General features: G+C 30.2%; 4 protein-coding genes across 7 annotated transcripts; 1 reads left to right on the top strand and 3 right to left on the bottom strand.

The window, feature by feature from the left end:
- Nucleotides 1-15,960: 15,960 nt before the first annotated feature.
- Nucleotides 15,961-35,473, bottom strand: LOC129956908 (peptidoglycan recognition protein-like). 2 transcript variants are annotated; one of them, XM_056068926.1, is made up of 5 exons: nucleotides 35,404-35,473; nucleotides 27,984-28,103; nucleotides 24,787-24,996; nucleotides 19,562-19,767; nucleotides 15,961-18,539 (listed from the first exon to the last, which is right to left on the bottom strand). In XM_056068926.1, exons 2-5 carry the CDS (start codon nucleotides 28,069-28,071, stop codon nucleotides 18,117-18,119), a joined length of 927 nt encoding a protein of 308 aa, XP_055924901.1. In that variant the 5' UTR covers nucleotides 28,072-28,103; nucleotides 35,404-35,473; the 3' UTR covers nucleotides 15,961-18,116. The 2 variants fall into 2 exon arrangements, with proteins under 2 accessions (XP_055924901.1, XP_055924900.1); XM_056068925.1 differs by lacking the exon at nucleotides 35,404-35,473 and adding an exon at nucleotides 33,031-33,231.
- Nucleotides 35,474-43,927: 8,454 nt separating this feature from the next.
- LOC129957144 (peptidoglycan recognition protein 1-like) lies at nucleotides 43,928-71,232 on the bottom strand. Of its 2 annotated transcripts, none has more exons than XM_056069312.1 (5): nucleotides 71,097-71,232; nucleotides 60,444-60,645; nucleotides 51,574-51,771; nucleotides 48,809-49,014; nucleotides 43,928-44,119 (listed from the first exon to the last, which is right to left on the bottom strand). In XM_056069312.1, exons 2-5 carry the CDS (start codon nucleotides 60,499-60,501, stop codon nucleotides 43,973-43,975), a joined length of 609 nt encoding a protein of 202 aa, XP_055925287.1. In that variant the 5' UTR covers nucleotides 60,502-60,645; nucleotides 71,097-71,232; the 3' UTR covers nucleotides 43,928-43,972. The 2 variants fall into 2 exon arrangements, with proteins under 2 accessions (XP_055925287.1, XP_055925286.1); XM_056069311.1 differs by lacking the exon at nucleotides 71,097-71,232 and adding an exon at nucleotides 63,525-63,672.
- A 7,786-nt stretch (nucleotides 71,233-79,018) lies between these two features.
- On the bottom strand, nucleotides 79,019-104,734 carry LOC129957055 (peptidoglycan recognition protein-like). 2 transcript variants are annotated; one of them, XM_056069184.1, is made up of 5 exons: nucleotides 104,588-104,734; nucleotides 90,793-90,912; nucleotides 88,259-88,456; nucleotides 85,798-86,003; nucleotides 79,019-83,919 (listed from the first exon to the last, which is right to left on the bottom strand). In XM_056069184.1, the coding sequence occupies exons 2-5, from the start codon at nucleotides 90,860-90,862 to the stop codon at nucleotides 83,737-83,739; spliced, it is 657 nt and encodes a 218-aa protein (XP_055925159.1). In that variant the 5' UTR covers nucleotides 90,863-90,912; nucleotides 104,588-104,734; the 3' UTR covers nucleotides 79,019-83,736. The 2 variants fall into 2 exon arrangements, with proteins under 2 accessions (XP_055925159.1, XP_055925160.1); XM_056069185.1 differs by lacking the exon at nucleotides 104,588-104,734 and adding an exon at nucleotides 95,737-95,904.
- Nucleotides 94,047-95,104, top strand: LOC129956512 (uncharacterized). The gene is made up of 2 exons (XM_056068432.1): nucleotides 94,047-94,071; nucleotides 94,767-95,104. The coding sequence occupies exons 1-2, from the start codon at nucleotides 94,047-94,049 to the stop codon at nucleotides 95,102-95,104; spliced, it is 363 nt and encodes a 120-aa protein (XP_055924407.1).
- Nucleotides 104,735-125,381: the final 20,647 nt, after the last annotated feature.

Here is a 125,381-nt window from a genome sequence, read left to right as displayed (position 1 = left end):
TAAAATCTCTTCTCCCTTCAGTAAGTTTGGAGCAATCAAAAAGCAAGTGTTCGACATTTTGAACTCCACCCACGCTGCAAGAGCACAGATCAGTGTTCGATAATCCAAATTTCTTGAGATAGTAATTGAAATTACCGTGTCCAGTAAGAAATTTTGTTAAGTGGAAATCACTGAAAAAATGCTTGTTATTCAACCTTTGAGAAATTGTGGGGAAAAATAATTTGGTTAAAGAGGCAGTTGACGAATTTTGGTACAGCTCGTTCCATAAGAGAATGGTCTTTTTGTGATTCTCATTACGAATGTGAGATTTGGGAATGCTCATAGGATCAATGATGTTTAGTTTTGTAGCTTGCTTTGCAAGCCAATCGGCTCTTTCATTCCCTAAAATGCCAGAATGACCTCGGACATGAGAAAAACAGACGCTAATTCCTCTTGCTTTAAGCTCGTAAAGAGTGATGTGAAAATTCACTACAATTTTGTTGCAGGAAGAAACATTACTAAGCAAAAATAAGGATGAGAGAGAATCAGTACAAATAAGGAACCTAGATGACAGAGTACAGTGGTTTACGATCCATGAACGGCATATGTTGCGTCACTGATTACGCCATGATAATCGCATGATGGTTTCGCGCCTAAATTGGTAGACGAGAGCTCATCGGTGAGATGGAAGATGCGCAGCTGACATTCATTTATCATTTTTATGTTAGTTTAATAATGTTTTGTCAATGTATTAACTATATATCTTTTCTTAATAAATATATGTTAAGTATTAATACATATCGTTGCCTTTCCCCACATTTTAATCAATTAAAGAATGCCGTTTCATGTCGATTTAAACTCTACTGCTCTTTCCTCTGATATAATTGTAAATATAACTAAGAAATGAACTCGTCTCTCCCCCCACTCCTGAAGACATTTATATAAATCTGAATCACCGGAACATTGCGACAGCATTGGAGGGAACAATGATTGAGTGTTAAATCCTAAGGGGCATCACCGGTCCCGACACAACTCTTCCCGTATTAGGTACGTCTCGTCATCGATAGTAAATAGTCAACTCTACATCATTTTTCTCTAACCATCATGTCGAATTTTTCACATTCCCATTTTTGAGGTACTCTGGGGCGATGATTGTAGCTGTAAGAGAATGGACAGAAAAGTAGAGAAATGCATTGTCCATTATCCCTCTGACTGATTTTTAAAAATCACTTTTTAGATGCGATGTTTGCAAATAAGTTCAAACATTTTTCAAAGAAAGTGAACTGATAGTATATGTTACAAGATAATAATATGATGTAATAAAAATCTGTAATTGTAAAAGTAAACATTCTAAACTGCGAAATATGCGGGATGCAATAGAAATTGGAGTGATTGTCAACTCGCGGAAATCGCGGGATGAGTAGTTGGAGGGTTAAAGAGCATGGTGTCAGGCTTCTAACATAGTATGAGATATATGTCTTTCATTTTGAAATATAGATGAATTTTATTTGAAACAATTAAGAAAAAGTTACAGAAGATTCTTAACTGAAATTTTTATAAATCATTTCCCGGTGAATCAACTGGTCACCTAAGGTTTCTAGACCAAAATAAAATAAAAACCCACCCAGTCTAACGCGGAATACGGGTATGATCAAAGTACTAAGATACAGTTAATTTTTCCACGTTAAGTAAGTCTCAGACATGCATTTAAAGTCTAAGACACGCATTTAATAAAATGTTTGAAACTTTATTATATTTAGAATTAAGATTTAATTTTAAAATCAAGTGATGGCGAAATTTTTTAACGTGCGTCCATTTTTAACACTGCTGCTCTTTTCTTTAATATGCTTGAATGTATAAGATATAAATAGATAATTAGGTAAAGGCATTGCAAAATACGTAGAACGTTGTATGAGACCTCTTTCATAGTATGAAGCTAAAACTTCTAAAATAGTATTTTGTTGTAAAGTACCAATAAGACATAGTTGCAAAAATATTGAAATGAAATTTTTATTAACACCAGTTAAACAACTGCTCGCCAAAGGCAGCTACAATGTCCTTAATAAAAAAAAAGAAGGTTATAAGCAAATATCACATAAGGATTGTACTCTCTAATTCAAAAGATTTCGTTCAAACGCATACCTGATTTGCCATGTAACTTCATAAATTTTTTTTTAAAGCGACGTTTGTTTCTAGTTCCAAATTGAAGCTCATTATCAAATTGCTGGTATTTCTGCCTCACACGATGTGACATTGCGTTCTGACCTGTCAGGAAGAAATACAATGATACATATTTTCTTTTCAAATTTGAAGTTCTTATTTTGAAGTTCGACGCTAGTTCATTCAAAATGAAGTTAATTAAAGTGTGATCACATGATAAACATGGCTGCGATTGAAGTCTGATATGTGGGGAGACATTACATCGCCCTATGATTGTGCATTCTACGTTGTGTTTTCATTTAATGCAAAATTTTCCGTGCAAAAATCAGCGGGAGTGTCTCCCCAAACCTCTCTCACACACACTCTAATAAACTTGTTGTCGTGCTAGAGAACGCCGTACATGGTACTGGCGTACAATAGTAACTAAATATTAACTTTTGGCGTGAATCATTTTTACTGAATCTGTCATGTCGTCCTTGGCGAGTGTTTTGAACGATTAATCCCTGGCATGTGTTAATAGTATCCAAAAATAGAAATTGTATTTGAAACATTTTTTTCCCCTCAAAGAGATTGAAACAAAAATTTGACACAATACTGCATTTGTTGAGCAAAATCCCTCATAAAATTTAATATATTTAGGTCATCACGTTTTTGAATTATCGCGTTTAAAAGTTTCTGAAAGTACAGACCGATAAACCATCAAGTTCTAGTTGGATTTGCCTCAAAGTTTGTCACGTGTTTTCACTATAAATGCTAAATATACGCACTGCACTTTGTCAATCCAGCTCTCTTTGTTTGTAATTATTGTGTTCACTTCTATTCGAACAGTCGGACAGACTGACTTCCTCTGAACAAGTTTTACTCAAAATTTGATAGAAATTTGCAAATTTTGTTTAAAAACCGCAGACCAAATTTAATCCATCTAACTCAGAACGTTTTTTGAATTATCTTTGTTATAGAGAGACAGACGGTCCTTTTCCAAAAATGTGTTTTTCGAACTCATTGAGGTATAAAACGTAGAGATTCGTCAAACTCTGGAGTTCGAATTTATTGACTATTATTGCACTATCTCTATACTATGTATACGAGAAAGTGAAAATGTATGATTGTTTAGCTTTTTACTGCTAAAATATACAACACAAACGTAACTCTGCCATTTATAAATGTTTTAAGAGCTTCCATTTAAAGATCTTGATTTGCTAAAACTTTGGTTTTGTGTACAAAGCAATTTTGCGGTAAAAGTTGTACAATTTAAACTTTTCTTCTTCTTTTTCGATTTCTCAGCAATATAGGTGGTTTGCAGGGCTATTATTTCCTATCGTTTGTTGGGCTATCAGAGAGCAATTTGAATATTGATAAAAAAAAAAAGGAATGCGTGTGCATATCGGCGCACTTCAGGACAAAGCGTTTGCTCATGTGTTAACGACATTTGCCGTAAATATAATTTGGTAAGTTCGAATTTGCATCTCTGAGCTTTTAAATTTTTTTAATTAGAATTTTATTTTATTAAAAATTAAGCGACAATATTGGGGTTATCTGTTATAACTAAAGAAAATATTACACCGCAAAAATGGTTTTTACATCATAGTGCAGCTCGAAAAATTATCTTTTCAATCATTTCAATTTTATTACCGCATAATTATTCCATTTTTAATAATTTATTTTTAAAAAATGCAAGCGTATTTTACAAAGATATATTTCTTTTATTTTTGAAGAGAAACTCAACTTGTTTTCCATTGTTGCAACTTATATTTTATATTGGTTCTTTTTCCCGGTTGTTGATGACAAAAGTATGAATATTCATCTTATCTCTCCATGTTAGTTGATTTCGGTATAAGGAATGCTGCTAATAATTGTTTTGCAATTTTGTGGCTGCTATAATTAAGATTTAGCTTTAAAATGAAGTAGCTGTGAAAAATTTGAAATATTTTAAGTACTACTTATAGTACTGATATAATAGAATACATAAAGATATAGGCAGGAAATAAGAGAAATTGCATATCACAATGAGCAGAATGGCATAAGTCTTCTAAAATAGTATTATATATATATATATATATATATATATATATATATATATATATATATATATATATATATATATATATATATATATATATATAAAATGTATCTCTTAATTAAAATCCTAATAAATTTCCAAATTTTATCTTAAATTAGGCCACATTTACTTCATTCTAAAATGTTCTCTTATCTTCTGATCCAATTCCCACTTTTTATTCAATTTTTTTTAACACTAACTCTAGAAAACTGATGATTTTCCATTTTCTCACACTCCGAGGGAATGGATAAAATTACCTTAGGCTAATAACATGCTTTTAAAGATACCTAAGATTCCCTTTACTATTTCTATAGGTATCAAAGAAATCCTTCTCAAAATCTTATGGTAAAAATCACTGAAGGGAAAATTTCCTGTCACTTTACACTTATATCCCGATTTAAAAGAACGTAAATTTGATCATCACTTCACTCTAGGACAAATTATAATATCCCATGTGAATAAATAAAATAGTTCAATTTCAAAAGCATCTTCTTTTCTATCAAGCATCAACAAAATTATGTTTAAACGCATACAGACATAGACAGACAAACAGACATAGAAAGCCAAACAGGCACACACACACACACACTTATATATATATGCTTATCAAAATTTAAAGCTTAAAAATATTTTAATAAGGAATTTTTTAAGACAGAACTACACAAAATATTTAATAAATTTTTTTAACTACCATTAATCTTACTAAACAAATTCGCTAAAGGCGGCTAGTTAAGAATATGTATACTAAAGAAATATTTTCATACCAATTGATTTCACATCCTGTCTTTCAACAGCTTTTTTGCTTGCTCTGTTGCTATCATCGAGAGGATATTCGTCTTCCATAGCGCTTTCATCCTGCTCAGCAGTGTCGTCATAATCAGGGGACTCTTCCATATGGTGGAAATCTAAATTACAAATTATTAAGAAACAACTTCATTAATTCGAGCATTCGGCAAAAGAAAACTGTTCAAGAATCAATAAAAAATTATACCTTGTGGCTGAATCCATTGTTCATCATCTCCTTCATAATTGTGTTCGTAATTTGGAAAATATGGATTCGCTCCAGGACTCTCATAGTAATCACCATAGTCAACATCATTCATTTCATCTATTGGTAAATGATTTGAATAATCTTCATTGTGTTGAAGTGGCGGCGCTGAGGTTGTTCTGCCGAGCTTTTGTTTGCTACTGGCTTGATGACCAGTGAGTTTTTGCCGTTGATTCTTTGTTTTCAAAGGAGTGGCGCCTGTAAAAATTTTAAAACAACTTTCGAAGTTTTATGGAGGATAAATGAATAAATTTAGCAACTATGATTCATTTTAATCTAAAGGCAAAATTTTAAACTATGATCGAATCTATCTGATTTACACTTGATTTGAATATTAGTTATTCTTATTTAGCTTTCCTTCTGCAAAAAAGGAAAATAGAACACGGAATTTAATTTTATTTTATTGGTGTTTTAATCATATTTGGGTTTTAAAAAATAAAACAAAGGTGCAAATATTTTGTCCTTTCAACTCCTCCTAATACTGCCCTTCCCACATTTATATATACGTTCCTAAATTTCTAGTTTTCTCATGCCCATATGACATGCTCGTGCTGGTAAAATTTTTATCATTAAGTCAATCAACAATGTAAAATAAAAATAAAAATCGACCTGATCGATCGCGTTACACGTATTTGGGAAAATTAGTTTTTTATGGATGTATTGGCATAACACTGATAGAAACTCAAATTAAAACATTAAATTACCACTTGCAGCAATCACTACATTGTAAATGTTATGAATGATTAAGCTTGAGTTCTAATTTCTTTGAAATATAATAGCTAAAAATAGATATTAACCATCCTCCATCCTTCAAGTAATCACTACTAATAAGCAGGGCCGCGATAGCATGGTTGGTAGGGCGTTGGATTCACGTCCCTTAGGTTACGAGTTCAAAGTCCGCCGGCCTAGCACTCTCCGTGTGTGTGTGTGGTGGTCACAATGACGAGAATAATACTACTGGGGTACTGGTTCAGGGGTGATCGTTCTCTGATTCAGGTCTAAATTACGATCTGTGATTGAAGTCAGCCCTGTAAAAAGGGTTGGGACGTGTGTGATGCTGAGTCGTCTTCTTGGCCCTAGATGGCGCTACTGAAAAAACAAGAGACGTACGCTTGGCTTAAAATCGAAGACTTCTAATGTCTGTGGGCTTGTCAATGACAAGTGCAATTAGAAACAACAACACTACTAAAAAGCAAATTAATTGGACGTATTTCTGCGATTATAAAATTTATATCGTTTTATGGATTTTTGATTAACTATCGAAGTTGATATTCATAATTTCATAAAATCTACCCTCCCTCAACCAAACCATTCATGGAAAATTAGATTCTTAGAACAAGAAAATTAGTTTGCAGAAAAATCCAGAAATATAATTCTTTTTTTTAAAATGCTTTCACTAAAAAATTTTTTGTTTCAAAATATTACTTAACATATGTTCCTTATATAAAATCCAATCCCACCAGGGGAGGGAAGGGCAATTCAGTTCTGAGGACCAGAAGCTTCTGATATGATAGTTGGTTCTCCCTACCCGGGTGGGTACAGACATGCCATTGGATCGGCTATCTCCGATCGCTGAAAGGAAATATCTCCCATGGGAGGGACTGTACTGTGGCTGGTGATGGCCCTTAGGACTCAACCGTAGTTCTCAATAATGTTGTCGCGGCAATCCAGCTATCCAATATTCAACTTATGATTATAGCAGATCCGTGCTTTTCAAAATCTTTATTTTCAGGTTTTCTGCAAATAATCTGACACAACTTCTATGGAATTCTTATATCATGAATCTGATTCACACAAAATATTATGATTTTTCAATGCATTTATCAATTCAAATATGTGATTTTATGAAAAAATAATGATATCGAAAAGTAGTTTTTTCTCCATTCACTTACCAGGTGAAAAGCGTCTGTTTGTTGATTTTTTAACAGGTTCTGATGAAAGCCCTTTCAACCAAACTGTAAATAAAATGGAATGATTTTGTAGACCGACGTTAGAAAATAAAATAAATCATGCTCAAAAATGTAAAAGTTTTCTCTAAAAATATTTTTCGATTGTAAGACTTTTTAATTCTTTCTTAGTTCTCTCACCCCATTAAATTAAATTGAGATAAGACTACATGTTATATTATAAATTCATTTTAAACTAAATACATTAATAAATTTCTTATAATTGAAAGGTAATTTTCCATTATTTTTTCAGCAGCTAAATTACGATGTTAAGTGTAACAAATACCGCAATCTTCTTATTTCAAAACTTGAGATAAACTTGAGATTTCTCGCCAAATTCGAGGGATAAGAATTTTTAGCGTAAGACATTTGGCGCCCATTGTACAAACACAAAAGCAACATTTTATATTAAAAGTGATCCGTCTTAAGAAACTTCAGTCAGAGGTTAATGTTTTTAATTCTTTTTATTAGCTTTTTGAAATTTTAATTGTAGAGATTGAACGAAAAAATAATTACATTTCAAAATCACTATTAATCTGTAGCTTTAAGTTATTTGTATTTTTTAAAAAAATGGAATAATTCTAAAGAATCTCTGATATATAATAAGGTTTTAGAAAAAAAAGGACGCAAAAAAACGCAAAAAAAAATCACACCTATAGAAGTGCACAAAAAGAGTTGCATTACATGCTACAGTCTGTGTCTAACAACCAAATTAGATACTAATCACATATAGCTGAAATAATAGTTAAAAAAAAGAAAAGAAAATGACTTTAGATTTGGAGAAACAAACTAAATGTATTTAACTGAAATTTGTATAAGCAGAGACGTACGAAAAAATTGCATTACATCCTGCAATTAGTGCTTTTTAGCAAAGAAAATATGCTGCAAACAGACAACAAGCGTAATTGCAAATAATAAGAAAACAAAATGTTTGAAAATGTTTGCACAGTTGGAACTGCAAACATTTAATTTCTTCTTGCGGAATTTTTATAGTACTGCATGGATAACGCGATCAATACATGGAAGATAATTTGCATTCAAAATATTTTTGCTGACTTTTACATGGGCAATAATGATGATGCAATTCTTTTCGCATTGCTGTAAGAGAACAAAGAGAGTGAGTGAGGTGTTTTCCCATCTGATGTAATTATAAGTAAGCAGTAATTACAAAAAGCAAGAAATTTTTTAATTTAGTGTTTATAATAAAATTTTCAGAATGAAAACATAAAGATACATCAAACTTTCCTATTGTTTTTATAGATTCTTTCCATTGCACAATTTTGAAAAATTACGTCCACTTGCTTTGCAAATAAATTACACAAACTTTCTATATTATGAGGAAAAAGCAAATTTAATACAAGTAATTTTTCATTCTGAAGATTGAAATATTTTCTAAGATGCTTCTAAAATAATTAAAGCGATTAAAAACTGAGATCTATATCTCATTAATCCATTGTAAAAATGAAATACCTTGAAGAATTAGGTATTTAAAATTGAAGGCATTAAATTTAGTTATTAAAGCATTTTTAAAATATCCACTTACCGAAGAATATCAGGATTATGAAAATGAGAGCAGATCGCATTTTTCAATATGGAAAGGCTTTTATTTATGTATCAAGATGCTGGCATGATGTTAATTCATGTTTGCTGATTGTTGCGACTGTGAGATGAAAAATTCACTAGACTAATTGTTGATAAATAGAGTAAATGAAGAATTAATTTTTGACTGTTGTGAAATTTTTCACTTGTTTTGATTGTTAAATGAAGAGGTTCTTAAACAGAGAAAATGCATTATTTAAACTCCAATTATTATGTAATAAGCATCTAATACATATTGGTTAATAAAGAGTGTCCCATGATTAACGTAAGATTTGAATTTGTCACCATTCATGCAGCAAAGTGTTTGGCAAACCCATGAAAAAAGCCATTTGACATCTGATAGTTTACAGTTAGTAAAAATGGAGCGCTACAGGATCTATCTTGTAACATATCCTACGACGTGTTGTTACAAAATTTACATTAAATAAAAAATACAGTTTCTTTTTCTTCAAATTATTACATTTTTATTGAATCTTAAATTACACAGGATAGGGTTATGTATGGAAAACCACATAGAGAAATATCCTCCATGGGTTTTCTAGCACATACGAACTCTTCCTTCGAAATTTTCCTTGACCATTTTATATAAATATGGTTGAATTTCGTTGAGGCAACGTTGAATTTCCACCTTCAATGCACGCGAGCTTGTCGGTTTGTTGGCATAGACCTTTGAATTCAGATAACCCCTTAAAAAAGAAATTCAATGGTGTTAAATTACACGATCTAGTAGACAAATTTTCAAACTATGGCTGCCAGACTTTCATCATTTTTGAAATATTGTTAACCCTTTCTAGGGTCGTGGGAAGTATGCTTCCCACCATATTTATGAATTTTCGTATGAATTTATGTAGATTGGCATAAGTTCTGACAAATTTTTTTAGAAAGACAGAAACTTAGATGCATTAGTTCTTTATTTTACACAAAATGATGTGTCTTGATTTAATACTTAATTATTAATTAACCAAATTAATTAATTAATCAAATTAAATTTAATTTAATGAACCCCTAAAAATGAACTAAATGAACCCCTTTTCTTATTCTAATTTCAAGCCTAAAAATATTTTAAGAGAATATGACTAGAAAAAAATGGCCTTTAAAGGATTAAACAATGAAAACGCCGGCGTCCTGGCATAGAGGTAGCGCGTCTTCCCCGTGATCTGGGCGTCCTGGTTCGAGTCCCTGTTTGGGCATGGTTGTTCTTCCTGCTCTATCTGTGAGATGTGTGAATGTACTCTCCCGTAAAAGGGGGTTGTGCAAGCGAATGAGTGATGTGTGAGTAGTCAAGTCGTACTCTTGGCCCAAGTTGGTTCTACGATAAAAACAAGAGGCGCTCCCCCTTAGGCTTAAATCGGCTGTTTTCGAACAGGGGGCTTGTCCGTGGCAAGTGCCATAAGAAACAATACAATGAAAACACGTTGTTCAATCGTGTAATGCTCCATTTTTACTAACCATAAACTATCAGCTATCAGATGTTTTTTTTAATGGGGTTGCTACTCGAATGGTGGCAAATTCCATTAATTAATTTAATTTTGGGGCACTCTTTATAATACGAATAAAGTATTTTACGAGCTATTACAAAGTTAAATATCTACCATAACTATCACAACAACATAACTTATAGTAAACTATCACAAAGTTAAATATAATAGCAATAAGAAATAGATTAAATAAACTAGCATCCTATTTTAAAGAAAACGAAGGTTGTATTTGGGACAGTCCTCGTTTCTAATTTTGAATCATGTCAGATGAAAAGGATATCACTTGATCACCACATAATAGATTTAGAATGTAATCGCGACATTCTAAATCTATTACGTGGTTCAGTAGTTTTAATTATCTATGGTTTAACATCTAAAATCTATTTTCTGACTCTCAAGAATCAAACATGTCATTAAACGCAGAATGACATTTATTGACGAACACGAAAACACACACGAACACAATTCTAATTAGACATTACAAATCCGAATAAATAAAAAAAAAATTATCAAAGTTTTAGAAAAACCTTTGCATGCGCTGGTTTCCATGGCAACCAAAACTGGAAAGGGAGAAATGCTTCTCTAAGACGGAACAGTCATATTTAGTAAAATATTCTTGATATGTTAATAATTTAAAGATCCACTAAACCAGACTTTACATTTCATTATCTCTGGATAACATATTGCCGTTTCGAAGAAGGTATGTGCTTTTATTGACTGATGTTCTTCAAAATTATAATTCCGTGTCGAATTTTGGACCGAATTTGTCAACAGGTGTTTGTCTGTCGATACGCTCTTTTCATGTATCTGTGAACGCAATGACTTCGCAATGACTTTTTTCAGCGAAGTAAGCTGAAAAAAAAGAAGTTCGGTTTGTGGTCTTGACATAAAAATAGGTGACATGTCATGAATTTTCTATGCTAATGTGAAGATCGTATTGAAGAAGTTATTCTGCGATTTTCTTAACACTTCTTTCCATTGATAAATAAGTGTTTTTGTATTTATTTTGCTCTATATTTTGCTATGCAAAATAAATTCTACTCAAATACTGCAGGCAACCGACGAATTTATGTATGCTGTATCTAATAAATTTTAAAACAAAATTGAGACAGTATATTCATAAATCAAAACATTTCAGAGAAAATAAAACAGAAAGATTTTTCTTTGCACCTCGACATTTTTGACAGTTATGTATTGTCATCAGGAAACTGCAGAACAATTCCATGGTAAAAGGGATTCCCGCAACACTTGCAGCTGTCAACATATACAATTCAATTCCTGTCACTTTCCCTTTTCACCTGAAAATAAATCGGCATGTAAATAAAGGCAGAAAAGGCCGTTGAATGTTCGTACGTGATGAATAACCGTCCCGTCCTTCATGGTCAACGACATTTTCCCCTTTTCGCAATTTTTGTTGTTTTTTAACATGACAGTGTTTTTAGGCTGGCATAATATCAAAAATTTGTGTGATGTTTCATACGAAAACTGTACGTTGTTAAAACTATAAAAGGAAATATTATTTTAGTTTTGTTACACATTCCGCTTTTTTTTTATTTTTTTATTACCGCTACTTTTGGAGCAGACCTCGTACTTTTGAATCCCAATCAGGAGACGGGGACATTGTCGATACTGCTACGTTCAGTGGTGGCGGGGTGGTCGGCTATACACAAGGAGACGGGGACAGATGTGATCTGTTACTCTTAGCTACAAGCTTCCCCACCACACTAGTGGCATTTGACCCAGATTTACCCCCTCAAGTTCTGTAGACTGTCTCATAGTGGCGAGGGGCTGTTACTAGGTAGAATGGGTGAAGTACAGTACACTCCCGATTATCCGCGGATAACAAAAATGGCGGATAATCCGAAAAAAGCTAAAAACGGGTATAGCAAAAGAGAAAACAGTCATTCCAACTTTGAAAAATCGTTTTATGTACAATAAAACGTAAAATAAACAGCAGGAAATGTTTAACTAACGCTTACTATTTTAGTATATCACTCAAAACTCACCTAAAATGCATTTTGTTAATGAAAACAGAAAAGTGCTTTGTACTTACGAGAGACGTCAAGGATACACAGAAAAATTAATACATTTGTACTGTTTTAATGCTGTAATGTATTATGTAATTACAAAAGCATAACTGTAAAACGGCACCTTTTTGAAGAAATCAGTCATATGTGTTTGCTTCTTGCTTTGGAAGCATTTTGTCTTTGCTTGGAAGCAAAAAAAAAAAAAAAAAAAAAACCTTAGTGCGGCAGGCGCGGATAATCAGGACTCTGCTGTACGCAGGGAGTCTAACTCCTGGTAGGACTACCCTAGGTGTGAAGGCCCTTCCATTATGACCTACTGAGGTCTACAGGCATTGCAGCTGTCAGATTTCTACCTTCGGTGTAGGACACAGAAACTGCCTATTCTCCCCATCTATGAATATGTCACCGTATGTTTCTATTTCTTTAGGATGCACAATTTCATAGACTTAATATAGCTCTGCTGTTCTTGGGAATGTGCAACAACAACAGATTTAATGTTCACGATGGATCACTAACGAAATCGAGTTTCGAATCTGAAATCTTCTACTCCTATAACAAAACTTTACCAAAATGACTTTGCAGCCTATGAAAGCAATGAAACTGTTACTATAAAGAGTTGCTATAAGTTGAATAGACAGATATATGAGCAAATAGAGACTGATATTCTTTTCATAACATAAAATTCATTATCCGCAGAATGCAACGGCTGAAGTAATCCGATTCAATCATCAAGTCTAAAACATGACCATGCAATAAAGTTTTGCGCTGGAATTCGAAATTTTATATTTACCTACTAATCCCTAATGGTGACCAATTGGTTTAGTCGGTATACTTAATTTCAGTTAAGTCGTTTCAAATCGTTAAAAGTAAATACTATCTAACTTTCTTATTATAAAACCAGCTTATTTTAGTTGTCTTAGATATGTTCTATTCATTGTGACTTTATATTAAATGTTTTAATAGTCCCATGACATCATAGCACTATTAAAAGCGTAAATATGCGGTTCATCTATCCTTTAAATTTGGCGGTATTGTAATTTCATTTTTTTTATTCATCTGTAAACTAAACAGACATTATACAAAAATCTTCTTTAGCTGTCAAAAATAAAAAAAATTAATCACGGAATTAAATATTTGCCGAATTTGTGTTTCAAGGCAATGTAAATTAGACAAAAAAATTGCTTTTAAATATTGCCAGAATTAAGAAACTTTGTATGACAATTTAAATATTATTAAAAAGAAAATTATTTAAATTTTGAAATGGTATAAAATTTAGTTTTCTGCAATAATATTTTGGCAAGTTATTGGAAAAAAAGCACCAAAATTTTGCTTAATTTTTAATTAAATATAATTTCAAAAGAATCGCTCCAAAGTTCCCATTATTATCTAAAGTAAATATATGCTGAATTTGACAGTTGTAGGTCGAAAGGCCTGGCCTGTAGAGAGACAACACACACATTCATCTTTATTACTAGTAAAGATTTATTTTTCTTTTGAAAGCAATTCTTATTTTTCGCATATTTTGAATCCATTCAGTTCCTCATATATTCACTTGTATAATACAGAGAATGAAATCTTTCGTTTAACCGTAGAATGAAAAAGAACTGAGTATGTGCGACATATATTCTTTTCCCATTGACCTTCCACATTCGACATTCCTCCTCAATTTTAGTATTAAATTCCTATACAAAAATAAATGCATTTAGTTGTTGTGCGTTGTTCTTCTAAATTCGCATGAGAATAAATATTATTAGTAACGAGTTGGTTTTCCAAAAACTTCCTCGGATACTCTATAATAAAAATGTAATCTCTCAAAACGCCTTTCATGGAACTGGCGTGCAATTATTTGGAAATATCAGTCTTTGGAGTGAATTTAGCATTTTGACTGGATCTATCGTGTGATTCTTTGCAAGTGTTTTGGTGATTAATCTCTGTCATGCAGTTAATTGTATCCGAAAACCGATTTTGCGTTTTGGAGTTAGTTACATTCTAAGATATAATGTTACAAAGAAAAACGAAAAATTTGTAACTATTTTTTTCTCTAGAACAATTCTAGTTTTTATAAATAAATGGTAAAATTTAAATAAAAATATGATTTTCTTTCAAGCGCTTCATATATATTTAAATCATTACACTTCCCCCCCTCATTTTATCCTTATATTAAAAAAAAAACATTTTATAAGCATTAAAATATTCTGTTTTGAAAAATCCCCACCGAAACTAGTCGAATACCTTAAGTATTACCTGAAATTTGGTATATTTCTCTGATTCCAATAAATATTTTTATAATTTATTCAACGCAAAGCCACGAATAAATTTATTTTCACAAAAAATGATAAACGAAAACAAATGATTTAAATTGTAATCTTATGAAAAATATGTTGTATATTAAATCATTGTTGGTAAAATTTGTTACTATTTCATGATAAAGCAGCGTTGATCGAGTTCTTTTTTGATGTGATTGAATTTTAGATTAATGCTTTATGTATAATAATTATTTCAAATATTGATATATATTTATGTCGAAATGCTTGTAGTTTTAACCTGTTACCCTTTCAATACTTTTGAATAAATGCATCATCTCTAATTTAAAGTTTTCACATTGAATTAATGTTTTCATATTGTTTATTTTCTTTGATTATTATATCTTTTGAAATTTCAATTGAAATATATTGAAGTATTTCAATGAAACGGGTTTGAGGAACTATCTACAATTTATGTTGTAAAAAATTCTGGTTTGTATAATTTTTTATTTATTTATTCTTATTCTGGTTACACCAACAGAGAGAACAATCCTCAAAGTTGAATTCGCTTTGAAATTTTTAAATGATATTATAATCTATAGTGTTGAATTATACATTTTAAGTAAAATTTTGGCAACTTCATATGAATGTGATACAAAAAGGAGACTTCAAACTAATAAAATAAAACTTTATTTATATTTATTAGTAACAGTGAAAAAGAATTTTAACCTCCAGAAATGTTATAATGAATGTTTGAATATTTTAATGAAGTTCTTTGGGCTTTAAAATAATAATGACGGGGGAATTTTCACCATGATTATTGGGAATTTTATATAGTTTGATAAAAGCTTTTTTTAAAAAATATTTTTAAACATTCTATGACTTCAAGATTGATATATAAAAGTGATTATTATTTCATATAACAATTTAAAATTTTTTTTACTGAGATGAAATTTATAAAAGTGGTAGAAAAGATATCACTAAAGAATTTTCCTTCTTTTATTTTTGAATTTATCATGTGAACCAATAAACAATAATCCTTTTTTGAAAAAAACATTATAAAAATGAACAAAAATTTAGAAAAAATTTATAACTAGATTTATATCTCATATGAAGATAATTTGATAGTTTACAATTATAAAAATTATTATAGATATATAACAAAAATGCAAACATTTCATAATCGTAACATCAAAATCCAAACTTCTACAGAGAAAGCTCTTATATATCAATAACATGACATTTTCACTATTGCTTCGCTTGATATTAATGGATAAATCTTTTACATAATTTTTTTTTCTCTGTAAATTTTTAATCCGAAATTATTCAGAAAAAGCTTAAAAATGTTCACTTGATTTTTAATTGAAAACTTTATTTAAATTTTATCAAATTCTTTCTTAGTGTATATATTGCAAAAAAAAAAAAAATTATTTACTATATTTGGCAGTACTCGACCCAATGATTTGTTTTGTAGAACATATTTACGACTTTTCCTTTAAGCTATGTGGAAAGCTAATATCCACGGATAGTATGTCAGTCTATAAACATTATCATCTTAAATTGTTTTTGAGTGTATATTTCATTTTAATCATAGTGAAAAATGTCTTTAATTATGTCTTAATAATGCCAAATTATCACCTGATCATTCACAGATTCACTGTTCAAGCTGTATTCTTTCATTAGAAAAATAATTCATCTAAGTTGTTCAAAATTAATAATCATCTTTGACCTTTAATTCGGTTTGCTTGAAACAAAGATCATGTTGAGCTAATTTAATACTTTTGTTTATTTTTAGATCGTTTGATATCATTCAACTCTTTTGATTTAGCGCAGAATCTTTTCAGACTTGTGGAGAACATCCAAGATTTATTTGAGGTTTGTGATTTTTCCCCCCAATTTTTTAAAATTAACGCGAATGCATCAGATTGTTCATAGGATTTTTGAATGAACTTGATACGTTACTACAATTAGTAAATTCAAAGGATAAAGGGTGTCCCAAAATCAACACAAGATTCGAATTTGTTAACATTCGTACAATAAAATTTTAGCAATACAATTAAAAAGAAACATTTGGTAGCTGATAGTTTAGGGTTAGTAAAAATGGAATGGAAAGTTATACGATAGAGCAACATGTTTTCATTGTTGAATAATATTTAAAAAATAATGAAAGTAGGGCGGCCACAGTTCGAAAATTTGAGAATTGGTCCCCTAGATCGTATGATTTAACACCATTGGATTTATTTTTATGTGGTTATTTGAAGTTAAGTTTCTATGCGAATAAACCCACAAGTCCGCGTGAATTGAAGGAAGAAATTCAACGCCGCATCAACGAAATTCAGCCCCATTTATTGAAAAAAGGTCATGGAAAATTTCGACAAAAGTGAGTGTATGTATCAGCGAAACCATGGAGGCCATTTGCCCTATGTTGTTATTTCATACATAACCCTATACGGTGTACTTTACAATTCAATAAAAATATAATAATTTAAAGAAAAAAACTGGTTTTTTTATTGAATTCAAATTATAAAAATGTAAATAAAACGTAAATAAAAACGTAAAAAAAATGTTAAAACGTAATACTCCATTTTTACTAACCGTAAACTATTAGCTATCAAATGGTTTTTTAATAGGGTAGTCAACACTTTGCTCTACGAATGGTGGGTAATTCAAATCTTGCGGTAATTTCGGAACATCCTTTATTATAAACATCAACAATGCTCAATCTTTTAAAATCACTATTTTAACCTAACTGTTTTAATATTCTACTGAGGAACATATAACGTTTTAATCGTTGGAAATTCCGTCATCACAAATTTGTGGCACAGTTTATTCAATCGTGATTCGTATCTAAGAAGAGAATATAATAGTTTCTTGCGAACTCGCTTTATTAGTATGAAATGTCCAACAACATTGTTGCAATATTTACCGGCATTCAGAATATCGAATAATATCGTGGAAATATCACACAATATCCTATAATGCTTAATAATAGACAAAGTATGATTGTAATATCCAGTGTAAACGAAATTAGTCTGTTAGAAAAGTCTGTAATTTTCTAAATTTTTCATTTATACAAAATGTAAGCATACAGGCAAGTCAAAAATCACTGCCAGAAACAGTTCCAGAGACAAACCTTGCTACTGAACAACGCATACATAGTTTATAATACTGAGTTCACATGTGCGAATTTCGATAGTAATAACATCATCTTTCTTTTCGCTAAAGAGTAAAAGTAGTTGCAATACAGTGTGCACGATGAAGAAATGGCGAGTTCTCGTTCTTCGTAGCAGTAGGCAAGATTAATCGGAGGCCCTGAAACTCCATTCATTAGTGATGCTTTGTGACATCATTTTTCTATGGAGATATCATATGTATCATATGTATAAAGGGTGTATCAATGGTTGACCTTCCAATCAAAGACTTGTTTTTCTCTTAGAGAATATAGAAGCTTTTAGATTGGTGGTCAAAAATTGATGACTTTATTCAACTCATAATTTTATTTATCTACTGTTGAAAATTAGCCTTATTTGTGGATCCAAAACGAAAAATAAATAGAAAGGCTTGAGAATCTCGCCAATCATCGCCAAATGCTTTTATGTTGTTTGGCAGTGTACACGGGTAGCCAAGGAACTTTCATTTTCGACAGCAGCACATAATAATACCATGGTTGTTCGGTTGTTGCCGGCGCTTCTGTAGTCGTTGGTGCTGGAGTTGTCGTTGGTGCCATCGTTGTGGTTGGTGCCATCGTAGTAGTAGTAGTAGTTGTTGTAGTGGTCGTGGTGGGCGCTTCTGTAGTAGTTGTAGTCGTTGTAGTAGGCGGCGCTGTAGTCGTTTCTGGTTCAGGAGCCGCGGTTGTAGCTTCGCAAGTGTAGGTGGGAATGGGTATAAGTTTTGGATAATGTGGCCACTGTTTTATGACGGCGTACAGGGCATCACCTGGGCATGATGAGCAATATGCATCTTTATGTGCGATGACTTTAAAGGATGGAGATATGTAGCCCTAGAAAAAATGGTTAAAACATATAATTGCATGCAAGTGATAAAATAGATACTGTAAAATTGGTCTAATAGACAGTTTGGCCCTGGTATTATTTATTAAATTAATTAAGGGTGTTCAATTTAGAAATGAATGATTTTTGTTGTTACTCCCTTATACAAGAAATATGCCAATTCGAAATATAGTTATAGATCAATAAAGTTTAGAAAGGCAACAAGATAGATAAATGAATTTTGATCTAGACAGAATATCGTTTCATACCCCTATGTTTGCAACCATAGTGGCCATTCAACAGATAAATACGCATAAAAACACCACTTTTATTAAGAAAACACTAAAAAAGTATTGATTTGCTGATTGCATTTTTTAAGAAACATAAAAGAAAAAAAATATAATACAGAAAAATGCGAGAATTTTCAACAATTTCCGCTAACAAGAGCACGATGGATTAAAAAGTAAGGGGATGTATTATTTTAACAAAGAAAAAATATTATAAAGAGCAGAAAAATATCAAAAAGATTATCAAACTAATTGAGATAAAATATACTTAGATTAAGGAAGAAAAAAAGAAAATAATGAAAATCATTCATAAATCTATATAAATCAATCAATCTTTCTCTCTCCCTATATATATATATATATATATATATATATATATATATATATATATATATATATATATATATATATATATATATATATATATATATATATATATATATATATATATATTAGAATTATGGCTGACTTCTTAACAAATAAGATGACTTTTCGTATCCCTATGTGCATGTGTGAGTATATTAACATAAAAATTAACAGAAAGAATATTTCGAATGTGACCGTCATCAAATTTGAGTAATTTTTTTTCAATTATCAATTTATGCTTAAAATCCATGCATAAATACTGGATTATCAATTCATTCATAAAATATTTAGCTGAAATAAAACATCTCTGATAATGCCGGCGGAAGAATCCAATCGCCGAAGTCGACTTGTTTAAAAAAGCTGGAGTCAAAATTGCTTACTTTCTCCACTCCACAGTAGACTAGTTTTGGAATAAGATCCAGCATGGAAGGATTTGGACAATCCTTGTCGTAGTCCCCGAGAAATGCTATGCCGATAGATCTCCTGTTGTGGTGCTTGGTATGGGCACCCATCTTGTACCAGGGACGGCCCTCGTAGATCAGTCCATCGCCTCCAATCGCGAAATGATAGCCAATGTCTACCCATTCTGGAAGCAAAAGAAGACATCTTTTAATGCATTTTCTTTTCAAGTAAAGATCTAAGAATTTATCTGCCTAATTTTATATTCATTGAACAGACAAGAAACAGGTATTTGATAGAAATCTAATAACATGTAGTTTTTTTTAAAAACTATTTTATATATTGGAAGCTTAGATGGCATTTTTTAAAAGTATCATTTAAGATATAAGAAGTCCAGAAATTCTCAGACAAACTACTAAAAAAATATAAAGGAATAATTAGAATAATAGCGTTTCTTCATTACTACATACTATTAACATGGCTCATAAAGTTTTATTTCTCTATATTGTTATTTCTCAAGTCCGATAGATGGCTCTATGTGTAATCTGGTGATGATTTAATGAGAAAATTTCAGTTAGTAATCATATCATGCGATTTTCAAAATTAAGACCCATTGATGCTTTCAAGTAATTTGCAGAATTTAAAGAAACGCATTAAAGTTGCTATTCAGTGCTTGCAAATGCCTTGCTTTAAACTGATTATCTTTTGGACATACTACTGGGAGTTAAAAGCTCTCTCCTTCATATTTATTAATTTTCGCAGCTCTGTGAAAGTAATTAAAGACATTTTATTTTTTACATAATTTTGTAATCTGTCCTTGATTTGTTGGACACTCTATAAGATCCATCGACTGAAAAGATCAAAGTTGAGTTACTTTGTAAATATTGCCAAGATATTGTTTCAAGCGGTATTCATTTCAATTTGAAAAATGTTTCTTCAACTTAAATTTTTTTTAAATTTTTTAATTAATTTAAATTATTTTATTCAATATTCGCATATTGAAAAAATTTATTCGCCGCAATTAATCACTTAATCTTCATTTGTAAGTAGACATGATGATTTAAAATAGGAACAAGCCAAGTAATTGAGCTGTAGCATTTAATCTCATAACTTTAAACGAACAATTCTTATATGTATATAAATTTATTTCGTGTATCTCGGAAACGATTCTAGCGAATTGGATCAAATTTTATATTTAAGTAAGGTTTTGCTTTTTAAATTTTTCTATATAGGCGCCTTTCTTGAAAAAACTAATTTTACATACCCCCCCCCCATTTTTTATGACTAACTATTAAAATAAGTATATTCAACTTCCACGTCAAAATGTAGACAGCTGATAATGACGTGTCCTTTGCGGGTACTTGGTTAGAGTCGCGCGTTGTGTTTATTTTTTTACTTATATATTTATTTAATACTTTTGCTTGTTAATTTTATCTCTATAGGTATCTTCCCTGAAAAAATTAGGTTTTACTCGCACCTCCCCCCCCAAAAAAACTTTTTTTTAAAACTAACTATTACAACCTTTTTATATCTGCTCTCATGTTGGCAGTGTCATATAGCGCCACCTCGGACCCAATTTCGCCATAAAAGATCATAAAGTAAATTAAAAAATATAAGTAATGACAGATAAACTGTAAAATGAGTACTGTAATTATATAGATTGTTTCGAATAACATGTATTCATGATTGTTTTTATTTAAATGACTAGTTCATATGTAGGTAAGATTGGAAATTATTCATATTTAATCAGTATGTGATTCGTATCTAAAACTTTTCTCTAAAAAAACACGATTTTCCAAAAAAAAAAAAAAAAAACTGCCGAGCGAAGTTTTGGTTTTTTTAAATATTAGCTATTTGTTCTTGCTACATCTCTACATTTCTCAGCTGCATAATTAAACCAGAACTGAGAACAGATAATAAATTTAAAGTCATATTGGTCAATAGGTCGAGAAAAAAAATTCTAAATTCCATTGCATACTCAAATTCCAAAATGTATCCTCAATCTTTTTTTTTTTCGTTACTCGATGAAGACACACAAAAAATGCAAATTATATATGATAATGAAAACAAAATTAATCATAAACATGACAGATCCTGAAAACACAGAATAAATATCATAAACATATTTTTAAATAATTGTTCCTTATATAAATTATTAATCGTCTGCTTTTTCATCTTTTAGTGTTCTTCTAGAATTTTGCTAGTGTAATTTGGCAATCGTTTGTTATATGTATTCTTATTCTTCACACTCGTTATTTATTTACTAAATCTTCAAGAAATAAAGAAAATGTAAAGAAACATTTATGAAATTAGTATCATCGGAAAAGTAAAATTTTGAATTTTAAACTGTTATAAAAGTATTTCTTGCGGGTGATTTATTCCGAAAATACAGAGGGAAAACGGCAAAATTTTGACCTTTTTTAATGAATTAAATATTCAATTAGCTTTAGCTTATACTCTTTTATTTTCGTTTAAATGAAAAGTTTAATTCGGTTGAAATATACCCAATTGCTTAGGAGGAAATACGGAATAAATATGAATATTTAGAATGACTATTATTTATATTAATGTGTAAGTTCTCTTAAATAACTTGAACGCCATATTGGAATAGCAGCAAGGAAATTAATTACAATATCATTTTATCCTAGGTATTCTCTACAAATGTTCACTGATTTTTGTTACATTTTGTTTTCACCACCAGAATATAGAAAATATTTCTACATTTTAGCGCGTCGATAAAGGATTATTTATTAAAAAAATTTTGCTCATTCCTGAAACTTATATTTCAACTGTTTAGATACAGAAAATATTCGTAATCATTTCGAAACTCAACCTGATTCTAATGAATGAATTGAACTACATGCTTGCATTGCTTTGAAGTCATTAGATAGTTTTATTGGTAAACTAGCCGCCTTTGGCGACCAGCCAGTTCGCCAATCTTAATGTTCCTTAAAATTTTAATAATTAAACATTTTATGCTATTCCTACTTTAATAACTTCTTCATCAAAATATTTTAAAACTTCAACTTTTGATAGTCATATAATTCACTCATAATATTATAAAGGCCTTCAGTCATAACGTAATATGTATCTCTCTAAGTTTCTATTAGCTCCCGTACAGTTTGTATCTCTCTTGTAAAGTGGAAAGAATGAATCTGCAATTAATATAATAATATTTTTTTCTGAAACAAAGCATTTTTTTTATAATATGATTACTGAAAAAAGAGTCACTGAGCGTTTAAACCTTATGGGCTCTAAAGAATATCTTTCTTAATTTATGTAATATCTCAAGAATTTGTCAACAAAAATTTCTCAGATTCATCATGAGCAGATCGATTCATTAACAATGTTTCATTTTAAATGCATCAAACACTAAGAAAATAAACAGAATCGTTTAAAATAATTGGTCGAAAACAGGCTAAAATAACCTACTTAAAAAACGATATACTTAAAACTATAAGCATATACAAAAAATATATAACTAACATAAATACAATTTAATTACAAAAGCACACAACTAACCTAAAAATAATTTAAATCATCTCCGAATCCGTTGAAAATCCGTTGAATTCTTTGTCAACAATCAGAACACAAGGCGTATGCGTGAATTTTCAACGCCAGTTACGGTAAGGCAAATGCGCGAATTTTTCAACTTCAGTTGGGGTAACGCAATGCAGATTAGACATTTTTAATTTCCTTTATTCGGTGTTATTTTAATTCAAAAGTACTTCAGAATGAATCTGAAAGATCGATTAATTAACGATGTTTAATCTTAAATTTACCAAACATTAAGAAAATAAGCAGAATCGTTTGAAATAATCGGCCGAAAAATGTTAACCCTAGCCTCATTAGTGTTGGGAAAAAAATCTGAAGCCTTACTCATTTGGCGATGGGGAAAATGAAAAATTTTTTTTGGCGGGAAAGTTAGTTTTTAATTAATAATTTAAATTCTAATTAAAAATTCAAAAAAAGGGAGCCCAGATGCACATTCCTGATCTCCAAGGTATGCAAGTACCAAATTTGGTAGCTGTAGGTCAAACGGTCAGGTTTGTAGAGCGCCAACACACACACACACACATTGAGCTTTATATAAGTATAGATATGAGAAAATTTGCTTTTGTTCTAGGACAATTTACATAAATTATTGGCTTTAATACCCTTTTTTTCTCATTCAAAGTATACAAAGAGAATGCAATTGTCAAGATTGTAAATGTTAGAATTTGAGATTTTGAGGAATCTGCATGTTTCGAACCTCTTTGGGTCCGAAACACACATTTTTGAAATCAATTCTGTTTATTTATTTGTGAATATGATAAATAAAAAACAATCCTTCATCTAGGCGGAGGCCATGTATTCAATGCACAAATTTGCAAATTTCTTTAAAAGTTTGAACAATAATTTAATCATCCATAAAATGTCTGTTTTAATATAACTGAACACGATAGCTATAAAGCGTAAAGAAGACGAGTAAAATTTAATACACAAGCTTAACATCTCAAATTTAGATCAGGTCAAATTTTAAACCAAATCGATAAGAAATTGCCTGCTCCTCAGTCCGTATGCATGTAAACACGACAATTCTGAAACACAAAACGATTTGGATAGATGAACTTTAGCACATAGTTTTAGCATCTCAGTGGAGATCTCAAAATTTTGAATTAAATCTGTTAAAGCATGACTGTCTATCGGTCGGTACTTTCTTATGCATGCAAAAACGATAGCTCAAAAACTTGTATAAACGAAATTTAATACTCAGTTTAAGCATCTAAAATGTAGTTCCTATTCAAATTTTGAATTAAATCTTTTAAACTATCGACTGTCTATAGTTCTGTATCTTCACAAGCATATAATTGCAATAACCCAAAAATGAATTGACTTAAATAAATTAAATTTAGTATGCGATCTTATGAACAAAACGTAAATATGCGTCAAATTTTTAATTTCAGTATGTCAAAAAAACATCTACCAAAATGCATGCTCATTTTTTTTCTATGCTTCGAATCACAAAATTATGGCTTGCAGGACTCTGAAAATAAAAATTTGAGCACTCATGCCCTTCATGGTCCTTCATGCCTAAAGTCTACAATTCTTTGCAAAAGGAACGTGGAAAACGCCGCTATTAGAAAGCATGCGTGTAAATTTAGGGCGTGAGGAGGCATTCCACAAGTTTTATTATTTATTTTGATAAATCTTCGATGACTCTTACTTTTGTCATTCATGTGTTCGTCTTGTATCCTCCTCATTGCTTTGGAACATGATTTAGTTGTAGTGCAGGGAGGAGTTCCTGTGTGATGAAGAATGACGAGGTCTACTGGGCCTGAAAAACAACTGGCCACTCCCGACGGGTCTTTCGCTCTCCACCCAGTTCTGTCCACCATGTATCTGTCGAGGTCATCGCATTGGCTCTCTGGCTTCCCTAGAAATTTTTATTTTGTATCATTTAGCCTCCAAAATTTTTATGAAATAAAGATTAGCATTCATTTATACTTTTAAAAAACTTTTCAAATTGGCTCTTTCCATATTATGTTCCATAAAATTAATATTGATAATTACTGTAGGCTCCCATAAAAAATTTTGTAAACTGAAAATTTGTTAAACAGTTCAAAATAAAATAAAAAAGGAAATTGAAAAAAAAAATTATATATTATATAATTTTGGATATCTGCCCCTGCTCCTTTCGAGTTTATTCCCCTTTTCTTCTTTGTGCTTCTTCGGGTGATAAGTTCTTATGACCCTTGCCCTTTATTGGCCAAACAGGAGCATTGGGTACATGGCGGACATTCGCGCCGAGTTATAACTTTTTGTTGGCGATAAGTCGCCAAATGTGAAAACCTTTTTTATCATTTTTTAATAACTCTAAAACCGAAAAATCGATGCCTCAAAAGCGAATTTTCTGCTCCTGCATTTTGTGGCTTCATAAACCTCGAACCAAAACAGCACCGTATTCTCTCATGATAAAAGCATAAGTATTACTTGATAATAAAACGTATTAATTTGATAGTTTGACATTCTAAATTATTCACATTTTTGCATTTAAGAAATTTGCATAAGCAATATTTTGGCGGATTAAACTTATAGTGGTGTAACTCTCATTTTCTATGTTTTCCAATAATTAATGTATTGCGAAAGGTATTGTATTATTTGGGAACAAAAATAATGTAATTTTATCATTTTTGATGTTTTTTTGTATCCAAATTTAATATTGGAAGTGAATTAAGTGCAGTGGTTACAGTTTTAAACTTTGTAGCAGTTACATTACTCTATCTTTTCTTTTGGATAATAGACGGCGATGCCTGATTAGGTACTCATCCCACAGTTCATTGTGATTGTAATGAAAATGAGAGGATATGCTGTTCTGTTAAACTGCGTGTCTTGTCTTTCGAGTTTGTGTTTGTTTTGTGTGAAATGTGATCATTAAAGAAATGTTCCCGAAAAGATACGTCCTGTTGCTTCCACTGCACGGATCATAATGATCTACATTCCACCATAACTTATCTATCTTTTAAATGATTTACAACGCTTTAACCGTCCATTTGTAAAATGGACAGGTCAAAAAATAATACATAATATTGTACAAGTATTGACTTCAACACTGTTTAAATAGTCAGAAATGCTATTACTTACTTATAGTAATAGCATTTCTGATTAGTATTACTTACTTATTATTTTCACAAATGTTACTACATTATACACATCATTTATTTCAAACATTACGCGTTACTCATGTGAGCAATAAAATGCTCCAAGTATAACGCAGTTACTACAATTATAGATCAAAGTCACCCTTTTTGTGATTTTGTTTATAGTTATGATTTTCAATTGGAGGTTTTGAAACAATGTTTTTAACTAATAGTTGCAAAATTTCTGGTATTGAATACTTTCTCATTTAAACCTCTGAGGGAATTTGCATACGGCTGACAGATAGTTGTCAATATGACATATCATATGCATGTCAACAACGACTAACCAGAACAAATAACATGATTTCTTGTTTAAAGACTGTAATGCTTTATTTCCTATTTTTAACTCTTAAAATCTCTCTGCATTGGTAGTTGTTAAATTGAGTGAACCTCAAATTAATGACGAGATTATCTATACATAGTATAAAATGAAGTCTCCTGAAAACGTCTGTATTGTTTGAAAGAGAAAAACTCGAGAAATACTTAACTGATATGGAGATATTTGTAACATTTTGTAGGGCATTTATTGGGAAAGATTTTAGTATATCGAAATCATATCAAAATGAAAAAAAAAAAAGAGTTTTATAATTGCGATTTTAATTATTTTCTTACTTTGATTCGCGCATGCGTAAATCAACAGTATCTATGCTTTGCACTTATCCGCGCGATCCTCAAACTGCGCATGTGCAAATAGCAAAAGCTGTGGCATGCATTTGCAATACAATTTTTTTTTTTTTTGTTTACATCTGATTTTAAACAGCGATTCAAAACTCATTATGTCCAAAAAAATTGATATTGGAGATATTTTAAAACAGCATTTCTATTGTATATTTTTAGTGAATTATTTTTTGTATGAGCAAATCATATTTTTACCTTTTTAACAGTCTAAATATTTCCCAACGTTTGCTATTAAAATTGTTTTGCAGTTAATTTTGATTATTTCTAAATAAGTTTTTATGTTTGTTTGATGTTGAGACACATGCCGATGTCATATCGGGTGGAGACTAGACTTAAGTTTAAAGCTAATTTTTTCTCTAGAATGTTATGTCACGAGCAACGCTGCGAGGGTACTGCTTGTAACTTATATACAAATAAAGAAAATGAATAAAAAATAATGAAGCAAATTAATATATCAAAAACATTTCTTGGGTTTATTTATTAATCTAAATTAATTAATAAAAATTCAATCGCATAATTCATTTACGCTTTAATTTATATTAAATTTTGAGCTCTAAATAGTGTTCTATAGTCGTTTAATTGTTTTTTTTTGTTGTTTTTTTTGCAATTTAAAAGATTTTTGCATCAGTTATAAATCAATAGAAACAATTTTTTGTAGGCCTAATGTAACTGCGCTTGCCACCTGATATCTACCTTCATATCTCATGCAGAATAATAATGAAACTTCTTTTTTTGTCCTTTTCAAAATACAATTAGAGCATCTCACTAAACAAGAATTATTTATTCACAAATACCATTAAAAATAAATAACTAAATTTCGAAAATTTAATACCTGAAAGAAATATATTAAAAGTTCTACAAAGAGAACACAGTACTATTCGGTTTTAAAGGCGACCAAAAAGCGCTAAGAAAAAATGTCGCCAAATTATAAAAATATACTCAAGTACGCTAAAAGAACACTATATCGTTTGATGATTGAAATCGCCAAATTGACGAAATTTTTTCTTGGTACTTTTTGGTCGTCGTTACAACCAAGAATACTTACTGTTATATGGTAGATAGCAGGAACAAGCCGTCTTGAAATAACAAAATACCGTAAACCAACTCAACGAAAAAGCTTGAGAAATCTTCATGTTTTGTTTTTAAACGTGCATAGCAAAGCCATCTGAAAAAAAAAATAAAGTCAAGGCAACTTCAACCGAAAAACAAATTTGAACAATAACGGAAATGAAAGAAATGTGCACTTCGGAATGTAGAGATTTACATGAGGATACATAAGGATATTAAATAAATCTAGCTAATAAGCCAATATAAAACTTTTGTACATTTAATTTTCCTTCGCCACTCCCCACTCCAACCCACCATAAATGATTTATTTAGTTTGGTTGGTATTTTGAAATAAAATGATTAGCGAGGTGTAAACATAAAATACTAAAGAAAGATTATTGTATTTAACATTTAAAATACTTTTTTGTATTCAATATTTCATGTTAGATTTTAATTGATTACCTTGAGTCTTGCATATTACCTCAATGTATTGAAAAAATGTTCCACTACAGCCTTTTATCAAAGATAGGATAAGTTGGGAGGAGTAAAGTTGAGTTTGGATTGATACAGAATTTATAGGCGACCAAAAAGCGCTAAGAAAAAATGTCGCCAAATTATAAAAATATACTCAAGTACGCTATAAGAACGCTATATATTTCTAAAACAGAAATCAGCGGGAATACGGTAGGCTCCGAAATTTATCCCCGTATTCTCTAATCAATATATGACTATTCCTCGTTGCCATACAAAAATTAGGCGCCATTATGTAAAATTATGAACACTATGAGTGCTCAGATTTTTATTTACCAAGTCCCACACATGAATGCCCCGAGTTTCGAAGCATATAGAAATAAACTGAATATCACATTATGGAGAATTTTTTATCAAATCTTGACACTAAAGTACAGTTTTAGTCAAAAAGTCAAATGACAAATTTTTATTTTCTTAGATGATGTATTTTTCATCTAATAAATCTTGAATGTTGTGTTTATATGTATGAAAATGTACGGATGGACATATGGTCAACCTCTTGGCGAATTTTGTTTAAAATTAAATTTGGATCTATATATTCTAAAACTGCTTACCAAATTTTATTTATCTAGATCTTTGCATTTTGAAGCTGCCGTGTTCATTCACTTTGGACAGAAAGGCAAAAAGTGTCACTAAAAGGATTTTATTCAAAAATTTATATTACAAAATTTGGTTTTAAGACCACCTACCACATTTCATATATCAAGCGCAAAGCGTTTTTGAATTACAGTATCTGGTTAATAAACAGATACACATAACCCCAAGAATATCTTCTTCAGGTTCCGAAAGATTTGAAATGTAGATATTCCTATGAATCTTGAATTCGAATTTCTTACCAATCAGAATTTTTTTCTTTGTATACTTTCTAGGGTGAGATAGTAAAACTGAACCAGAGAGCAAATACATAATACAATAATGTCTATGTTTCATTTTTTTTTTTTTTTTTTTTAGCTTTTACTATATAAACGAGCCACTTCTTTTTTTAGAAAAACTGAATTTACTGCGTCAAACAGAGGTCGGTACTCTGCCCATTGATACTTTATTTCCTTCAAATGTGGTGAAAGCATGTTAAAAAAAGAATGAATACAAAGAGAGAAAAATGATAAATAAATTCAATAATTAGCATCAATAAATGGATTCTATAGTCAAAAGGAATATATTTTTCCTTCAATATGAGTTACAATATTCAGGAAACTAAAACTTCACAATATGCCTGACAATTTCAACTAACACGTGGACGATTTGTTCGAAAAAAAAATGTAACAAATAATTTTTTTATCTTCTCATACACAAATATGCAAAGAGAAGAAATTCTAATCGTCAAAAAATTTGACTTCGAGATTTCTATAAATGCCCACATTTTAGGTCTCTTTGGATCCAAAAAACGCATTTTTTGGAATTATGTCTAATAGTTTGTGATCACAATAAATCAACATGATAACGAACTAGAGACATGAAATTTGGTATGTGGTTTTTATACCATATTTGTAGATTTCTATCAAATTTTCAACGATTTTATACATATAAAGTTTGTATTTCTGGTTGTTTGAGTTCAAGTAAACAAGAAAACTATGAAGTTCAGAAAGCTAGATGGATGAAATTTGTTCCACAGTTTTATAATCTAAAGTAATATATATAATATTTGAAATATATATATATTACTTTATTTTGAAATATATAATATAATATTATATATATATAATATTTTGAAATAGTCCCGTATCTTGGTTCATTGCTTCTCCGTTTGTGCGTACATTCACACGTAAGTAAACGCGATAAATTGAACACTCAGTAAGGTAGATAAATGAAGCGAGGAGTATGAATTTTTTTATTAAAATTAGAGTATTAGTTTTAGTCGATCGCCTTTATACTTTCTCGTATACGTAGTATGGAGAAAGTTCAGTAATCGTAAAAAAAAATTCGAATTCGAGATTTTGATGAATCTCCACGTTTTAGATTTATCTGAGCTCGTAAAACACGTTTTTGGAAAACGTCCGTCTGTCTGCAACAAAGATAACTCAAAAGCGCTTTGATCTAGACAATTGACATTTGGTATACGGTCTTTCCACCAAATGTGTACATTCTTATTAGATTTTCAAGAAAATCTGTTCAGAAGAATTCTTTCTATCCGACTGTTTAAATGTAAGTTAACACTATAACTACAACAGAAGAGAGCTAGATAGGTAAGATTTGGTACACAGATTTAACATCAATAGTGTAGACACCTATCAAAGTATGAGATAAAACCAACAATGCGGTTGACTGCCTGTCTGCCTATATTTTCAGAAATAAGTTAGCGCGATAATTCAAAAACGCAGGGACTTAAATATATCAAATTTGGTGTAGGATTTTGTGACTACAAATGCAGATTTGTGTCAAATACTTGTTTTAATCGATGGAGAAAAACGTGTTTAAAGCACAAATTCGATTTTCGGGTACTATTAACCACATATCAGGGATTAATTGTCGAAAACCTATCCAGGGATGACACGAAAGATTCAATAAAAATGCTAAATTTAAGCCAAATTTCGTAACTATTGTATGCCAATGTCATACAAGGCGTTCAGTGACATAACATGCTTATTAGAGAATATGCGATAAAGTTTTGCGGAAAGCACTTCCGCTGCTTATTCTTCATTATGCTACGAAAAATACTGTCTTGTATGAGACTCTGAAGATAAAAATATCAGCACTCGTCTATAATTTTCTGCCCACCGCATGCAATTTTATTGCAGGGGGATGAAGGGTAGCATCTTTATTGTGAACGAATAATGTTTCTTTGCGTACCGAAATAGATTTGATGCTGATAACAGTTCTCCCTTATTCAGGCCCAAATTCTCCAAACAACTTTCTTGCAAGTTTTTTGTTAAATTCTCCGTTTCTATTTTGATGTCACAATGGATTATGTCATTTCTTCATTTTCATCAAGTATTCACATTTTATTCCGGAGGATTTTAGCTTTTTTAAAAAATTTCCGCTGCAGTGCTGAAATGTGTGGAGCATAAGGGAATATTAGCTTCAGTAGGTGCTTATAGGGAAGAACTTAGTTGTTTATTAATAAAGGAGTGTTTTTTTCCGATGAGAGATATCTAAACAGTTGATATACAAACAAATTTAATGGAAATACATGATTGGAAACTAAATCTGGTAAGTAAGGTGAGCGCCGACATGAAATTCAAATGTCGTTTTTAATTAAAGAAACAAACGAAGAATGTTTTATATTGTGATAAATTTGGAAGGTGCCTGATAGTTTTTTAAGCTGTTCGAAAAGGCGTGTATAAAGCGCGCCAATGTTATTCTTTTTGGAAAAAACTTTGGAAAATCTTATCACAACATTGAGAAAATGTGATTTCTCAACATTTTTGTTTAGAATTATTATTATTTAGTCTACAATAATTGAATTTAAAAGATTCAAGACTTCGAAGTATTAAAAAAAATTATAATTAATATCCATAATTATATATTTTGTTGCGTTGAAAAAATAAAAAATGAGGCAGAACAAATGAACATCCTATAAGCTCCGGTTTATTTGTTCAAGGAAATAAATGCAATTTTCAGTGAATTAAATAATTAGCGATCAGAGATTTAAATAATTAGCGATCAGAGATTAAAATAATTAGCTTGTAAAAATAAATGTTCAGACCACTAATGGAAGTTAAAGCTCCATGATATAAAATTGATATAAATATGATCAAAAGTTTATAATATTTTAATATCAACAAGTAATGCAATTTAAGGGAAAAAACACAAATTGTTAAGAAATTAAAGATCATTGATGTATAACATAAAAAAGATAGTAAGTGATGATATAAGGAGGTATTGGCTCGGGATTTGTCTAAGTTCTGTTTTTATTATTTTTGAGAGGAAGATACCAATAACTAATACCATTGCTTTAATTTCATACTTTTAAAACCAAATGGGATAGAGAGGACGAGTTTTATTTCTCAAAAACACCTATTTCATAAGCAGTGTAGGTTGATTATTTAGATAATATTGCGTTAAAACTCATTTTCACAAGGCTGTGCCGAGCAAAATGTACAGATTAAAATGAGGTGGTAAAAAACTGAAATCAAAGCGATTAGGTTATAAAAGCAAACGAAATGTAATGAATTGCTAAAAATTGAAACTGTAATGAAAGCGATTAGCTTATGAAAACAAACGAAACGTAATACATTTCCAAACACTCAAACCACACATTGTAAAATTATAATAAAAATGAAATTTGTCAAAACTTTTACAGGTTTGATTACAAACATATAATAGATTTTGTTGGAAAAGCAAGTACATTTGGTATGCAAAAATTGGCAAATTGGTAAAATTTAAGGAACATTGATATAAAACAATTAACTTTACTGTAAGAAGTGTCGTTGCAAGTTTTTGGCAAAAAAGTTATATATGCTCTAGCTCCAGTCTTAGAAGACGCAGCATTAAGAAGTTTTAAAACGAAATATGACAAAGTGGACGGAGGCAGAGCAATTTTCCAGATACACGCCACCGATAACAAAGCTTCTTACCTGTAAAGTGCTTTTCCAAGAAATCAAGAACTCATGGGTGCGATAGCAGCGAAAGTGACAAGATTATTTGTGTCCAACTGTCGAGTTCATATTTATAGAGTGAATCCCGAACCGTATATTCCCGTGAAGAACTACCCATTCACTTTGGCTCACTTTGCATATTTATATGCAACTGAATGACCTTTTCTTCTTCTTCTTCGTGAACGGGAGCTGTAAAATAGCATCCAATTGTGTTTTGCGTCCGTTTATTGGCACTCTTCTTTAATTTCGCTGGCAGCAACGAGCGGCCATTTTTAAAGCGGACAAGGAACAAAGGGAAGAAAGAGGTCCGTTTACAAGAATACCATCGCCACTTTTAAGCGCGGGAAAATAATATTCGTGAATTCTAAAAAAGCCACAATGGAAATTAAGTTCTCCCCCTTTTCAAGCGGTATTTGTATGCAAGTGCCGAACTTTTTTTAGAACTGTTGGCAGTTTTATGAGCGGGTGATTTCATTTGAGCGTTATTTACATCGATTTGAATGGGACGGAAAATATTTCACAGGTGGTCGGAAATTGTTCTGGAAATGGTGGAAATTGCTGTTACTTCTTTTTGTTTTTGTTTTTTCGTAACGGCCATGACTGCCATTCATTTTCTGTTTATTCGGCTATTATAGCATTTAGAAACACTCTTGAATGAAACTAAGTTTTTGCGGAATGCAGCAAGACAATGAAGGGATATTTTGAAACATGTTCTTCGGTGGCTTCCGAAATATTTATTCGGTACTTTAGAAGTGTTTGAAATCATAATAAAATTTTTTAGAAATGCCATATCTATTTCATAAACGAATTATTTCTTAAATAAAGTATACGCAGGTTAGAAAAGGCCGCTCTTCTGAAATAGAATCAAAGCATTGTAATGATTGCTTAATCTTTGAACTTTTCTTCAGAGACATATTAGAAACTAACCGTCTTTTATACAGGCAACAAAATATTTTTCCCTTAAGGAAATGTTTTTAAACATCAAATTCTGTTTAACATTGAGTTCATATTATTTTTATGGGTTTAGATTTATTATGATTATAATATATATGAATTTTTCTAATGGAGCGAATGCTGCGTCGTTGAAACTGTACATCTCTGGATAATCCATCTTTTAATTTCGCGTTCTCTTTCGTGGTGCTTTTACTTTACTTTTTGATTCCACTTATAAATTTCTCAAATAACAATTGGAATCTTTTTTTTCTTCAATTTTTCACTATGGAAGAAAATCCCACTAATAAATATCCGATAAAACGATGAAAAAGTTTGAATTTCAGAGCAATAATAAGGTTGGGAAAAAATTGAATGATGATTTAATTAATATAATTGAAAGGAAAATCAACAGAATTAACAGCATGCAAATTATTTCTATGCAATACTGTTTCATCACAGAACGAAGTCAAAATTTCACTTAATTTTTAATTATTCGAAATACTAACTAAAAATAAATAAATCTCTCCGGAGAACATTCAAGGCTTCCAAAATTTATTTTTGTCAAATTTTATTCCTCTATGTCAAGCGGTTTGTCGTTTGTCTTGCAGTGCTTACACCCATATACATATTCTACTTTATTATTAGCAGGGTTAATCTTCTTCAGTTACTGTCTGCGTCAGCGGTTTACAAACTTTTAGAATTTTCACTTGGCATTTCAGTCTCAAACATGGTCATTTCTAGACATAATTTTAATGATTTTTATGGTTACAAACTTATAACATGTCGTCCCTGAGAAGTTAGTTTCATGGTAAGGAAAAGAGTTTTGCAGATAGCTTCAAACGGATGCTAAATCGGTGCTGGGTCAGTGTATCCCACATTGGCGATTAATTTGGCTGATTAACAGAACTGAAGGATCTAGAATATTCGAGCATCTAGGCGATAGCACTATTAGGTTCTGGCAAGACAAAAAGTTCTTTTGCCTTGTCATGTTAATTACGAAAAGGCGAGAGACAGAGTTTAAGTGAGTCAGCCATATGGAGAGAGAGCTCAAGTTCAGTTGGGCTCAAGCGAGCATTGAGGGAAGTCACCAGCGAGTTTTGTCTATGCATTTTGTGCTATTACGGTTGTTTATTAACAATTTTCTATTTATTGCAAATGCTGTTCTTGGGTATATTTAGGCTTATATTGCTGCAATACATTTGAATTTTTGTGTAAAATAATAAAATAAAATGCCTCCATTTGTTAACGAGCCTCTTGGACTTTTTATCCCACTTAGATTATTTGGTAGCAATGTTAAAATGTATCTTCTATTGTTAATATGCATATTTAACGCAAAATATCAATAACTTGCAAATGCATGAAGAAGAACAGGTGTCTTATTTACAGCTTTATTACTGCATTATTTAAAATTTTAATCACCAGAAGGTTCTTCACTTCCTGGAAAGAAGTTTTTCATGGCATAAGACGATGAGGTGGTTTCCAAAATGTGTGTCATCCTCTGTTTAGAAAGACAGCTCTCAGACGAGGAATCCATTTTTCGCTGCACCAGGCACAATTTCTAATCGTATAGGACAATATGAAAGATAGAAATTTCGTTTACTATAATGAAAATATGAACAAATCTTAATGGTGTTCGTATTAAATTGTGATTCGATCAAGGGCGTAGCAATCGTATTAGTTTTCAATCAGTGGACACAAAGGGAGGTATTGATAATTGATCTAATTTGCTGGAAGTATGCTTGTGTTTAATTTTATTTAAATCTCCTTTGTATAAATATGACTTTCATCATTCCCTCAGCATAAAATTTTTTAACTTCTTCTGTTTTTTTTTGTATATGAAACTTCCTAATAGAATCGATTCCCCTGATGTAATAATGCTATTAAAAACCTTAAGTATCTAGGTAAGCTATTTCAAATTCATCGTTATCTTTGGCTATAATTTAAGTCCTTTTTCTGATTTCTCATGTCGATTGTCTTGTAAAAAAATGATATGCAAAATTTTCCTTCCTTAACTGTCAACAATGTAAGAAAATCACACAGTTAAATATTCTATGAAACAATAAAAACTGTTAAAAGTTCATGAAATGCAATGTTTAAAATTATGCATTTAAAAAAATTGACAATAAAAGTTGCATGACAGTTAAACTTATTATTACGGCACTAAATGGATAATCATTTTTTAAATTTTAAAACGGTTGAAGAATGGATTTTGTGCAATAATATTTTCCGAAGTTATGGACAGAAACAGCTAAAATGTCTTTTAATTTTTTAAAATTTCAAAAAAAAAAAAAAACAATCATTCTGAGTTGCACATTTTTGCCCTGTAAATTTAGTAACCCTATGTTAAATTATCTTTCCCGAAGCATTCACATTAATGCTTTTTTGTTCTAAATACAGGAGGAATTTAAATTATACAGTATTTAACATGATCTTCACTTTTTTTCATCCTTGTACAGAATTCATTACTAATAATCTTATGGAATCACAATTAACATTCAGAAATTGTTGCTTCCCTCAAAAAATCGACCCAAATAAAATAAAAGCATTGGAAATAAAGCAGTGGTATTTTTTCTTTGTACCCATCAGATTTGTGTGATTCTCCTTTTTATTTGCATACACAATTTCATTTTTTAAAAACTTTTTTTACTTTCTTATATTTATAATATAGAGAAAATATAGCAATCGTCAAAAGATTCGAATTCGAGATACTAAGAATCTTCACATTTTAACCTCCCTGAGTTCGAAAAACACTTTTAGGAAATGTCCGTCTGTCTGCCTGTCTGTGACAAAGATAATTCGGAAACGTTTTGAGCTAAGTAGATGAAATTCATTATATGATCTCTACACCAAATTTCCATTTTTCTATCAAATTTTGAGTAAAATCTGATTATTGGAAGTTCATGTGTTCGAATATAAATTAACACGATAATTACAAAACAGTGAAAGCTAGATGGATAAAATTCGGTACACATATTTAACATCTATAGTATAGATGCCCATCGAATTTCGAGGGAAATCCAACAAGTAGTTGACCATTTGTCTGTCTACAATTTCAGAAAATGTGAAAGCGATAGTTCAAAAACGCAATGATTTAATTACATCAAATTTGGTCTGAGATTCTGTGACTACAACTGCCATTTTGTGTCAAATTTTTGTTTCAATGGGTTGAGAAAAATGTGTCTAAATACATAGATTCAAAATAGAATAAAAATTATGTGGCATGAAATTGATATAATTAAGGGCATAATTTTTTTTAAAGATGTGAAATTAATTTTTGTTTAAATATTTTTGAAAGTTACCTAAAAAAAACTCAAAATGTCATATTATTTTCTATTAAAATTCTAATTAACATTTAAAAAAATTTGCTCACAGGTGCACATTTCCACTTTCAAATTACACCTGTACCGAAACAGATAACTGTAAGCCTAACGGTCTGGACTTTAAAATTTATTTCAATAGTAGGAGAGATAGAGATTAGAATAGATGACTAGATTAAATTGATTCAACCGCTTACTAAGTAATCTCACTGCCACGTTCTATTCACTTGCTATGTCCGGAGGTTAAGAACCTTCAGTTCAAGAACTCCATGACACTTCCCTCAAATCGGCAAATCTATATTAAATTGACTAACCAATAGTATTCAGTTTCTACTAAATAAATTATTTGGTTTGAGTATGGATAATAAAAACAATAGGAACGAAACCCTCGTTTTATGATTTGCATTATGGAAACTCAATAATCATTAATTTCTTTTGTTACCGCAATATTAACTTTTTGTGCCACTATTCTGGGCATCAACTATTCTTATGCCAACTAATGCCATTAAAATTTTGTTATTTCAGTTTCCAATGTAGCTAATAAAGAAAAGCTTTTAAATAATTTTACATACATAGGCACAGAGATTATATGGTTATTAGAATGCCAGCGCAATAATTTTATATTTCTTCGATGCAGATTCCATCAAACAGAGTTCTGGAAGGAAATGTGTTTTGTCCATAATCATGGACACCAAATTGCAGGAACTTACTTGAAATGAAGTATAAGTTTTGTAGTAAAACTATGATATTTTGTGTGGTCAACTCATGTGCTTCTTTTTGGCTATTATTAAGTTATATTGCAGTGGAAATATAATGTAGCTAATTATATATTATTAAAAAAAGAGGTTAAGATGATACGAATAAATGAAATAAGGCAAAAATTGTGAATCCGTATCAGATTTTGGACACAATTGGTCCAATAGGAGCACAAAAAACATATTAGATTTCTTTCCTAAACCGCAGAAGGTTCATAAATGAATATGCCAACTTTGATGGATTATTAAAAGAAAATAAAACAAAGTTATCCCTTGTCGTTCTTTATAAATCAAAAGTAATGGTTGAATGTTTAAATGAAACACAGTTATCAGAATGCATTGTGAACCACTCCAAAAACACAAAGCATATCAAGGCGAGGTCATAATTTATCCCATACTTTTTTCAGCATATATAACGTGAGCTGTAATAGTCTGCAGATATGGGTGTCAAAAATTCGTCAACATCAGTCGGCATGTGAGACGAACACCTGATGTTTGATGTAGCCCCAGGGATTATGGACATGCAAACATATTTGCAGTCTTTCCAAACCTTCATACTAGACATGCAGAAAGAAATGTGGTATGAGCCATGTATACTGTATTTCTGGATGGGTGTACTTTGAACATTTGTAACTAAATTAAATTTCGACTTTTAACCGTTCTTTTTGAATTACAAAGAATAACAAGACTATATTATCAAGAGAACATGTTTTGGATTGGGTTTTTGAAGTAATATGCACGGGGAGAAAATAAAGGGGAGGGTCATAAGAAGTTATCACCCGAAGAAGCACAAAGAAGAAAACGGGAATCAACACGAAACAGCTAGGGAAGGTATCGAAAGTTATATATATATCCAGCTCCATAGATATATAGAGCTCCAAGCTCCATATATATATATGTATGGAGCTCGAATGATTTTGAGATAGAAAAAAACCATTGCTTTTCTAAAAGGTGACGATTGCGCAATACGAAAGTCACGCGATCATTCCAATATTCCAAATCAATTTAATTCAAATTTCCGCAAAAAAAAAAAAAAAAAAAAAAAAAAAAAAAAAGGTTTGATATAAAGTTTTGTAGCTCGAACAATTTTTTTTGAGATGGGAGGGGGTAGGAAGTGTCTTCTAAATATCAATGCGTGCGCAATCCGATAGTCACGTGATTGTTTCAAATCAGGATTAAACCGGTTTTTCACAAAAAAAAAAAAAAAAAAAAAAAAAAATTCTGATCTGGAGAAAAAAAAATTTAGAACTCAATTGATTTTGAGATAGTTAAAAAACATCGCTTTTCTAAATGTTGGCGATTGCGAATTTTGAGTCATGTGAGAACATGATGTTTTTCTGCCGGATTGACAAAGTGACTTAAAAATAATAACGTAATCACATGATAACTTGAAATTTCAGACAGCAGATTTCCTTTTTTTAAATTTTGTTTTCTTTTAATAGCTCTGGAGTGTTTGGATATTCCGTTATGAAACCTGTATTGCGCTGTGCAAAATATAAAATAAAATCTTAAAGAAAAAATTCCAATTATTGTTCGTGTTTCGATCTAAATAACATATTTTTCAAGGAATTTTTTTAAAAAATATTTTTTTTATCTAATCTAATTTCACTAATTCGAAGCAATCAATTTCTTTCAATCCATTCCATTAATGAAAACCCAACCAAATACACTTTCACATCAGTTTGCGTGCCACAAGCATTTGTCTCCTCTTTGTCGTCCATTTCGGGATTTCCCTCACCTCAACGTTGCACATTCGGTAAGAAGAAAACCCATAACAACTTTCACAACAGTCAGCTCGTAAAGCACCGTGCAAGTTACGAAGTCCTATGATACCCATAAATGACCTATTGTCCCCGCCATCGTTACCTCTGCACAAGTAATGGTCCGACGCACATTAGAAGATATTGCCTTTTCATAAGCGGCAGTAACTTACTTTAATATCATTATGTCAGTCAGTTTCACGTGAGACAGCGATGCACTAATAAGGTGATCGTTTTACAAGCGGGTGTACCGGATAGCAGATTTTTGCTGTTAGAAATATGTATATACTTTCTGCTGCAAAAATACTCTAAATGAAATATATTTTATGTTATTAGAATCAATAAATACATATTGTTGAAATAAAGGATATCTAAATGAGCATTAGGATATCTAAAGTTTAATACAGATATTATCCTAGACATACTAAAATTTTAAGCAAGAAAATTTTCACTATTCTGTGGCTAAAATTAGCCGAGTTATGAGACTTTGATTATCAATATTTTTAAGGATTTTCGACCATTTATTTAATGGCTGACTCGGAGTTAATTCATCAATCATTCATGATATTTGATAGAGGATGACATTGATTGGAGTAAACAAAATAATACAAAGCTTTAAATAAGGGTCATTTCTCGCAAATAATAATAATAATAATTATTATTACTTTGCTTAGTTGTTAGTTTCTCAAAATATTTTATTTCGTATAGACTAGAGACCATTTAAAAATTTAGTCATGCTAACTTTCCCTGAAATGCATTTAATGGCTCAAACAACATAAAATATAATTATTTACTTAATTAAAAGCATTTTTCCTATTAGAAATAGATGTCAATCTGATGATTTTAGATCTAATGATTTTAGAAATTAGATATAGGATCTTGAGCCGTGATTCTAATCTCTTTCTCGTTATGGTGAATGTAATTAATTGGTTAGCTTTCTTGTAACAAAAATGAGTGTATGGTGGCACTCTACAGACATGATACCAGTGTTTTAACCTATAAAGTAAATTTTTCTTTTTAATGAAATAACAAAAATATTTTGACCATATTTTTGAACAGTTTATTTCGTTAAAATAATAAAGATAAAATTTAACTAGCACGAGCCCGTTTCGCGTGAATAGGAAAAAAATTATGTTAACATGTGTTGCTCTCACATTGACAAATCTCAATCTAAACAAGTAATATATAAAACAAAAATTTTTAAGTCAATTCCTACTTAGGTCAACAATTTTTTTTAGTTACTTTTTATTAAATAAATTACAAAATTGGTGACAAACTTGGCGGCCATTTGGCGACGGATTTGGCGACAAAATAGAAATTACTGGACAAATTTAATTAATTAATTAATATTTGAAAAAAAACTATATTAACATTAAGTGTCAACCAGTACAAGTTTTAAAAAAATGTATTTGAACTTGAGTGGATGAATAAAAAGCATTTTATTAACGAATGAAAATTTGAACAAGATATATACATATATATAGAGAGAGAGAGTGTGAGCTAATAGTAGGAATTTAAAAATGAGTTAACAATAATGCTTTGTTTACACTCGACCAGTTATAATTAGGCAAGTAGGCAACGCATAAGCAGAAAGAGACTGATTTATGTTTGCCGCAATTTCATAAGATAGATTCAGGCATTCCATGCTTGGCTGTAAATTGCCATTTTGGCGTCTCTACATATTTCTTTTTCACTGCGTATCGTATTAAAATGATGGATATTTACACAAAGAAACATGGTAAAATAAAAAAAAAAGGTCATTAAACTTAAATTTGGAAAACTATAGAAAATAAATTGAAAAAAAAAAAGCTCGCAGCAGAAAGAATAAAAAGCAAAAAATGTCGGAATGAATCTATAAGTGATCAATTTTTTCACACACACAAAAAAAATCTACAAACGTATGCGCAGTAAGAAAAAAAAGTACAATACAGCGGCATGTTGTTGTCACGTCGGGACAATTACTTGACATCGACTGAACAACATTTTTCAGCCTTTCTACGCATACGCTGCCTACTTGCTGTCTCATAACTGGCCGAGTGTAAACCGGCATTACTGCAAATTAAGCCTAGGAAAGAGTAATTTTTTGTGTGAAATGAAATAAATATAAAATATGATATTTTTAAAAAATTAAATGCAAGAAAAAGTTTTCTGTGACCTTTCACAATATCTGTATAATTAATTCAATAGATTAGTTTTATTTAAAGTAAACATGGTTTAATATATACAGGAGATCCATTCTAATAAGGGTCCAAATATTAATTTGTAAACCTTTAACAATATACATACATCTTCTAACAAAAGGGTCTAAACGAAGTAAATAACCATATTTTATATAACTTGAATCAATAAGTGTTCTGATTAACTACGAATTTTAAACTTTTACATAAATCCTCTGCGAATCATAGTTGACAAAATATTCTTGAAATACTAATATTTTAAATAAAAAGAGTTGTACTCCAATCAACAAAATCAATCATTAAAACTTTCCGATTAGTTAAAATCTGAACTAGTGGTCTAAAAGCGGAAGATTTTAGACCACTTCATCGACCATCTCAGAGAAGATGCGTCAGTCAGATCCAAGGGTTTCTCAAGACAGATTGGCCTAAGGTTATGAAAAAGTTTATTGCTCTAAAATTGTAATAATCAAAACATCATAAATCAGTCAGATTTGATCGCAAAAATTAGAAACGTTTATTTATTTACTTAAAGTTTGAATACCAAGAGTATTTCGCAGAATATGATTCCTTAGAAACAAAGCATTATACTAAATTCAGACTACAAATTTTTTGAAGTATATTTATAGATCTATTTTTATATATAGTAAGTTTCTTTATAGTATAAGTTTCTTTTCGTAATTACGTTTTAAGGAAAGTCCTTAAATAATAATTATCTTCAGAATTCCCTACATTCAAAAGGCCTACGTCAAAGCAGTATTAAATTTCACTGCTATGTAATATAATCTCTATGCATACCTACAATTTGTTTACTTTTTTATTCAAAGTAGGCTTTAATGTTGAAGTTTCGACCTATCTCAATGAAATGAAAACCCAAGAAGTAATTTCTGAAAATTTAGATAGAAACATCCAGAACTCAGATGTAGCTCTGGAAAATAGCCATGAACATGATTTACTATATCTGGTAATGGACTACCCTACAGATGTTGCCACTGAGATTAAGATAAGTCATGTAGGGAAATTATTACATTTGGAAAGAAAATTTTAAACATCTTACTATATTGTGTTTGAAGTATTTTTTACCTTATTTGTAAAGAAAGTATAGCCTTCTCTTATATAGGCAACTTATTTTAAACACTTTAAAACCAGCAAATCCTTGTGGTGAGTCTTTTGTTTAAATTTACTTATTATAAAGATATAAAATAAACGAATTAAGGAGAGAAATTTCAAACTTTTCTAAAATTTTAAAGTAGTGTAGGCAAAATGAAATATAATTTCCAAAATCTTGAAACCCTAAAGCAAGCGATGACAATTTTCAAATGAAAACTTATAAAAGCAATTCGATTGTAATTAAGTGAAGAAATTTCAAATCGTTCTAACATTTAAAAACACCGAGTCTAAGATAAATTCCAAATTGATTGTTGTTGTTTCTAATTGTATTTGTTATAGACAAGCCCACTGCCTTTAAAAGTTAGTGATTTTAAGTCAAAGGAGCGTCTCTTGTTTTTTCAGTAGCGCCATTTAGGACCAAGAGTATGACTTAGCTACACACACATAACAACACTTTTTACGGGGCGGACTTCATTCATGCATTTCATTCATTCGTAATTTAGACCTAAATCAGAGAACGATCACCCCTGATCCAGTATCCTCCAGTGGTATTACTCTCGACATGGAGGACTTTGTGACCTCGACAGATTTATACGTGCTCCAGCCACCCCACGCACCTAGAGTCTTCGGCCGGCGGGGTTCGAACTCGCAACCCAAGGAACACTAATACAACGTCCTACCAATCAGGTTATTCCGGTCCCAAAATAGATTAATGGGTATCAGAATCTCGCATCAATGCGATTGTCAATATTTTTGCAAAAATTAATATGCTAAGATAATGCTTCAAATCTTTGCATGGGATTTTAAAAATATGTATGTAATTGAACTTATTATTCTTATATCTTTATTATTCTCCATAATGACATGTATTTTCAATTTCCAGAGCAGTCATACGAATCCAGGCGTCCTCCTTTGTAGTTGTCCCACTGGCGAATGATTTCATACAATTTATCGCCAGGCGACAATGTACAGGCGACATCCCGGTGACCAGTGAGCTCGTAAGTTGGCGCCAAATACCCCTATGCAAGAAAAAAATGAATAAATAAAATTTTAGGCTCAACAAATTTGTCTTTGTCTGAAAAAAATTTGTCTACTAAAATTTTATATATTATTTAATTCTCATAATATATTATTATGAGAATTAAATAATATATTTTATCCTAGATATATATATATATATATAAATTGGATAATTAGCTCAAATATAAACGTAAATTATGAAGTAGAAATTTATCTGCTCTATTTATAGAGCTGTGTCATTCTGTTATTATCTACTTAGGAAAGAATGAAGTCAATAATTTATGTCTGCCATTGTTTGTTCTTTTCGCTAAAAGAGAGTTAAGGGTCGGAGTTAATATACGAAGATCATAGAGAGAATAAAATTCAAAACGAAATTCTCTTAATCATGATCTAACTCGCTCTTATTTGCTGTCTCTAATTAACCTATAGTTGCACAAATTTAGAACAACATATGTAAATAAAATGTGGCCTCAATATTTGTCTCTGTGGAGCCATTCTTAGTCAATGTATTAAGCATGACATTCATTTCCTTCAGTTAATCCATATAGCAGTTATTTTCCTCCAATTCTAAATTCGTATATCTATCTGTAATTCCACTTCGTACACCCAATAACACAAGAATAATGTACAATTGATCAAAAAAATATCCGAATACTGTTGATTACCTAGGAACTAATTATCGCATATCAAAACCAAAATTTTCTGTCATCCTGGAATTATGCCTTCCAAATATTTTTCCAATTCATTCAGATTGATTAATGTTAAATGAGGATAATCGCTTTTTCGACATCTCTAAACTCAGCAGATCGATTAGAATAATTCATATTTTCTTTTAAACTACTGTTTAGCTACAATTAAAACTGCGAAGTTTTATTTTCTCGTATACGAAGAATAGAGAATGTTCAGTAATCATGAAAAAATTTGAACTCGATATTTTGAAAAATCACCACATTTTAGATCTGAGTTCGAAAAACACATTTTTGGAAAAGGTTCGTCTGTTTGTCTGTGAGAAAGATAACTCAAAAACGGCTTTGAGCTAGACGGAAGCAACTTGGTATACAGGCTTAAAAGCAAATTTGTAGATTTTTGTCAAATTTTGAGAAAAATTCGTTCAAAGGAGGCCTGTCTGTCCGACTATTCGAATATAATTTAACATGATAACTACAAAATAAAGAAAGATAGATAGATAAAATTTGGTACACAGACTTAACATCTTTAGTATAATTGCCTACCAAATTTTGATTGAAATCTAATAATGGTCTATACTTTCAGAAATATGTATTAAATATATCAAATTTGGTATGGGATTTTATAATTACAAGTGTAGTTTTATGTCAAAATTTATATTTCAGCCAGCTGAGGAAGATGTGTCTAAAATAAAAATTGGATTTTCGGATATAATATATCTTATATCAGTGATTAATTGCAAGAAACTCGCCAAGGATGGCATGATAGATTCTGTAAAAATGCTGAATTCAAGCCGAAAGTTAAAATTTCACAACTGTTCTACGCCACTGCCATGCAAGGCATTCTCATGGATAACACCTTTATTAGAAAATATGCGATAAAATTTTGCGGAGACACCTCCCCCTGCTTGAAAATTTATAACATTGTTTTATAATTTTAAATAGTTATTAATTTTATATCTTAAATTTATAATATAAAAACGTATAAAAACCTTGGTGGCAATTGTATTATTTGGTTGAACTTGTTGGAATTTCAGTTGTACAAAATTTCAGCCATTTCCGTTCAGTAACTCCAAAGATGTAATGCGAAATTCTAAAGAGACAGAATATCGCTATTCTTTTTTTTTCCAACGGTCATCGCATTTTAACTCAATAATAATCATTCAATCACAATTCACGTGAAGAAATAATACAGATAAAATGAAACAAAAATTATAGTGGATATTTGGAATCATATTCAGTAGTTTATTCACTTTATTTATATTATTATTCACTTTAGTTTAACAATTAGGTATTGATAGGTTTAACTCTTTTCTTTTCAAAATAATTATAATGGAAAGACAGGCGAGAATTGGACAATCAATTTCGCAAAGAGCTCGCTCTTGAATTCGAACAAAACTCTTTTATGTATACTAAGTGAATAAGAATTGAAGAAGATTCTAAAAAAGTTTTAATCTATAAAATAACTAGCCGCTTTTGGCGACCAGCCGGTTCGCCAATCTTAATGTTCGTTAAAATTTTAATAATTAAATATTTTATGCAATTCCAACTTTAATAGATTCTTCAGCAAAATATTTTAAAACTTCAAATTTTGATAGTCATATAATTCACTCATAATATTATAGAGGCCTTCAGTCATAACGTGATATGTATCTCTCTAATTTTCTGTTACCCCTCGTAGAATTTATGCTTTAAATTAAAGTGTAAAGGATTAATCTGCAATTAATATACTAATATTTTTTTACTGAAACAAAGCATTTTTTTAATAATATGATTACTGATAATAGAGTCACTGAGCGTTTAAACTTTATGGGCACTAAAGAATATCTTTCTTAATTTATGTAATATCTCAAGAATTTGTCAACAAAATTTTCTCAGATTCATCATGAACGGATCGATTCATTAACAATGTTTCATTTTAAATGCATCAAACACTAAGAAAATAAAATGAATCGTTTAAAATAATCGGTCGAAAACAGGTTTAAAAAAACTACTTAAAAAACGATGTACTTAAAACTATAAGCATATATAAAAAAATATATAACTAACATAAATACAATTTAATTACAAAAGCATGCAACTAACCTAAAAATAATTTAAATCATTGAAAACAGGTTAAAAAAAACTACTTAAAAAACGATGTACTTAAAACTATAAGCATATACAAAAAATATATAACTAAGATAAATACAATTTACTTACAAAAGCATACAACTAACCTAAAAATAATTTAAATCGTCCGTTGATAATGGTTGCCATGCCAACAATCAGAACACAGTGCGCATGCGTGAATTTTCTTCGCCTTTTACAGTAACGCAAATGCGTGAATTTTTCTACGCCAGTTGGGGTAACGCTATGCAGATTATACATTTTTAATTTCCTTTATTCTGTGTTATTTTAATTCAAAAATACTTCAGAATGAATCTGAAACATGGATTAATTAACAATGTTTAATTTTAAATGCATAAAACATTAAGAAAATAAACAGAATCGTTTGAAATAATCCGCCGTAAAATGTTAACCCTAGCCTTATTACTGTTGGGAGAAAAAAAACTAAAGCCTTACTCATTTGGCGGTGGGGAAAATGGAAGATTTTTTTGGCGGGAAAGTTAGTTTTTAATTAATAATTAAAATTCTAATTAAAATTTCAAAAAAAGGGACCCCGGGTGCACATTCCCGACCTCTAAGGTATACATGTACCAAATTTGGTAGCTTTATGTCAAATGACCTGGCCTGTAGAGCGCCAACACACACACACACACACATTGAGCTTTATTATAAGTATAGATATAGATTATGAAAAATTGATTAAACAATGTAAGGTTAAGTACATTTGTGAAAATATGAATAATTAAATAAGCCAACAGGCGAAGCAAAGTTATATATCTATGAATGATTTATTGCATATCTACTTCTGTTTCTGCTTTTAAAAATTTTAATATAAAGTCATTTTTATAAATAAAATAAAAATTCCAAGTTGTGTATGTTAGTTTTTTAATCTGTTATTCTTTCTACTAAAAAGAAAATAAATACAAATAATTCATCAAGAATATTCGTAACTGATTTTAATTATCGTTTGGTGAAAATACCTTTTCTAAAAATAATTCTGATTAAATATTTTTTTAAATTTTATATCAGCTATTTAAACTTTCAGGATAGTTGATATTTTTTAAAATTTAAACTATGTTAAAAATTAAAATAAAAAATATAAAGAGCATTATATTTAAATGCCAAATCATGTTGTTGTCTTAAATCTTCGAATAAAGGAAACAAAAATTCAAATGGGTATATATAAATTTATTTATGAATAAAGAATGGAAATAAAAAGCAGCGTTTGCAATATTAAATTTTTTGTAATCCTAATTTTTCTTCTTATTTTTAAATATGGGAATATTATTATTATTATTTTTTTCCTATTTCCATAAATATTTTGAATTTTCTTTCTTCTAAAGAACAGCTAAAAGTTCCAGTGTTAAGTCAACAAATTAACTATTAAAATATAATAAGTAAAGGAAAAAACCTTCGAATAAAGAAAAGATTTCAAATGGCTATATATAAAATATATTTATCAATAAAAAATAAGAATAAAAAGCCTTTACAACATTAATTGTTTTGTCTTTTTTTTTCTCTTTATTCTTTAACATGGGAATATTTTTTTTTTTCATATTTCCATAAATATTTTGAATTTTTTTTCTTCTAAAGAACAGCTAAAAGTTCCAGTGTTAACAAATTAACTAATAAAATATTAATAAGCAAAAGGGGAAAAGCTGTAAGAATGACTTTATTTTCTGTGTTTATGCATGCAAGTTAGCCACTCAAATATACATTTGTTGACAACATCAGTAATGTATGATTATGATTCTTCTCGATGTTATAAACTAAATAATGCATAATTATAATTGAATGATAATTTAATAAATGATAATTTTCAGATATCTTGCAAACGATATATTAAAATAAGTTATAATCACTCTTATTAATTTTTCAAACATAGTCGCTTACTTCCTTGACTCCACATTTAATAAGGTTGAGTGCGGCGTCCAGCATTTTCTGACTTGGGGTTACTTCCATAAAATTTCCTATGAAGGCGATTCCCAGGGATTTCCAGTTGAAATTGATGGAGTGGGCACCTTCATGGTTCCAGCCGATTCCTTCGTAAGCTCTGCCATCGCCTCCGATTAAGAAGTTGTACGCAATGTCTCCCCAACCTGCAATCAAAAGTTGGTAGTATTAGATATACAAAGTCCTTTACTGTATTGATAAATTTTGTATAAGGTCCACTTTCCTTCTTACGGACGCCTTTTTCCCTTTCCATCTCTAGTTGCCATGGAAATCGGTTAATGAGCGGTTTTCTAGAACTTTAATTCAGTTTTGGTAATAATAATATTTATTATTATTAGCTATTCAGATTTGTAATGTTTAATTTCAGATGTAACCATGAATATCTTCGTGTTAGTATAATTTTTTGCTTGAGCCAATAAATGCCATTCTGTATTTAGTGATATACTTGATTATTGAGAAGTAGTAAATAGATTTTAGATGTTAGACCATAGACAATTAAAACCACTGTTCAACAAAATAGATTTAGAATGGGGCGACTGCACATAGAATTAGCTGTCGAAAGTTTCAGCGCCATAGGTACCAGTCAATTTGATCAATTACTGGATCTTATTGGTAGACATTTCCCGCTTTCATTTAAAAAGAAAGACCGTCTATGCAAGCATCCATTACTTTATTTTTGATTCCGCAGCTTGAATATGAAAGGTTGCAGAAAAAGTACAAAAGAAAAATTAAAGTCCGCAGAATAAAATTTGAAGCATTACGAAATATACAAAAAGGAACAACATTATACACTACCACCTAAAAATATATAATAGTACTGATAACATTCAGAAGCTGTTTACAAACTTATTAAGCAGTGTAAAGTGTTAGTACGATTAGGGTTGAAACGTATTTGTGCTGCAATGTACTTGTTATAAATTCAGTTAACCACGTGGTCTTCTTGGGAGGAGCGAGCTGCCAATCATGTAAATACCGCGTGGTCTCACTATTGATGTTAGTATATTTTTTTCTTTTCTAGTAGAAGAGAACTTGACTCCTGTACTAGGGGAAGTGTGATCTCGGCTGTCTTCAGAGAAATTTTATGTGTAGTTCTCTAGGCCTGCTACGCTATGGCATGATATTGTGCCTTTTGTTGTTGATGTTAACCAATAAATCATATAAAAGACAACATGTGTCTTCAAGTCATTTCATCCAGGCAACAATCAGCAACAATCTTCACTATCAAATAAATTATTGTGTAATCAAGAAAAGCAATAATTTTTCAGTACTTGTACACAAAATTTCATATCTATAACATTTGCTAAACACCCTAAATAAATCAAAATTGTATTGTATGTCTATGCTTTCACAATGGGGTATCAGAAACCAGAAACATGCTTGCCCATATGCTATTAACACATTTATTAAACCAACCTAATCTTAGACAGTTTCAGCTGAAAGGCTTTACTACAGTCAATTAGTCAAACCTTTTTCGAAATTAGTCAAACCTAATTCATTTCTAGACCTCATTTTAGTTTCTAATTCTTTGGAAGAAGAATGTTTGATGCAGAAAAAGAACTGCTTTCTCCAATGCAGTTCTTTTTAAACATTCCATATATAAACAATGTCGTAAGTAAACAGTTGTTCATATTTTCAAATCTTAATTCAGGGAATGTTTCCCCCGTTGAAAACAAATAACGTCAAAAATTTTATTAAGAATTTTTTAAATTTTATTTTGAGTCTGTCCGTCTTTTTTTAGTGTTTTTCATGTTATTAGTTAAACCCCAGGTTATCCAAAAATATCTCTAAAATCGCAAATCTCTAAAACTCGAACTGTAGTGAAGAAAATAATCGTTGTTCTTAAATTTCTCTGAAATTTGCTAAACAATGCAATGGGCCGAACATGCAAATGCTCAAGCTTGCTCATGTTTAGCAATGATTACTAAACAATGAGTCATGAAGCAAAAATGACAAAGAGATTTTTAATTAATTTTTATGGTATGAACTCTTACTAAGTATAATTTTGACCCACCTGTTATATTTTTTTAACATATGATTTTAACCTTAATAAACACGGTAATTGGGACCAACAATTTTGAATCCGTTTTACACTTAAAACATTTCAGAATTATATACAGTAATTAGACCCGAAATAGCGATGGATATTCATGGCTTAACCAATAAGAATCCGTATCTGAAATGTACCCTTCCCCTTTTAGTTCGATTAGGGTAGAAATGTATTTATGTTACAATATACTTGCATATGAAATTTAATAACTGTAAGAAAATCATTTGAAAAAGAGGCGTATGGAGATCCAATCCCCTTAAACTAATTTTCAGAGCTTTTTAAGAAGGTATAATGATACGTTGAGTATATTTTCCTCTAACCATTACCTTCAGGTGGAATGTAGTCATGACTTGTTTCATACATTTACCTTTATAATCCAAATGATAATCCTGTATGAACTGAACATTTCGAATGCACTGCGACCTTCAGGTGGAATGTAGTCATGACTTGTTTCATACATTTACCTTTATAATCCAAATGATAATCCTGTATGAACTGAACATTTCGAATGCACTGCGACCTTCAGGTGGAATGTAGTCATGACTTGTTTCATACATTTACCTTTATAATCCAAATGATAATCCTGTATGAACTGAACATTTCGAATGCACTGCGACCTTCAGGTGGAATGTAGTCATGACTTGTTTCATACATTTACCTTTATAATCCAAATGATAATCCTGTATGAACTGAACATTTCGAATGCACTGCGACCTGGTTTTGCAGGGAGGGCTGACGGTATGTTGGATGATGACATGGAGCAGTGGCAGCTTAACGGTTCTACTTCGTACGGATGGTCTCGCTTTCCAGTCTTTGCGCCATACGATCTCAACACCATCGCAGGGTGTCTGCTGTTCTGAAAGTAGAAAGAAACCCGACTATCAGTTATCTATTTTTAATCATATTTTTCCATTTACTAATATTAATTAAATAAATCAAACGGAAGTTCAATGGATGCCGAACCAATGACGCCAGACCATGACAACAAAGTTTTAGGAAATTCGGTGACTTCAGCAACCAAGACTAAATATCGAAGTTATAGGAATCTTGGCAGTATCTCAATTAGGAACGAAGATACGACACCCTTCTAGAAGCTTCTATGGGTAGAAAGAACTCTAAAATCCCTAAAGACAGGGCTGAAATCAGTTACAGAGAAGTCTTAATCGCTAGCGAATTCTCTCTGAGAGCTTTATGCTGTTGCGGTTGTTCGAAAATAATTTCTGCTTATATGTTGTTGATTTTTATCAAATCTTTCTTTGTGTGTGTGTATGATTCAGCTGCGTTTTATTACATGTGATTTTGTGTCTTCTTGAGAAATAATGTATATCTATCAGTGTCAATCTTCTTAAATTTTTCGCCGGGCAGATATTCTGTTACAATACTATACCACAGTCATTCTTAAAAATAATAACTTTATATGTATTTACAACATATTATCTTAAGCCATTATATAGTCAACTTTATCTACGCATCTTTTACGCGTATTATCATATTTTTACAGCATTTATTCCATTGCATGTATTTCAAATATGAAAATAAAGCTAAATTTTAATTTAAGCATATGAGTTCAACAACATCAGACTTGCAAATACATATGATTTCCAGTTTTTAAATTGCAATATTTAATAGTTCATTAAAGCCAAATAATTAATGAAACATATAACAAAAACTTTGAATATCTGAATATTAATAATTTTGGTCATCGGAAAATGATTAATCTAATTAATTGACTTATTTTTCAAAAATAAAAGAGATGATAAAATAACTACACGTCTTTTAAACCGAATGATTAGCTCTGTTGAATAGATTTGGTCTACACAATTATCCTCACTGTCAAGTTTGTAATCTTGGAAACAACATCATCTTGTTTTGTTCCAAATACGTAGGTCAAAACTTTATGCAAAACTTAATATAGGTCTTTATTCTTGTTCTATATTCAAACCGCATACTCAAAAAGCTGTTTCTAATAAGCAGTATCTTCGGATTCTTCGCCAATCTCTGAAGGTTTTTAATATCTATTGAACGCACTCTTTAGGCATAATGGGATAACGGCCTTTGTTGCCAAAAGTCCCATTCTCATCACATTTCAATCAATCAATTTATAAACTGGTCTATTTTCTTAACAATCTAAATGGATGACACTTTTCATTTTGGAAATATTTTCTCTTTGGTTTCAACTGAAAATCAGTAAAATACTTTAAATAACAGCTTACGTATGCCAAGAAATTTTGTATGGAATGTTAACATTTATAAATGCTTTTTAAAGATATAAACATGTGGGAAATTGATGAATACACACGGATTAATCAGTTAAGTGATTCGAATATTTTTTTGTAAAGCAAAAGAAAATAACTGTTAGTTGCTAGATATGAAATATCTGTTCTCATGGCAAAGAAAAATGTGGCGTCTTTTAATAATATTATAACCTATGCAATAAATTATAGTAAGAAATTGTGTTAATGTTGTTTCTTATTCCCCTTGAATTGAACACCAATTCAAACCAAGTCCAAGAGATCGAATCGCATGATAAGATTGTAAAGTGACTCCTTCTCATTCACCAGCTGCTTCCCAGAGGCGCCAATACTTTCAATGATATGAGGAGGAGAAGCGTCGGCCGAGCAGTGGCAAGGGGTATACACCTCTGATGAAGAAAAGACCTTTTATATGGTCAGACCTTAATCTAGATAAGAGAGTTTGGACACTCCTTGACTGGTGCACGCCAGAGACAAGCTTGGACAATACCGGCATACCAGTCATTCTCTGGGAGAATCCTCCATTTCGTTTTAGTTCTTAGTTTAAACAAGGGGTGGAACTCTGTGGTCTGCAATCTAGAAGAGGGGAATCGGGACTTCAACTTCCTTCCTTGGCCAGAGCACCTGCAATTTCATTTCCGTGGTTGCCCACATGAGAAGGGATCCACTATATGCTCACTGATGCGGTACTTGCGAATGTGGTTAATTTGGAGATAACGTCTTGGCCTAACTTGTCATGAATGTGTGTCCTTTAAATACTGTATTGAGCTCTGTGAGGATCTAAATTTTGGAATGATCAGTCTCCAAGGCGACGTCCAAAGCTTTGTTAATAGCAAGAAGTTCAAATTTGAAAACTAAATTATGGTCTGGGTTTCTAAAACAATGCCTCGATTCCCTTCTATTTGATTTTAAAAATATCCCACTTCCACTTCTCCCAGACTCCATTTTGCTTCCATCGGTGTAGACTTTCAAGGCTTGATTGGGGATATCACCAATGACTTCGAGGGCCAGTTCGCGCAACAAGCATAAGAAACTGGCGCATAAGAAATTGTAACTTAATATTTATATATTTAATTAATTCGTTGTTTTCATTTATTATTTATTTATTTATTTGCTGTTTTACGCCCTTTATTCATATACATTTTTTTTAACTATCATAAGTATGCGGAAAATATAGCGTACTTACTTGTACTAAATTCAACGCTTCAGTTGTATTTTAAAAAAGATTGTTAAAGACGACGGCGTTAGTATGACATATATTTATTCTTCACAATAAATACATTGCTTTCCGTAACAAACATATTGTTACGAATCTGTGATGCGGCTTCCCAGCATAGTTGGTTCCATCATAAGAAAGAATGTTTTACAGTCATCTGCATTGGACAGAGTACGGGTGTCGCGTTAGAGGTCCCGGAGCTTGGCGACAAACTTGGCGACGAATTTGGAGACTTTGGTGCCAAAATAGATTATACCCGAAACATCGAGAATTTTCCCGATCCGTCCATTAGGAACCGAGATACGCCTCGAACGTGCCTGATTGGTTGAGAGACTTCCAGCCCCGCCTCCTGAGACCTATAAAAGGAGGCAGCCGCAGCTGCCAGAGTAGTCGTAGCCGGAGCCTGCCAGGGATCGACGGTGGAGAATAGTCGGAATCGACGGTGAAGAACTGGCCTTCCAGACATAAGCGGACAGTGACGGGGTCAAGCTAGTGCTGAACTAAGCTGTGCACTACTGTCTGCAGTAGAGTCTTGTTGTATGCTGCACGTCTCGGCTGAAGATAATCGTCTTCTATGCTGTATATAGTTGTCGTCTTTGTGCTGTCCTGTGTGTCTTCGTGTAAATAAACGTCATTGTTTTATTTTCTACTGCCACCTGCTGAGTGAGCGTTCTCCACACCATATAACTCCCACTATCCAAACGAACCCCGGAAATTTCGTAACAATATTATGTACGTATTTCAAACAAAAATACTTTTTTTTTTCAAAGAAAATTTGTTGTAGTTTTGAAAGCATTGTGATGTTTTTTTAAACGAAAGAACGTTTTGATGCGCTTTTAAATGATTTTTGCATTTAAACAGAAGTAAAATTTCTATAACAGAATTTTTATTCACTTCCTTATGTCCTAGAGCTCTGAAATTATGTATAGTTGCGTGTTCTTGATGGCAATTACCCACTTTTCAAAGCTTAATTATCAATTAATTGCTTAATTTCATTTAGTTTTTGTTAGATGACTTCCGGCTGTGAAACTTTGAAAAATTGATTGCAAAAATCCGAAATAATTATAATAACGAGATATGAAGTTTATTAAAAATCAAAACATTAAATATAACATTCTTTTATTAAAACACAAATAGTTAAGGTATATTTTTTTCAAAGCAGCTGTCATTATAAAAAGCCGCATTGAAAAGAATACAAATGAAACTAAGCATCAGTGAATATTAAAAAAAAAATCTAAAAAGACTTATTAAGAAATAAAATTTATTATTAATATGATTAAAATTCCAATTTATAGAGGGCATTTATATTAGTGCCTAACGAATTTGCGATTTTTGAATTCCAAAATTATTTAATCCATATTGCTTGAATAATTAATGAATATGAGATAGTGTTTATTAATAATTATGCAAAAAAACTATTTAAATCAAACAAATATTTACTCCATATAATAAAAAATTATTTTATCCCTATTGATATAATAATGCATGGGTATTGAGAAGTTATACCTGTTTTATAAAAAATATTCAATATTTACAATGATAATAGAATCGATTAACTCGTCTTTATAAAATTTTACATTATCCTTAATTTATAAGAAAACATTATATCAAAAATGAAATCTTTTAAAACTTTGCTTTATTATTTCTAACTATTTATGGAAACATTTATCTAATTTTGCCTGTCATTACTCAGATTTAATTGCTAACTCACGAAAACCATAAATTTCTTGTAATTTTTCCTTTAACTTAATGCAGATTTTTAGTGCAAATTGCAGTATACAAAATTCATTCTTTTGAGAAACTTCCAGAAGTTTCTATAACTTGTAGAAATCTATCGCTTGATCTTTCTTTCTCGCTTGTGTGAAACCGTTTGTTTTCTTCGCGTTATCTCTTTCTTTCCTTCACGTTTTGTAGGTAAATAAAATGCCTTTCAATAAAACTGATTTTTTGAAACCATTTTTTCAGTAGAATTGTATGATATTTAACCGATATTCCTTTAGTTGGTATTCACTCATATTATTATTATATAAATTTTGCAAAATTTACTTAAATCATTTAATTCTAAAATAATAATCATTTTAGCTTGATAGTTATTTTTAATTATTAACATTAGTTTAATGTTATAATTACCAGAATTCTAATTTATAACGGTTTTCAATTATTGTAAAATTGAGAAACTGAAACTTTACCTCGGATTCGTAATTAATTCTTTACTCGATGCATGCGATTAATTATCATTAGTTATATTATTATTGTCATTATATAAGCAAGCTAATAATATTATAATTATCAAAAAGGTAATTGTCATTTCACAGACTGTTGAATTATTGAGTTCAGACTTATTCTTAAATATCAGAAAATATGCTTGAATATGTAAACCAATTAACATCCTTTCAACTAGTTTGATATGATTATTAATTGTCATTTCAAATTAGTTAAGGGGGTGGTGGACTTTATTAGACACTTTTGGAAAATTATTTATTTAGAATTATGAAATTTTTTATGCATATGTATGAAAATATAAATACGTCAGATTTCTTAAAATAAAAACATTTTTAAACGAAATATATTATTTTTAAAAATTTAAAAGATATATAATTTTTAATAATTTTAAAATATTTAAGGCGTTTTAATTTTGAATTTTTTCTATTATTTTTTCTTTATTACTTAGCATGAATTTATTTGGAACAAAAGTGTGTATAATTTTGTAATTCCAATTAAATGCTAATTATTTTAGAAATATTTTTATGCTCACTTACTGAATTTTTATAAGAATTTTATGTTTTTCTGAACTAAAATTGACTTTTAACTATCTAAAAAAAACTCGGAACATGAAATACATACCCTATTTTCTTTTAATGTTTCACCGAAATCTTTTATAAATTTCAAAATCTATAATCTTTTATAAATTTTAAAATCTTTTATAAATTCCTTCAAATATTAAGACACTTGGAACATTTCAAAGATATTTCAATCTAATTATAATACGATTTTTAGAAAAGTAATTAGGATGTACTTTTTTCCTCTTGAGCTTTAAAATATTTATTTAATTGGTCAATGCATTCTATAATACTATTTTAGTTGAATATAAACATATATTTTGGTGATGAAATGATAAAAATAAAATTACACATTTTCGTCAATTTTTGCTTATTTCAAAGTCCACTTCCCCTTAAGTATTTTCTACCACATAATTCATCCAATTGCTTTTTGATAAACACTTGGCGGTTGATGTTTTGAGAGTTCGAATTATTTGAGAAAACAATAAATAGCAATTAAAGTATTTTTATTTGTCATATAAACGAAAGTTTAATTGTTATATAGAATTGCCATATTCTAGTGTTAAGGTATCGGCTTTGAAACCGAAGAATTCCAGATTCAAAATCTGATTCTACTGGAATAAAATGCTGTATAAACATATCTGTTGCACGTTTAATCCATTGAGACCACCTACCGAATGGAAACGTCGTCAATGAGGTCGGATCTAACGTCTGCGTCCTCTAACCGCAATTCAAAGAAAAAGATTTTCAGAGCATTCTACAATAGGCTCTCACATTGCCACAAAATGGGACGTTTATCTATTTAAATTAAACTGTATGGTATTTCAGGGTGTGAAGAAAATAAAAAAATAAAAACGAGTAAAAATTACATAGATAGACAGACAACCCTATGTATAAAAGTAATTATGGCATCCGTATTAATTATAAGGTATTAAGCAAGTCATTTAGGATTAGCCTGTAGTAAATGAATTGTGAATATTAACTTATATAGGATTGGTCATATAGAAAAATTTATAACCTAGTAATAAATATTCATTTTTTAAACTCAAATAGTAGAGGGTTTTATGGAAAATATTACATTCTTATATTTAACTATTGTCACTTTCTCAAATTTCATATTTGAAAATAGGAAATTTTGTAATTGATTTAGCTCTTATTTTAGTACAGTAAGAATCTTAAGTATTGTACTGGTATTAAACCATTGACAATATAATATTTTAACATTTTCATTTCCTTCATTATTAGTCAATAGATCAATAAATTTTAATGGAATTTTAATTCCATTCTGAAAAATCTATTTGTTAAAGAATTTCAAAAAAAAGGTTTACTCATAAGGTATCGTAATAATTATAATAATTAAAATTTGAAATGCTTTAAGGAATTAAAAGAAATTAATGATAATTTATAAAGAAAATTATTAACAGAATGTATTTATAAATATACCAAACTGTTTGAAAGATATTTTTTTGTCAAAAATTTTGGGGTGAAAACAAAAATGTTGATGGATATCAAAAGAGAAAATATTCCTAATCACTAGTTTAAAATGAAAATATGTTACAAACTAATCGCCACAGGCCAATTTGGTCTCTTAATACCTTCTTCAAGAAAAATATTTTTAATATCATATAAACTATACTATTATAGAAGCCTTGCACAATTCTGTGTATTGTATTATATAACCTCTCTAATTTTAAATCAGCTTCTGAAAAATTTGAATTTAAAATTAAAGTGGAAGTGATTAAACTTTAATTGATACAAAAACACTTTCTGCTGAAACCAAGCACGATTTCTTAAAAGTATGAGTACAGAAAACAAAATCGTTTGGCATTGAAATCTGATATGCACTACATTATAATTTTGATAGTTTATGCAATACTTCGAAGAATTGTTCAATTACAATTTCTCTGATTTATCATAAAATTAAGTTTTCCGTTTTACTTCAGAAGAGTTTAAATGACGAAAAGAATAATATTTAACTTTGTTTCAGTCGATAAATGTACAAAAATAAATAAATTAAGAAACCTAAATTTTATACAGTCGTTTCATCCTAAGGAATATTCTTGACATTTCAACTTTTAAATAATAATAATATCAATAAACGTTTTTATCTTCTGCGATCAAATCTGTCCGAATTATAAAGTTTTGAATATTAGAATTTTAAAACAATAAACATTTTCATAGTCTTAGGCCAATCAGTCTTGAGAAATTCTTAGCGCTGATTGGCATATATTCTTTAAGGCGATTGATGGAGTTGTCTAAAATTGAGCGTTTTTATTTCATAGTAATATTCAAATTTTCATAACTCACTCAGTTTTAGTCACAATACAGTGGAGCTTTATTTTTCTTTTTTTTTAAACCATTCGTCTTTGGCGACCAGTTCGCTGGTAATATTGATAATATTCATATTCATAATTCCGCCAAATTGTCAGTTTTTAAAGCAACGTTATTTTTATTGTCTCTTACATATGCCCTTTTTATTGAATACATGAGCCTTTATAATGAGGATCAGGCCAAAGATATCATGACACTATTCAATGCTTAAATATTCGATTAATCTAATTTCTAAGTGTGACTTCAGTTTTATACACCTTATAAACTACGTAGACATTAAAAAGAAACCTTGTTCTTTACTTTGCAGCAATAGAAAAATTCACGGTATCATATAGTTGATGAAACAATGAAAACAGTTTGAACCTGTAAGGAAATGTCATCTATTGTTGGAAATTGGACAAAAAAATATTTTTAAAAAATTGTCAAAAATGAGAAAAATTCTAATAATTATTAAATTTGTATAAATAAAAGGACGATTTTTTTTATATTTTAAAATAGTTTAAAATTCATTTTTGTGCAGTAATATTTTTGGAAGTTATCACGGTTAAATAAAAATCCAATATTTGGCTTAATTTTTAATTAATTAAAATTTTTAAAAAATGTACTCCTATTTGCACATTTCCAACCTTTAAGGTATATATATATGCCAAATTTGGTAGCTGTAGGTCAAATGATAGGCCTGTAGAAAGTCAAAACAATACAAACACGCGCACTCATCTTTATTATTAGTATAGATTATTAGCAAATTTTTCTCTTTATTTTTAATTTTTTATTGCACCCTGAAGCTATGAAACGCAAACAACAAATATTTGAGGATATGGCTTTCTGTTTTTTCTTTCCACAGTGCCCAAAATAGAAATATTTTAATTCTAACCACTCCATTGTTGCTGATCAAAACAAATAACTAGGGCACTTTGTCTTGCTGAAAATAGTGATAAGGTTCACTTACCTCCCAAAACACTCGCAGTTTGTAGGAATACAAAAAACCCCAGCGAGGTCAGCAGCATCGTAAGAAGTCCAATAATATTCAAATCAAAGGTGAGAATCGTGAGATAATGCCTGACTCGAGGAAGTTGCCCCTTCTTTATTCTGAATGGCTCGGATGTTGAGGATTTTCCAATTAGCAGTTATCAAATAAGGAAAAGGCGTTCCTGTACGATCATAAGCCAATTAGCTTGTGGTTTGGAGTTTTTCTTACTCTCTTATTAACATAAAACAATTAATATGCAGTAATTGAAGAAAATGAAATATTTCATTTTTATTGATGTGAATAAATATAAATAAATGAACTGTATTAATGAAATCCAATCCCATAATATCACAGCACCACTAAAATTTTATTGTCTGGGTACTATATTTATTAATGACCTGTTTGCTTCCGCAATGCAAAAATTTCAGGCTCTAATTTCGCGCGTAACTAAACAGTAAACAGAATGTTCTTCCTCGGCATTGAACAATGCAAAAAGAAAGAAAAAAAACATGAGATTAATAAAACAATGAGATTAATAACACTTTGATAAAACAATTACAATGATTTTAATTTTTTGGCAACAATAAAAAAACCATTGGTAAAAATTAAGAGATACTTATTTTTAAAATAATTATCAATATTGGGAGGGAGGAGAGAATTGGCAACAATAAATTGATAGCATTTAAAAAACTTTAAATTTTAAAATTGTCTAAAAATTAATTTTATGTAATATTTTCCAGAATAATTGCATAAAAAGACTAAAAAAAATTAATAATTAAAGTTTCGTTTATTAGCTCTTGGACAAACATTTTGCCCTGGGGTCCTGGGTTCGAATCCCGGTTCGGGCATGGTTGTTCTTCATCTGTGATCTATCTGTGAGGTGTGTGAATGTGCCCCTCTGTAAAAAGGGGTTGTGCAAGCGAATGTGTGGGTTTCATCTTCATATGAACTAGGAGTCAGACTTCTGTCCTCGGGGGCTTAGGGGGTCTTTCCCCTGAGAAGCTACCGCACCCCCTTTCCGTGGTAACGCGGACATGACATCATCATCACAAACATTTTGCCCTGTAAAATGCCCCAATTTTTATTTAATACCATAGAGAAGATTATTTTGTCAGTTTTTTTCCCTTCGATAATAGAGGATAATTTTTTGATTTTATTACATCTTGAATTACATTTTTTATAAATATGAAAAAAGTAAAATGTTGTTTAGTTTAAAAAAAACATTCTGCTATTAAAATATTATATCAGTCAATGTGCATGTTTTATCCCACCAGTTTATGAAAATGTTATCCATATTATCTGTTCAGAGGATGAGAAATATTTATCCATAAGGCAGCTTATTGTCATCTTCAATGATCTAATTATCACTTTTTACTTTCTCGTATATGTAGTCTAGAGAAAGTACAGCAATCTTCAAAAAATTCGAACTCGAGATTTTGATGAATCTCCGCGTTTCAGGCCGCACTGAATTCTAAAAACGTTCGTCTGTCTGTCTTTGATCAAGATGACTCAAAAACGCTTTGGGCTAGATGGTTGAAATTGGTATAAGTTCTTTACATAAAATTTGCAGATTTCTATCAAATTTTGAGTAAAATCTGATCACAGGAAGTCCGTCAGTCCGACTCTTCAAATGTAAGTTAATAAAATAACTACAAAAGGAAGAAAGCTAGATAGATAAGATTCGGTACATATATTTTGAATGCATCTGTAGTGTAGACATCTGTTAAAGTTTGAGATAAAACCAACAATGGGTCTGTCGTTTTGTAATTTCAGAAACACGTTAAAGCGATAATTTAAAATCGCGTTGACTTAAATATATCAAATTTTATGTGTGATTTTGCGCAACAAATGCAATATTGTGCCAAATTTTATTTCAATCGATTGAGAAAAAAGCGTCTAAAGCACACATTCGATTTTCAGACACTATTAACAGCATGCCATGGATTAATCGCCAAAATACTCGCCAAGGATGGCACGGCATATTCAATAAAAATACTAAATTAAAGCCAAAAGTTAATATTTCAAAACTATTATACGCTGGGTTTAATCTGGTTTTTTATATTAAACTATAACAAAGGCTAAATCAAAGTTTTTACTATATTAACTATTAATTTCAAGTAAATTACATCATGCGCGATTTAAGAATATGTAATTTAGATTTAATCCCATTTCCAAACACATATTTTTTTCTTGGCATTTTCTATTGCACATAAAGATTCAAAAAAGAAATTCAAAAAACATACGAATATATAATTAATGTACAAAAAGAATTAATAATATTTCCATTCTCAAAATATTTCATTTAAGTTTGAAAGAACGGTCCTCATTATATTTATTTTGATTGATAATATTTAATGTTTCACATTATTCAAGCAACGTTCTCGACTGCAAATGCGATTGCGAAAAATTATGTTTCAAAATCATTCGCTACTTGAGACAATTAAAATGCTTTAACCTAGTAAAAGGAAGTGGGATTTTCTACAGAGTGAAATTCTGATGAAGAAAAGTCAAGTGACCTCAAACTTATTGAGGTTTCCCACAATTTCTACAAAATTGAATGTGAACATTTGGAAAGACATTTCAATTTCTTAAAAATAATTTTCGAATAAAAACTATAAATTGTATTATATAAAATAAATTTATAGAAATATCAGTTATTTAATATAACAATAAGTAACAAATCAAGATACATCATTTTGTGTGCGATATAGAACTGAAGTATTTAAGTTTCTGACTTACTAGAAAAATTTGTCAGAACTTATGCCAACCTACATAATTTCATACAAAGATTGATAAATTTGGTGGGAAGCATACTTCCCACGGCCCTAGAAAGGGTTAAATGAAAAAAAATTTCGTAATCAATTGAAAATAAAAATTTTGGCAACATATCAATGCCATTACTTTTATTTTTCAATTCTTTTATTTTTCAAATTATTCAATCAGTTCTAAGTTAAAACGCCGAGTATTTATCCCGTAAAAATCCATAACGTTTACCGTTCGACATGCAATAATATTATGATACAATATTAAGAAACAGCTTGTACCAATTGCAATACTTACTTTTAGTTATTCAGCAAAACATTTATGTTAAATGCCTTTGAAAATACGTATTTTTCCCAGTCGCTGTCATAGAAGAGAGTGCAGTTACTTGAAATATCAGCTTTTATATGAAACACAGGAATCCCATAATGCCTTAGACAGATGAAAAAGGGAACTGCGTAATTCATCTAAAATTCTAACTGAAAGCTTGTCATCATATCTTTTTCACTTCTGAAGTATTCTGTATTAAATTGGAATGGTGTATTCAACACCTGTCATAAGTGAAAACTGTCAGAATTATCTAAAATACTGAAATGTAATTTTATTTTTACTTAAATCCTGCTTAAAATAACAAAATCACACATAGTGAATTGTCACCATGCATTCAGTGGCATAACGCAGGATATATCCCATGGAGTCTGGATGTAGTTAAAATCAAGCAATTCTTCACTGTGATACATCATTCTAAAACCTGACAACAAAGGTTAACTTTTCATTTTGGAAAAATTACGTCCACTAATGTAATGGAACAGCATAATCAATCAGCTTAATGGTGTTTCCTTTCTTGAAATGCAGAAAACTTTTCTACAACTGCTATTTTTTCCATCTTAATATTTGGAAACTTTCTCACTACAAAAAAATAACAATAATCTGAATCAAAAAAGAAAAATAATTAATTTTAATCATATCCTGTAATTACTTGCAATAACCGAAATTGAAGTGCTCAAGTTAATTTAAAATGCATAGCAAACTGCAAAATAAATATGGAAAGAAAAGGGATTTTTATGACCTATTGACACTGCAGGTCTTATAGCATTAATAAAAATAAATTTTTAAAAAACTGGAACTTCTTCAATCTATCTGTGTGTGTATGTGTGTGTGTGTTCTCTTTCTCTTTCTCTGTCTCTGTGCGTGTTCTCTCTCTCTCTCTCTCTCTCTCTGTGTGTGTGTGTGTGTGTGTGTGTGTATTAATGAAATTATTTCCTTTGATTTTATTTTATCCCATAATGCACTTCTATTCTATTAGCATAAAGATATTGTATGTTTATCTTTATAATGGTATTGATGATACGATTGTATGTTATTTTTCGATTTTTGACTGCTATAAAATATCGTGAAGCGCATTTATTATGTGAAAAAATAATTATTTACAAATTGTTATTTACATTTCATTTTTCATGTAATTAATAAATATTCAAAGAAAGAAGTGTAAATATGTTCTCTTTTCCTAAAAGAACATATTTACATAACATAATAAAGCATATTGACCCTTTTCTAAAAAAAATAGTAAATGTGTTTTGAGGCACATTTTAGGTAAAAATAAAATTGCATTAAATCAAGAAAGACAAATCATGCTTCTTTTATAACACTGAATGCAAAAAAATTCCACATTTTCTATGAAATGAAAGAACCATGATTTAATGCAAAAACAATTGTGAACTAAATTTCTCTTTTAACCCTTTAAAGGGCCATTTTTTCTAGTCATATTATGTTAAAATATTTCTAGGCATGAAATTAGAATAAGAAAAGGGATTCATTTAGCTTATTAGATAAATTTAATTTGATTAATTAATTAATTTGGTTAATTAATAATCAAGACACATCATTTTGTGTGAGATAAAGAACTGAAGCATCCAAGTTTCTGTCTTTCTAAAAAAATTTGACAGAACTTATGCCAACCTACATAATTTCATACAAAGATTGATAAATTTGGTGGGAAGCATACTTCTCACGGCCTTAGAAAGGGTTAAACTGGAAATAATATAAGAAAACACAATTTTTGCAATTTCTGGATCTCATATATTCGCATGCTTTAATTCTATCTAAATTCTAAATAAAAACATTTCAATTCCCCTATAAGTATTTAGAAAATATGGCTAAAAAACAGTGTTACACAAAATAATGTGAATAATTATTATTCAAACCATCAAATTGGAATAACGTGTTAAAATTGCAAATGCTCTAACAATATGATAATTAGTTTTTTGTAAAATAAACCACTGTTTGTGAAATAAATATTGAAAATTGTCCAATGTTTTTGTTTAAATGTTGAAATATCAATTAAAACTTAAAATTTTAAATCGAAATAACAATAGAAGGGAATCGGTTTGCAGTTAATTTAGATATTTCTTATGAGTCTTTATCGATATTTCTTAAAAGAAATTTCCAAAAAATATCTGGCACTAAAAACTTTAATTATAAAATATATTTTTATTAAATATTAACCATCAGATTTATGGTTTGTTATGAAATCCTATTCTACTGTTATAATTTTCACATAATATTGTTAATATTATTTTCAACAAAGTATGATTAATTATCATGTGAGAACATGATGTTGTTTTGGTTTGAGGTTTCTGAAGCCGCAAAATGCACGGGCAGAAAATTGCCGATTTATTGCTTTTGAGGCATCAAATTTTCGCTTTTAGGGTTACTAGGGTATGATAAAGAATATTTGTTCGTTTGTATTATATTGTCATATTTGGCAACAAAAAGTTACAACTTGGCGCCATGTACCTGATTCTTCTGTCTGACCAATAAAGGGCAGAGTCGTAAGAACTTATCATCCGAAGACGATAGAAAAGAAAATGGGAATGAATAGCGAAGGGAAGTATCGAAAGTTATGTGTACATATCATGGGAACATGATGTTTTTTCTGTAGAATTGATACACGTGACTTAAAAAATAATGTTCTCACATGATAATTTGAAATTTGCGATAGCAGAATTCAATTTTTTCTTTTGATCTTCAATTCCATTTTCTTTCTTTCAAATAATATTAATGCCGAAATTATATTTAAAAAAACTTTTCTTTTCTTTACTAAAAATATGTTTTCCTTCTGATTTTCTTTTATATATAACGAAAAGTATTTATTCTTTAAAACCTTTGTAAAGAGAAAAAAAAATTGGTCATCCCAAATCTGGTGTAAAGGCAGTATATCAAATTTCAACCGTCTAACTGAAAGCGGTTTTGAGTTATCCTTGTCACAGACAGACATTTTCCAAAAATGTGTTTTTCGAAGTCACGGAGTTCTAAAACTGAGAGATTAGTCAACTCTCTCTATTGAATTTTTTGATAATTTCTATATTTTCTCTTGACTATGCATATGAAAAAGTAAAAAAACAAGCTAAGTTTATTGTTGCGTTAAAATGTATGCATGTCTCTGGTTGCTGAAATGAAGTTTCTTTCAGTTAGCCATACATGCTTAGTTTGTCTTAATATTTTAATTCAAAATTTAACAGTTAGATTCTAAGAGGTTTTTTTTTTAACTATTGCCTTCTCTATAACATAATTTAATGCCTATGATCGATTTGCCTTTTGGCTCATGGGGTATTTTTCAGAGAGTAGAACCTCTCTCTACTTTGCATTCGATAACTTGGAGATCCGCTGTTAAGATACTCCAAATAATCAAGTGACGTTCATTTGAGACTGATGAACCTCAATCCTATCAGTACCTTTCTGTCTAAATTAGTCGTCTAAATGTTTCCAAAAACAGAGTTTGACTGGGAGGTTTTTGTTTATTTTAACGCTTTGACCTACAGATATATTTAGCCTCTGTTTTAGATGGCATATTTTGTTTTGGGTATTTATTGTTATTTCCTTCCATTTAAAAAAGTAAAGAACATTTGAAATATTCAAGCATGTCCATGCTATATAGCATGTTCTTATAGCATGTCCATGCTATAATTTTTTTCGTTATTTAACGAAATTTAAATAACGAAAGTTTGTAATTCGAAAATATATCATTGATATATAAAAAAAGAAACGTACATTTTAATAGTTAATCAGGCATTAAAAACTCACATTGCAAACTTAATTCTTCATATTGAGCACGATAATTGCTTTCACATAAATGGTAGCTTTTTTTTATAATTGAAAAAAAAAAATTCGTTGATGAATTTTATTTTGGACAAAAGTGTAACATAAGAATAATGTGTGTATGCGTGCGTGTGTGTAATATGCGTGTATTAGCATGAATGTGTAGTAATTTCTAACTTTCCTACTTTCTAAAAAAATTTCCTAATTACTCAAACTATGATTTCACTATAACTTTGGTTTCTGAGTTGCATGGCTATTTATTATATTCCCCGCGGAACCAAAACGCTATGTCGGCTAGTTCTTTTCTAAAACAATATAAGTTCAGAATATTTTCTCGTGAGCTTTCACTTTCGGCTTTCTTTCCTTGTTTCTGCTGCCCTATTAGGTATGTAGCATCGTGCTTGCATGGCTTGGATAATTTTGATATAAAAAAACAACAACATTTGGACTATTTCCTTTAAATTATGATGATTTCAAATCGTTAAGGACTGTTTCATCAATTGTCGTTAAACAGATTAATTGGTAAAGTCCTTTTAAGCTCTTTGAATTCAAAACGGCATCTTGTAAAGACAAGGAAATAGCGTGTACCTAATGTAAAGTGACTATGCATAGTCAATTAAAACAGGTTACAGCACCCTCAGTAAATTATAAAAATAACTAAAAAAAAAGAAAAGAAATCGGCCAAAAAGTTTAGATAGAAAAATATACGCCATATCATTAAGAAAAACTTAGCAAAAAGTTTCATGGAGTCTTCTGTAAAATTGTAGGAAATATTTGCAATAAAATTATGAACGTTTCCAGACTTGATCTTCAGATTCCCCTCCTACCCCCAAGTGCATTTTCCAGATTTTTTTTAAATATTATTTCATGTTCTATCTACTAAGTAAATCCTTTATTTATCTAACTACTTACTATGTAATCACATTGCCACTCAATTACGCTATTCACTTTTTTTGTTTTGTTCGGAGGTTAAGAACCTTGAGTTTAAGAACACCGTAACACTCTCCTCAAATCTGAAATTTACTTTCAACAGTGTTTAAACTTCATTTCGCCTTTGCTTTATTCGAAAAAACACACACACCATAGGATAATACCGGTGAATATACATTCAATAATTATTATCTGCTTTGAATATAACTAAGTGTAAATGGATGTATTAAATTGGAGAGCCTGAATTTTACAAATATTTCATAGCTAAATTTCAAAACTTTCGGAAACTGTAATTGCAACAATAAATTAATTATTTTAATAATTAATTATTAAAATAAAAAAAATTAGAAGTTATATCATTATAATATAATAGGATTTACAGATTTTATATATTTATGAATATCAGTGTTGCTTTCAGTATATTTGAGCATGCGGGTTTGTTTGTTTTTATCAAAGTGTCAGATAAATTGTTGCTGGCCACTATCAGCTATCTCAGACTTTTTAATATACTCAGATGAATAATTTTATGAGTTGTGCTCTAAAAATCTATATTCGGTTCCTAAATAAGAGCAAAATTGGGAAAATTTCAATATTCGAATTCATGATTCTATCACGTGCGATAGGGGAAAAAAAAGCAAAAACGTGATGTGTTCAAAAAACTCGTTTTATATGCTTTGTAGATCCATATACACAATTTCAAGGAAGTCTTTGCTCTAAAATTCCCTTTAATCTTTTCTTCAAAAGTTCTTTATTAAAAGCACACAACAGCTCTTGAATCCAATGATAAATACTTGTTTAATTGTTTAATGATTGAACATATTGGAAAACAAATACCATAGGAGCAGATACAATTACACCAATACGAAGCTAGTTATTAATTTTAATGAACAAGGAAACATTTATTAACATCTTATGAATGCCCACAAAATAGAATGGTGCAGAATTTGAAACCTGTTATTCAAATTACACAAAAACCTAAACAATAAACTGAAATCTATTAAATTATAATTATTCCGTTAATGTTAACCGCGTTCAAATATTTTCAAAATTAACGTAACAATGCGTAGCTCTATTAAATAATTTAGTGTTGTTCAAATAAACAAGGACAAATTTCTAAACAGCCTACGGATACTTACAAAATCGCACGATAAAGATTCTTGACCCATTCACTTGGGGATACAAATAAATAATCTCAAAACAGTTTGCCAATGCGATGCTGTATTTAAATACTTCATTGTTATCCAGAGAATTATGTAAAAATTTCTAATCATCCTACGCATACTTACAAAATCGAATAATTCTGGTTCTGGTCCGATTATCTTATAGTATAAATAGAGCATTCCAAAACCGTGTACTAAAGCGAAGTTACTACTAAATATTTCAGTGTTGTCCATATAAACAAAGAAACAATGTATAAAAAACGCTTATTTATAAAATAAAACGATGCAAATACTAAACCCGCACATTTTTTGTATAAATGAAAAATTCCAAAGCAATGTGTCAATATTATTGTTAATTATTTCAGTAGTGTCTAGATAAAAATAGGAAACAACATCTAATACTTCTTTTTAAATATACCATGCATGTTTACATACCCGAATTATAACAAATTCTAAGCCCACTTACTCTGAGAATAAAGAAAGCATTCCAAAGTTTGTATCAACACGACGATCTTATTAAATAAGTCAATATGGTTTAGTAAAAACGAAAGAATTTCTGTGCATAAAGTCAAAAGATATGGATTTTTAATCTACTCACTCATAGTAAAATAAAATATTGTACGCGATGCTATTATTAAATACTTAAGTGTTTCTTCAGTTAAAGAAGGAACATTTCTAATATGTTACACTTATTAATAGAATCCAGCGATAAAGATTCAGAACTTCCCCATTCGTAGAACAAATAAAACGTCCGGAAACAGTGTAATAATGAGACCCTACCATTAAATACTTCAGTATTCTTTAGATAAACAAAGAAAAAAATTCTAAATATTCTACGTTCATTTACAAAATTAAATGATATGTTCTGGGCCCACTCACTCAGAGAATAAATAAGACATTCAAATGCTTGTACCAAACACGACGATCTTTATTAAATGCATCACTGTGGTTTAATAAATAAATAAGAATTTCTTTTTATTTAATTAAGCGAGCAGATTCTTAATCCACTCATTTATTGTAAAAAAAAATCTAAAATAATATTCGCTATTATTGAATTCTTCAATGTTTTCCAGGTAAAAAAGGAAAAACTCTCAACATTCTACGATTATTTATAAAATCCAGTGATAAAGATTCAGAACTCTTCTATTCATAGAACATATAAAGCATTCCAAAACAGTACGCCAACTTTACATTGTCCTTAAATACTTCAGTATTTGTTAGATAAATAAAGAACAAATTCCAAATATTCTATTTAGAAACTCGAATGAAGAGATTCTTATCTCATTCCCTTATAGTACAAATAAAACATTCCGAGAAAATGTACCAACGAGATGTTACTATTAAATATTCCAATGTTATTTAAATAAACAAAGAAAAACTCTAAATATTCTAAATTTATTTCCAAAATCGAAAGAATAGATTCTGAACTCATTCACAAATAAAACATTCCGAAACAATGTACCAACTATTAAATATTTCAATGTTGTTTAGATAAACAAGGAGAGATATCTAAACATCCTACGCTTATTTACAAAATTGAATAATGATACAGATTCTGAACTCTCTCACTCTAAACGCACACAAAGCATTCCAAAACACTTGTACTACCATACATTCGAAACAGACACATAAGCTTAAAATTATTGTTCACCTCACATAATTTGATATTTTATAACTGACTTACTTTTGCGTCATTGTCATTCAGCGCATCATTCACAATTTAAATGTAAGTCACGGAATCGAACGGACCTATAAAAACATTATCAAATTTTCGGCGGGGAAAAAATTCTACCTTTTACTCTTTCACGACGCTGTCATTTGATCTCCTGTTACTACTTCCGGTGCCGGATGGGGAAAACCGTGATGACGTCATTAATGCGTGTCGTACCGACAAAATAGCGGAGAGAAACAATGCCTTATCATGATAATATGTTTTCACCTGGAAGGAAGTTGTGCGATGTTTTTACTACGAGTAAATCCAAAACTTTCCAATTTTTTATGAGTGTTTTGAAGTGCACTTTTAAAAAGTTCAATTCAAAATGTATCGGTTAAAATGACATCGTCTAACTTTCATTATTCTTTTTATTAAAGCACATTTTTCAATTTAAATAATAAGTAGGCAATAATTGAAAGTTTTTTCTTTTCCAATTATCCATGGAATAAGAAATATGTATTGCCAGTTATTTTAACTATTCCTTAACAATAACGATTGCATAAACAATATTCCGGAGGGGGAAAAATCTAAATAAATACAATACCTCTTTATACAGCTATTAAAAACTAAGCAAATTTTTTGCTATTAACATCATTATATCTTCTATCGTAATTTTTTGTATGACATTTAGGCATTTGGCTAGTTTTAGATTAGCCGTCATAGTTCATCTGAGGAAGGGAGAGGAAATTCTTTCTTCGCTGTAAAATTATATCTTCCAACAGAAAATTCTTTCTTTTATTCAGCTTGCAATTGAAGAATAATCTATCATATTTAGATTTGATTTTGTTTCAGTAATGATTAGCTTTTACTCTGAATATATATTGCCAATTTTTGGTTTTCTGCCGAAAATTACCGGTTTATTTTTAGTCTAATAATTTCCAATCGAAAATGCCATTTTTTTTTGAGCACTTGGATTTTTTTTAAAAAATTGCAATATGTAACAGATATTGAAATTTATATGTGAAAATTGATTATGTATAATATTTATCTAACAAATGACATTGCTTTTTATTTATTTAAAGATTTAACAATTCAAAATGGACTAATGTCAAACTGACTTCAAGTTTCCAGTGAAAATGGATCGAGTGAATCGCTTTTCTAGGATTAATTTGAAATTCATTGCATAACTTACAGGAGGAAAAACAGATGATATGCAATTCGATGTTAAATTGCATGCGCAAGTATTTGTAAAGTCATATTTGTTTACCACATTGTTAATTTAACTAGTCATTGTATAAAGACAAAACACGGATTTCTGCGAGAGTCATCGGAGCGTGAACTGTCTGAAAGTTATCTCGGTTTAGTTACAGAAATTTCATTTTGTTTCTTTCTACTTTTCAAGAATGTGTAGATTTATATTGGAAAATGCGAAACTTTATTGCGAAAACAAATATTCTTCATTCATTAAAAGTTGCTTCTATCCGTTTTATTCAATGTGTCCCTGTATGCCGTAAGAGGACGTAGAGCCATCGAACAAAGAACAAATCTATTAATAAAAATATCGTTAGACATCATCTTCCATTAAATATGCAAATTGAAATTATAGTTCCTTTAATTTAATCTGAAAGTTATTTTTAATGTATAAGAATTCAGTTTTTGATTTTTTTACTTGAAAGTGATTCGATGTGTATCGATATATTTCTTATTTAGTTTTTAACATGTGAGAATACGATGTTGATTTGGTTTGGGGTTTTTAAAGCTTCGAAACGCATGGGCAGAAAATTGGCATTTATTGCTTTTGAGGATCCGTTTTTCGCTTTTAAGATTATTAGAAAATGATACAGAAGTTTGTCAACTCGAATACTTTTCAGGTGAAAACAAAAACAACAACAACAAAAAAAACCCTCATCGTTTTTTTAAAAGTTGACGATTGCGCAATACAATAGTCACGTGATCATTCCAATTTTTCGGCCAAATTTTCGCAAAAAAATAATAAAAAAACAATTTTAAAAAAACAATAAAATCTACGATCGCAAATTTCAAGTTATCATGTGAGAACATTATTATTTTTAAGTCATTATTTGTCTTAATTAATTTAAGTCATTAACCAGTTTAAACCGGTTTACGAGAACAAAAAACTTTTTTGCTAGCCAAGAAAAAATTGAAAATGAAAATTGCCATTGATGCTTTATTCATTGCCTACGCAATTTCGAACTTCAAAACCCCCTAACCAAAACAACATCATGTTCTCACAAAAAGGAATGCCACGTTTGGAAGCTGAATAACGATCGTTTCTGTCGCAATGCGATTGCCAAATGATAAACTATTTACCAATAAATTTTTAAACAGATTGATTTATATAGAATTTTTATGAAGACAATATTTTTGCAAACTCAAACTGCTATTTTCTAATTTCTGAGATCATAAAACCGTTTCATAATGGATTAATCTTATAACAGGAGTCAAATCCTTCAATGTTTCTCACTTAAGAATGAATGAAGTGATATTTTCCTATTGGGGGAAAGAGAAAATACTTTATCATAACTGTTATTAAACGCAAGTGAAGTTTTTTTGAACAAAAAATTAAATTAAATTATCTAATTTCCTCCGAAAAAAAAATTGCATTCCATGAAAATAACAGCTATAATGTCATAGTTCTACGTCAATCTGTTAAAAAAGCATCTGCTGTTAAAGAAGCATACATAATAATAATGCAATACTCGTAAAAGCAGGTATATATATATATATATATATATATATATATATATATATATATATATATATATATATATATATATATATATATATATATATATATATATATATGCGATTAAAAGGTGATGATGAAAATTGCCATTTATGCTTTACTCATTGCCTACGAGATTTCGAGCTTCAAAACCTCCTAACCAAAACAACATCATTTTCTCACAAGATAAAGATCTGGCCTAGAGATGAAGTTTTAGAAATTGAATGATTTTAAGATAAGAAAAAAAAAAAAAAAAAAAAACTATCCTTTTCTAAATATAGACGCATGCGTAACCTGTTAGTCACGTGGTTGTTTAAAACTGTTTTCGCAAAAAAAAAAAAAAAAAAAAAAAATCTGGCTTGAAAAAAAAAATTTTTTAGAACTCGATCGATTTTGAGATGGTCTCTGTCGGAATGATGCCATGTGACTTAAAAAAATAATGTTCTCACATGATAACTTGGAATTTGTGACAGCATATTTCAATTTTTTTCTTTTTAATTTTATTTTTGTCTCGAGTCATATAAAGATTTCGAGAATATGTGTCAGATAAATTCAGAAACGGAACAGAATGAATTGAGGTTTTCAAAGTTTATGAAAGCTTCAATACGAAGAAATGGTACTTCCCAATTTTTTTTTAGATAAATTATTTTTATATTATTCAACTACGGAATTCCCTAGCCACATATCTCGCAATAATGTACTTATAAACTCTTCTGTTTATGAAGCAAATTCCACTATATTTCTTTCAGATTGCCGTCACTGATCTGGTATTTCCCAAACTGCAACAGATATGTATTGAGAGACAAAAGGGTTAAAGACATAGCGAGAAATGTTATTTACCCTTTCTTGTCTACCTGAAGATTACATTCATAACGTGACCGCTGTTTTTTTATCTCATGATTTAGTGATAAAAGCAGAAACGTGAGAAATAAAAAATCGTTTTCTTTTCACAAATACTTCTTTTTTAGTTGTTATTGAGAATTGTTTTCGCTCAAAAGGTATTTTTATTAGATGTTTACATAAAACATGGATCTAACATAAGATAAAAATTGATATCAGCTGTATTTCCGCCTTTTTATTAAAGAAAATATGTAGTGGAAAATTGTAAAATGTAGTAAAGCAATAAAGATATGTTTTTATAAAAAAAATAAAAATAACAAGAAATTTAGTGATGATAGTCTGTTTAAAAAAACTTTCTAGCATATTCTATATTAAAGGTGCTGTCCACCTATCACATAAAATTGCGAAACTTAGATAAGACCACAAAGGCTATGAGTTCTCAATTTTTATCGGCATACATAACAAATTTCATTTGTTTAAGTCGTAGCGTTTTGGAGTTGTTCGTGTTTACATGTTTGTTAAAATACAGACCGACAGACGATCAACCCATTGATGGATTTCTTTCAAAATTTGATAGGTATTTGCATTTTAGATGATATATTTGTGCGCCAAATTTTATACATGTAGCTAATTTCATTTTGTAGATATTACGTTCACTCGGAGAGCCAGACAGACAGATTACCTCTGATTCTATTTCACCTGAGATTTGAGTTTTTCTTTTCAGTCAGTCATAAAGTCAGTTTGTAATACTTATATACATGAAATCCATTATCAGAGAATAAACGTCATCACTTATGTTTAATCAGCAAGCTTCCTGCACAGCGTGTTGCTTCATGCATAGACCCAACAATTATTTGAAACAGAAACTATTCTTATTAAACAACCTCTTAATTTTCCAAATAAATTGTAATGGCACATGGATAATAATACACATTTATTAAAGAGTGTATAAGAAAGTTTCGAGAGGATCACTTCCACTTGTTTTCAAAATGCACTCTTAATTGCATAGTAGTGATAAGGTGTATGCAGAAAAAGTTATTTAATATCATGACAAAGCACATGAGTATCAATCCAATGACTTAAACAATGGAAAATATTATTGAAAATATCCTAAATTTTTTTTTAAATATAAAAACTGGTTAAAAATGCCAATACTGAATAGAATTTTTATATTAAACATTTTTTGCATTTAAAATGGTGCGAAATTATTAAAGAAAAACTTTAAAATTTTAATTGAAAACAATCAGAATTTTCGAAACCCTTTTCTAAGTTATCATCTTGTTCTGAATAAGTAATAATTGCTCTAGTCCAATATTCTCTCCTTTCTAGGAGCATTTCGAACTGAATAATACAATCATCCAGAGTCATCTGTAACACTGGATGAAGCTAAAAATATCTCCGCCATTTGGGATCTGCGTCATTATCGGATAAGGAAAACAACTTCTATTTTGTCATCTAGTTTCTGAAATAAGTTTTTTTTTTTATTCGCTTAAATTGACTAATTGAATTGCGTGCGAATAAAACTAAGCATGAATAAACAGAAAAGATCAATGAGCTGAGGTGTGCAATTTTTATAATTTTATGAGGATTCATTATATTCTTCCTCGATTAACCCCAGTGAAACTTATTATTAATATTTTCTTTTGGCATTTTTTTATAATTTTGTATATATATATATATATATATATATATATATATTTGGATTTGCATTTTTTTTTCAATCGGATTTTAGTGTTTACTTTTGATGTGAGCGTTCGTAAACATTATGGATGAAGAAGATCCCATTGCGAGGAAATAAAACTTTTAATGTTATTACATATTTACATCTAAAGTGTACTGTAATAAATATATATGTGATGATATTTTTAAACCTAACTTAAATCCTAATTTTTATCTTAATTTAGACCATTCTTAAATATTATCTTATTTCCTGATCTAATTCCCACTTTTTTATTTAATTCTACACACGCTTTGGAAAACTGATGAATTCAGCAGGTTCTCAATGCTTTGAGAGAATGAATAAAAATCATTAATGCTTACAACATTCTTTTAAAGATACATAACCAGGGATTGCAATACCGGTATACCGGGATACCGAATACCGGTATTTTGAGCCATTTTACAATTTTGTAATACCGGTATTCACAAGTTTAAATACCGGTTTTTCGGTATTTACCAGAAATTTTTTAAATTGTCTCCACTATATGTTCAGGTATCGCGAACATAGCAAAATTGTATGCGTTTTTGTTTTTATGCCTTCCTAACGGGCGAAATTAATTAGCTAATCAATGGCTTAATTAATAGCTTAAATCTAAATGAGCGAAGCATGGATTATCCCTGAAAGAAGATATTGTATCCATAACGACTAATGGAGCAACAGTTATGAAAAAAGTTGGAAGGTTGATTGGTGCAAATCAGCAATTGTGCTATGCTCATGGAATTCAATTAGGAGTAATAGATATATTATACCAAAAAAATAAAGAACAGAAGAATCCAAATACTGTGAATATAGAAACTTCGGATTCCGACATTGAAGAGAGTAAGAGTGAGAGTGATATTCACAATGAAGATAATGACAATGTAATTGTGGAAGAAGATATTGCTAATGAGGATGAAATATTAACCCATCAAGAATTGCTTCCTATAATTTATAAAGTTCGAAAAATTGTTAAGATATTTAAACGTTCCCCTGCAAAAATGCCATATTACAAAAATATATACTAACTGAAAATAAAACAGAATATATGTTAATAATAGATTCTAAGACACGTTGGAACAGTTTACTCCTAATGATGGAACGATTTTTGAAATTTAGAAATCCAATCCAAAAAGCAATAATCGACTTAAACCTGTAAATTAATTTTTCAGATAGTGAATTCGACTTAATATCCAGAACTATATAAGCTCTACTTCCAATAAAACTGACTATAGAGGCATTGTGTCGGAGAGATTGTAATTTATTAACAGCTAATGCAACAATAAATTTCATGTTGCAATCATGAAAGAACAACACACATCACTATCTGAAGAATTATATATTACATTGATAAATCGCACAGAAGAAAGGCATACCGAAATAGAATATGTCTTATGGTATTTACATAGTTATAAGGATTTTAAAAATGAAAATGAAAAAGAAGAAAAGAAAATAATCAATTCAAATCTGATTAAGTTTATAGTAAATTTTCTTACAATTTTTTACTCACAAACCTATCCACATTCAGAAGAATTCCGTTCAGTTATCGAAGATTATGATGACACAAATGTCGATAATGAAAATGAATTGTCTCTTGAAGAAAAATTAGAATTAGCAATAAATAAAAAAAAAAAATTCAACGAACCAAAATACAATACAGAAATCAGCTATATCCAAAACCATCCGACGAGAAATTGATTCATTTGAAGATGAGGGATTTAGAGGTAAATACTTGGAAAAAGTATATCGCGTATTGTTAACAGTATCACCAACTAGCGTAGATGCCAAAAGAGCGTTTTTGACAGCTGGTAATTTTTACACAAAATTACTTTTCAGGCTTAACGACAGTACAATTGATGCATTATGTTTTTTAAGATCACATTTCAAAAATTTGTAATAGTACCACAGACTCAATAGTGATATTTACACCTTTTTTGTGATTTAAATAAATAAGTTGTTCTTTTACTTTTTTGTAATTCTTTATATATTGTTATAATTTATAAGTTACATATTATTTTTTGTGATATTTACACTCTCTTATTAAACTGGCAAATAAAACAAAGAAACACCTGTATTTTCTTTCATTTTCTAAAATTTTTAATACCGGTATTAAGATCTAAAAAATACCGAATACCGGTATTGAAATTTTGGTCCGGTATTGCAATCTCTATACATAACATTCCCTTTTCTAAATCAACAAGTGTCAAAGAAATCCCTATGAAAATCTCATAATAAAATGATTGGAGGGAAAATGTGTCTCTTTTGCACTTGTATAGCGCTGTAAACGGATGTTAGTTTAAACATCCTTTCTTGTTCGTAAATCGATGATAATGTTAATAGAATAACAGCTCGTCTAGACGCGCATATCTTTTTGTACAAAAAATACGTCATCACAATATAAGAAAACACGTATTTAGATAGGCATTTAGATAATTACATTATGATTTACGTAGCTGTGTCTGCAATGTGGCTACGACTACACATCATCAATAACAGTGATATAATGCAAAAACGTGGCTTTAACACAACAAAAGAAATATTAGCCATAATTAAATTATATTATTGTGATAGAATGAAATGAAGGAAACTGTTATAAGTTATTTAAATACAATGAACATATATACTTATAATAAATAAATGCAAATTCTTTTAAATTTTTTTATTTATTTTATTTATAAATAAAAAATGTCAAATATTTACATTCATAAATCATTGTTAAAACAGAAAATTCATTGATAATAATAGGCACATGAATCATTTTAAAATAGTGTACATTTCATAACATGTAATGGAAATATCAGAGATTTGCATAATATTCTGAACCGTATATTCTGATAAAATACAATGCATTCATTAGTATTTTTATATTAACCCTCTGATTATTTATTCCACTATTTTCACGAGCAGTATAAATGCAACATAATTCACAAACTACTCGATATACCCGGTAATATGTTTGCTTCTTCTATCTGAAAGTTTATCCAGTTGAGTCGATGTTTAACCAGCAATAAAGCATTTTGTCAAACATTTAGATTTTAAATAAAATGTTGGTCTATAGATGGAGTTGTTACAAAAATATGATAAATACGTTGATATAAAAAATAAGCAATTTTTGCAGCATTCAGAAGGCTAATATTAATTCTTTCAAAGATGGCAAAAAAAAAGGAAACAGAATTACATCAGCTAAAAATAAAACAGAATAATAGAAATAAATATATCAGAGAATAATAATTCAAACCTCGGTTTAGGATTTCCTATTTTTCACATAATTTTAGTTTGATTTTCAGCAAGCTCTTTGATATTTTTCAATTGAATATCATGCTCAAATTTAATCATGCTAATATGAAATTGTTCCACTTATATTATAAAAAGAAACAAATAATCTTTAGTGACATACGACAGTATGCAGTTAAAGTTAGAAAACATGTGGAATTATGTGTGTTTAATGTTTATGTTATGTATCTGCACATGCCATACTAAAAATATCTGTCAATCAAACTTTTGTGGCAGTAAGACTACTGAATTTTCTAGAACATTTTAGAGATGTGAAGAATATTTTGATTAAAAAGTCATGACTTAATTTGACAAACTTTGATTTAAAAATTTACAAATTAATTGTTATATGCATGGAATATGTACAGAATTTAAAACTTCCAAGCCATTTAATATATTTCTTCATTTATATATAAATTTGAACACTTTATTATAATGCACATTAAATTCTTTTATTTAATAATTTATAAATGCATATCTTCAATAAATGCAAAACTCTATAAACGCAGTGTGTTATTCTAGCACATCTTACTTCCGATTTCTTTAACAGAAATCTACTCTTTTAAACAAAAATAAAAAACTCACAAGAAAAAATCGAAACTCAAAAATTAATAATTTATAACATATAATAATCTTATTATATTGCGCATTAAAATCAGATAAAATAAAATGAATGAATTATATATATAAAAAATACTAATCATTGTATCATATCGTCATTGTGATTAATCAGTTATTATTAATAATCACCGGTCAATGTGATAAATTGATTAATCATTTTGTCGGTAAATTACCACTATTATCACTTTTACCGGTAGATTTTAATATCTATAAGACAGACATTAACGTATTCTATTTAATGACATTTTTTATTATATGCTTTACTGTTACTGCGTCATCGGTTTGTCAAAATGGCGATGCATACATTTCTGTCAAGAAATTCGTTATCACTATATAAAATTAGAATTTTGGATGAGTAAAGAACAATTTTGTTTAAAGACATTCCATTAATTTCTATTCATAATTAATTTCCAATGCATTGGGTTCAAAGAATAGCAGAAAATTCCACTTATTTGAAGTCAAAGGTGAAGTGGACAATACATAAAAAAATTAAAGATATTATTACACTGTAATATACAGTTCTGAATACAATCCTGTCATATTTAAATGTATTTCATTTATCAAAAAAAAATTTTTAGACGTCAAAAACCGATATCCTGTCTAACAAATATATGTCTTGTTTCTTTTTTTAAAAAATTGTTTCATTTTATTGAATTACATAAAATTAAAAAAAAAAAACATTAGCAGTTTTACCCTATGGTCTAAGCCAAATATAAACACATTACGTCATCAAACAGTTATGCAGTCGCTTATAGTTTTCTATATGCAGACAATTTAATTTAACAATGAACAGAATATAAAGCAAAACGTAAAAAAAAAAAAAAAACTTTTTTTTTTATTTCTGACATTTTTTCTAATAAAACAAGTCTTCTAATAAAAATGCTCAACACAAGCCAACAGTGATTTGAACAGAAAATATTGCCTAATCTAAATATATAGAGAAACGATAAAAATATCTACCCATTTTCAATATAAATATATTCACCCATACGATAAAAATATCTACCAATTTTTGTAGCAATAAAATTAATTAATTTTCTAGAAAATGATAAAGGCATATGATATTTTGATTTTTTTTATAAAATCGTTTTCAGTTCAGGTTTAGTATAAACATAATATAAGGGAAATTTAAAAAAACTTTCTTTTTATTAATGATATTCCATAATTTATGAAACAAGATTTTTAACAAAAATACTCAACACATGTCAGCAGTGTTTTCAACAGATATTAATGCCTAATCTAAATATAAGAGAAACGATACAAATATCTAACCGTTTCAATTTTTGTGGCAATAAAGTTACTTAATTTTCTAGCGAATAAAAGAATGTTAATGGTCATATGATTTAAAAAAGAATATTTTCATATCAGGTTCAGTATAACCAACATAAAAAATATAATTTTTACAAAAAATATGCCATTAATCTATTAACATCATGAAATATCAAAATTTAAAAATAATATTAAAATAAATAGAATATACATTGATTAAAAAATGAGATATCAGAAAAAATTTCTCTAAGTACTGATTTTTGTGGGATGAAAAAGGATTTAAAAAAAGAATACTGAAAATTTTGAAAGTAACATTTTTCCCCCTACGCTGAAACAAAATAAAAGTAGTAGAATCTATTACCTTGCTAGCATTTCATTAATCATTGATTTAAACGAAAATATAGAAAAATTTATAGCTTTTAAGAAACCAATAATCACAGGTTTTAATAAGCTAATATGTTGGCGATTAGTAAACTTTTTAATAAACTAAAAAATTCGACTGCTAATATTTAAAATTAAATTTAATTGAATTGAAAAATGATAATAATTTAATTTAATAAGGTTCAAATTATTTTGTATCAGGATTTGATAAAATTTCTATTCACGAAATCCCAAACCCATCCTATCCTACTGCTTTCTAATAATGCTATGTTATGTTATATGCTTAAAACATTTGGTTACCAATAGATGGCGCTCTGAACACATGTACGTTGCTAAGCAACTAAAGGGAATGAATAAACACAATTAAAATAATTATTAGATTACTTAGCAACATTTAGGAAATACATATATCATTTAGAATTAAGCCCCTCTTTTGTGCTAGGTAAAATATATGAAATGTTCGAAATGCAAACTTGTTTTTCAGTCCAAAACTCTCACTCTCTTGAAAGACAAAAAAGTTTTAAGAAAATAATTTCTGACGAACAAAGCTTGATGATTTAACAGCACGAAGAAATAAACAAGTGATAAAAACAATATAGCACCTTAAAAATATATACAACTAAGTAATGCAAAGTACTGGTCAGAAAATTATTTGCACAGTTTCACTTCAATAACAAAACAAAAAAAAAAACCTATTCAAATATTTGAGAATTTATAGCTCCAGATGTGCAGATTTCAATACTAATTTATTCAACTTTCAAAAATAAAAGTAAGCTATTAAATAATTTAAATAAATTTTTGGTTTTAGTGATGATGGATAGATTTTTAGAATAAAGAATTAATTCGAAAAAGAAATACAATTATTAGATAAAATTAGACAATTTTGAAACTATTTAAAATTTTTCTTTTGAATTATTATTTTTTTTTTTTGTTTTTTAATTTTAAAGAAGAAATCCATTTGTCTAAATAAATCATTAATTCAAAATAATAATTTCATTTTCAAAAATTATTTATGGAAGAAAATATACTTCATGTCCCCCATGGGATATCCCTAAAAGGGGGAAGTAATCTTTCATGTTCTAGGGGATTTATTTAGAGAGTGATATCCCATTCCCAGATAGTACAGCCTGTTGTGCATTATTGTACAATATTTTGCGATATTATATGACATTAATCAATATTATACAATTTTGTGAATATTGATCAATGTCATACAATATTATACAGTATTTGTGTACTGCTAAGGTTACTTAAGGCCTGTTATTAGAAAGTAGAAAAAGTTTCTTATGACTGATGAGATATCATTGGAAGGTGGAAAATAAACTTCCACTACACTTGGGACGTAATATGATGATAGGAAATATGTTTTCATTGTTTGTCACGTGAAAAAGAATGCAAAGCATAATTTATTATTATTATAATTATTATGAAATATTTTTTTTCCATAAAGTTAACATTATTATTGGGCAAACATAAATGTTGCTTTTAAATATCGCTTCTTCTAAAATTACAACAGCCAAAATATGTGCAAAATTCCCCAAATACAGTATTATTACAATCTGTAATATTAAGATACTAGTATATCGTCATACTCTTATATATTTAATTTTTAATGATTTCAGAAATAATCTATAGGTAATATCTGAAATCACTTGTGATCAAGAAATTTACTATGTATATTTTTAAAGTAATGAATTTCATGGGAAGCGAGAATTAAAATGGATAAATTAGTAAACTATGCAAAGATTTTTCTGACTGCCTTTCTGTAAAGTTCGCTAATTTAATTTCAGTCCAGTTTTTTCATGCAAAATCGCTAATGATGTTCCAACAAAATGCCGCAGAAATCACTCATTGACGATATCCCTGTTGGCATCTGGAGGCCCCAATTTGTTGCAGTAATAATTCGGAAGACGCCCTCCTTTGAAGTTGTCCCAGTTGCGAATTACGGCGTACAGGTTGTCTCCGGGAGATTCGGTGCAAGTAATATCTCTGTGGCCATGGATTTCACTAGTCGGTGAAATATAACCCTAAAAATATTTACAAAACGTGAGAAAAGTCTTAAAAAATAAATATAAATCCTCAAATAGAAGTCCAATGAGCATATAAGTTTTGACTGTGGTAAATAAGGTCAAGTAACGTCTTTTAGCTATTGAAAACTTGCCAAATATGGCGACAAGCTATTTTATGAAATTGCATTATTCTGGCAGTATTTACATGCACATGCAGTTGCATTACTCGTACAGCCTAAATTATCAGAATTCCAAAATTTTCATCATTACTGAAATACTTCATTTTTTAGAATGCGTAATATTATAAACACAACTGCGAGCAAAATGTTTTATTTTCTTCTTCGGTATTTCTCTACTTCTCTGAGATGCCTTAAATGTTCAATTTCTCAAATTTCTCTCTTTCTTTATTAAGTCAAAGTAACAATAATTACCAATCAATTTGCGCAACAGTATGCGACATTATCAAATTTATATCAAATCATGATAGTTGAATGATATACTAATAGATAAACATTAAAGTATGACAGTTTTTCTGCATTAAACAAATTTGCACTTCTGAAATAAATGTTTTCTTCTACATTTCCAATAAACCCTTTAAATAAATAAATAAAAAACTTTAATGTCCCTGCAAATTCTGTAAATAGAAGCTTGAAAGTTTGTGCCTGGACAAATGTAAGAGAAATATTTATAAACTAGCACTTTAAAATTATGAAAACTGTCTATAAAATTTATTTTTTATTAGAAAGTTTCGCAGGAACCAAAGCGCAATCATACAATTTACCAATCTAATTAACGAAACTTTATCATAGGAAGTATATGCCTATGTGTAATCTTTAGAGAAATAAGAATTTGTTTGATTCTTTGGAATACCATTTATATAATATTTCCTATATTATATGCAGAGAAATGTAAAAAACAAACTTTTTGGTACATTTATAATGTAAGTTGAAAACATGGGCGTACACATGTAAGTAAATATAAAGGGTGATCGGTAAAGCCCTTCCAATTCAGTACGGCCTCTTGTGCAGCCAGGGAAGCAATGTGTACCTATAATAAAGGTATTGTGCTAAATTTATTGGTATAGGTTACAGGGCCTCAGGGCTGAAATAAAGAAATTCCAATAAATAAGAATGATCAAAATGTCTATTAAAAATGTATGCTATATCATAATAAAAGCACTGTAAAAAGTTTCATGGAGTCATTTGTAAAATAAACGGAGATATTTCAGATTAAAATTACGAATTTTGCGTGACAAAAAAGGGTTCGTCCTAAATTGTAAAATGTATTTTTCAGTATTGGCCACGCAGTTTCTCCTAGTTAAACGACAGATAAATGAAATTTACGCAACAAAGAGAGAGTAAACAAAAATAATAATAACAAAAATTTGAGAAACGGATTCGGAGGAATACCAAGAATAAATTTCTAAGACAAACCTTTTTTCAAGTTACGGAAATTTTATAATTTTAATTGCAAGTACATATGTCTGCCAATTTTGCAGATACACAATTCTATGAAACTTTTTCCTGTGTTTTAATTATGATTTAGCACACGTTTTTGCAGACTGATTTTTGGGCCGATCTCTTGTTTTTTTATTATTTTTGTAACTTCTTTGTTTCGCCAATCCAGAGAGCTGTAATCTGTCTCAATAAATTCAGGACGGTCATTCAGTTATTATAGGTGCTCATTATGTCCTTGGCTATACGAGATACGATTTTGAATTTAAAGATCTTAAAAGGTTTTTAACAACTACCTTGTATATTTTATAAATGCTATAAACTGTATATGGTAGGTTTCAGAATATTTGAAGTGGATTCGTTGCATCTTCCTCGAGCAGTAACTGTTTACAACTCATGAGTTTCGTAAGTTTGATGTAGAATACTCAAAAGACAATCGTACCTTCTTGATGCCACATTTGATCAAATTCTGGGTGGCATTCACCATCGCTTCCGTTGGCCTGTCTTTGTTGAAGTTGCCGATGAATGCGATGCCAAAGGAAATGTAGTTGTAATACATGGCGAAGGATGCGGTATTCAGCCATCCTCTTCCCTCGTAGATATTTCCATCACCACCGACAAGGAAGTTGTAGGCGATATCCCACCACCCTGGAAAGGAATTGGATCGAGAATTAAAATATGCAAAAATATTGAAGGCAGTGAATCTGAAAGTGCTATTAGAGATGAAATTTCAACAAACAAAGTGTTTTGAAGAGATATTAGCATATTAGAACTATATTGTTGAGACAATATATTCACTGTAATATGAGGCCTTCAGAGTATCGAATATCAAGGTGGAGATATCGTAGCAACATATTGAGCCAATAAAAGCATTTATGCCATTTAATTTCCTTTGTTAGCTTCTAGACATCAAAGGAAGTACAAAAAAAAATGACGAATAGATTAAGAAAAATGTAACTTTGCTGTTTACCTGTATCAGCTATTTTTAATTGCCTGCCTTCTAAATTCTTATCTATTATTCTAAATTATAGAAAAGCAATCAATGAGAAGTTTCGTTACCTGAAGAATAGTAGCGGATGCATAACATTTTCCCTTTATTTAAGTTCCAAAAAAACAAATACAATATAAAAATAAGCAAGGTAAGCTATTTCTTAAATGGGTCCATTAGGGAAAAAAAGAAAGTAATCCTTGAAATATTTTTCCAAAGATAAAAATAAAAGGATTCAAATCAAGCATTAAGCAAATTTGATAAAAAGCGTATTTATTTAAATGTGCTTATTTCATGTTGAATGACTTCTGTGGAATAGGACGTATAAGTTTTGCAATACATGTGGTAAATTATGGACCATAGAAAAGTTTAAGAATTTATTTCATTTAAAGCGTTTAAACCCTAAATCCTCATGTGCTGGGGAGGAAGAGGCCTGACGAACCATGGGAATAAGACTTTGCGTCAGAAGTTAGCATAAAAACATCTCCTTTAAAATATCTGAAAGGTTATTTTGTTTGAATCATGTTGATAATAGATATGGACATAACAAACAATATTCCGCAATGCCAGCCACGCACAAATGCTCAATAGTTTCTGAGCATTGTGCGGTTACGGTTTTTAAATTTCCACAGGTGCTAATCATGCACAACGATTGTACCACCTATTGAAAATAGTTTTATCCTTGAAAAAACACCGAGTGGAAAATCAGCTTAATCTACAGTCATTGCTTCACTGGTACAAACTATTCCAGTAAAGATTGGAACTTATGTTTGCGCCACCGGATTTCTGTTATTATTTCTCGGTTACGTATTCCAACCTTCTGAGAGTTATGGAACAATTCTTCTGCATCAACTTACGAAATCGATATTTTCATCGTAACTATTCAGAAACTATCGGGTATGAAAACTCTTTTCCTTGGACTCATTGTCTAAACCATAACAATATCTCTTGCATAAAATGTTTAAATATCGTCACTTACCCTCTTTAATTATCAATTGAATCGAACAACCTTTGAAAACGTTTTAAAATAGAGGAGTGTTGTCGCTTCGACTTTCTTGTATACTTCGAAAACTAGCAGTTTTTTTTTTCTGCTCTCTGTCTGCCTCCTCCGTGTCCCTTGAATGTATGTCGAGACAAGGGAGGCGTAAACAAGGACACTGCATTCATTATAATGAGAACAGTTCACAGAATTGTTCTTATTATAAGGGAAGAAACTGAGCTTGCGTGCCTTCCTTTGCATCTACTAAATACAAAATTTGACACATATTTTCAATTTTCGTCACAATACTGCATACCAAATTTCATTTCACTAAATCCTTCCATTTTTACGTTCACATGCACCGGAATATAAAAACAAGACAATGGTAGTGGTCTCTCTCAAACGTCATCACAAAATCTCTAGTAAAGGCATTATATCTTCTAACCCCTTATAAAATTGTGAATATTGACCACGGCAGTGAACGCTCTGAGTGTTCAGATTTTTATACTGCACATGACAGTTGTGTGTTTCATAGGGCAGTAAAGAAAACTAGCACTTGTGTACTATTAATTGCATGTCATTTGGCGAGCAGTAGTTAGGAAAGAGCATATTTTTGGCTACTGATCACTGGTGGTTAATCAGAATATAAAAGCTTAGATACCTTTTTCCGGCAGATTGGAACCAACATTAGGCACAGAATTACAACTAAACTCATAAGATTAGATATTAAATTTTAGTCATTTAACTCATTGCGGTTTTGAGTTACCAGTTTACACTCAAGCGAAAGTACAGATCAATAGACACTCAAGCCTTTGACAGATTTGATTCAAAATTTGATATGGATTTACACTTTAGATGTAAACTGTAAACCAAATTTCATTATATAAATTGTTACATTTTTGATCCGACGTTGCGCGCCCTGACTAGGTGACTTACCTCTATCGTCCAGGTGGAGATCCTGGATGAACTGAACGGCCCTGGAGCACTGCTGTCGAGACCTACAAAACTTGGTGACTGTATGGAGCATGACGATGTGGTTCACGGGAAGATGGATTCTTCTGTTTCGCATGGCGTTCCTTGCCCGCCACTGCTCACGCGTCACGATGTTCACATCTTCACAGTTGTACATGTCATCTTTGAAAAGGAAAAAAGCAATATAATAACTTCCTGAAACTAGCCTACATATTCGATATAGGAAAAACTTTTTATTAATACTCAAAATTTGAATTTGTAGTGGAATGAAGATCATCATTATCCGTGCAGTGGAAGTAACAGAACGCATGCTTTCGGGAACACTTCTTTAATGATCACATTTCACACAAAATAAACACAAACACGAAAGACAAGACATTAACGCGCGCGCACCTTAACAGAACAGCTTATCATCTCATAATAATGTCAATCGCAATGCACTGTGGTATGCGTACCTCATCAGGCATCGCCATCTATTATACAAAAGAGAAGATAGAGTAATGCCAACGACTACAAATATATAAAGTTTGATTTCTGGCTTGACCGGAATACAGATCGAAATTTCATATTTAGACATCTTTGTTGACATCTTATTCGCCAAGAAAATTGGCTATTCTGGCTGTTAAACTACTAATATGGAATGAATTTGCTTAAAATTCTACCTTGTTAATTGATAAGATGAAAGATTTGAATTTAAAGAAATCATTCTACTATAAAATAATTCCGCGTGCAAGTAAAAATGACTATATAATGCGGAATACAATTGGATATGAAATTTCTACTTCGGAGTTAATGCTCAAAGAGAGCAATTTTTAAAAACTCCATTTTAAAACTGACAAACGCACGAGATTGACTTTATTAATGGAGCAATGCAATTAATTTCAATTTCATCAAAAAATAAAACGGATTGTTATAGATTGTGTATAAAATTAAGTTTTTAAAAATCTATTTCAAGTTACAAAAAAAAAAAAAAAAATTGCACGGGAATGAAACTGGTATTTTAATTTTTTTGAATTCCAAGATAGTAGGCAAATCATTTTTGTGGAATAATAAATTTGGAAAATGCAGCTGAAAATGCTAAACATATTTGTGTTAACAAATTTTAGCTAACTTTTGGTTTTATCCTCTGGTTTTAAAGTACCTGTGCCCGCATTTGATCAAAATACGACAAACTTTTAGATTTGTATAAAAATAATCTATTTATATTTAGATATAAATGAATTAATATTTGTACTTGATTATAAGGTAATTGAAAAACAAGAATTATACGATGATACAAATTAAACACTAATTGTGGAATATTTAAAATGCACATGATTAAGTGCTACAAAAACACATACATCTCACAGATTAAGTACAAACATAGATAGCAAACCACATTATATATATATCATTATATAGAAACGAAATTTTTATTTTTAATCAATTATTAAATGTATTTTAAGAATATTCTCCACAATTTATTTCTCAAATAATAAAAATATAACAATTTATATTTTTACCAATTTAAAATATACTAATTTTAATAATATTAATTATTTAATTAAATTGAATTTATGCTTTATATATGTTTTTTCTCAACCGATTGAAACAAAAATGTGACTAATATTTGATTAAAAATCAGAAGTTATATTAAATTACAAAATTTAAACGAATACAAATCGGAAAATTGCATTGAAATTTGACCAGGATCGTTTTATGCATTAATCGTTTTAATGCAATTTTCTACTTATAAATAATATTTGAAGTGTTCTTTCATGCATTCTTTTTTATTTCATAACGTTTTTAATATATATTCTTTAATCTGAAAACAGCTTTATTAAAGCAGTCTCGAATTTCTTAAAAAAAATTCCCATAATTAAACAGTTATTTCTTTAGCGAGTCAGCTGGTAAAAAAAATCAGAAACATTGAAATGGTTTAATACTAAAAAATGCAATTAGAAACAAAGAAACGGGAATAATATATTTTGGTTTTACATCTGTTTTTTTTTCAGTTCTTGATCTTCAAAAATTAATTTTAATAAAAATAAAATCGAGTTAATTTTTAATGGGAATTATTTATTGAGAAATAAAATTCTAGGCAATCCAACATATTTAATTCTAATTCTAGAAAAGGTTAAGCACTTTTTAATCAAGGACAAATAGATGAAATTGGAACTATCCTAAATATGAATAATTTTTTTGCTTCAATATTTTTCGTTATTGATGTACACATGGCCATTCCTAGAAACTTTCAATGTATATTCAACTTAAAGTTCAACTGGCATTTAAAATGTATTATTTTGCATTTCCTTAAACTAAATTCCTCATAATTTTACAGTATATGAAACAAAATTTCGTATATTGTAAAAATATATGAAAATTGCATAAATTATTAATTAATAGGACATGAATTTAAAGCCCAGTACTTGCTTTTCGCTGTAAGTCATGTTTTGTACAAAAGATTATATAATACAAATAAATAAAAATAACTAAGAAATACTTAAAAACACGAATACCTTTCTGTGAAGTCCCTACATTTATAGTCAGAAGAAACGTCAAAGCGAAAAGTGACAGCCACAGCTTCATTTTGCAAAGAATTACTTTCCGGGCTGTTTTATATACACCACTGCAGATTTCTGAAAAGTAAACAAAATAAAACTTTATATCACGGTATAAATTTATTACTCCAACAAAAATTCATACTATCTTTTATGGTAAAAGTTAAAGAAAATGCAAAAAGTTACTCTGTTAAAATGTAAAAGTTAAAGCTATGTTAAATACTTTGTAAGAAATAATACTACGTTCGAAGCAATTCAGATTTTTTCAATTATTTTTTAAATATATATAACTTATAAATAAATAAGTATATCAAAAAATTATAATTTGAAAAAAGTTACTCTGCATCAAATATATAAAAACACAATTTCATTAATTTATATGTAATAAGATGATACGCCTAGTTAATGATCGGAATTAAAATAGTTCATGCCTACTATTTTTAATATAAAAACTACTCTTTTATAAAAAATATTAATGCACAAAATCATTTTATCACCTAAAAAGTTTTTTAAGATAAAATTTGATTATCAATTGAACCAAGCGATTTCATCGCCGATAACTGATTTCCTCTATATTAATAAACAGAATCAACATCTGTTGCTTATATTAATTTTTAATCGTCTGCTTTTAAACTTTTTTCCAGAATTTTGCTAATATGTTCTGGCAATATTTTTTTTTTCGTATTCTTGTTCTATAACAACAAAAATTGTCTTTTAAAACCAATAAAATACGTTTTAATAGAATTATGATATAATTTAAAAATACGTTAATAATAACGGCTTAATATAATTTAATATTTAAAAGAATTAAAACAGAAAAATTAAAAAAATTAAGGTAGAGAAAACTGAAAGTCTTTCTGTTTATAACAACGGAATATCAAGAAATTTCTTTTTTTGAAAATCGTCTGCTGTTATTGGATTACTTATTAAATTTTGAAAAATTAATAGAAAGAGAAGCTGAAACTACACGGAAATAAAACTGATTAAATATGTAAATTTTGGTGCTTTCAGAGGATATAAAAATATTTCTTGTGACATAATTGTCTCCGAAATTATTGCTATGAATAAATTACTACCAACTGATGAGAGCCAGATGAGTGATCTAGTTGGCTGCGGCTTTTAATAACGATCACATTTCGGATAAATTACTACCAACTGATGAGACCCAGATGAATGATCCAGTCGGCTGCGGCTTTTAATAACGATCACATTTCGGATAAATTACTACCAACTGATGAGACCCAAATGAGTGATCTAGTCGGCTGCGGCTTTTAATGATCGCATTTCGATAAAATTACTACTAATTGAAGGGACTTGTATAACTTATCTATTCAATCGTGATCTTTAATAATGATCTGATCTTTACTAATAATAAAGATGTGTGTGTTGGCCTTTGCAAACCACACCGTTTGACTTAGAGCCACCAAACTTGGGACGTGTATATTTAAGAGGGCGAAATTGTGCACCTCGAAACGGTTTTTGAAATTTTTTTAATTAATTAATTAAAAATTAAGCCGCATATTGGCGGTTTTCAGCGATAACTTCTGAAAATATTACAGCAAAAAACTTAACAATTACAACACAACCAAAGTTCTAACCTATAAATTAAATTTCTATATTTAATGAACTTAAAAAAAGTAATTTAATCATATATTTCAACATTTTATACCGCACAAATGGAAAATAAAATTTAACTTGCACGAGAAGTTAGGAGAGAGTGGGAAAAATTAGTTTTTATCACCATATTGCCATCACGTTGACAAAAACTCAAACTGAAAAAATAAGTGAATTCTTACTGCAAACTAAACGTAGGAAAGTATATTGTTTTGCACTTTTTTGTATAAAATGGAATAAATATGAAATGTGATATTTTTTTTTAGAAAATGAATGTGTGAAAAAAATTTTATTGCGACTTTTTAAAACAGCTGTTATTAAGTCAATAATTAAGTTTTATTTCAGTTATACATAGTTTAGTGGATATAGGATACCCACTCTATTTAGGACCCAATGGCTAATTTCTAAAGTTTTATTAATTCGTGCATATATCTAACAACAATGGTCTAAATGAAATAAATAATTATATTTTATATTGTTTGAATCAGTAAAAGTTCAATAAATTATGAACTTTACATTTTCATTCAGATCCAATGTTTTGTGAGTCATATTACAAAATGTTCTTGAAACACTTATATTTTTAAATAAAAAAAATCCACTCTTTTGCTATTAAAACTTATTGAGTTATGAAAATTTGAATGTTTTTATTCTATAGAAACGCATGCTTTCAGACCTCTCCAACGACCATCTTGAAGAAAATACGTCATATAGGATTTAGATTTCCCCAAGACTGATTGTCTAAAATAATGAAATTTCTGATTTTCCTAAAATGATGATATTTAAAGCTTCATAACTTGGTCAGGCTTGATCGTAGAAAACTGACACGTTAGATTGTGACGATAAATTTATTGAATATGATTTATAGGAACGAAGGATTGTATAAAATTTGAACTTCATAATTGTTTTCGGAAGTACATTGATTGACTGAAATAAAATATCAGTTATCGCCTTTAAAAGATTCTGAAGCTAAAACTGAATTTTATAATGAATCAGAAAACTTTTTATCAAATAATTCTTTGAAATACGTGTGAATAATAAATAAAAATATTCTGTGTACACGTAAGATTACATTGTTGAAAGATTCGATTTTCTACAGTCATATTTTTAAAAAATATACATTTGCTTTCAGCAAAAAAAGTTATAGCATTTATTGAAGTTTTTTCTCTTCCATTTAAAATTCAAATCTAAATCTTAACGACAGCAACGAGAGCAAATTAGAGAGACATATAGTACAAAGAATAAAATATCGTAAGGCATTTATAATAATTTGAGTTATGTGGCTATCGAAATTTTGATGCTTAATGACATTTTACTGAAGAAGCTATTTAGAGACCAAAGTACATAAATAATCGAACATTTTAGAGAGTATTATTCCTGGCGAATCACTTGGTCGCCAATGGCGACTAGTTTTCAATACTTCCTTTTTTTAATATTCCTTTTTTTTTCTCCTTGGTACTTCTTTTTTATATTCTTTACAAACGATATTCAAATATTTTCTTAATCGTATTATATTTAATGCTTGAACCTTGAAGAACGCACTCACTTGTAATTTTAGTATCATACACAATTTAACTGATAAATGACAAAGCACAAAATAAATGTCCAAAAAGATAAGACATGAAGGTAACAAAATTTAATGCATTTAGCGGTCTTTAAAAATCTTCCTTGCATACTCTCTAATAAAGGTATTACCTATTCTTATAGAATTTTGGATCTCGTACATGGCTTTAATCGTCATATATGTTCAGATTTTTATTTTTAATGGCGCGTACATAAGTGATTGAAACTAAAATTTGAACAGACCCGACTATTTCAGTAAAAACATCGCATTCCAATTTTCATCCATCTAGATCATTGCATTATAGAGTTTACATGCATGCGCAAGTAAGTCTGACAGATGGTCAATCACTTAAGGTGTTTAGTTTAAAATGTGATATATATTTAATCTTTAGATGCTAAATATGTACACCAAATTTTACCAATCTAGCTCCTTATGTTTTGTGGTTATCAAGTACAGATATATTAGACAGCTATACAGGCTGACTTTTTATGGTTGGATTTCGTACAAAATTTAATAGAAATCTCTAAATCTGCAAATTTGATGTAAATATCTTATACCAAATTTCATTCATCTAGCTCAAAGATTTTTTAAATTATCATCTTCACAGACAAACAGAGTAGGAGACTGATAGATAGAAGAGTATAACTACAAAGAAGATTATTATTCTATATTTTAGAGAAAGATGTCTAAAGAGTTTATATTCCTACTCCTACCGGCACTTTGGAGTTCAAGATCAAAAAGCCTAATTTCTGTTCAGTTTTTAGATCAGAGCTTATTGCTATCAGAAGAGACCTGCAGTACGTAGTTCAGGTGGAGGAGCATTTCCAAGACACCCGGATCTTAACTGACAGTCGCACTTCAATTCAGCACCTCTCCAATTGGGGTATTGTTATAGACCAGACTAGCCTGGACATTTTAAATCTACTTGACACATTTTCACCCGGTCATGCCATACATTTTCAATGGAACCCGTCACATGTTGGGGTCGAAGGTAATGAAAAGGCCGACTCCTTAGCTAAGTCCGCTGCTGAGGAGGGTGTGAGTCATTGTGGGAAGCTTACCTTTAGCGAGATTTCTTCCCTGGCAAAAATATAATTGAACAAGCTTTCAAAAACCCCTCCCAACCACTCATAATATTTCGCAAAAAATCCGGGTGGGTTCCTTCAAGCTTAGACCAAACTGCCTTCTCGCGCTTCTCGAGTGGCTATACTAAAGCCCTCAATTTTCGGCAGGGTCAAAAAATACACCCTGAGTGCCACAGGTGTTCAGTAGGCATGGCCTCTCCTGCTCATAATTTGGTTTGTTTGGGTTTTAACAAAGACGAAGTCCTCCGGGACCCTCAACTATTTTTTAACTTTTTAGACGTTTTCGGATTCATGGGGATTATCTAGCCATGCTGGATGATTCCGAGATTAGTAACAACAACAACAGTAACCAAGAAGATTTTTTTTTCGGATTCAGTAAGATCTAAAGAATGAAGATTTGACAACATATCGAGTTCGAATTTTTTGATGATTAAAATACTTTACGTTTTCGAGAAGTAGTGTACTTTGCATACAATGAAAAATTCAGGTAATATAAAACTAACACTAACGTAACATAAAATTTTTGGAAATATCAGTTTAAAATACTAATGAAAAGGATGATAATGGCATGCGGAAAAACTAATGCAGGGAATATTAAAAATGAATAGTACAAAAGACAGCATCAATGAAATTATAACTTACCTTTCTATCATAAGAAACCTGACCATTATAATTTTGATTGAAAAATTCTTCTCGCTTCATATAACTAATCACTTTCTTTTATTTTACAGTTTTTTTCCAAAATATTCGGCAATCACTTCGTGTGAAAGCAATTTTGAATTTCCGTTTCAAATTTGACATCTGATTCATGGCAACTTACAATGCATGCAATAATTGCAACTTACAGATGCTCTGGCAAGATATGCCACTTTTATTTTCCTCGAGCAACTTGATTGGGCCACTGACTAGTTTTGAAATCGCCCAGAACTACAATGAAAACCGCAAAACAAAAACCTCTTTATAAAAGAAATTTAACAACACTACCTCTTTAAATGCGTCATACTCAGGTCCAAAAATAGACAAATACAGATCTTCAGGCAATACAAATTTTAAAAAAAACAAATATTCTTTCTCTTTTATAACATCCAATATCAGATATTTTTTTACTGGGTATCCTTTAAACTCACCCTATAAGTAATTTTTACGCAAGAAATGTTACGAAAAATTAAAATTACAAAGCATTTAAATGTGAATCGTTTTCCAAACAGTTGGTTATGATACATTTTGAAATAAAACTAGCCGTCTTCGGCAAGCAGCTGTGCACCATATTAATAAAATGAATTAAGTCATGACATCCAAGTTTGAAGAACTATTTCTTACCAAACAAAAGCATGCATTATTTAAATTTATACTTAATTGCACAATAAATATATAGTATTCTAATTGGTTCGTGATTTTGCAAACTGGGGAGTAAAATTGCCGACACTGATTATTGTTTAGGCTCTGCTAAGTTTTATTTTGTGATACCTCACAAAAGGATGGCTGATTATGAATCTAAAGGCCCTAAATGCTCATGTGAAACTAAAAGTTTGGAAATCTGAGAAGTGGAATCTGAGAAACTAAAATTTTTGAACTTTGTTGCGGTTTTTCGTCATTGAAAATGTAAAGTAGTACTTCTGAAATTCTTCTTAGTAACTGAGGGGGCTGCGTAAGCGGGTCTGGTGCACGTTAAATTCGTCGGGTCCAAACGTCTTCCCTCTAGTGTAACGTGGAAGATAGGAGAAGGAGGTGCCAGCTGGTGTCGTCCTTGTCATCTGACCGCGGTTCAAAATTACGAGGTTCTTCCCAAAATAGCCCTAGTGTTGCTTTAAAACGAGAAGTTAATAGAACTAAACTAGTAATTAAGGGTGCCGATGTCAGGCGACTATTAATGAAATAAGAAAGGAATCGTGAGTTTTCATCTGAAATAAAAAATTTCAAAAATGGCGCCGTGGCTTTGTCTTGAGAATCTGTAGTGGTTTTTCCCCTAGAGAATGTAGAACAGAATAATGTTTTGATATTTTTCCCGAAAATAGAGGGTGGTGGGATGTCGGCGACGTTTGATGATATATCTAGAGGCCAAGAGCTTTCGTATGAAAAAAAAAAAAAATGTTGAAATAGAAGCAGTGGCGTAACAAAAGTAAGTGGTGCCTGCGATTTAATATGATTTTTTCGCTCCTAATCGTTATCAGTGTCAATCTTATTAAAAAAAATCTTTTGACAGCTGATAGTTTAGGATTGGTAAAAAATGGATAGTTACATGATAGAACAAAGTGCTAATGCAAGATTTGAATTAAATAAATAAAAAAAAACAGTTTTATTCTTTAAATTGTTATATTTTTGTTGAATCGTGTCCTAGCGTTTCTTTAAAACGGGACGTTAATATAACTAAACTAAACAAATCCTCCATATCTTGGACTTGGTTTGAATTGGTGTTCAATTCATGGGGGATAAGCAATAACGACATAAACAGAAGACGTTTCGGCTTTTATCAAAAGCGGTTGAATCTTAGTAAAAATTACCGTTTAAGGAAAGAATGTCATTTCTTGACCCACACAACCAATATACTTGTAAAGAGCTAATATCACGTCTATAATTAAATTCATCAAACCAGGGAGGGTCACCCCCCCCCCAAAATCTTCTCACATACCTTCTAAAAAACAATATAAAAACAATTATTGCCGTATAATAATTACGAAATATTAACTTCTGCCGTGAATTTGGCGTTTTTATTGAATCTGCCGAGTCAGACTTGGCGAATTATTTGGCGATTAATCCCTGGCTTGCGTTAATAGTATCCGAAAATCGAATTTGTGTTTTAGACAGGTTGCGTTTCTCAATTATCCCATTTACATGTTTCTAAAAGTAGAGACCAACAGATGGTCAGCCCGTAGTTGGATTTCAATTAAAATTTCACAGGCGTCCACATTACAGATGTTAAATCTAAGTACCGAATTTTATCTATCTAGTTCTCTTCGCTTTGTAATTATCCTGTTAAATTATATTCGAACAGCCAAAAAGACGGACTTCCTCTAAACAGATTTTACTCAAAAATTGATATAAATCTGTAAATTTCGTGTAAAAACCGTATACCAAACTTAAACATTCTAGCTCAAAGCGATTTTGAGTTATCTTGGTGAGAGACAGACGGACATTTTCCAAAACCGTGTTTTTCGAACTCAAGGACATCTAAAACGTAGAGATTCGTCAAAATCTCGAATTCGAATTCTTTCATGAGTAAAAAAGTTTCGCTACACTAGAAATACGAGAAAGTAAAAACAAAGACAATAGAAAATTTAGGAAGTTAAAGAGATATAAACTATCAATCTATAATTTTTTTAATATTATTATCAAAGAAATATGATAATTCAGAATGATAGTTAAGAACAATGAATTATTTATATTGACTGAAGATCTTCCGAAAAGAATGGGCGGAAAGTCACAATAAAACAATGTGCAGGCGAAGCAAAGTGTAATTTATTTATAGCTAATCTTGCCTCTTCCTTTCCTCGTAATTCAACTTAAACACAAGTAGCCATCCGTGGCGACCAGCTTGTTAATCCAAATTATTGACTTTTTAGACTGTTAAATAATTAATACGGAATGTAAATTTAGAGAAAATTCTCAGCTATCTTGTCAAAGGAGAAAAACGGTTTGTTTGTTTTTGGTGATAAACCAATTTCTTGAATTACAAAACATTTTAAATTCTCCATTTATTTTTATAATAAAAAAAACAAATCACAAGCAATGTTTCTTCAAATAACATCATATAACACAGATTCTTTTTTTTTGTTTGTTTGTTTTACAAAAAAAAAGAACATATAAAATTTTAAATGTTTAAATAAACTTCTCAAACATATTTTCCTTTAACGAATACGAAATTATTAATCGTATCTTAAAGTTATAGATAGCACAAAACGAAAAAAACGAATTTAGCAATCACAAAACGAATATTACAAAGAAGAATTATATTCGTCATGAATTTTAAATAATTCAAAATTTAGTAATCAGCATAAACTTTGATTCTCGATAATTCAAGGTACCGGTGTACATGGGCAATAAATTGAAAAATTTAACAGCAGTAACAATTCGTGGTCAAATATGGCTGGCATATGATTGATATATGATTATTACTTCCATCAACCAATATATTTAATTCACCGCCAAATATCTTAAATTCGCCAAGTTTTATTGCTTTTTATTAAGCGGTAACAATGATACGCCGGATCAACTTGGCTGTTATCTGTGAAGAGGTTTTATCAAGCCGCCAAACTGATAACTCTACTTTTCAGTCTAGTTTCACTTTCCAAAAATGTCGCATTGCGCGATTGTCATACAGATGTTCATAGTACAATCGCCTGATAGGAATTCACTAACGCGTGTCTTATGGAATTTTTTTTTAAAGTAATGCAAAGATGAACTATGCCCTTATTATAGTTTTTTCTTTACAGCATTATTGTACGATAGTAAATTAGTATAGTAAAAGCATGATAATATTTTCGATTGATATACGAACTGAAAATTGAAATTCGCATCGTGAAACCAAAGTGAGTAGTTTCCCAATAATTTTCTCGGGTATTCTCTATTATTAGATTATAAATTTGCCATGGCAAAAACGCCTTAGATGGCATTGGCATTCAATAATTACGAAATATTAATTTTTGGCATGAATTTAACATTTTTTTTATGAATTTACAGAGTCATCCTTGAGGATAAATCCCTGGCATGCGTTAATGGTACCCAAAAATCGAATTTCTATTTAAGATACGTTTTTCTCGAATGATTGAATCAAATGTTTGACACAAAACCGCACCTGTAATCACAAACCCATATTTAATTTGATATATTTAAGTAATACCATTTTTGAATTATCACGTTAAATTACTTCTGAAAATACACAGACCGTAGTTGAATTTAGCTCAAAATTTGACAGGTGTCTAAATTATAGATATTAAATCTGTGTACCGAATCTCATATATCTACCTCTCTTCGTTTTGCATTTATAGTGTTAGCTCATATCCGAACATTAGGACAGACGGACTTTCTCTGAACAGATTTTATTCAAAATTTGTTAGAAATCTGCACATTTAGCCAAATTTCAATCGTCTAGCTCGAACTGTTTGAGAGTTATCTTTGTCACAAACAGACAAACATTTTCCAAAAATGTGTTTTTTCGAAGTCAAAATTTCGAATTCGAATTTTTTGACGTTTACGATCTCTATACTACATATACGAGAAAGTAAAAATAGTACAAAATGCTTTACAGGGCAGAATATTGGACTTAAACTTCCGAATTTCCAAATTTGGCGGTTAGTTAGTTCTTGAGTAGAAGTGATTCTCACAAAGAAAGAGTTTGTCGAAAATTTAACACTTTAGATTTCTCACGTACGAAATATAGAGAAAGTATTACAACCGTCAAAAAATTCTTATTCGACATTTTATCTAATCTTCTCGACTCTTTCGTTCGTCTTTTCTCTAGTCGTTTTAGACCTCCTTGAGCTTGAATAACACGTCTTTCGAATTACATCTGTTTGTCTGTCTGAGAACATGATTCAAAAGCACTTTATGTTAAATGGATGAAATTTGGTATGTGATCTGTACATCGCTTTGTTAAGTACACCTTATTACTCAGATAAATGTTACACATAGTGCTTATTTAATCGATTTCTAATATCCCTGAAGATAATATCACGCTTTTGTTTTACTGCATCACAACGTTCTAATGAATGAAGGCACCTAAGTGGGATGAAAACGGGAAAAGTGTGACTTTACCAGATAATCGGAAATGACGTGATTATTACATTAATTATAGCAATAGATTAGACAAAGAAAATAAATCGTATTCAACGAAATTAAGATACTCAACAATCATTATTCACTGTAATAGGGATATACATTCTGTGAATAAATTTATACACATTTAGTCAGTCAAATTGTAGTTTGACCTGGAAAAATGCATGACAGCAATTTTGTAAATTTACTAGCTGTTATACCCACAACTCCACCTGCATTTATTGGTTCTACATGTATGTAAGAAAAAGCAAAACGCGTTTACTCGTATAGTTTATAGTCACAGAAAAAAATGGAATAGGTAAAAGTTATGTCTAAATTAACTTTGAAAAAATTATTAAAAATCAGCGAAAAATTATACTGTAAAGAAATTAATGTTAAAGCTAATTTTTTTAATTTGAAGTCGGTGTAAAACTAATGATTGGTTAGTGATTTAAACAGAAGTTATGATGAGAAAACCTTAAATTGTTTAACTCTCTTTTCATAACTCTTAAAAAAGCATAGAAAATTTTAAAAGATTCAGTTATCTCTAAATACTAAGCGACATCCGTGCTAAATTTTACTTAAACCCTTCAAAGGGTAGGGAATTGTATAAGATTGAAATAAACAAGCAGACATTCAATTTTATATACAGAGAAATTGTTCATTTAAATATCCACAATAAGTTTCCAAATTTGCGCCTGTATATGATACTGGATAAGGAGGGGAAGGGGAGTTGAAAATGAAATAATGATTATCCGCGTTTATATAAAAATTAAAAAGCATTAGTTATCAATAAGGCAAATAAAATGAACTGCCGAGCATTAAAACAGCTTGAATAAGTCAAGAGAAAAGTTTCATTTTTTCAGGAAAAATTTTCATTGTTTTAATATAGAGAAAGCTTTCGGATTCCGCTTAAGTACTTATTAAATAAAGGAAAATAATGTATGGTATAAGTTTCAGACCAATATCATCATTATTTTTTGAAATATTCGACTTTGACGATGAAAAATGCCTTTATGTACTTTTTTATCAATCAGAATTCAAGTGAAGTTCGTCAAGTTTTGTCAATCAAAATTCGAAATATAATCTTATTCTGAAAGTGTCATTCTTATATTTAAGCTGGTATCGTGTTCGATTTAAAAAAAAAAAAGTGAAGAAAATTTAATTTGGAATGGGAAAAATAAACTTTTGACTTTGTAGTGCTCGCAAACATAACAGTCGCTGGGAAATGAGTTCAGCCTTAGTAATTAAGACAAAATGTTAATTTCAAATTCAATTTTAACAATTTTTCTGGATTGTCATCTCAACAATTTAAAATAATAAAATTACTAATTTTTATTTCCATATTTTGATACTTTTAGTTACAATTCAACTAGCTAATTCTTTATAAACTAGAAATTAGAAAAAGAGAATTTTTCAGTAGGTAAATTACTTCCCATTACCCTTATTACAAATTTATAAATGTGAGATAATAAGTTGTATTTTAAAATGGAGCAATACAAATAATTTTATTTAGAACCGGAATAATTTCGAAATTTTTTTTAGATCTGGTGTAGTTGGTTGTTAACTAATTATTATAGCAGAAAAAAAAATATATTGAGTGTCAGAATAAAATATGCTAATCATTCAAATATTTTGTGCAATATTTTTCGAAGCAAATCCTTAAGTCTGACGAGCAGAAATTTCGACTTTATTAAAATAGTACTTGCAGATCATTCATTTGGATAGATTGATGCACCTGTTAAATGTTTAATTCATCCACTTCCGTGTTAACGGGAGTTCCCCGAGAATGTATTGAAACGGAAACTGAAAAAGGGGAATCTCCCGAACGGAAATTGGTGAAAATAAAAATAAAATATCGAAGTCGCCAAAGGGTGATAATCAATCATAAATGCCCTAAGGAAATATCCGCCAAATATACAGAGCAGCATTGAATAACACAAACAATAATCCAAAAGATTGATTAATTCAAATCTAATATCAAATCTAATCAAAACATTAAATGTCAGCATGCAAACACCGATATTTTTTTATTTCACAAAAATAAAACTGAAAATTGCTGATAAATAGGAAATAATAACCTTCTTCAAAATTTTTAAAATCAATCAAATATTAAAGAAAATATTTTTAAGAACATTTTACACGCTCATAATACAATTTTTTTTTCCTCGTAAATACATATTTTGGTATAAATTTTTAAATTAAAAAATGCTTTCATGAAATTATCAAAATTAGAATAAAATTTTCTTTGCTCCTGTACAAAAAAATGGAATTGAAAGAAAATGAATAATTTAAACATTGTTTTAATTGATAATAAAAGACTAATTTTATAAATTAGGAATCATTCGAGTTTAATAAAAACTCGAAACATTCACATTAATTTAATACTAAGAAAAAAACTAAAAAATTAATAATAATGCAAACCAAATCTTTATATTCTTTATCTGTTTTATTAAAGCCAAAAGAATAATTGCTCAAATTAAGAATCATTCCGATTTCATAAAAAAATTGTTGTGTCTAAAATAATTTGAAACGCGAAAAAAAAATTAATACGAACATCTTTTTAATTTTAATAAATGTATTTTGAATTAAAAAAAATTGTTTTAATTCATTCCTAATTTTTGTTAAAATATTTTTATTCTAATCACGATAATAGCACAATATTAAGTACTGAAAAAAAATTATTTAAGAAATCAGTTTTAATTTCTTAGATCCAAGGCTTCTTCTTCAAAATTGCAAAAACCAATTATTTCCTTTTATTTCCTAGATAATTAATGCAGATTTCCGAATTGGTGAATAAGTAATGATGCTATTCAGTGGCGGATTCTGGCCTTAGCTGCTGCCGAAAGAGAAAACTGTAGGTAGATCGATATAAAAAAATTATTTTCCTTATTGCCAAATATATAAATTTATAAACACAAATTCTTGGGTTTTTCTAAAATATTAGGATTTTATTGTGTGTTTCTAATGAATTAGCAAAATCATTATTTAATAAACTAAATGATGTACTTGTTTATAATAATTATTTAAATGATTAATTTTGTTAAGAGGTTATTTTTATATTCCATTTGACAGATTCTATAAAATAATTGTAATGCTATATTCTTTTGAAGTTTATTATTTCATTATAATCTGCAATAACAGTTAAATGCTTTTAATTGTAATTAAAGAATTCATTAATTAATAATTATGATTAATTTTTGAAAATTTTATAGCTTTAGTCATTTTTTATAAAAAATCATTTTAAACATAAACACATATATATTTTTACTTTTGATATGAAAAAATAAAAGTTAAATAATCCATTCATATGCAGACTAATTTAAAAGAGGTAGAAATGGGAGCTAAAGTTATAAAAGAAAGTCCTTATAATTTGGATTGCCTAGGGTGGAAATTCCTAAATATGATACTAGCACTTTTGAAAATGAATTCTTATAAGATAGCTTTTACGCAAGACATTTGAAATCGATAGAATTTAGATAAATATAAGCCAATCAAAAATAAGGAATTTGGTTCAAAAATTGAACATAAAAAAGCATTCTTTCAAAAAAAAATTGCTTATGAAACCACAAAAGATAAGATCATTGTATATAAACATGCTTATTACAATTTTTTTTATTCGAAACCAAGTTAGTATTAGTAGAGATCACTTAAGATTGTGCGAAACATGAGTTCCATATTTTCAAAACAAGATTGGAATACCCACAGAGTAAAAATGATTACAAGTTCACAGCTCACTTACCTGTGACCACGAACGCTGATAGGAAAGTTCAGAACGTAAAAACCCAGACGCGCGAAACGCATTTCAGGATTCGTCAGCCGATTGCGCAAGAAAAATTCGAAGAGAAGAAAATAAAATCTTTTGAACTTCCTCTGCAAGCCAATGAGTTGTTTCCTGCCGTCTGTGTAACAGACTTCTTTGTTTATCTTTTTCTTTATCGTTTGGTTAGCAACAGCATATTTTATCTTCGAAGGATGCAAATAAAGGTCGAAGTTCGGAGACTTTTAGATCGCGGCAGATAGTGCCTTGATTTGTTTTATTTATACAAGGTGTTAAAGTACTGAAAAAAGAATTAACTTTTTTATGACTCTTGTCTTTTATGTTAGTTTCATTATTGTTGTTATCTTATAGTCAGTTGTTGCTATCAAAATTCATTTTCAGTATTGTTGATGCTTATTTGTTTATTACCTACTAACCGCCTTCGGCGACTAGCTGATTCGATTGGAATATTGGTTGTGTTAAATTTCTATCAATTTTTTTATGTGCAATTATTTTTTTACAGTGAGTTTCAAATTGAGATAGAAATTTAAGTAGCATTTTTTTAATTGTTATACACCTACTCAGCATTTTTTTTGTATCTAATCTTTCTTAATAAAATCGAGTCAAATGTCAAAACTGCAAAAATGCAGTATCAAATAAATATTTGCACATTGTCTTATGCAATGATCTAACTTCACTTTCTAATACGTTATGTGATTTTAATTCCAACTTTAAACTGGTGCGGTATAGTTATTACATGAACACACTAACATGTTTGCTATATTGAAATATTATAATGATAAAAATTAAAGAATAGTTAGTAAAATTATTGATCTTACAGAGTTTATTCTCTAGTAGACTTAATGTCATACGTTTATAGATTCCGTAAAAAAATTTAATAAAATAAGATTAGGTATCAAAAATTTAGTAGATTTCGCAAAAAAAAAAAAAAAAAAAATGTAAACAAAATTTTTATTTTTTGGTTTTAAACTGTGGGAGAAAAACACGTGATTAAATATTTAATGAAAATAACGAAAACGGAATTAAGTGAAACATTGAAAAGCATCCTTGCAAAATTTATAAAAAGTATTTTTGAAATTTTATTTAAGTTTAGGGGGAAACTAGAAAAGAATAAAATTGTGATGATTAAAAACATAATTTGAATTAGTAAAAAGTGTCAAAGACTATATTTCCGCAATAATATTTTTAAACAAAATCTCACTGTAATTTTAAATAATTTAAAATTTACAAAATTGCTTCGTGGCATACAGTTCCACATTTTAAAATATATTTGTACTATATTTGTTAACACTAAGTCAAAAGATTTGCTCTGTGAAATGCTACACGTGTGCTCACTCTGTGGAGTGGACACACGTACACTCACATTCATCTTTATTATTATATAGATTTTGGCTCTACGCTTGTTCAAACATGTGTGAATACGCATTTTGTGATTAAATATTCGCGTATATACAAGTAAAAAAAAATCAATAACCACAATTCATGTTTGAAATTGTAAGAAATGCTGATGGAAATACACATAACCAAATTAGAATTTAATCAATCTCATAATATTTAATGAATGGTCAAATAATTTTCTTTTCATTGCTGTTTAATTTATTTATCGTAATTTTTCCGCTTCTCGTGCTTTTATGAATTTTATATTAACCTCATCATTTTTGATATAAAAAGTATTTTCTACTTTTTAGCATGCCGATAAAAGTACATTTTTAAAAAATATTTTTATATTCGTTATTTTCTAGTTTTCAGTCTTTATTTCATTTCCTAATACAATACTGTTATTATTATGATATCTTTTTATATGTTTTTCACAGAATAATTCCAAAATTTTTCATTAAAAAAAAAAAGAATGAAACATCTAATGCCGTACCGTATTAGCAAACAGAAAAACAAATACCTAGAAAGCCCCAAGAATTTTATGAATTGTTTTTAGTTCAATTTGATTTTGTAGTTTCATTTCATTTATAAAAGGATCGTGAATTTTAATTTATTCAAATTATAATCATCGTTTTAACTTCAAAACTTTATTTGTAGAGGTGTTTAGCCATATTAACGTCCCATTTTAAAGCAACACGAGCCATTTTGGTACTGGACTGGTAACTTTGAACCGCTGTCAGATAACGAGGACGAACCTTACTTAGCACTCTCTCTCCAAATCCCGCACCACACTTATGAGAGGACATTTGACCCTGAAGGATTTAACGAACTTATAAGACAGGTCTTTGGAGTCTCGAACCTGGAATCCACACGTTCCGAAGTCCAGACCTTATTACCAGGTCTTCCTGTTTAAGTCTACTATTTTTCTTTTGAATGCGAATTGAATTTGTTGAATTGAATATGTTAAAAAAATCATAGTAAATATTGTAATATTTTTTTAAAAAAAGGTATTGAATATAAATTTTGTTCATATGCAAAATACTAAAATTCACTATTTTCAAATTAATCTGCAAGTAAAATTTATCTTTTAAGTTTGTCATAATAATTGATACATAATACTTACTTATGTGGAGTTTATATTCTATAAAACGAAAAAAAACTAAGCTTTGAGGTATAGAAGAAAGGGAGCGTAGCTGTCGCTGTCTAATGGCTCTACAGATCTGAATTCTGCACTCATCTAATAGATCTCACGCACGATTAGAAGATAAACACATATGTATTCTTAAAATAGACATATATCTGTCCTCTGATGTACTAAGATAGACATATGTGTACTCCACAGAATAATTCCTCTAATTCGTACTATCTGCGCTCGGATACTGAAACCTTCCTGTGGGCGAAGGATGTAAATTTCAAGAAGAGTAAAAGTTCAGAAGTTTCTAGATATATATAAAAATATTTACTTATCATAATACCTCGCTATTAATAAAATAATAATTCTTAATATACGACATAAACAGCCCATTGCAGCTAAGCCACTGATTGTATACATATACATTCCCTCTATATAAATTAGGCAATCTATATACACACACACTCGCGCGCGTCTTTATTATTAGTAAAGATGGGATCATTATTAAAGTTCACAACGGAATAGATAAGTTATGTAAGCCTCTTCAGTTAGTAGTAATTTAACCTATATGTGATCGTTAAAAGTCACAGCCGACTAGATGACTCATCTGGGCCTCATCAATTGGTAGTAATTTAGCCGAAATGTGATCGTTATTAAAAGTCACAGCTGACTAGATGGCTCATCTGGGTATCATCAACTGGAAGTAATTTAGCCGAAATGTGATCGTTATTAAAAGTCACAGATGACTAGATGACTCATCTGGGCCTCATCAACTGGAAGTAATTTAGCCGAAATGTGATCGTTATTAAAAGTCACAGCTGACTAGATGACTCGTCTGGGCCTCATCAATTCGTAGTAATTTCACCGAAATGTGATCGTTATTAAAAGCCGCAGCCGACTAGACCACTCATCTGGGTCTCATCAGTTGGTAGTAATTTCGCCGAAATGTGAACGTTATTAAAAGTCACAGCCGACTAGATGACTCATCTGGGCTTCATCAACTGGTAGTAATTTATTCGAAATCTGAATTTTATATATACATATGCATGAAGAGGAGATGAAAAGTAAAAAAGCTTTAAAATCATTTTCAATAGAAAAGATGCGATTGTTTAAAGAAATCTCTACATGCCATTGAACTTTATTAAAATTACCAAACCTCCTCCTATTTCAGCTAAGACAAAATCTATTCAAATTCTAATAAAAACAAAAACAAAAAAAATTGCATTCATATTAACAAGACCCAGACGCACATGTTGATTCTTCAGATGACTGATTCTTCCAACTGGAAAGGCAATACACTAGGCGACACTATAGCCATAGACTTAAAGAACACACCTGAGGTTGTTTATCCTTCGACTCCGCCTCCACTTAAAACCCGAAGATGGGTGAAAAACTACTCCCATCTTCGGTCCTCCTTCTGTTACTCCAAACAAAGACAAACAAAGATCGGATTACTTCTTTTCTCTTCAATATTGTTTAATTTTAGCTTTGCTTTTCATGTACAATAATCTTCAAATATTTTGGTCAAATTTCAATTTTGACGATTCTCCACATTTCTGACATCTCTGAGTCCAACCAGTGGGGGTGGTCTTCACAAAACTTCCTCGCATAATAACCTGCCATTGCAGAAAACGCCTTACATGGTATTGGCGTGCAATAGTTACGATATGTTAACTTTTGGCTGGAATTTAGCATTTTTTACTCTATCTGTAGTGTCATCCTTGGCGAATCTTTTGCCAATTATACCATGGCATATCGTTATTAGTATCCTAAAATCGAATTTGTGCTTTAGATGCGTTTTTCCCAATTGAAATTTCCCTACTGAAACCAAAATTTATCACAAAACTTCTCTTGTAGTCACAAAATTTCATAGCAAATTTGTTATATTTAAGTCGTGGCGTTTTTTAATCATCGCGTTTGCACATTTCTGAAAGTACAGACCGATAGACAGTCAATCCGTAGTTTGATTTGGTTCAAAATTGGATACGTGTCTACACTATAGAAGTTAAATCTGTGCACCGAATTTTATTTATCAGACTTTCTTCGTTTTGTTGACACCGTGTTAACGTCTGCTACACGGTGAACAGATAGACACCATATCCGTCTGCACCGTGTCCGTTTGTAGCACCGTGTCCGTCTGAACAGGTTACTCAAAATTTGATAGAAATCTGAAAATTTAGTGTCAAGACCGTATGCCAAATTTCAACCGTCTAGCTTTGAGTTGTATTTGTCAAATATAGACCGACAGCCAATTTTCCAAAACGGTGTTTTTCAAACTCAAAAAGGTCTAAAATGTGAAGGTTCGCCAAAACATTTATGGCAATTATTGTGTTTTCTCTAAACTAAGTACACGAGAAACTAAAAAATGAATTCAAGAAAAAATTCTTCTCAAGTGATTAAAAATAAGGGATAAATAAAAAATTGTTGGATACATTTGTAATTTTAATTTAATTATAATTGCATTTATTTTATTAGTTCTGTTCTCGTGTGTTTTGTTTTCTCTGTAATGTCTCTCTGTGTGTGTTTTTTTATTATTATTATCATTTAAATGTATGACATTATATCTGGCAACCAATTTAATGTTCAATTTGTATTATATTCTTGGAAACGGCTGTTATGTGGTTATTTATTGGCTTGAGCCGCACTCTGCTACAGGCGTTTCTGTAACACTTTATTCTAAATGTGAAATTAAACGTGTTTGTACCTTTAGAAGCCTTTTAATTTGATCTGTAAAGATCAAAAATCTTTAAGTACTATCCTTATAAATAATTAAAATAAGAAATATCTTTAATTAATAATATCTTTATAAAAAACTTTTAGAATTGATTAAGAATTTGTTAATTATTTAATCTTAAATTTTTATGAAAACAGTATTTTTTATCAACATACTTCAATCCAAGTATCGCTTTTTAAGGATATATAACTTTTATTAAACCTACTTGCAAAATAATAAAATTAATGGAAAGATTGAATAAAACTAAAAATAATTAAAAAAAAATTTGTATTGAAAAAAATTGCAAGGAAATCAATCTTTGATTTGGGTAGGGGTGTTTTGGGGGATATGGGTGGGGTGAAATTATAGAAAAGATGATAGATTAACAAAATTGCATTAAGTAATTTTGGCTGATTTGCAGTGAGAGATCATTTTTGCAAAACACTGTTTCTTGATCAAATTTCATAATATCTGTAGAATATTATATTCGTTTTAAGAAAAAGTAGACAAGTGAATAATCGAAATTTAAATTGCGAAATATCTCCAAGCTAGTTATTATCACTTCCTTTTGCTCAAGATCAGTTTCACTCTGGATTGCTTTCATTTTCACTTTCAGTTTTTGCTATTCTCCATTTTCACTTTCTCGTTCCCAAAGAGAAAGTATTATAATCGTCAAAAATCTCGAAACTTTGACGAATTCAAACCTCAGAATGCCTTGATTTCGAAAAAGAACATTTTTGGAATGATGTCTGTCTGTGATTATATTGCGCTTTAAGACACCTGAAGGAAATTTGGCACTTGGTCCTTATACTGAAATATTTCTATAATATAAATTTCTATTAAATTTAATTAAATTAAATAAATAGAATATAAATTTCTATTAAATTTTGAATGGAATCTATTCATCGAAAGTCTGTCTGTCCGAATGCAAGTAAACACGATTGCTCCAAAATTTATAAAACTAGATGAATAATATTTGGTATACCGATTTAGAGTCTAAAATGTAGATTTTTATCAACTTTTGAACAGAATCCGAAAAGCACATTATTGGAATTATGTCTGTATCTGAAGAGGGTAACTCGAAAACGCTTTCAGCTAGGCGGATGAAATTTGATATATTTGAATAGTTAGGCGGTGTATTTGATGACATTTGAATCAAATTTGTAGATTAGGATTCAAATCTATCAAATTTTGTACAAAATACGTTCAGAGGAAGCCTGTCTGAATACGGACTTATTTGTTTTTGTATTTTTATTTTCATTTTTGTATTTGTCCTGTTTTTTATATATATATATATATCTGTCCTCGTTTTTAGTAGCCTTATTTTGTTAATAATTTTATTATTATTATTTCCTGAATTTTGTTATTGCAAAGACAATGTATGTCTATTTATATAGAATAGCTTAGGTTTTCAGTTTCTCTTTGTTACAAGGGGTATTCAAATGAAAAGGTACGAAACGTCGTAACAACGTAACCGTTAACATATTTGCCTATGCCACTATGGGAGAACGTAGCGAGACATCTAGGGATGCGATTGGAGTCACCGGCGTAGATCAGAGCAGGCGCGGGCACCCGCATGCGCAGAGGCTCTTATATAGAGCGCCGTCCAATTGATTTGTTGAATTTCTTGAGTACAGAAGAACCATTAACTCCGATGCGTACTGCGAGACACTCCGAAGACTACGCAGGTCTATCAAGAACAAAAGACCGGGGCTGCTCACAGAGGGTGTGGTTCTGTTCCATGATAACGCGCGTCCACAAGTCTCCAGGGTCACACACCTGGAACTGGCCAAGTTCAAGTGGGAGCAGCTCAACCATCCGCCCTACAACCCGGACATGTCACCTTGCGATTTTCATGTATTTGGTCCCCTGAAAAAACATCTGAAAGGGAAGTGCTTCAACTCGGACGGCGAACTCTGTGAAGGATTGGGTCTCGTCACGGCCACAGGAATTCTGGGAACAAAGAATCCTTCGGCTTGTTCAATCAATGGGATGGTTGTGCTCAGGCCTATTTTGTATACTTTGAATAAAGTCTTCATTTATACTCACAGTGTTGTTTCGTACCTTTTCATCTGAACACCCCTTGTAATATGTTTACAAAGCCACTGCCATTTCTTATTTGAATCTCATCCAGCTCATTGTTCTTGATTTTGTTTACCAATGTTAAAATCCCCTTACTTAATTTTGGTCAAGAAATGTCATATGCCTGGCAATTTGGTCGTCAATCGCAGCGATAGATAGTACAGGGCCGTCTTCCGATATCTCTCCCACTTAATGTTCAGCTCATTACACTGTTTAAATAACCAGTAGGTTACAATTGCAGGGGCATGAAGCGATGTTATGTTATGTCTGAACACGGAATAGCAAGATAATTACCAAACAAAAGAATTAGATTAATAAAATTTGGTATACAGATTAAGTATAAATTGTAAAATATAGATTCACATCAGATTTGGAACCGAATTCCTCAAAGGGTGATTGACCGTCTGTCGGTCTGTACATTTCCTTGCATTTCCTTTTGAGATATAATTGTTAATTTTAATCAATCGAAGAAAACGCATTAAAAACACATATTATGTTTTCTTAGTAAAAAGCATATAATTTTCATGTGCAGAACTCTGAAAATAAAATTCTGAGCATTCGTGTCGCTAATAAACCCTTATTTTCTCTATACTGAAACTTAAAAAAAAAAAAATAATAATATGAAGAAAAGTGAAAATAAAAAGGATTCCGATGGCGCGGATCGAATCTGCGTCAACTATTTTGCAGGCCGACACTCGGACCCCAGGCAGCATACGACCTGTCGGAGACCTAATTTAAAGCCACATGTTTATTTATTTATTTTTATTCTGTAATGGTGCATATCCATACATGAAAGCCATGTGTATAAGAGAAGGGATAAGTGTGCGCATGCCTAGAATCTCTAACCAAACTGAGACTTTTAATTGCACAATTTCTTTATTTTGGAAGTTTTTTTAAATAATATATTGAAATCTTTGTAAATTCTGGTCAAAATTTTACTACTTGAAAAGAAAATTAATAATTTTCACTATACTGAAAATTAAAAAAATAAATAAATAATATGAAGAAAAGTGAAAATAAAAAGGATTCCGATGGCGCGGATCGAACCTGCGTCAACTATTTTGCAGGCCGACACTCGGACCCCAGGCAGCACACGACCTGTCGGAGACCGAATTTACAGCCACATGTTTATTTATTTATTTTTATTCTATGGTGGTGCATATCCATACATGAAAGCCGTGTGTATAAGAGAAGGGATAAGTGTGCGCATGCCCAGAATCTCTAACCAAACTGAGACTTTTAATTGCACAATTTCTTTATTTTGGAAGATTTTTTAAATAATATATTGAAATCTTAGTAAATCTGGTCAAAATTTTACTACTTGAAAAGAAAAATAATAATTTTCACTATACTGAAAATTAAAAAAATAAATAAATAATATGAAGAAAAGTGAAAATAAAAAGGAATCCGATGGCGCGGATCGAACCTGCGTCAACTATTTTGCAGGCCGACACTCGGACCCCAGGCAGCTCACGACCTGTCGGAGACCGAATTTACAGCCACATGTTTATTTATTTATTTTTATTCTATGGTGGTGCATATAAATACATGAAAGCCGTGTGTATAAGAGAAGAGATAAGTCTGCGCATGCCCAGAATCTCTAACCAAACTGAGACTTTTAATTGCACAATTTCTTTATTTTGGAAGTTTTTTTAAATAATATATTGAAATCTTTGTAAATTCTGGTCAAAATTTTACTACTTGAAAAGAAAAATAATAATTTTCTCTATACTGAAAATTAAAAAATAAATAAATAATATGAAGAAAAGTGAAAATAAAAAGGAATCCGATGGCGCGGATCGAACCTGCGTCAACTAGTTTGCAGGCCGACACTCGGACCCCAGGCAGCTCACCACCTGTCGGAGACCGAATTTACAGCCACATGTTTATTTATTTATTTTTATTCTATGGTGGTGCATATCCATACATGAAAGCCATGTGTATAAGAGAAGGGATAAGTGTGCGCATGCACAGAATCTCTAACCAAACTGAGACTTTTAATTGCACAATTTCTTTATTTTGGAAGTTTTTTTAAAAAATATATTGAAATCTTCGTAAATTCTGGTCAAAATTTTACTACTTGAAAAGAAAAATAATAATTTTCTCTATACTGAAAATTAAAAAATAAATAAATAATATGAAGAAAAGTGAAAATAAAAAGGTATCCGATGGCGCGGATCGAACCTGCGTCAACTAGTTTGCAGGCCGACACTCGGACCCCAGGCAGCATACGACCTGTCGGAGACCGAATTTACAGCCACATGTTTATTTATTTATTTTTATTCTATGGTGGTGCATATAAATACATGAAAGCCGTGTGTATAAGAGAAGAGATAAGTCTGCGCATGCCCAGAATCTCTAACCAAACTGAGACTTTTAATTGCACAATTTCTTTATTTTGGAAGTTTTTTTAAATAATATATTGAAATCTTTGTAAATTCTGGTCAAAATTTTACTACTTGAAAAGAAAAATAATAATTTTCTATATACTGAAAATTAAAAAAATAAATAAATAATATGAAGAAAAGTGAAAATAAAATAAAATCCGATGGCGCGGATCGAACCTGCGTCAACTACTTTGCAGGCCGACACTCGGACCCCAGGCAGCATACGACCTGTCGGAGACCTAATTTAAAGCCACATGTTTATTTATTTATTTTTATTCTATAATGGTGCATATCCATACATGAAAGCCATGTGTATAAGAGAAGGGATAAGTGTGCGCATGCCCAGAATCTCTAACCAAACTGAGACTTTTAATTGCACAATTTCTTTATTTTGGAAGTTTTTTTAAATAATATATTGAAATCTTTGTAAATTCTGGTCAAAATTTTACTACTTGAAAAGAAAAATAATAATTTTCTCTATACTGAAAATTAAAAAATAAATAAATAATATGAAGAAAAGTGAAAATAAAAAGGAATCCGATGGCGCGGATCGAACCTGCGTCAACTAGTTTGCAGGCCGACACTCGGACCCCAGGCAGCTCACCACCTGTCGGAGACCGAATTTACAGCCACATGTTTATTTATTTATTTTTATTCTATGGTGGTGCATATCCATACATGAAAGCCATGTGTATAAGAGAAGGGATAAGTGTGCGCATGCCCAGAATCTCTAACCAAACTGAGACTTTTAATTGCACAATTTCTTTATTTTGGAAGTTTTTTTAAATAATATATTGAAATCTTTGTAAATTCTGGTCAAAATTTTACTACTTGAAAAGAAAAATAATAATTTTCTCTATACTGAAAATTAAAAAATAAATAAATAATATGAAGAAAAGTGAAAATAAAAAGGAATCCGATGGCGCAGATCGAACCTGCGTCAACTAGTTTGCAGGCCGACACTCGGACCCCAGGCAGCATACGACCTGTCGGAGACCGAATTTACAGCCACATGTTTATTTATTTATTTTTATTCTATGGTGGTGCATATAAATACATGAAAGCCGTGTGTATAAGAGAAGAGATAAGTCTGCGCATGCCCAGAATCTCTAACCAAACTGAGACTTTTAATTGCACAATTTCTTTATTTTGGAAGTTTTTTTAAATAATATATTGAAATCTTTGTAAATTCTGGTCAAAATTTTACTACTTGAAAAGAAAAATAATAATTTTCTATATACTGAAAATTAAAAAAATAAATAAATAATATGAAGAAAAGTGAAAATAAAATAAAATCCGATGGCGCGGATCGAACGTGCGTCAACTACTTTGCAGGCCGACACTCGGACCCCAGGCAGCATACGACCTGTCGGAGACCTAATTTAAAGCCACATGTTTATTTATTTATTTTTATTCTATAATGGTGCATATCCATACATGAAAGCCATGTGTATAAGAGAAGAGATAAGTCTGCGCATGCCCAGAATCTCTAACCAAACTGAGACTTTTAATTGCACAATTTCTTTATTTTGGAAGTTTTTTTTAAATAATATATTGAAATCTTTGTAAATTCTGGTCAAAATTTTACTACTTGAAAAGAAAAATAATAATTTTCTCTATACTGAAAATTAAAAAAATAAATAAATAATATGAAGAAAAGTAAAAATAAAATAAAATCCGATGGCGCGGATCGAACCTGCGTCAACTATTTTGCAGGCCGACACTCGGACCCCAGGCAGCATACGACCTGTCGGAGACCGAATTTACAGCCACATGTTTATTTATTTACTTTTATTCTATGGTGGTGCATATCCATACATGAAAGCCATGTGTATAAGAGAAGAGATAAGTCTGCGCATGCCCAGAATCTCGAACCAAACTGAGACTTTTAATTGCACAATTTCTTTATTTTGGAAGTTTTTTTAAATAATTTATTGAAATCTTTGTAAATTCTAGTCAAAATTTTACTACTTGAAAAGAAAAATAATAATTTTCACTATACTGAAAATTAAAAAAATAAATAAATAATATGAAGAAAAGTGAAAATAAAAAGGAATCCGATGGCGCGGATCTAACCTGCGTCAACTATTTTGCAGGCCGACACTCGGACCCCAGGCAGCTCACGACCTGTCGGAGACCGAATTTACAGCCACATGTTTATTTATTTATTTTTATTCTATGGTGGTGCATATAAATACATGAAAGCCGTGTGTATAAGAGAAGAGATAAGTCTGCGCATGCCCAGAATCTCTAACCAAGCTGAGACTTTTAATTGCACAATTTCTTTATTTTGGAAGTTTTTTTAAATAATATATTGAAATCTTTGTAAATTCTGGTCAAAATTTTACTACTTGAAAAGAAAAATAATAATTTTCACTATACTGAAAATTAAAAAAATAAATAAATAATATGAAGAAAAGTGAAAATAAAAAGGAATCCGATGGCGCGGATCGAACCTGCGTCAACTACTTTGCAGGCCGACACTCGGACCCAAGGCAGCATACGACCTGTCGGAGACCTAATTTAAAGCCACATGTTTATTTATTTATTTTTATTCTGTAATGGTGCATATCCATACATGAAAGCCATGTGTATAAGAGAAGGGATAAGTGTGCGCATGCCTAGAATCTCTAACCAAACTGAGACTTTTAATTGCACAATTTCTTTATTTTGGAAGTTTTTTTAAATAATATATTGAAATCTTTGTAAATTCTGGTCAAAATTTTACTACTTGAAAAGAAAATTAATAATTTTCACTATACTGAAAATTAAAAAAATAAATAAATAATATGAAGAAAAGTGAAAATAAAAAGGATTCCGATGGCGCGGATCGAACCTGCGTCAACTATTTTGCAGGCCGACACTCGGACCCCAGGCAGCACACGACCTGTCGGAGACCGAATTTACAGCCACATGTTTATTTATTTATTTTTATTCTATGGTGGTGCATATCCATACATGAAAGCCGTGTGTATAAGAGAAGGGATAAGTGTGCGCATGCCCAGAATCTCTAACCAAACTGAGACTTTTAATTGCACAATTTCTTTATTTTGGAAGATTTTTTAAATAATATATTGAAATCTTAGTAAATCTGGTCAAAATTTTACTACTTGAAAAGAAAAATAATAATTTTCTCTATACTGAAAATTAAAAAATAAATAAATAATATGAAGAAAAGTGAAAATAAAAAGGAATCCGATGGCGCGGATCGAACCTGCGTCAACTAGTTTGCAGGCCGACACTCGGACCCCAGGCAGCATACGACCTGTCGGAGACCGAATTTACAGCCACATGTTTATTTATTTATTTTTATTCTATGGTGGTGCATATAAATACATGAAAGCCGTGTGTATAAGAGAAGAGATAAGTCTGCGCATGCCCAGAATCTCTAACCAAACTGAGACTTTTAATTGCACAATTTCTTTATTTTGGAAGTTTTTTTAAATAATATATTGAAATCTTTGTAAATTCTGGTCAAAATTTTACTACTTGAAAAGAAAAATAATAATTTTCTATATACTGAAAATTAAAAAAATAAATAAATAATATGAAGAAAAGTGAAAATAAAATAAAATCCGATGGCGCGGATCGAACCTGCGTCAACTACTTTGCAGGCCGACACTCGGACCCCAGGCAGCATACGACCTGTCGGAGACCTAATTTAAAGCCACATGTTTATTTATTTATTTTTATTCTATAATGGTGCATATCCATACATGAAAGCCATGTGTATAAGAGAAGGGATAAGTGTGCGCATGCCCAGAATCTCTAACCAAACTGAGACTTTTAATTGCACAATTTCTTTATTTTGGAAGTTTTTTTAAATAATATATTGAAATCTTTGTAAATTCTGGTCAAAATTTTACTACTTGAAAAGAAAAATAATAATTTTCTCTATACTGAAAATTAAAAAATAAATAAATAATATGAAGAAAAGTGAAAATAAAAAGGAATCCGATGGCGCAGATCGAACCTGCGTCAACTAGTTTGCAGGCCGACACTCGGACCCCAGGCAGCATACGACCTGTCGGAGACCGAATTTACAGCCACATGTTTATTTATTTATTTTTATTCTATGGTGGTGCATATCCATACATGAAAGCCGTGTGTATAAGAGAAGGGATAAGTGTGCGCATGGCCAGAATCTCTAACCAAACTGAGACTTTTAATTGCACAATTTCTTTATTTTGGAAGATTTTTTAAGTAATATATTGAAATCTTAGTAAATCTGGTCAAAATTTTACTACTTGAAAAGAAAAATAATAATTTTCTCTATACTGAAAATTAAAAAATAAATAAATAATATGAAGAAAAGTGAAAATAAAAAGGAATCCGATGGCGCGGATCGAACCTGCGTCAACTAGTTTGCAGGCCGACACTCGGACCCCAGGCAGCTCACCACCTGTCGGAGACCGAATTTACAGCCACATGTTTATTTATTTATTTTTATTCTATGGTGGTGCATATCCATACATGAAAGCCATGTGTATAAGAGAAGGGATAAGTGTGCGCATGCCCAGAATCTCTAACCAAACTGAGACTTTTAATTGCACAATTTCTTTATTTTGGAAGTTTTTTTAAATAATATATTGAAATCTTTGTAAATTCTGGTCAAAATTTTACTACTTGAAAAGAAAAATAATAATTTTCTATATACTGAAAATTAAAAAAATAAATAAATAATATGAAGAAAAGTGAAAATAAAATAAAATCCGATGGCGCGGATCGAACCTGCGTCAACTACTTTGCAGGCCGACACTCGGACCCCAGGCAGCATACGACCTGTCGGAGACCTAATTTAAAGCCACATGTTTATTTATTTATTTTTATTCTATAATGGTGCATATCCATACATGAAAGCCATGTGTATAAGAGAAGGGATAAGTGTGCGCATGCCCAGAATCTCTAACCAAACTGAGACTTTTAATTGCACAATTTCTTTATTTTGGAAGTTTTTTTAAATAATATATTGAAATCTTTGTAAATTCTGGTCAAAATTTTACTACTTGAAAAGAAAAATAATAATTTTCTCTATACTGAAAATTAAAAAATAAATAAATAATATGAAGAAAAGTGAAAATAAAAAGGAATCCGATGGCGCGGATCGAACCTGCGTCAACTAGTTTGCAGGCCGACACTCGGACCCCAGGCAGCTCACCACCTGTCGGAGACCGAATTTACAGCCACATGTTTATTTATTTATTTTTATTCTATGGTGGTGCATATCCATACATGAAAGCCATGTGTATAAGAGAAGGGATAAGTGTGCGCATGCCCAGAATCTCTAACCAAACTGAGACTTTTAATTGCACAATTTCTTTATTTTGGAAGTTTTTTTAAATAATATATTGAAATCTTTGTAAATTCTGGTCAAAATTTTACTACTTGAAAAGAAAAATAATAATTTTCTCTATACTGAAAATTAAAAAATAAATAAATAATATGAAGAAAAGTGAAAATAAAAAGGAATCCGATGGCGCAGATCGAACCTGCGTCAACTAGTTTGCAGGCCGACACTCGGACCCCAGGCAGCATACGACCTGTCGGAGACCGAATTTACAGCCACATGTTTATTTATTTATTTTTATTCTATGGTGGTGCATATAAATACATGAAAGCCGTGTGTATAAGAGAAGAGATAAGTCTGCGCATGCCCAGAATCTCTAACCAAACTGAGACTTTTAATTGCACAATTTCTTTATTTTGGAAGTTTTTTTTAAATAATATATTGAAATCTTTGTAAATTCTGGTCAAAATTTTACTACTTGAAAAGAAAAATAATAATTTTCTCTATACTGAAAATTAAAAAAATAAATAAATAATATGAAGAAAAGTAAAAATAAAATAAAATCCGATGGCGCGGATCGAACCTGCGTCAACTATTTTGCAGGCCGACACTCGGACCCCAGGCAGCATACGACCTGTCGGAGACCGAATTTACAGCCACATGTTTATTTATTTACTTTTATTCTATGGTGGTGCATATCCATACATGAAAGCCATGTGTATAAGAGAAGAGATAAGTCTGCGCATGCCCAGAATCTCGAACCAAACTGAGACTTTTAATTGCACAATTTCTTTATTTTGGAAGTTTTTTTTAAATAATATATTGAAATCTTTGTAAATTCTGGTCAAAATTTTACTACTTGAAAAGAAAAATAATAATTTTCTCTATACTGAAAATTAAAAAAATAAATCAATAATATGAAGAAAAGTAAAAATAAAATAAAATCCGATGGCGCGGATCGAACCTGCGTCAACTATTTTGCAGGCCGACACTCGGACCCCAGGCAGCATACGACCTGTCGGAGACCGAATTTACAGCCACATGTTTATTTATTTATTTTTATTCTATAATGGTGCATATCCATACATGAAAGCCATGTGTATAAGAGAAGGGATAAGTCTGCGCATGCCCAGAATCTCTAACCAAACTGAGACTTTTAATTGCAAAATTTCTTTATTTTTTAAGTTTTTTTAAATAATATATTGAAATCTTTGTAAATTCTGGTCAAAATTTTACTACTTGAAAAGAAAAATAATAATTTTCTCTATACTGAAAATTAAAAAATAAATAAATAATATGAAGAAAAGTGAAAATAAAAAGGAATCCGATGGCGCAGATCGAACCTGCGTCAACTAGTTTGCAGGCCGACACTCGGACCCCAGGCAGCATACGACCTGTCGGAGACCGAATTTACAGCCACATGTTTATTTATTTATTTTTATTCTATGGTGGTGCATATAAATACGTGAAAGCCGTGTGTATAAGAGAAGAGATAAGTCTGCGCATGCCCAGAATCTCTAACCAAACTGAGACTTTTAATTGCACAATTTCTTTATTTTGGAAGTTTTTTTTAAATAATATATTGAAATCTTTGTAAATTCTGGTCAAAATTTTACTACTTGAAAAGAAAAATAATAATTTTCTCTATACTGAAAATTAAAAAAATAAATAAATAATATGAAGAAAAGTAAAAATAAAATAAAATCCGATGGCGCGGATCGAACCTGCGTCAACTATTTTGCAGGCCGACACTCGGACCCCAGGCAGCATACGACCTGTCGGAGACCGAATTTACAGCCACATGTTTATTTATTTACTTTTATTCTATGGTGGTGCATATCCATACATGAAAGCCATGTGTATAAGAGAAGAGATAAGTCTGCGCATGCCCAGAATCTCGAACCAAACTGAGACTTTTAATTGCACAATTTCTTTATTTTGGAAGTTTTTTTTAAATAATATATTGAAATCTTTGTAAATTCTGGTCAAAATTTTACTACTTGAAAAGAAAAATAATAATTTTCTCTATACTGAAAATTAAAAAAATAAATCAATAATATGAAGAAAAGTAAAAATAAAATAAAATCCGATGGCGCGGATCGAACCTGCGTCAACTATTTTGCAGGCCGACACTCGGACCCCAGGCAGCATACGACCTGTCGGAGACCGAATTTACAGCCACATGTTTATTTATTTATTTTTATTCTATAATGGTGCATATCCATACATGAAAGCCATGTGTATAAGAGAAGGGATAAGTCTGCGCATGCCCAGAATCTCTAACCAAACTGAGACTTTTAATTGCAAAATTTCTTTATTTTGGAAGTTTTTTTAAATAATTTATTGAAATCTTTGTAAATTCTAGTCAAAATTTTACTACTTGAAAAGAAAAATAATAATTTTCACTATACTGAAAATTAAAAAAATAAATAAATAATATGAAGAAAAGTGAAAATAAAAAGGATTCCGATGGCCCGGATCGAACCTGCGTCAACTAGTTTGCAGGCCGACACTCGGACCCCAGGCAGCATACGACCTGTCGGAGACCGAATTTACAGCCACATGTTTATTTATTTATTTTTATTCTATAATGGTGCATATCCATACATGAAAGCCATGTGTATAAGAGAAGGGATAAGTCTGCGCATGCCCAGAATCTCTAACCAAACTGAGACTTTTAATTGCAAAATTTCTTTATTTTGGAAGTTTTTTTAAATAATTTATTGAAATCTTTGTAAATTCTAGTCAAAATTTTACTACTTGAAAAGAAAAATAATAATTTTCACTATACTGAAAATTAAAAAAATAAATAAATAATATGAAGAAAAGTGAAAATAAAAAGGAATCCGATGGCGCGGATCTAACCTGCGTCAACTATTTTGCAGGCCGACACTCGGACCCCAGGCAGCTCACGACCTGTCGGAGACCGAATTTACAGCCACATGTTTATTTATTTATTTTTATTCTATGGTGGTGCATATAAATACATGAAAGCCGTGTGTATAAGAGAAGAGATAAGTCTGCGCATGCCCAGAATCTCTAACCAAGCTGAGACTTTTAATTGCACAATTTCTTTATTTTGGAAGTTTTTTTAAATAATATATTGAAATCTTTGTAAATTCTGGTCAAAATTTTACTACTTGAAAAGAAAAATAATAATTTTCTCTATACTGAAAATTAAAAAAATAAATCAATAATATGAAGAAAAGTAAAAATAAAATAAAATCCGATGGCGCGGATCGAACCTGCGTCAACTATTTTGCAGGCCGACACTCGGACCCCAGGCAGCATACGACCTGTCGGAGACCGAATTTACAGCCACATGTTTATTTATTTATTTTTATTCTATAATGGTGCATATCCATACATGAAAGCCATGTGTATAAGAGAAGGGATAAGTCTGCGCATGCCCAGAATCTCTAACCAAACTGAGACTTTTAATTGCAAAATTTCTTTATTTTTTAAGTTTTTTTAAATAATATATTGAAATCTTTGTAAATTCTGGTCAAAATTTTACTACTTGAAAAGAAAAATAATAATTTTCTCTATACTGAAAATTAAAAAATAAATAAATAATATGAAGAAAAGTGAAAATAAAAAGGAATCCGATGGCGCAGATCGAACCTGCGTCAACTAGTTTGCAGGCCGACACTCGGACCCCAGGCAGCATACGACCTGTCGGAGACCGAATTTACAGCCACATGTTTATTTATTTATTTTTATTCTATGGTGGTGCATATAAATACATGAAAGCCGTGTGTATAAGAGAAGAGATAAGTCTGCGCATGCCCAGAATCTCTAACCAAACTGAGACTTTTAATTGCACAATTTCTTTATTTTGGAAGTTTTTTTTAAATAATATATTGAAATCTTTGTAAATTCTGGTCAAAATTTTACTACTTGAAAAGAAAAATAATAATTTTCTCTATACTGAAAATTAAAAAAATAAATAAATAATATGAAGAAAAGTAAAAATAAAATAAAATCCGATGGCGCGGATCGAACCTGCGTCAACTATTTTGCAGGCCGACACTCGGACCCCAGGCAGCATACGACCTGTCGGAGACCGAATTTACAGCCACATGTTTATTTATTTACTTTTATTCTATGGTGGTGCATATCCATACATGAAAGCCATGTGTATAAGAGAAGAGATAAGTCTGCGCATGCCCAGAATCTCGAACCAAACTGAGACTTTTAATTGCACAATTTCTTTATTTTGGAAGTTTTTTTTAAATAATATATTGAAATCTTTGTAAATTCTGGTCAAAATTTTACTACTTGAAAAGAAAAATAATAATTTTCTCTATACTGAAAATTAAAAAAATAAATCAATAATATGAAGAAAAGTAAAAATAAAATAAAATCCGATGGCGCGGATCGAACCTGCGTCAACTATTTTGCAGGCCGACACTCGGACCCCAGGCAGCATACGACCTGTCGGAGACCGAATTTACAGCCACATGTTTATTTATTTATTTTTATTCTATAATGGTGCATATCCATACATGAAAGCCATGTGTATAAGAGAAGGGATAAGTCTGCGCATGCCCAGAATCTCTAACCAAACTGAGACTTTTAATTGCAAAATTTCTTTATTTTGGAAGTTTTTTTAAATAATTTATTGAAATCTTTGTAAATTCTAGTCAAAATTTTACTACTTGAAAAGAAAAATAATAATTTTCACTATACTGAAAATTAAAAAAATAAATAAATAATATGAAGAAAAGTGAAAATAAAAAGGATTCCGATGGCCCGGATCGAACCTGCGTCAACTAGTTTGCAGGCCGACACTCGGACCCCAGGCAGCATACGACCTGTCGGAGACCGAATTTACAGCCACATGTTTATTTATTTATTTTTATTCTATAATGGTGCATATCCATACATGAAAGCCATGTGTATAAGAGAAGGGATAAGTCTGCGCATGCCCAGAATCTCTAACCAAACTGAGACTTTTAATTGCAAAATTTCTTTATTTTGGAAGTTTTTTTAAATAATTTATTGAAATCTTTGTAAATTCTAGTCAAAATTTTACTACTTGAAAAGAAAAATAATAATTTTCACTATACTGAAAATTAAAAAAATAAATAAATAATATGAAGAAAAGTGAAAATAAAAAGGAATCCGATGGCGCGGATCTAACCTGCGTCAACTATTTTGCAGGCCGACACTCGGACCCCAGGCAGCTCACGACCTGTCGGAGACCGAATTTACAGCCACATGTTTATTTATTTATTTTTATTCTATGGTGGTGCATATAAATACATGAAAGCCGTGTGTATAAGAGAAGAGATAAGTCTGCGCATGCCCAGAATCTCTAACCAAGCTGAGACTTTTAATTGCACAATTTCTTTATTTTGGAAGTTTTTTTAAATAATATATTGAAATCTTTGTAAATTCTGGTCAAAATTTTACTACTTGAAAAGAAAAATAATAATTTTCACTATACTGAAAATTAAAAAAATAAATAAATAATATGAAGAAAAGTGAAAATAAAAAGGAATCCGATGGCGCGGATCGAACCTGCGTCAACTACTTTGCAGGCCGACACTCGGACCCAAGGCAGCATACGACCTGTCGGAGACCTAATTTAAAGCCACATGTTTATTTATTTATTTTTATTCTGTAATGGTGCATATCCATACATGAAAGCCATGTGTATAAGAGAAGGGATAAGTGTGCGCATGCCTAGAATCTCTAACCAAACTGAGACTTTTAATTGCACAATTTCTTTATTTTGGAAGTTTTTTTAAATAATATATTGAAATCTTTGT

The sequence above is a fragment of the Argiope bruennichi genome, chromosome 11, assembly GCF_947563725.1.
Source record: "Argiope bruennichi chromosome 11, qqArgBrue1.1, whole genome shotgun sequence".
Classification (NCBI taxonomy): Eukaryota; Metazoa; Arthropoda; class Arachnida; order Araneae; family Araneidae; genus Argiope; species Argiope bruennichi.
Note: the sequence above shows the minus strand (reverse complement) of the source record. Positions and strands in the feature narration are given on the sequence as shown.

What these genes read in the sequence shown, in the direction of transcription:
- LOC129957144 (XM_056069312.1), bottom strand. Translation starts at nt 60,501, where the DNA reads ATGCTGCTGACCTCGCTGGGGTTTTTTGTATTCCTACAAACTGCGAGT. An exon ending in AACTGCGAGTGTTTTGGGAG is followed by an intron (nt 51,772 to 60,443) that starts GTAAGTGAACCT and finishes TTCTACTTTCAG; the next exon opens with AACAGCAGACACCCTGCGAT. An exon ending in TTAAATGTGGAGTCAAGGAA is followed by an intron (nt 44,120 to 48,808) that starts GTAAGCGACTAT and finishes TTTCTTGCATAG; the next exon opens with GGGTATTTGGCGCCAACTTA.
- LOC129957055 (XM_056069184.1), bottom strand. Translation starts at nt 90,862, where the DNA reads ATGAAGCTGTGGCTGTCACTTTTCGCTTTGACGTTTCTTCTGACTATA. An exon ending in TGTAGGGACTTCACAGAAAG is followed by an intron (nt 88,457 to 90,792) that starts GTATTCGTGTTT and finishes TCCTTTTCAAAG; the next exon opens with ATGACATGTACAACTGTGAA. An exon ending in TCTCCACCTGGACGATAGAG is followed by an intron (nt 86,004 to 88,258) that starts GTAAGTCACCTA and finishes ATTCCTTTCCAG; the next exon opens with GGTGGTGGGATATCGCCTAC.
- LOC129956908 (XM_056068926.1), bottom strand. Translation starts at nt 28,071, where the DNA reads ATGAAGATTTCTCAAGCTTTTTCGTTGAGTTGGTTTACGGTATTTTGT. An exon ending in CTGCTATCTACCATATAACA is followed by an intron (nt 24,997 to 27,983) that starts GTAAGTATTCTT and finishes AAAAATTTCTAG; the next exon opens with GGAAGCCAGAGAGCCAATGC. An exon ending in CGAACACATGAATGACAAAA is followed by an intron (nt 19,768 to 24,786) that starts GTAAGAGTCATC and finishes TTTTGCTTCCAG; the next exon opens with AATGGGTAGACATTGGCTAT.
- LOC129956512 (XM_056068432.1), top strand. Translation starts at nt 94,047, where the DNA reads ATGTCCAAAAAGATAAGACATGAAG. An exon ending in CAAAAAGATAAGACATGAAG is followed by an intron (nt 94,072 to 94,766) that starts GTAACAAAATTT and finishes ATTTCTGTTCAG; the next exon opens with TTTTTAGATCAGAGCTTATT.